Source organism: Callithrix jacchus, chromosome 14 (genome assembly GCF_049354715.1).
Source record: "Callithrix jacchus isolate 240 chromosome 14, calJac240_pri, whole genome shotgun sequence".
Classification (NCBI taxonomy): Eukaryota; Metazoa; Chordata; class Mammalia; order Primates; family Cebidae; genus Callithrix; species Callithrix jacchus.
The window spans coordinates 1,062,006-1,206,184 of NC_133515.1; the positions used below are offsets into that span (position 1 = coordinate 1,062,006).

The 144,179-nt window shown below is 44.1% G+C and overlaps 1 protein-coding gene and 1 non-coding gene across 2 annotated transcripts; both read right to left on the reverse strand.

Annotated features, from left to right (window-relative positions):
* Window positions 1-3,443: 3,443 nt before the first annotated feature.
* LOC144579372 (centrosomal protein of 72 kDa-like) lies at window positions 3,444-54,627 on the reverse strand. The gene is made up of 8 exons (XM_078350055.1): window positions 54,611-54,627; window positions 52,749-52,803; window positions 52,190-52,432; window positions 18,025-18,160; window positions 16,695-16,885; window positions 13,493-13,619; window positions 8,433-8,541; window positions 3,444-3,603 (listed from the first exon to the last, which is right to left on the reverse strand). Exons 1-8 carry the CDS (start codon window positions 54,625-54,627, stop codon window positions 3,444-3,446), a joined length of 1,038 nt encoding a protein of 345 aa, XP_078206181.1.
* Window positions 54,628-71,290: 16,663 nt separating this feature from the next.
* Window positions 71,291-71,397, reverse strand: LOC118150992 (U6 spliceosomal RNA). Its single transcript, XR_004739139.1, has one exon. It is a non-coding gene; the product is annotated as a U6 spliceosomal RNA (small nuclear RNA).
* Window positions 71,398-144,179: the final 72,782 nt, after the last annotated feature.

Sequence of the window (144,179 nt, forward strand, 5' to 3'; positions counted from 1 at the left end):
CTCACAACAATGCTGTGAGGAAGGCACTACTCCGTTTCACAGATGAGGAAATCAGGGCCCAAACACAGTTGGTAAATGGTACAGCCGGGCCACAAAATGCTAAACAAAATATTCACAAACCTAACACAATATGTATGTAAAAGAAAATCGGAAATTTTAAGCGGGACTTACCTCAGAAATTCAAGGCTTTTTTCACAATAGCAAATTATGGTTGTTAACCACATCAATTATTAAAATGAGAAAAATCACGTGGTATTCTCAATCATTGCAGAAAAGGTGATATAATTCATCCATTCCTGATGCAAATTACTGACAGAAGCAGCTTTAAAATGACAAAAAAAAAACTATGACAAATAAGCGGATGAATGGTGAGGACTGATCACCCCTCTGAATATCCGAACGTGATGCCTGCTCTTCTGCCACCTCTAATCGGCACTGCACTAGTGGTTCCGACCAGCGCAGGAAAGCAAAACACAAAACAAAAATACAAACAATAAAGTGAAGATCCTGAGTAGCAGGAAAGGGAAAGAAAACCCGTTACTCACAGGGAACATGACTGTGTGCCCAGTGAGGAGAAAAGAGCTGGAGGCAAGTCATCAACATTACTAGATTGCCGGCTACAAACTAATACATGAAAATGGAATTTCCATGAAATGGCAACTCGCAATTAGGAAAATGAAACCCAAACGCATTTTTAAAAGCAGCATTGCAAAATAACAAGGACCTAGAATTAAATGTAGCAAAAGATACCAGACCACTGAGAAAGCATCCAGCTGTGCTAACATCCTTCTATCCGGGAGAGAACCTGTATTCAGTCCATACTCACTGTCTCTTCAACCCAGCATCACAGGGTGTCGATCACTCCCAAGTTGACTGACAGGTGCAAACCCAAACAAAATCCCAGCTCAACCAGCTGCTTCTCAAATGCATAAGCAGCAAGGGTCAAACGCAGCCAAGTCCTCACTTCAGATGGAAGGATGCACCCGAGAGTGTGGTACTGGCACAGAGACAGACAAGGAGGTGCAGAAACAGACACAGAAATCATCCTGACGGGCCGGGCGCGGTGGCTCATGCCTGTAATCCCAGCACTTTGGGAGGCCAAGGCGGGTGGATCACGAGGTCAAGAGATTGAGACCATATCCTGGTCAACATGGTGAAACCCCGTCTCTACTAAAAAATACAAAAATTAGCTGGGCATGGTGGCCCGTGCCTGTAATCCCAGCTACTTGGGAGGCTGAGGCAGAAGAATTGCTTGAACTCAGGAAGCGGAGGTTGCGGTGAGCCAAGATTGTGCCATTGCACTCCAGCCTGGGTAAGAACGAAACTCCATCTCAAAAAAAAAGGAACACCATGTCCGGAACACCATGAAACGGGACCCTTCGCCTTCACCACAGGCACAAAAATTAATTCTGGGTCAAACTTATATCTAAAATCCAAAATATGCAACAGAGCAGAATATCTTTATGATGAAGGCAGAGTAAAGATTATTAAAAATTAGGATCCAAAATGCTTTGATCATAAAAGAAAATATTGATACACTGGGCCACATTGTTTAAAATTTCTCTTCACTAAAAGACACCATTAAAGTAAAAACACAAGAAAAGCTATTTGCAAATGGAACTCACAAAGCAGAAATGGAAACATGAACATAACGGGATATAAAACTAATAAAAATAATCAAGTGGAATTTTTTTTTTGACATGGAGTCTCGCTCTGTCACCCAGCCTAGACTGCAGTGGTACAATCTCGACTCACTGCAACCTCCACCTCCCAGGTTCAAGCGATTCTCCTGCCTCAGCCCCCAAGAAGCTGGGACTATAGGCACATGCCACAAACTGTCTTATTTCACTTTTAGCAGAGATGGAGTTTCGCCATGCTGGCCAGGCTGGTCTCGAACTCCTGACCTCAAGTGGTCCTCCTACCTCAGCCTTCCAAAGTGCTGGGATTACAGGTGTTAGCTACCCTGCCCGGCCTCAAATAAATTTTAGAACTAAAAATATATCTAATTTCTGATATAAAAACTTCACCATACAAGCTTAGCATCAAATTAGGCGAGTGAAAGAAAAGATCGGTAAACTTTGCCACAGGACAATAAAACCATCTACAGTAAAGGATAAGAGAACAGGGATGAAAAATATTCGAGTTGAGTGACCCACAGACAGGATCACAGTCTAACAGAAAGCGAACTGGAGTCCCAGCCGGGGCAGGGAGGGAGGGAGGAGTGAGAGAGATGGGGTCAGACTAGAGTATGAATAGTGGCTGAAACTCTGCCAGAGCTGAGGAAAAATATGAACTCCCAGGTCCAAGAAGCTCACTGACACTCAGAGGAGGTAGCATCTATAAGCTTCAAGTGGCCTATCACATATATAAATTATGTGATGACAGATGAACCCCATTCCAACCCTATGAAAAATAAATCTGGTATGACACATTTTCCTGCTGAGTTACAACCAGGACCACACAGAGGTGACACAAGAGGGCAGGCAGCCTAAAGCCCAGGAAGTCCTCTTCTGGGGAACGGACCGTGGAGTCCCACCTCTGATTTCCCCAGGGATCACACGCACACATGCACACGGACATGCACACACACGTGCATGCACACACACACACGCGCACATGCACACACACACATGCACACAAACGCACACACACATACACACACACATGCACACACACACGCACATGCACACACACACACACCTAGCACAGAGCATTTTCTTCTTAGGCCTGCTCATCTTCCCAAATCATTTAAATGTCATTTTACAAAACCCTGTTTTACCATCACAGCGAGTGTGACATAGATATGGAATTTCCAAAGTAAACATCTACTTTTGTGTTCTATCATGGCACGATTTTCGGAACTACCCTGCGAACGAGAGAGCCAGGGCTTAGGCAGGTGCGTTAGCTACAATACGTTCATACCATGAAACAACACTTAAGGATTTTGCCCACATCTGTAAGTGTTACTTGTATTAAGTCTCTGAACTCGATTATTCCCACTCACCCAGCTGGTGCATAACTTGCTCTAGAAAATAACTCAACAACAAGCTGTTATAATGTGTATCCAGACACTTTTCAGAACAATGTGTCCATTTATTAAATAAAGATCATGCACAGCTCTCATTTACATGAGGTAGTGAAACACTGCATTTACGTCCTCTCTGGATACTGGATGAAAGATTAATGGTCAGTTGGTCTCAAAATATGTCAGTGTGCTTTGTCTCCAAACATGCGAAGGGCTTGGATGGGTCATATCATTTTCAGATGCTTTAGAAAACCAAGCTATAGCCCCTGAATACATTCCAAAAACCCTAAGTACTTACAAACAGAAGCAAGAACTCTTGCCAGTCAATACACTCAGTAAAGAAATAGGAAGGCACAGGCCATGTAATTCAGCAGGTAGCTCGAGGAGCAGCACTGCCTCCTGGCAGGAGTCAGCAGGCCTAGCAGCATCTGGGGCCGGCGCTCCCATGCGGAAACAGGGCCATGGTCTTCTTGAGCTCCTTGTAGCTCCAGTGCATCTGCTCCACCTCGGCTCTGTGCTGTGCCCGCACCTGGCTCAGCTCTTGCAGCAGGTGTTCATTGGTGCTGATCAGGGAGCTGCAGAACGGCAGGGAAGCGGCTGCTTGAGGCCTCTGTCCTCTCCAGCAGTGCCGCCTTCACCTGCCAGACCTGGACGTCCCCCCACATACGCCAGGCTCCTTCCACCACCCATCACATGGTCCCATCACCTGTGTCCCACTGGCTACTGCCTCCTCCCTCCTGGCCACTGGCTGACCCCTGAGCAGCTGAGAGGTGCTGCTCCGCACCGACTGAGAATTGATGAGCTGAATGGGCTAATGAGTGAGTGAACACACCCCTGGTATACCAGCTAACACACGGTTTCATGAGAAAAGGATGATAAGCATCATAGTTGACAATGTTCTAATTCTAGAAAAGATACAGAACTGAATCTTTCTGATTCCCAGTACAATCTAATAATTTTGATATCATAACAGTTTAATAGAAAAGCCCTAGTTTTTAATACTGTTGACCATTTTTATTCTGGAAGGGATTTTTAGAAATAAAGTGCTATTGCATTTTACCAACTCTGTCATCTCCAAATTGCCCTGCTCACCCAGTCAGCGGTGACTTAAGGACATTCAGGGCATTGCAAGTATTACACCAGGCAGGGCCCACTGACCTCTGCCACATGAGCCGCAGAGATGTGCAGGCCATGGACAGAGCCACTGTGCAGGCACAGGCCCTGTTCCCTTGGACACCATGGAGCCGCTGGCAGGCAGAGGCCCAGACTGGATGAAGCCAGCATGGATCCTGGGGGCAGAAGCCCAGTCCCACCATTCTGGGAGCTGTGCACCCTGCCTCATCCACATCCAGACCACAGCACTCAAGGAGCATGACCCCCAACTCTACCTTGACCTGCCACAGACAGGCCTGCCAGGTTACAGGGAGTGGCGTGGCTGCACACACCCATCATAGTCCCCTTCCTTCTGCTCCTCTGCATCTTGTCTTGGCCCAGTCTCATCTTTCAGGACCCCTCCCCTCTAACTTACACCTGTGATGGACCTATGGGAGTCTGTGGCATTTATCCAGGAAGGGGCAAAGCCTGGCTACACATATGGCCAGACTATACTCTAACCCAGGTGAGGTGTAGCAGCCTCGCCCGGAGGGGGAGGGAGGGAGTGGGGGGGACCGAGGAGGAACAGGAGGGAGCATGGGAAAGGGAAAGGGAGGGGAAAGAAGGGAGAGTGGGGAAAAGGGGGAGGGGGAGGAACCGAACACAGACCAGCCTTCCCTGCTCAGGCCACAGGAACAGGGGTTCACATAACAGCACCCACAAAACCACCCAGAGCAGCCTGTCCTCGCCTCCTCCAGCAGCTCGCCTCTTCGTTACCACACCTGGCCTTCAACCACTTCCCAACACACAATTCTTTGAATACAAACTAAGATTCCGCCTTGAGGAACCCCTCACACCCAGCCTCCTTCTCACTACCCCACTGTAGCCAGGGAGTAAAGGTGACATCTCCATGTTTCTAACTGAACACCAACTGAAATGAGGGGAAGCAGAGCTGGAGGAGTTCGGCCCAGGGAACCAGGATGCCCCACCATGCCTGGCCATCTCCACGTGCCTGTCTCCCCAGTCACATCACACTCAGAGTCACACCTCACAGCCCACACCTCACAGTCATACCTCACAGTCCACGCCTCATGGTCCATGCCTCACAGTCCACGCCTCAGTCACACCTCACAGTCATACCTCAGTCACATCTCACAGTCCACGCCTCATGGTCCACGCCTCACAGTCCATGCCTCAGTCACACCTCACAGCCCACACCTCACAGTCATACCTCAGTCACATCTCACAGCCCACACCTCACAGTCATACCTCAGTCTCACCTCACAGTCCACACCTCACGGTCCACACCTCACAGTCCATGCCTCAGTCCCAGCTCAGTCACACCTCAGTCACATCTCACAGCCCACACCTCACAGTCATACCTCAGTCACACCTCACAGTCCATGCCTCACGGTCCACGCCTCACAGTCCATGCCTCAGTCACATATCACAGCCCACACCTCACAGTCATACCTCAGTCACATCTCACAGCCCACACCTCACAGTCATACCTCAGTCACATCTCACAGCCCACACCTCACAGTCATACCTCAGTCACACCTCACAGCCCACACCTCACAGTCATACCTCAGTCACACCTCACAGTCCACACCTCAGTCACATCTCACAGCCCACACCTCACAGTCATACCTCAGTCTCACCTCACAGTCCACACCTCACGGTCCACACCTCACAGTCCATGCCTCAGTCACAGCTCAGTCACACCTCAGTCACATCTCACAGCCCACACCTCACAGTCATACCTCAGTCACACCTCACAGTCCACACCTCAGTCACATCTCACAGCCCACACCTCACAGTCATACCTCAGTCACACCTCACAGTCCATGCCTCACGGTCCACGCCTCACAGTCCACGCCTCAGTCACATCTCACAGCCCACACCTCACAGTCATACCTCAGTCACACCTCACAGTCCACACCTCAGTCATACCTCAGTCACATCTCACAGCCCACACCTCACAGTCATACCTAAGTCACACCTCACAGTCCATGCCTCAGTCACACCTCACAGCCCACACCTCACAGTCATACCTAAGTCACACCTCACAGTCCACGCCTCAGTCACATCTCACAGCCCACACCTCACAGTCATACCTCAGTCACACCTCACAGCCCATACCTCACAGTCATACCTAAGTCACACCTCACAGTCCATGCCTCAGTCACACCTCACAGCCCACACCTCACAGTCATACCTAAGTCACACCTCACAGTCCACGCCTCAGTCACATCTCACAGCCCACACCTCACAGTCATACCTCAGTCACATCTCACAGCCCACACCTCACAGTCATGCCTCAGTCACACCTCACAGCCCACACCTCACAGTCATACCTCAGTCACACCTCACAGTCCACACCTCAGTCATACCTCAGTCACATCTCACAGCCCACACCTCACAGTCATACCTCAGTCACACCTCACAGTCCACACCTCAGTCATACCTCAGTCACATCTCACAGCCCACACCTCACAGTCATACCTCAGTCACACCTCACAGCCCATACCTCACAGCCCACACCTCACAGTCATACCTAAGTCACACCTCACAGTCCACACCTCAGTCACATCTCACAGCCCACACCTCACAGTCATACCTCAGTCACACCTCACAGTCCATGCCTCAGTCACATCTCATAGCCCACACCTCACAGTCATACCTCAGTCACACCTCACAGTCCGTGCCTCACGGTCCATGCCTCACAGTCCACGCCTCAGTCACATCTCACAGCCCACACCTCACAGTCATACCTCAGTCACACCTCACAGTCCACACCTCAGTCACATCTCACAGCCCATACCTCACAGCCCATACCTCACAGCCCACACCTCACAGTCATACCTAAGTCACAACTCACAATCCACACCTCAGTCACATCTCACAGGCCACACCTCACAGTCATACCTCAGTCACACCTCACAGTCCATGCCTCACAGTCCACGCCTCACAGTCCACGCCTCAGTCACACCTCACAGTCCACACCTCAGTCATACCTCAGTCACATCTCACAGTCCACACCTCACAGTCACACATCACAGTCCATACCTCACAGTCACACCTCATAATCCACACCTCACAGTCACATCTCACAGCCCACACCTCACAGTCATACCTCATCACGCCTCATCACACCTCATAATCCACACCTCACAGTCCATGCCTTAGTCACACCTCACAGTCCACACCTCACAGCCCACACCTCACAGTCATACCTAAGTCACACCTCACAGTCCACACCTCATAGTTACACCTCATATTCCACACTTCACAGTCCACGCTTCACAGTCACACATCACAGTCCATACTACAGAGTTCACACCTCACAGTTCATGCATCAGGGTCCACACCTTACATTCATATCTCACAATCACACTTCACAGTCCCACCTCATAGTCCATGCGTTAGGGTATACACCACACAGTCATATCTCACAGTCACACCTCACAGTCCCAACCTCACAGTTATATCTCATAGTCACACCTCACAGTCCACACCTCAGTCCACATCTCACAGTCCACTCCTCAGTCACCACACAGTCCACACCTCACAGTCCACACCAGTCTACACCTCACAGTCCAAACCTCAGTCACACCTCACAGTCCACACCTCAGTCCACACCACACAGTCAACACCTCAGTCACCACACAGTCCACACCTCAGTCCACACCTCACAGTCCACACCTCAGCCTATACCTCACAGTCCACACCTAAGTCACATCTCACAGTCCACACTGCACAGTGACCTCACAATCCACACCTCAGTCACACCACACAGCCCATACCTCAGTCCACACCTCACAGTCCACACCTAAGTCACATCTCACAGTCCATACTGCACAGTGACCTCACAATCCACACCTCAGTCACACCACACAGCCCATACCTCAGAGTCCACACCTCACCTTCATACTTCACAGTCTATGCCTCACAGTCATGCCTCATGGTTGACACCTCACGACCCACTCCCCAAGGTCACATACCTCACGGTCCACACTTCACTGTCCATGCCTGATAGTCATGCCTCATGGTCAGACCTCACATCCACACCTCGCAGTCACACTTACTGGGTCACACTTCCTGATCCACACCTCATACCTGCTAGAGCAGGAAACACCTCAGTTTTCAGAGGAACATTTATGGAAGTTTCAAGGCAGCAGGGGTCCTGGGTGCCATCCAGCAAGACTCAAAAGCAGCTACTCCTTGTGCCCTCTGGTGCGACCCAGGCCAGCCCCGCCCTCCCTGTGCCTCAGCCTCCTCCCAAGGGCCCCGCCAGGCCTCCCGGTGGCAGCTGTGGCTCTCCTGCAGCATCTGCGTGAGTTCCGGGATCTTGTCATAGTGCTCCAGGTGCTGCTTCAGCTCCACAATCTCACCACACAGCCTCGTCACACTCGTTTGAAGTCCTGAAAGAGACAGAAAAGAAAGTGCCACTTTTTGGTAAAACTCATCCATGCATTTTGAAAATGAAAACAACTCTTGAACTTCCATCCTCAGGTGATCTGCCCACCTTGGCCTCCAAAGGGCTTGGATTACAAGCGTGAGCCACCACGCCTGGCAGAAAATGAAAACAATTCTAGATTTAAACTGGATCTTGGTTACCAGAAGAATACAGCAGGAAAAGATCAGTTTTAATGAGACTCAAAGACAGGGTGAGCATGAATGCCACGGCCCCACCTGTGCTGTTTCTACCCCTGCCCTCCCAGGGCTGAAGCTGTGTGGTCTGCCCTCCACAGCCCCCCATGGAGCCACACCCATGTGAGGGCAGGGGGAGGCAGCACCGGCTAGAGAGCCCATGGGTTTAGGGAAAAGCACCAAGCGGCCTACAGTGGCCACAGGTCTCCCCAGTGCCCTCTGCCTCTGCATCCATTAGCAGTGAAACACATGGCCGGTTTCCATCTACAAACCCCTGCCTGTTTCTGGATTTCCAACGCAAGAGGAGAAGAGAGATATTCTTTAGTGGCTTCCCAAATTCACACATGGGATACAAATCAACACACATACAGACCCACTCTTACAGAGCCACATGGTGACCGAGGCAGTGAGAAAGCCGGGGTTGGGGGGAAGGTGGCAGGCAAAGGGTCATGGTGACTCCTACGGCAGGCTCTTCTCACCCACAAGGCAGTGGCGCTGCAGGAGGAGCCACAGTGTTAAGGCCATGCCACGCCATGCCATGTGGAGTCTGTGTTGACATATATGTTCACGGAGGGCATGAGTGAAGGAAACGCAAGGCAGCACCATTTTGGGACATTCCACAGTCCCCATGGTAGTCAAACCAAGAGTCCTTAGATGGCAAAACCATCTTAAGCTACAGCACCCCAGAAACAACACTATAGAACCCCAGGGACAACACTACAGCACCCAGGGATGACAGTGCAGCACCCCAGGGATAACACGACAGGATCCAGAGATAACATGACAGCATCCCAGGGACAACACCACAGCTTCCCGGAGACAACACCTCAGCATCCGGGGACAACACCATGGCTTCCCGGGGACAACACCTCAGCTTCCCAGGGACAACACCTCGGCATCCAGGGACACCACCATGGCTTCCCAGGGACACCACCATGGCTTCCCAGGGACACCACCATGGCTTCCCAGGGACAACACCATGGCTTCCCAGGGACAACACCTTGGCATCCAGGGACACCACCATGGCTTCCCGGGGACAACACCACAGCACCCAGTGATGACACCACAGCACCCAGGGTCGACACCACAGCACCCAGGGACACCACCACAGCTTCCTGGGGACAACACCACAGCACCCTAGGGACAACACCACAGCACCCAGGGACGACACCACAGCACCTAGGGACAACACCACAGCACCCAGGGACAACACCACAGCTTCCCGGAGACAACACCTCGGCATCCGGGGACAACACCATGGCTTCCCGGGGACAACACCACAGCACCCAGGGTCGACACCACAGCACCCAGGGACACCACCAAGGCTTCCTGGGGACAACACCACAGCACCCAGGGACGACACCACAGCACCCAGGGACAACACCACAGCTTCCCAGAGACAACACCTCGGCATCCAGGGACACCACCATGGCTTCCTGGGGACAACACCACAGCACCCAGGGATGACACCACAGCACCCAGGGTCGACACCACAGCACCCAGGGACACCACCATGGCTTCCTGGGGACAACACCACAGCACCCTAGGGACAACACCACAGCACCCAGGGACGACACCACAGCACCTAGGGACAACACCACAGCACCCAGGGACAACACCAAAGCTTCCCAGAGACAACACCTCGGCATCTGGGGACAACACCATGGCTTCCCGGGGACAACACCTCAGCTTCCCAGGGACAACACCTCGGCATCCAGGGACACCACCATGGCTTCCTGGGGACAACACCACAGCACCCAGGGATGACACCACAGCACCCAGGGTCGACACCACAGCACCCAGGGACACCACCATGGCTTCCTGGGGACAACACCACAGCACCCTAGGGACAACACCACAGCACCCAGGGACGACACCACAGCACCTAGGGACAACACCACAGCACCCAGGGACAACACCAAAGCTTCCCGGAGACAACACCTCGGCATCTGGGGACAACACCATGGCTTCCCGGGGACAACACCTCAGCTTCCCAGGGACAACACCTCGGCATCCAGGGACACCACCACAGCTTCCCGGGGACGACACCACAGCACCCAGGGACGACACCACAGCAGACAGGGACGACACCACAGCACCCAGGGATGACAACACAGCACCCACGGATGACACCACAGCACCCAGGGACGACACCACAGAACCCAGGGACAACACCTCAGCTTCCCAGGGACAACACTTCAGCATCCAGGGACACCACCACAGCTTCCCGGGGACGACACCACAGCACCCAGGGACGACACCACAGCAGACAGGGATGACACCACAGCACCCAGGGATGACACCACAGCACCCACGGACGACACCACAGCACCCAGGGATGACACCACAGCACCCAGGGACGACACCACAGCACCCAGGGACAACACCACAGCACCCAGGGATGACATCACAGCACCCCAGGGATGACACCACAGCACCCCAGAGACAAAGAAGCCTTGGGACCCCAAACACAAGACCTGGGACAAACCCCCAGCAGCCACATGTCACATACCATGTCCACCTCTGCAGGGGTGAGGCAGCTATCAGCAGTGGGTAGCTGACAGCCCCCAAGTGTCCTTACTCCCTTGGGAAACCCAGTGGGCCAACTAGGGAACCACAGTCCTGCCCCCCATCCAAGATGGTGAGGCCCGGGAGCCCCGCGTGGTGTGGAAAAGCTGGTGCAGCCCTGTTATCCCTCAAAGCTGATCCACCTGGGCCCTGTAGAACACAGCCTGCACCAAGAGGAACAGTGGGTGTGGGGTCAGGGTCGAGGTCAAGCAGATGACAGCATCAGGGAAGGGTAGAGGAGAGAACAGGGCGTGAAAATCCCCAGAAGGAGGCTGCCCTGGCCTTGATCCATGAGGTCAGAAAGCTGTCCCGACCCTGCCTCCTCCTTGAAGTTCAGAAGAATCAATTTCACGTAAAAAGGAGTAAAGTATTGAAGCCAAATCCCATAGTTTCTGTGAGACAAAGGGTAAGGGCACAAGAACATCATACGGCAAGCCACGCCCACAGAATGAGCTCACAACCAGAGCCATCATTTCAAAATGAGCAAAACACAAAAAGGAAATGACAGAAGAGATGAAAAAACAATGACGGAAACATCAGAAAAGAGATGTCTGAACTCGGAGAAGAATCACGCTGGAAGGAAGGCTAAGAAGGAGCTAAGACAGAGCCCAGCAAGCCCTCCCTTCCCACTGATGGTTCCCAGAAACGGCCACAAAGCAAAGGAACCTCCATGTAAGGAAGCTGACTTCAGCGTCCACACAGGGCACCCACGGGAGCCAGAGTGACGTTACCACAGCGTAATGAAGCCACGTTCACCGTCCACACAGGGCGCCCATGGGAGCCAGAGGGACGCTCCCACAGTGGGTAATAAAGCCAACTTCACCATCCACAGGCCACTCACGGGAGCCAGAGTGACGCTGCCACAGTGTGTAACGAAGCTGACTTCACCATCCACAGGCCACTCACGGGAGCCAGAGTGACGTTACCACAGCGTAATGAAGCCACGTTCACCGTCCACACAGGGCGCCCATGGGAGCCAGAGGGACGCTCCCACAGTGGGTAATAAAGCCAACTTCACCATCCACAGGCCACTCACGGGAGCCAGAGTGACGCTGCCACAGTGTGTAACGAAGCCGACTTCACCATCCACAGGCCACTCACGGGAGCCAGAGTGACGTTACCACAGCGTAATGAAGCCATGTTCACCGTCCACACAGGGCGCCCATGGGAGCCAGAGGGACGCTCCCACAGTGGGTAATAAAGCCAACTTCACCATCCACACAGGGTGACCATGGGAGCCAGAGTGACGCTGCCACAGTGTGTAACGAAGCCGACTTCACCATCCACAGGCCACTCATGGGAGCCAGAGTGACGCTGCCACAGTGTGTAACGAAGCCGACTTCACCATCCACAGGCCACTCACGGGAGCCAGAGTGACGTTACCACAGCGTAATGAAGCCACGTTCACCATCCACAGGCCACTCACGGGAGCCAGAGTGACGTTACCACAGCGTAATGAAGCCATGTTCACCGTCCACACAGGGCGCCCATGGGAGCCAGAGGGACGCTCCCACAGTGGGTAATAAAGCCAACTTCACCATCCACAGGCCACTCATGGGAGCCAGAGTGACGCTGCCACAGTGTGTAACGAAGCCGACTTCACCATCCACAGGCCACTCACGGGAGCCAGAGTGACGTTACCACAGCGTAATGAAGCCATGTTCACCATCCACAGGCCACTCACGGGAGCCAGAGTGACGCTCCCATAGTGTGTAATGAAGCCACCTTCACCGTCCACACAGGCCACTCACAGGAGCCAGAGTGATGCTCCCACAGTGTGTAATGAAGCTACCTTCACTGTCTGAGCAGGCTGACAGGAGCCAGAGTGACATTCCCACAGCGTGTAACAAAGTCACCTTCAGTGTCCACACAGGCTGACGGGAGCTGGAGTGACATTCCCACAGCATATAATGAAGCCACCTTCACCGTCCACACAGGCTGCCACACCACATCCACGCCAAGACCTCCCCGAAACGTGTCTGTGGCACAAACTCTGGCGAAGGCAGCCTCCATGCCAGCCGCGAGGCAGGGGCTAGGCTCTGCACTTAGCAACTGTGTCTGTGGCTGCTCCCTCCCTCAGTAGGAATTTAAACAGGTCCACCCAGGCACATCCGAACACTGACGTTTTGCAACGTTCTTACCAGACAAACTTACCAGTGATCTGCAAATTTAATGTAGCTGCAGCGTCTGCATTTTTCACCTCTTTTTTCATACTGAACAGAAGCGATTTTAAGCCACTGTTCTCTTCCAAAGATGTATCTAAATGTTGTCTCAAATCGTTCTGGGGACACAGAAAACACACTTAAAATGCACAAGTCAAATTCAGTAAAATGCATAAAGAAAACAGAACTGAAACCTTTTGAAAACCCCAGTTCGTTTCGCGTAGTCACAACGCAAAGGCAATGATTCCGTTTCTGGCAAAGCTCCCTGCTCCCAGCCCTGAGCCCTGCCCAGCTCCACAGCACCCTTGGGAAGGGGCGGGAAGAGAGGAGGTGATGGAGAGGGGACCCCAGCCTGCAAGAGCCCCACTTCCAAGTCTCCCCATACCTCCAGCACCCTCAGGGTAGGGGCAGAGAGGAGGGGACAGAAGGGGCGCCTGGACCCGAGATTCCCACTCCTAAGTCTCCCAAGTGGTTTGTGCTCCAGTGGGACCTGCAGGCCCGATGCTGGGCAGGGCAGCTGGTGGTGGTTGATGCCTCTCCCAGGACGCCCTCACAAACACTGCAGGTCCCAGGCCTTGGTGCCAACATGACGCACGGGGGCCCTGCAGGAACCCCCTTCTGCTCTGGCTCTCATATCCTCAAAGTATCGTGAACACATGAAGCACAGGACAAGCTGTCATCAAGGAGAGGATAGGGCCATGCCCTCAGCCACATGGCAGCCTCTGCCCCTCCCGGGCCCCAGGGTGCTTAGTGAGGCATGAGCCATCTAAGCCACCAGCAGCTGTAGCCAAGGTCCCCAGGGATCCAGTCTCACCTGCCTGCTGCTTTTTCAGGCACCAGCAGGCACATCTTGGGGCTGGGGGCACTGAGCAGGCCCCACCTTGCTACCCCCAAGAAAGGGAGTGCCAGAGTCTGTGCAGTAGAGCCCTCATGCTCGGGGTATCTCTGCTCGGAGAGCCCACCCGCCTGAGCCCACCTGCCAATGACCCCTTGGCATGCAGAGATCCACCAGGCTCCCAACACCCGTGGTGAAGGCTGATCGCTGGGTCTGAGACTCTTCCCCTCAGGCTTATCTTCACCAATTGTTCATTTTGCAGCCTCCTCCCCAAGGCGTCTGCTGCAGTGATGCCAACCTGCACCTCCTTGCAGCGCTCTGGGCCATTCTGAAAGCTCCTGGCAGCACCCGTCTCATGGTTTGGCCTCCGAAGGATGCAATGAGCTCTGGAAGGCGCAGCTGTGGGCTCCCAGCTGTTTTTCATCGAACTTAAGTTCTTGCTCTGTCATCCAGCCAGAGCTGTGGCACAATCACAGCTCACCGTGGCCCCCAACTCCTGAGCCTCGCCTCCACCTACCAAAATAACTGGGATGACAGGCATGTGCCACCACATGTGACTGACTTTTAATTTTGAGGCTGAGGCCATGGCAGGTGCGGGGAATGGATGACCAGCTGCACCCAGGCTGGGCACAGCACATATGCCTCAGAGGCTGTGCCCGACACAGCAGCTGGGAGTGGGGCCAACTGTATCCCAGGACACACCACTGCAGCTTCCACAGGAAGCACAGTTCACGTGACTGAGGGATGAGCATCCCCGTGTTACAGAGTAAACTTGGGTGCTTCTGGAATGACAGAGCACCTCCCTGGAAGGCGGCGTCCACCCGACTGCCGGCTGCTCTCTCTTTGGGGTTCCTGCCCGTGGTGACTCTTCCGGCTCACTCACCAGGGAACCAAGGCTGCTCTGTCCCGTGGCCCAGGGTTGCCCTGAGGGACAGGGTTGGACAAACAGCACAGGGTGAAAAAGAAGGCTGCCATGGTGGCCACAGCTGTACGTGACTCCCACCCCAGGCGGCCCTGGTGCTCAGCTCACCCTCGGGCTCCGTCTGTCAGCTCTGTGTGGTCCCAGGCACAGAAGTGCAGGGGGTGTGCCCGGATGCATCCCACAGAAAAGACATCAGCAGTGATGGCGCCCAGCTCACTTTCCAGACAGGGCCACGTGTGTTTAAAAGCAGAGGCTTCCAAATGGGGGGTAGGAGGTCACGTGTGTTTCAATGCAGGGTTCTGGACAGGGAGCCATGTGTTTAAATGCAGAGGCTTCCAAATGAAGGCCACATAGGTTTAAAGGGAGAATTTTAGATGTGGGGCCACGTGTGTTTAAACAGAGGCTTCTGGACAGGACGGGGCATGGGCCACGTGTGTTTAAATACAGAGGCTGCCTGTGCTGTTTCGCCAACTGTCCTTTTTCTTCTCTAAAGAGGAAACATTGTGTGGGCTCTCTGAGATGTAGGTTCTCATAAAATAGACAGCATCTACCTGTCAGACAAGTTCAGAGGTGGTTTTCTCAGCCATCCCACAGTGCCTTCACTCGTGGGGCCCTGCCTTCACCAGGACTCCTGGAGGGTGGCTTCTGTCTGGGCGTGGCTCTCTGACCACCACCTCCATGTCCTGAGGATTCCAGCAGCCCGTAAGGAGGCCCGTGCAGCCTGGAGGGAGCCTGGGAGGATCCTGCCCATGAGGCCTTAGTGGAGATGGAGATGGACACACCTAACTGAGCTGAGCCTGAGGCCTGATTCACATAAATCCAAGCTGATAAAGGTGGGTTTTAAGTTGCTGGTTTTGGGGTAACTTGCCCTGTAGCTGCACCTCCCTGTAAGACACTGACCGTCATCTCCTTCGTAAAAGGAGAGTGGGCTCAGGTGTCTCCAATTCAAGGCCCTGTGAGGCGGGCCAACAAGATAAAGTCAGGTCCAGGCCTGGCTCCCGCAGCGCCTGGCACCGTGTGGCTCCCTCAGGCCCGGGGGAGGGGGCTGCTCACCTGGCACAGGCAGGGTAGCAGCAGGGAGCCTGCGATGGCCTGAAGCACTGGAGCCTCTCGGTAGGGGACTGGGGAGCCTGGGCCAGAGGACAGGGGCCTAAAGACCTTCTCCTGCTGGCGTCACCCCTGCCCACCTCCCCAGCCCAGCCCCTCCAAGGAAGGAAGGTGGCCAGCACTGCTGCTGTCCCCGAAGTGCTCTGGCCTGCTGTGAAACAGGGCCGGCAGTGATCCTGGGGGTGGCCGGGTCCTGGGCAGGGAGGGGAGATGTGCTGCAGAGATGGCAGCTGGGGCAGTGTGGCATCAAGGAGCAGCCCTCACTCCTGGAAGTCAAAGCCCATCTCCCCCAGTCACGTGGGTGCAGAAGCACCGCCAGGGCGGGCTCACCAGCTCCTTGCGTGTGCGGTGCAGCTCCGCCATCACCTCGCTCATCTCCAGGGCGTGCCGCTGCTCTGCAAGGCGACTTTGCAGGGATTTGCTCTCCAGAGCCGGGGAGCCAACATCGTCACCCACCATCGCGGAGCCATCCTGGGCTACTGTGAGTTCTTCAACAGAGGACAAAATGCGTCTTGCCTGAGCTAGGAGTGAAAATCAAATGCTACGTCAGCACTGAGACTTGGAGGGTGAACATAAAACCGGTTCAGTGTGTCCTGAATCACACAGAGGATGCCTTAAAAAGACGGCAGGCAGGGAGGGGGCGCCAGAAAACCACCTCAGGCTCTGCGCATCCACACAGGCAGGGTAGAAACTGAAGAAAGAGAAGAGGTGACCCCAAAAAAAGGCTGTGACGGGCCGCCACGTCTCAAGGTTTTAATGGCACCGCCGCAACTCGCTACGCCTTCCACAAGCACCGACCGCCCTGCTGTGGAAACCACCACAAAGACGACAGCCGGCAACTCCACACTGGAACAGAGCCAGGGACAGTGCCACTGCCACTGACCACAGCAAGCTCAGGAGGCTCCTGCAGGACACTAGCCCAGGGAGAGGTGAGGACTGGGGGCTGGGGGCTGGATGGGCTGCATGGACACCAGGCGAGGGAGAGGGGAGGGGTCTACGGGGCTGGGGTCCAGGTGGATTGCAACTGCAGGGCATCCTTGTTCTAGGAGCTGAGGGGCCACAACACTTCGAGGGGCGCTCAGACAGCTCAGAGCCACACCCAAGGTCTGGTGGGAGGAACAGGCTAGTGAGGCCAGGCTCCTGACGGACACGTACAGCCACACCCCAGGCTGTAGGAAAAAGAGAAGGTGCCACTGGGGACATGGCGCCTCCTGGTCTCCTACTGTGACCCCAGATGAGGGAGACCCCAGCATGCTCCCACACAGGTCACCCGGAAGAATCAAACAGACCCGAGTCCTGTCTGCAGAGGGACTGCCCTCCTGGGCCCCATGCCAAGCAGAAGCTCAGCAAGGCAGGCACAGCACAGGCTACACGTGAACACCACTGTCAGAACCAAACGCATTTGGATGGCATTTTGAGCAAAACAAAGTGACAGGCCCCCCAACACCCAGAGCACATGGGGGACCCACAGGCCCAGGCCCACATGGTGCCAAGAGGCATGGTGACCGTGTGAGGCAGACTGCCAGGAAGGCCCCAGTGCAGGGCCACCACACACACATGGGAAGGGCTAAGATAACTCCCAGGTCACCGCATGCAGAGGACCCAGGATCCCACACAGATGTCGCCTGGAGGGCAAAAGCTGGCAGCCACCCTGACTCACCAAGGAATGCCTCGTTGCTGTGCAGAGACCTGCGGTCACCCCAGCTCCTGTCCAGTAAGTCCACTAGCGTCTCCAGGAGCGCCGCCTGCAGGCCTGTGTTCTTCCCGGGTGGAGCTGAGTGGGACCTGAGAGATGGCTGTGATGGAAACAAAATCATAAGCCCCGTGAGTCAGTGGGAACTGAGGTCCTCAGCCCAGTAGGTGCCCCAAGAGCACCCTGTGACACGCTCCTACCACAGAGGGGAAGTGAATGCAGATGCCAGGAGGCCCCAGTCCTGAGCCAGGTGGAGGGCAGCTCAGCAGTGCTCGCCGATGAGGCTTAGCCAGGTGCGTCCATCCTGGGTGAGTGAGATCTGGATGACTGACAGGTCCTGGGTGAGTGAGGTCTGGATGACTGACAGGTCCTGGGTGAGTGAGGTCTGGATGACTGACAGGTCCTGGGTGAGTGAGGTCTGGATGACAGTACCTTGGTGAGTGAGGTCTGGATGACTGACAGGACCTGGGTGAGTGAGGTCTGGATGACTGACAGGTTCTGGGTGAGTGAGGTCTGGATGACTGACAGGTCCTGGGTGAATGAGGTCTGGATGACAGTACCTGGGTGAGTGAGGTCTGGATGACTGACAGGACCTGGGTGAGTGAGGTCTGGATGACTGACAGGTTCTGGGTGAGTGAGGTCTGGATGACTGACAGGACCTGGGTGAGTGAGGTCTGGATGACTGACAGGTCCTGGGTGAGTGAGTTCTGGATGACTGACAGTACCTGGGTGAGTGAGGTCTGGATGACTGACAGGTCCTGGGTGAGTAAGATCTGGATGACTGACAGTACCTGGGTGAGTGTGGTCTGGATGACTGACAGGTCCTGGGTGAGTGAGGTCTGGATGACTGACAGGTCCTGGGTGAGTGAGGTCTGGATGACTGACAGGTCCTGGGTGAGTGAGGTCTGGATGACAGTACCTGGGTGAGTAAGATCTGGATGACTGACAGTACCTGGGTGAGTGAAGTCTGGATGACTGACAGGTCCTGGGTGAGTGTGGTCTGGATGACTGACAGGTCCTGGGTGAGTGTGGTCTGGATGACTGACAGGTCCTGGGTGAGTGAGGTCTGGATGACTGACAGGTCCTGGGTGAGTGAGGTCTGGATGACAGTACCTGGGTGAGTGAGGTCTGGATGACTGACAGGACCTGGGTGAGTGAGGTCTGGACGACAGTACCTGGGTGAGTGAGGTCTGGATGACTGACAGGTCCTGGGTGAATGAGGTCTGGATGACTGACAGGTCCTGGGTGAGTGAGGTCTGGATGACTGACAGGTCCTGGGTGAATGAGGTCTGGATGACAGTACCTGGGTGAGTGAGGTCTGGATGACTGACAGGACCTGGGTGAGTGAGGTCTGGATGACTGACAGGTCCTGGGTGAGTGAGGTCTGGATGACTGACAGGTCCTGGGTGAGTGAGGTCTGGACGACAGTACCTGGGTGAGTGAGGTCTGGATGACTGACAGGACCTGGGTGAGTGAGGTCTGGACGACAGTACCTGGGTGAGTGAGGTCTGGATGACTGACAGGACCTGGGTGAGTGAGGTCTGGATGACAGTACCTGGGTGAGTGAGGTCTGGATGACTGACAGGTCCTGGGTGAGTGAGGTCTGGATGACTGACAGGTCCTGGGTGAGTGAGGTCTGGATGACTGACAGGACCTGGGTGAGTGAGGCCTGGATGACAGTACCTGGGTGAGTGAGGTCTGGATGACTGACAGTAACTGGGTGAGTGAGGTCTGGACGACAGTACCTGGGTGAGTGAAGTCTGGATGACTGACAGGTCCTGGGTGAGTGAGGTCTGGATGACAGTACCTGGGTGAGTGAGATCTGGATGACTGACAGGACCTGGGTGAGTGAGGTCTGGATGACTGACAGTACCTGGGTGAGTGAGGTCTGGATGACTGACAGGTCCTGGGTGAGTGAGGGCTGGATGACTGACAGGACATGGGTGAGTGAGGTCTGGATGACTGACAGGTCCTGGGTGAGTGAAATCTGGATGACTGACAGGTCCTGGGTGAGGTGTGGATGACTGACAGGTCCTGGGTGAGTGAGGTCTGGATGACTGACAGGTCCTGGGTGAGTGTGGTCTGGATGACTGACAGGTCCTGGGTGAGTGTGGTCTGGATGACTGACAGGTCCTGGGTGAGTGAGGTCTGGATGACTGACAGGTCCTGGGTGAGTGAGGTCTGGATGACTGACAGGACCTGGGTGAGTGAGGTTTGGATGACTGACAGTACCTGGGTGAGTGAGGTTTGGATGACTGACAGTACCTGGGTGAGTGAGGTCTGGATGACTGACAGGTCCTGGGTGAATGAGGTCTGGATGACTGACAGGACCTGGGTGAGTGAGGTCTGGATGACTGACAGGTCCTGGGTGAGTGTGGTCTGGATGACTGACAGGACCTGGGTGAGTGAGATCTGGATGACTGACAGTACCTGGGTGAGTGAGGTCTGGATGACTGACAGGTCATGGGTGAGTGAGGTTTGGATGACTGACAGGTCCTGGGTGAGTGAGGTCTGGATGACTGACAGGACCTGGGTGAGTGAGGTCTGGATGACAGTACCTGGGTGAGTGAGGTCTGGATGACTGACAGGTCCTGGGTGAGTGAGGTCTGGATGACTGACAGGACCTGGGTGAGTGAGGCCTGGACGACAGTACCTGGGTGAGTGAGGTCTGGATGACTGACAGTACCTGGGTGAGTGAGGTCTGGACGACAGGACCTGGGTGAGTGAGGTCTGGATGACTGACAGGTCCTGGGTGAGTGAGGTCTTGATGACTGACAGGTCCTGTGTGTTTCATTTTTAACTACTTTTAGCTCTTACTCCATACTCCACATTGGTTTCTGTTGAGTAAACACAACTTTCTTTAGTGTAAAGAATTAATAACGCATATGATAGAGAATACATGGCTGGTAGAGATCATTTGTTAATCTGAAATCAGTTTTGTCATTGAATGCTTCATCAATAATATTTCTATGTGCAATATAGAAGTTTAGCTCTGTGATAAGAGGTTTATCACCAAACCAGTTAACTGTCTATGTAGTTTTTACCATTTTACCTGTCATTGGGTAGACAAAGAGTTTGGGTACATAAAGGGCCAGATACAGATTATCAGATTGACAGCTCAAGGTGATTTTTTGGAGTAACTAGTAGATGATACTCCAATTATTAAAATGTACATATTAAAGAATTGTGGCCAGGCACTGTGGCTCACACCTCTAATCCTAGAACTTTGGGAGGCTAAGGCAGGTGGATCACCAGGGCCAGGAGTTCAAGACCATCCCGGCCAACATTGTGAAACCCTGTCTCTACTAAAAATACAAAAATTAGCCAGGCGTTGTGGCATTGCCTATAATTCCAGCTACTCAGGAGGCTGAGGCAGGAGAATTGCTTGAACCCTGGAGTTGGACATTGCAGTGGGTCGAGATTGGCCATTGCATTCCAGCTTGGGTGACAGAACAAGAATCCATCTCAAAAAAAAAGTAGCCATTTTCCACTGTACCCCACCAGGCCCCTACCTCATAATTCTAAGCAATAATTACTGTTCTGATTTAATAGTAGAATATGTGGAGATATACTCTTCAAAGAAAAAATTGGTGCCATATAATTTGGCTACAAGACAGAATTTTTGAAATTGTATTTTTATCCTGGCAACTCGGGGTCACATGGGATCCATATGGTTGGCTTTTTAAAATAATCTTCATCTGTAACTTCAGCTACTCAGGAGGCTGAGGCAGGAGAATTGCTTGAACCCTGGGTCTGCACCTCCTGAGTAACTGGGATGACATTTCTGTGGTGCACTTGCAAATCTGATTAGGGATAAGCTTTCTTTTCATTTAGTAACATGGGAACTAGATTTTAATCTTCACGAGTGACAGAAAAAGCATGTTTAGTTTCAAAAAGGAAAACATTTACACTTTGGGTTTAATATCTGAGCAATTTACTGAAAAGATTCAACTGTAAGAAAGAAGTTTAAATAGTTTAAGCTTTATAATTGCCGGACCAGGCGGCCTCATAGTGCTCAGTAGTTATATTATATTTTTAACTTTTTATTATATTTAGACACTGTGGAACTGAACTTTGGAAAAGTTGGTGGTTTGCGAAATTTTATATTAGTAGGTGACTATTCTCAACCTCTTGGTGAAATGAGTTATATATAACTGCTTCTCTAGTGTACTGTTTTATGTTGAGTCCAACTTAAGTTTTCAAAGCTAAGTCCAATAAAAATGACATAACTAAATATAAACATGCTAGTAGAAGACTATATATGAAACCATCATTTATGTTAAAATGTTTCCTTTTGTTCTAATTGGCAATATATTTTTTTAAATTTTTTATTGCATTTTAAGTTTTGGGGTACATGAGCAGAACATGCAAGACAATTGTGTAGGTACACACATGGCAGTGTGTTTTGCTTCCTTTCTCCCCTTCACCCACATTTGGCATTTCTCCCCAGGCTATCCCTCCCCACCTCCCCCTCCCACGGGCCCCCCCTTTTCCCAAAAATAGACCCCAGTGTTTAGTACTCCCCTCGCTGTGTCCATGTGTTCTCATTTTTTATCACCCGCTTATTAGTGAAAATATGTGGTGTTTCATTTTCTGTTCTTGTGTCAGTTTGCTGAAGATGATGTTCTCCAGATTCATCCATGTCCCTACAAATGACACAAACTCATCATTTCTGATTGCTGCATAATATTCCATGGTGTATATGTGCCTCATTTTCCCAATCCAGTCTATTATCAATGGGCATTTGGGTTGATTCCAGGTCTTTGCTATTGTAAACACTGCTGCAATGAACATTCTTGTATATGTGTCCTTATAGTAGAACGATTTATAGTCCTTTGGATATATACCCAGTAATGGGATTGCTGGGTCAAATGGAATTTCTATTTCTAAGGCCTTGAGGAATCGCCACACCGTCTTCCACAGTGGTTGAACTAATTTACACTCCCACCAACAGTGTAAAAGTGTTCCTTTTTCTCCACATCCTCTCCAGCATCTGTTGTCTCCAGATTTTTTAATGATCGCCATTCTAACTGGCGTGAGATGGTATCTCAATGTGGTTTTGATTTGCATCTCTCTGATGACCAGTGACGATGAGCATTTTTTCATATGATTGTTGGCCTCATATATGTCTTCTTTCGTAAAGTGTCTGTTCATATCCTTTGCCCACTTTTGAATGGGCTCGTTTGTTTTTTTCCCGTAAATCTGTTGGAGTAATTTGTAAATTCTTGATATCAGCCCTTTGTCAGATGGGTAAACTGCAAAAATTTTTTCCCATTCTGTTGGTTGCCAATTCACTCTGGTGACTGTTTCTTTTACCATGCAGAAGCTGTGGAGTTTCATTAGGTCCCATTTGTCTATTTTGGCTTTTGTTGCCAATGCTTTTGGTGTTTTGTTCATGAAGTTCTTGCCTACTCCTATGTCCTGGATAGTTTTGCCTAGATTTCCTTCTAGGGTTTTTATGGTGCCAGGTCTTATGTTTAAGTCTTTAATCCATCTGGAGTTAATTTTAGTGTAAGGTGTCAGGAAGGGGTCCAGTTTCTGCTTTCTGCACATGGCTAGCCAGTTTTCCCAACACCATTTGTTAAATAGGGAATCCTTTCCCCATTGTTTGTTTTTGTCAGGTTTATTAAAGATTGTATGGTTGTAGATATATTGTGTTGCCTCCAGTGCCTCGGTTTTTTTCCTTTGGTCTATATCTCTGTTTTGGTACCAGTACCATGCTGTTTTGATTACTGTAGCCTTGTAGTATAGTTTGAAATCCGGTAGTGTTATGCCACCCGCTGTGTTCTTTTTGCTTAGAATTGACTTGGCTATGCGGGCTCTCTTTTGGTTCCATATGAAGGTCATGGTGGTTTTTTCTAGTTCTGTGAAGAAAGTCGATGGTAGCTTGATGGAGATAGCGTTGATTCTGTAAATTACTTTGGGCAGTATAGCCATTTTCACGATATTAATTCCTCCTAACCATGAACATGGAATGTTTCTCCATCTGTTTGTGTCCTCTCTGATTTCATTGAGCAGTGGTTTGTAGTTCTCCTTAAAGAGGTCCCTTATCTTCCTTGTGAGTTGTATTCCAGAGTATTTTATTCGTTTTGTAGCGATTGTTAATGGCAGTTCATTCTGATTTGGCTTTCTTTAAGTCTGTTATTGGTGTAGACGAATGCTTGTAATTTTTGCACATAGATTTTATAACCTGAGACTTTGCTGAAGTTGCTTATCAGTTTCAGGAGTTTTTGGGCTGACGCGATGGGGTCTTCTACGTATACTATCTTGTCATCTGCAAATAGAGACAATTTGGCTTCCACCTTTCCTATTTGAATACCCTTTATTTCTTTTTCTTGCCTGATTGCTCTGACGAGAACTTCCAATACTATACTGAATAGGTGTGGTGAAAAAGGGCATCCTTGTCTAGTGCCAAATTTCAAAGGGAATGCTTCCAGTTGTTGCCCATTCAGTATGATATTGGCTGTTGGTCTGTAATAAACAGCTTTTATTACTTTGAGATACGTTCCCTCGATACCGAGTTCATTGAGGGTTTTTAGCATAAAGGGCTGCTGAATCCAAGCTGGAAAATACTCTTCAGGACATCATCCAGGAAAATTTCCCCCACCTAGCAAGACAGGCCAACACTCAAATGCAGGAAATACAGAGAACACCACAAAGATATTCCGCAAGAAGAGCAACCCCAAGGCACAAAATTGTCAGATTCAACAAGGTTGAAATGAAGGAGAAAATACTAAGGGCAGCCAGAGAGAAAGGTCAGGTCGCCCACAAAGGGAAGCCCATCAGACTCACAGCAGATCTCTCGGCAGAAACACTACAAGCCAGAAGAGAGTGGGGGCCAATATTCAACATTCTTAAAGAAAAGAACTTTCAACCCAGAATTTCATATCCAGCCAAACTGAGCTTCAGAAGTGAAGGAAAAATAAAATCCTTGGTGAACAAGCAAGTACTCAGAGATTTTGTCACCACCAGGCCTGCTTTACAAGAGCTCCTGAAAGAGGCACTACACATAGAAAGGAACAACCAGTACCAGCTATTCCAAAATTACACTAAATGCTAAAGAGCATCAACATAATGAAGAATCTACAAAAACTAACGGGCAAAACAGCCACTTAACATCAAAATGGCAGTATCAAATTCACACATAACAATATTAACCCTAAATGTAAATGGACTAAATGCACCAATCAAAAGACACAGACTGGCAAATTGGATAAAAATCCAAAACCCATCAGTGTGCTGTATCCAGGAAACCCATCTCACATGCAAGGATACACAAAGGCTCAAAATAAAGGGATGGAGGAAGATTTACCAAGCAAATGGAGACCAAAAATGCAGGAGTTGCAATTCTCATCTCTGATAAAATAGACTTTAAAGCAACAAAGACCAAAAGAGACAAAGAAGGCCATTACATAATGGTAAAAGGATCGATAAAACAAGAAGAGCTAACGATCCTAAACATATCTGGACCCAATGCAGGAGCACCCAGATACATAAGGCATATTCTTAATGACTTACAAAGAGACTTAGACTCCCACACAATAATAGTGAAAGACTTTAACACTCCACTGTCAATATTAGACAGATCAACCAGACAGAAAATCAACAAGGATATCCAGGGCTTGAACTCAGACCTGGAGCAAGCAAACCTGATAGACATTTACAGAACTCTCCACCCCAAATCCACAGAATATACATTCTTCTCAGCACCACATCACACCTACTCTAAAATTGACCACATAATTGGAAGTAAAGCACTCCTCAGCAAATGCAAAACAACTGAAATCATAACAAACAGCCTCTCAGACCATAGTTCAATCAAGTTAGAACTCAGATTTCAGAAACCAACCCAGAACCGCACAGCTTCATGGAAACTGAACAACTGGCTCTTGAATGTTGACTGGGTAAACAATGAAATGAAGGCAGAAATAGAGAAGTTCTTTGAAACCAATGAGAATGAAGACACAACATGCCAGAATCTCTGGGACACATTGAAAGCAGTCTCTAGAGGAAAGTATATAGCAATAAGTGCCCATATGAGGTGAATGGAGAGATCCAAAATTGACATCCTATCTTCAAATTTGAAAGCGCTAGAGGAGCAAGATCAAAAAAACTCAAAACCCAGCAGAAGACAAGAAATAACTGAGATCAGAGCTGAACTGAAGGAGATTGAGACACAAAAAACCCTTCAAAAAATCAATAAATCCAGGAGCTGGTTTTTTGAAAAGATCAACAAAATAGACAGACCACTAGCCAGATTGATTAAAAATAAAAGAGAGAACAGCCAAATAGATGCAATAAAAAATGATAAAGGGGAAATCACCACAGATTCCACAGAAATTCAAACCATCATCAGAGAATATTACAAACAACTCTATGCACATAAACTAGTAAACCTGGAAGAAGTGGATAAATTCTTGAACTCCCGTGTCCTCCCAAGCCTAAACCAAGAGGAAGCTGAAACTATGAATAGACCAATAACAAGGGCAGAAGTCGAGGCAGCAATTAAGAGCCTAACACACAAAAAAAGCCCAGGTCCAGACAGGTTCACAGCCGAATTCTACCAGACACACAAAGAGGAGCTGTTAGCATTCCTTCTAAAACTATTCCAAATAATCCAAAAAGAGGGAATCCTTCTTAAATCATTTTATGAGACCAACATCATCCTGATACCAAAACCCGGCCGACACCCAAGAAGAAAAGAAAACTTCAGGCCAATATCCATGATGAACATAGACGCAAAAATCTTCAATAAAATATTGGCAAGACGATTGCAACAGCAAATCGAAAAACTTATTCATCATGTTCAGGTAGGATTCATCCCGGGGATGCAAGGCTGGTTCAACATACGCAAGTCTATCAACGTAATTCACCACATAAACAGAACCAAAAACAAAAACCACATGATTATCTCAATTGACGCAGAGAATGCATTTGGCAATATCTTATTGTGACCTTTGAGCTATAAATTTTGATAGTAAGTCCTAGTTTTGAGAAACTTTCTCATCTTAAACTAAACCTTATTTTGAACTAAACCACACATATATAAGCATTTATTTTCACACAAGGTTTTCATAGAAAAAAACAGTCCATGGAGAATTCTAGCTCTCAGAAATGTGTTACAATTCTGTTTTTTAAATGCAATTACAGAGGAGGCATCAAGAGAGTTACAAAACTAGAAAATGGAAGAATAAAGTATAAAATAAGCTTCTTAAAATGATTTAATTGGTTCAAACTTTTAAAAAAGTTCAATATTCATTTTGAGTGTAAATTAGATGTTACCACGGAGTTTGATGCTACACAGTTACAGAATTAGCTTAATTAATTGATATAGTTCATGAAATAGATGCCCTATTCCAGTCAAGTTAGTTCCAGATTTCTAGAGGAAGCCTCTCATGACCTTAAGAATGAAGCTAAGTTTACATTATGGTAGTTGTTTTTATAACCTTAGTGGGGACAAATCCTGAGAATACAATGGTGTGACGTATTGTCAAAGCATGAGTTCTGGTGATGGGCATACTAGGTGTGCATAAAATAGATTTTAATGAACATTTTATTATCATCGTTATTATAATTGTTGGATCATGATACCATCGTTACAAGCACTGTATCTCTGGATTCAGAAATTCCTGAGTCTGAAGCCTACAAGTGATATGACTTTGAAGAACGTACTTAAATGTTAAGTAATTTTCAGTTTTTTTCACATTTAAAATGAGGAGAATAGCAAAAATGCCCACCTCATTCATCTGTGAAGCTTCTGATGGTTTATGAAAAGCACTTAGTACAATCTTCACACTTATATATGTAAGGCACTATCATAACAAGTGCTCAGTAAATGTCAAGTACTAATGTACAATAATGATTAATTTTATTATTATTAATTGTTTATGATCCCCTTCTCTCAATTTCCCCTGTATCCCTGGCCATATATCATACATATACTTCCCAAGTGCTACATGAGTGGAATGCTTTATTGACTCCTTGGTCTGATTAGAAGTGGTATTCAGTACCCCAGTGAATGTGGTGCCATGTGATGCTCCATCAGTATTCAATGGCAGGGTTTGGTTTGCTCTTCCTTGAGTCCTACTTGTCTATTGTTCCTGCACAAATTGCCAAGCAAAATCAGGGTTACAGGAATTGGAGTGGCTGATGTCTCCTACAGATTTACTTGAAATTCAACGAAGGTTCTCCCTCCCTCTATTAAAAAAATCTTAATTGCCTTCATGTACCATTTTAGGTTCTTTAGATTATTTTATTCACTATAATATTATAAGGCCATAATCTCTACGGTCCATTATCTCTGTGGAGGGTCAAACAGACAGGTCAATAACCAAATGTTCATTAAAAGAAATTTTGTTTGTATTTTTAAGGTGTCCTGGAAGGTGGATATTTTCAAATCCCCTTTTTTCTCCCCAATCCCATGCTGCAACTACTCTCCTTTCTCTCCATGTCTTAATAAAAATCTCATCATTATTCTAAGCTTCTGTGTCTTCTGGTCCTTTCCTCTTTTTATTTCCTGTTCATTCTAAATCACACATGGGCCGACTATTGGTCCAGCAAAAGTCTTCTGCTCAAAAGTGGTGGGAAGGGAAGACTGAGCCAACCAATTCAATATGAACACCATAATGAACATCAAATAATGAAGACCCATAAGTTCACTAGTTTAGTGTAGTTTACTGGGGGAACAAAAGAAAAGATCTGGGGCCTTGGGCTCAGATATCTGAGATGAGTCTAGATGAGCTTAGATGGGCAAGAAGGGGCAGCAGTTGTGATGAAGGCACTCTTAAGATAGAGTGAGGTTATAGATAGGGTTGCCCACTCAAGAGTCTTTGAATAGTTTTCACTTATTCTCCAAGTAGTACTAGCTAGCTAGGTGGGTTTCAGGAAATGCATCATCTGGAAGAGGAGCTCTAGCTCTGTAAAGACTGGATGTACTCAGAAAACATTCTCAGTGAGATGAGTTAACGTTCTTAGAAAGTTACACCTGGTTACACAGGAGCTTGATCTCCATTTACTGTTAAACATGCAGCAGTTTAAAAAATGACTACTTGGTAGTACTTGTTTATTATAAGAGCCATTAACACTAATATTAAGGAAATAATGTTTTCAGCAGTTATCCTTGGCCATGTCTTACTTCCATTCCCAGTTTCATATCTAAATTAGACCTATAGTATGGCAGCAGCTTGCTAACCTGTCTTCTTGACCCTAATCTTTTCAGTTCCCATTTGACCTCATGCTGTTGTAATAGTTTTGCTGGAACACAGCTCTGATTATGACACTTTGCTGAAACTGTAGCTAGCTTTCCATTACCAAGTTAATGTAGTCTACGTTTGTCAGTTTGGCATTCCAAGATCTTCAGTCTGATCATTTTCTGTCTTCTATCTGTCTTTCATCTGCTCACCTCTCTCCTCTCCTCAACCAAAATTAACCCCTGGTCCCATGTCCTCTTTCCCTACATTTTACCTTTTCTTATGCTCTTCCTAGCCCACCTCAAAAATCTTCTTTTCTTCCTCCATCCTACTATATTCTTCTGAAGCGAGATCAAATAAAACATTTCCCTGTTCTATCCCCATGATATGTACACACACATACGTATCATGGTCCAAGTCAGTTTTACGTAGATATTTCTATATCTGACAGAAAAAATATATATCTGAGAAACTTTTATTTTTCAAATTCAAACAGTTTATTCTGTAATATAAATGTTTGATTATGGATTGAACATGGAGACTTTGCACCTAGTAGATATCTAAAGTGATATTCAGGAATTCCTTGACAGTTGTTCTTAGTAAAATCAATATGACTTTTGTTCTATGCTTTTGTAATTCATTGTAGCATGCACGAAGGAAAGTGCATAATTCATTAATGTTCAATGAGTTATCCTTACATAAGTGTAATCTCCACTCAGATTACAAAACAGAATTCTCCCAGATCCCCAAAAGCCTTCCTCATGCCATTTGCAATCACCAGATGCACTTTTTTCCCCTCAAAGATAACTGTTATCTTTACCATACATTTCTTTTGCCAATGTGATATGTATTCATTTATGTCTGGTATAGTTTGCTGAGTATTGTTTTGAGTTTTATTGGTGGTGCTTGTAGCAATGTTCACTTACTTTTATTGTCCTTTATATTCTATTGGATGAATATATATTATTGGATGAATTCTATTCTAATGTTGTTGGACATTTGTGCTATTGCCAGTTTGGGATATTATAAATGATGCTGCTATAGATATTTGTGCACATATTATTTTATAATAATAGGTATGTATTTCTCTTGGATATATTCTTAGGATTGGGCTTTCTATATCATGAAATATCCATATAATTAGTTTAGGCAGACATTTCTACCTAAATTTTCCCAAGTGGCTATAACAGTTTATACTCCCACTAATAATGGATGAAATTTCCTATTGCTAGGAAATATCTGTTCAACTATTTTGTCCATTTCTCTGTGGGGTTGTCTGCCTTGACTTATGAGTTTTAGGAATTTCAGATAGCATCTGACTATAACATTTTTGGTAATTAAATATATTTTATATATATATCTTTCCCTACTTTGTAGTTTGCCATTTGACTGTCTTAATAATGCTTTCTTTTTTTTCTTATATTTTAAAGTAAAATATACTTAAGTTTTTAGGTTTTACCCTAACAGCAAAATTGTGCAAAAGGTACAGAGATTTTCCATATATCTCCTACCTCAGTATTAACAACCCCACCAACTACCAGAGTAGTACATTTGTTACAATCAATGAACCTTCATCGGTACATCATTATCACTGCAAATTCATAATTCACACAAGGGTTAACTCTTGGTTCTCTAGGTTTCTACAAATATATAATGATATGCATCTACTTTGATGTCTCCTTGTCAAAAAATGTTCTAAATTTAATGTGGAAATTTTTCATATGTTTCATTTTATTCATTTCAATTTATTTGTTTTATAAGTATTTTTCCTTAGAGTGTTTTCTTCCTGTTTCTGACATTCTTACCTACTCTAAGTGAATGAAAACTGTCTTTTGTCTCCTATTTTTTCTTTTAAAAGCTTATCTTATCTCTCATATTTAGAGCTACAGTTCATCTGAAATAGAATTATTGTGTATTGCGTAAAAAGGGACACAGAATTTATTTTCTTTATGAATGGGTAGTTGATACAGTACTGTCTGTTTAAAAGACTGTATTTATGTAGTGTCACTTTTGTTGCATATTAAGTAGCATATGCATGTAGGTTTATTTCCAAGCTCTCCTTTGTAATCTATTGAGCCATTTGTTTATCCTTATGCAACAAATGTTTTCTTGTTTTTTGCTGCTATAGAAATGTATTTTTAATTTTTAACATAAAATTTCTGAATGTTTGGCTTCTCAAATTCACTTATTTAAAAGTTTATATGTAAGTCTATATAAATCATTATGCAGTATTTTCTAATTTTATTCATCTTACTTATTTTTCTTTCCTTATTTCAGTAGTCAAACCTCAATTATATTTTTGAATGAATGTGGTTATTATGGAGATATATTTCTTTCAGTGGTACCATAGAGAAGTCTTTTAATAATTCATGATTAAGTATGAGTTTTTTGGTAGATTTTGTGTGCATGTATGTGTGTATATTTTATCAGACAAGTACTCTTTATATTTCTATTATTTATTCTTTTTTTAGAGGTAGAAGTTTGCATTGTCATTTAAGCTCAAGTGTAGTCATGCAATCATAGCTCTTTTCAGGATCAAACACTTGGGCTCAAGTGATCCTCTTGCATCAGCCACTCAAAGTACTGAGATTATGGGAGTGAGTACCACATCTGGCATATTTCAAAATTTAAATAATTGTCTTAAAATTATAAATGTATTTTGAATTTCATGAAATACTTTTTCACAATTATTTAGATAATCATTTTTATTTATTTTCAGTGTAATCCCTCTGCAGCAAGACACCATGATTTCAATCCTTTGACATTTGTTGAGATTTGTTCTATGGTCCAGCAAATAGTCAACTTTAATAAATATGCCTATGCACTAGAAAATGATTGTTTTGCAATTTTGAGACAAGGTATTCTGTGTACTACATTAATTCAGATTTGTTAAATATATTTTCTCTATCTTTTGTAGACTGATTGTATTTCTGCCTGCTAAGTCTATTAGTTATTCTAAGAGATGAGTCAAAATCTAACAAGATATTAGATTTGTCTGTATCTTCTGCAAGCATTATGAATTTTTACCTTTACCAACATGAAGGCTGTTATTTAGTGTGCATGAATTTAGAATTATTATGACTTTTGGATAAATTAATCATTTTATTATTACAACATACCCCTTTTTAACTCTAGTAACACATTCTTACTTTTTTGGTATTATAGGAGAGCTATATCAACTTGATTTGTGTTTGGCTTATATTTACCATTTTTCCTATAAGCCTTTGTGTTTCCTTATTTAACAATTATATTTAGTAAGATAGATATAGTTTGTATTTTATTCAGTTGGATAGTTTTTGTTTAGTAACTGGAGTATTTAATCTGTTTAGTTTATTTATTTATTTTTAATTTTTATTGGATTTTAGGTTTTGGGGTACATGAGCAGAGCATGTAAGACAGTTGCGTAGGAACACACATGGCAGTGTGCTTTTCTTTCCTTCTCCCCTTCACCTACATTTGGCATTTCTCCCCAGGCTATCCCTCCCCACCTCCCCCCCACTGGCCCTCCCCATTTCCCCCCAATAGACCCCAGTGTTTAGTACTCCCCTTTCTGTGTCCATGTGTTCTCATTTTTCGTCACCCGCCTATGAGTGAGAATATGCGGTGTTTCATTTTCTGTTCTTGTGTCAGTTTGCTGAGGATGACGTTCTCCAGATTCATCCATGTCCCTACAAACGACACAAACTCATCATTTCTGATTGCTGCATAATATTCCATGGTGTATATGTGCCACATTTTTCCAATCCAGTCTATTATCAATGGGCATTTGGGTTGATTCCAGGTCTTTGCTATTGTAAACAGTGCTGCAATGAACATTCGTGTACATGTGTCCTTATAGTAGAACGATTTATAGTCCTTTGGATATATACCCAGTAATGGGATTGCTGGGTCAAATGGAATTTCTATTTCTAAGGCCTTGAGGAATCGCCACACCGTCTTCCACAATGGTTGAACTAATTTACACTCCCACCAACAGTGTAAAAGTGTTCCTTTTTCTCCACATCCTCTCCAGCATCTGTTGTCTCCAGATTTTTTAATGATCGCCATTCTAACTGGCGTGAGATGGTATCTCAATGTGGTTTTGATTTGCATCTCTCTGATGACCAGTGACGATGAGCATTTTTTCATATGATTGTTGGCCTCATATATGTCTTCTTTCGTAAAGTGTCTGTTCATATCCTTTGCCCACTTTTGAATGGGCTTGTTTGTTATTTTCCTGTAAATCCGTTTGAGTTCTTTGTAAATTCTGGATATCAGCCCTTTGTCAGATGGGTAAACTGCAAAAATTTTTTCCCATACTGTTGGTTGCCGATCCACTCTAGTGACTGTTTCTTTTGCCGTGCAGAAGCTGTGGAGTTTCATTAGGTCCCATTTGTCTATTTTGGCTTTTGTTGCCAATGCTTTTGGTGTTTTGTTCATAAAGTCCTTGCCTACTCCTATGCCCTGGATAGTTTTGCCTAGATTTCCTTCTAGGGTTTTTATGGTGCCAGGTCTTACGTTTAAGTCTTTAATCCATCTGGAGTTAATTTTAGTGTAAGGTGTCAGGAAGGGGTCCAGTTTCTGCTTTCTGCACATGGCTAGCCAGTTTTCCCAACACCATTTGTTAAACAGGGAATCCTTTCCCCCTTGCTTGTTTTTGTCAGGTTTATCAAAGATTGTATGGTTGTAGATATGTTGTGTTGCCTCCAGTGCCTCTGTTTTGTTCCATTGGTCTATATCTCTGTTTTGGTACCAGTACCATGCTGTTTTGATTACTGTAACCTTGTAGTATAGTTTGAAATTCGGTAGTGTGATGCCCCCCGCTGTGTTCTTTTTGCTTAGTATTGACTTGGCTATGCGGGCTCTCTTTTGGTTCCATATGAAGTTCATGGTGGTTTTTTCCAGTTCTGTGAAGAAAGTCAATGGTAGCTTGATGGGGATAGCGTTGATTCTGTAAATTACTTTGGGCAGTATAGCCATTTTCACAATATTAATTCTTCCTAACCAGGAACATGGAATATTTCTCCATCTGTTTGTGTCCTCTCTGATTTCGTTGAGCAGTGGTTTGTAGTTCTCCTTGAAGAGGTCCCTTACGTTCCTTGTGAGTTGTATTCCAAGGTATTTTATTCTTTTTGTAGCAATTGTGAATGGCAGTTTGTTCTTAATTTGGCTTTCTTTAAGTCTGTTATTGGTGTAGACGAATGCTTGTGATTTTTGCACATTGATTTTATATCCTGATACTTTCCTGAAGTTGCTTATCAGTTTCTGTAGTTTTTGGGCTGAGGTGATGGGGTCTTCTAGGTATACTATCATGTCATCTGCAAATAGAGACAATTTGGCTTCCACCTTTCCTATTTGAATACACTTTATTTCTTTTTCTTGCCTGATTGCTCTGGCTAGAACTTCCAGAGCTATATTGAATACGAGTGGTGATAGAGGGCATCCGTGTCTAGTGCCAGATTTCAAATGGAAGGCTTCCAGTTTTTGCCCATTCAGTATGATATTGGCTGTTGGCTTTTCATAAATAGCTTTTATTACTTTGAGATACATTCCATTGATACCGAGTTTATTGAGGGCTTTTAGCATAAAGGGCTGTTGAATTTTGTCAAATGCCTTCTCTGCGTCAATTGAGATAATTATGTGGTTTTTGTTTTTGGTTCTGTTTATGTGGTGAATTACGTTTATAGACTTGCGTATTTTGAACCAGCCTTGCATCCCCGGGATGAATCCTACTTGATCATGGTGAATAAGTTTTTTGATTTGCTGTTGCAATCGGCTTGCCAATATTTTATTGAAGATTTTTGCATCTATGTTCATCATAGATACTGGCCTGAAGTTTTCTTTTCTTGTTGGGTGTCGGCCGGGTTTTGGTATCAGGATGATGTTGGTCTCATAAAATGATTTGGGAACGATTCCCTCTTTTTGGATTGTTGGAAATAGTTTTAGACGGAATGGTAACAGCTCCTCTTTGTGTGTCTGGTAGAATTCTGCTGTGAACCCATCTGGACCTGGGCTTTTTTTGTGTGGTAGGCTCTTAATTGCTGCCTCGACTTCCGCCCTTGTTATTGGTCTATTCATAGTTTCAGCTTTCTCCTGGTTTAGGCTTGGGAGGACACAGGAGTCCAGGAATTTATCCATTTCTTCCAGGTTTAGTAGTTTATGTTCATAGAGTTGTTTGTAATATTCTCTGATGATGGTTTTAATTTCTGTGGAATCTGTGGTGATTTCCCCTTTGTCATTTTTTATTGCATCTATTTGGTTGTTCTCTCTTTTCTTTTTAATCAATCTGGCTAGTGGTCTGTCTATTTTGTTGATCTTTTCAAAAAACCAGCTCTTGGATTTATTGATTTTTTGAAGGGTTTTTGTGTCGCAGTCTCCTTCAGTTCAGCTCTGCTCTTAGTTATTTCGTGTCTTCTGCTGGGTTTTGAGTTTTTTTTGATCTTGCTCCTCTAGCGCTTTCAATTTTGACGATAGGGTGTCAATTTTGGATCTCTCCATTCTTCTCATATGGGCACTTATTGCTATATACTTTCCTCTAAAGACTGCTTTCAATGTGTCCCAGAGGTTCTGGCATGTTGTGTCTTCGTTCTCATTGGTTTTGAAGAACTTCTTTATTTCTGACTTCATTTCATTGTTTACCCAGTCAACATTCAAGAGCCAGTTGTTCAGTTTCCATGAAGCTGTGCGGTTCTGGGTTGGTTTCTGTATTCTGAGTTCTAACTTGATTGCACTATGGTCTGAGAGGCTGTTTGTTATGATTTCAGTTGCTTTGCATTTGTTGAGCAGTGCTTTACTTCCAATTATGTGGTCAATTTTTGAGTAGGTGTGATGTGGTGCTGAGAAGAATGTGTATTCTGTGGATTTGGGGTGGAGAGTTTTGTAAATGTCTATCCGGTTTGCTTGTTCCAGGTCTGAGTTCAAGCCCTGGATATCCTTGTTGATTTTCTGTCTGGTTGATCTGTCTAATATTGACAGTGGAGTGTTAAAGTCTCCCACTATTATTGTGTGGGAGTCTAAGTCTCTTTGTAAGTAATTAAGAACTTGCCTTATGTATCTGGGTGCTCCTGCATTGGGTCCATATATGATTAGGATCGTTAGCTCTTCTTGTTTTATCGATCCTTTTACCAGTATGTAATGGCCTTCTTTGTCTCTTTTGATCTTTGTTGCTTTAAAGTCTATTTTATCAGAGATGAGAATTGCAACTTCTGCTTTTTTTTTGCTCTCCATTTTCTTGGTAAATCTTCCTCCATCCCTTTATTTTGAGCCTTTGTGTATCCTTGCATGTGAGATGGGTTTTCTGTATACAGCACACTGCTGGGTTTTGGCTTTTTATCCAATTTGCCAGTCTGTGTCTTTTGATTGGTGCATTTAGTCCATTTACATTTAGGGTTAGTATTGTTATGTGTGAATTTGATACTGCCATTTTGATGCTAAGTGGCTGTTTTGCCTGTTAGTTGTTGTCGATTCTTCATTATGTTTATGCTCTTTAACTTTTAGTGTGATTTTGGAATGGCTGGTACTGGTTGTTCCTTTCTATGTGTAGTGCCTCTTTCAGGAGCTCTTGTAAAGCAGGCCTGGTGGTGACAAAATCTCTGAGTACTTGCTTGTTCGCCAAGGATTTTATTTTTCCTTCACTTCTGAAGCTCAGTTTGGCTGGATATGAAATTCTGGGTTGAAAGTTCTTTTCTTTAAGAATGTTGAATATTGGCCCCCACTCTCTTCTGGCTTGTAGTGTTTCTGCCGAGAGATCTGCTGTGAGTCTGATGGGCTTTCCTTTGTGGGTAACTCGACCTTTCTCTCTGGCTGCCCTTAGTATTTTCTCTTTTATTTCAACCTTGTTGAATCTGACGATTATGTGCCTTGGGGTTGCTCTTCTTGCAGAATATCTTTGTGGTGTTCTCTGTATTTCCTGCATTTGTGTGTTGGCCTGTCTTGCTAGGTGGGGGAAGTTTTCATGGGTGATGTCCTGAAGAGTGTTTTCCAGCTTGGATTCTTTCTCTTCGTCCCCTTCTGGTACACCTATCAAAGTAAGTTAGGTCTTTTCACATAGTCCCACATTTCTTGGAGACTTTGTTCATTTTTTTTTTGCGCTTTTTTCTCTAATCTTGGTTTCTCGTTTTATTTCATTGAGTTGGTCTTCGACTTCAAATATTCTTTCTTCTGCTTGGTCAGTTCGGCTATTGAAACTTGTGCATGCTTCAGGAAGTTCTCGTATTGTGTTTTTCAGCTCCTTTCATTCATTCATATTCCTCTCTAAGTTATCCATTCTTGTTATCATTTCCTCATATCTTTTTTAAGTTTCTTAGTTTCTTTGCATTGATTAATACATGTTCTTTTAGCTCACAAAAGTTTCTCATTATCCACCTTCTGAAGTCTAATTCTGTCATTTCCTCACAGTCATTCTCCGTCCAGCTTTGCTCCCTTGCTGGTGAGGAGTTTTGGTCCTTTCTAGGAGGCGAGGTGTTTTGGTTTCGGGTGTTTTCCTCCTTTTTTCGCTGGTTTCTTCCCATCTTTGTGGGTTTATCCGCTTGTCGTCTGCATAGTTGCTGACTTTTCGATTGGGTCTCTGAGTGGACACCCAGATTGTTGATGATGAAGTATTTCTGTTACTTGTTTTTCCTTCTACCAGCCTAGCCCCTTCACTGTACGACTGCTGAGGTCCACTCCAGGCCCTGCTTGTCTGGGGTGCACCTCTAGCTGCTGTGGCACAGTGAGGGATGCTACCCGTTTCTTTTTCTGCTATCTTGGTCCCAGGATGATGCCTGCCAAATGTCAGTCTTTTGGATATAGAGGGGTCAGGGAGCTGCTTGAGGAGACAGTCTGTACTTTTTTGGAGCTCAATTGCTGAGCTGTTAGCTCTGTTGTTCATTGGCTGTTAGCCTGCTATGTTTTATTCTGCTGCAAAAGAGCTCATTGAAAAAAACCCTTTTTTTCTCATATGCTCTGTGTTGGGGGGTCCGGGCTTTATTTTTCGATGTCTGATGAGGTGTCCTGCCCAGCTAGAAGGCAGACTAGCCACTCTTTGGCTGCCAAGGCTCCTCCCTGCTGTTGTGTGTTTCGTCCTGTTCCTGCAGGCCTTGCTCTGGTCTCTGCCACACCCTGCGGTGGAGTCTCTTCGTTGTAGCGTGTTGCCTCGGCAACGGCAGGCTGCGTCAGCAGTGGGCGTGTATCTCAGTAGGGACGGGTTGCCTCGGCAATGGCAGGCTGCATCAGCAGTGGGCGTGTATCTCAGTTGGGGTGGGTTGCCTCGGTAGTGGTGGACGCCCCTCCCCCACAGAGCATCTCGGACAGTCTGCTCGGGGTAGTTTGAAATCGTGGTTTTGTTCGTCCCACTGGGTATCCCAAACGATCTGTCCCTGCAATCCTCTGGGCTGGCCTACTGTCAAAGTCTTGTTCAGTCTCAAGTCCAGCCCTCTCAAGTCTCAGGTTGCCAGTTCAACAGGGCACCCAGAGAAGCACACCCTGTGGGGATTGCTGGGTAGGGCCGGCCGCTGCCTCCCTGGCTGCCGACTTCGTCAGGCAGACCTACTGCCTGGCGTCCCGTGTCTTTTTTATCCTTGGGAGTTTCCCCGTTCTGTGGGCAACAAAGATCAGTCTGGAAATGCAGCTCTGACTCACCTGTTTGCGGATTCAACGAGAGCTCCAATCCTGGGTTGATCTCACAGCGCCATCTTGAGTCCTCCCCTGTTTAGTTTATTTACTATTATATTTTGGCTTTGTTCTGTCATTGTACTGTTTGTTTTCTATTTGTTATTTTTGTTCTATGCTATTTTTTTTCTTTTATTCCCTTTACATTAATAAATCTGTTTTTTTAAATATTCATTTATACCACCCTCAATTTGTTATTTATGCAAGTTGTTTTCTTTAAGTGATTACTCTAGAGAGTACAACATGTGATACATCCTGGAATTAGAAAAATTAGAGATAAGTCACTGTATTTATTAATACTCAGTGAAATAACCGAACAACATTCAGCTCATTAGCCCACTACTATCTTTTATATTATTGTTGTTAGATGTTACTGTTTTATGCAGAATAATTCATATACATTTACCCTCATATTTATCCTGTCTATGATACTTATATTTTCTTTAAATATTTGTTCTTTCACATGGATTCATTTTCTTTCTGTCTGAAGAATACATTTTGTTATCTTTTTTAGTGTGATCTGTTGGTAACGAATTCTGTAGTCTTAGTTTCTCTAAAAATATACTTATTTACTTTTATTTTCAAAGAATATTTTTTGTCAAGTTTAGAATTCTTGGTTGTCAGATTATTTTTCAGCCTTTGAGGATATCATTCTATTGTCTTATGGCTTTCACTGCTTCAACTAAAGAGCTGTGTTATCGTATTGTTCATTTGTAGGTTGCAGAAATTTTTGTCTGTCTGCCCTTAGGAGTTTTCTGTTTTTCATCATAACAGTTTTACTGTGTTATACCTGTGTGTGTGTGTGTGTGTGTGTGTGTGTGTGTGTGTGTGTAGTCTGTGTGTGTGTGTATTAGTCTGTTCTCATGCTGTTAATAAAGACATACCTGAGACAGGGTAATTTATAAACAAAAAAGGTTTAATGGACTCACAGTTCAACATGGCTGGTGAGGCCTCACAATCAGGATGGAAGATGAAGGAACAGCAAGGACCATCTTACCAGGTGGCAGGCAAGAGATCATGTGCAGGGGAACTACTTTTTATAAAACCATCAGATCTTGTGAGACTTATTTAATATCATGAGACTTGCATGGAAAAAACCCATCCCCATAAATAAATTCCCTCCCACTGCATCCCTACCATGACATGTGGGAATTATGGGAGCTACAATTCAATATGAGATTTGGGTTGGGACACAGCCATACTATATCAGTGTGTTTTATATTTATTGTGCTAGTCATTTAGAGTGTGTCTTGAAATCTGTGGCATGGTATTTTTCATCAGTTTTGAAAAGTTCCTAGTGATTATTTCTTCAGATATTGCTTTTGCTGTATTCTCTCTTTCCTGTTTTTTTTTTGAGACTACAGTTATGTAGAGGTTAGAATTTCTCCCATGACTCCACATCTCATGTCCTTTTTTCTATCTTTTAAAATTCCTTTTCTTTATTTAACGTAGCTATTTTATTTGGACTTATCTTTCAGTTTACTAATTCTTTCTTCTGTTGTTAAACTTGACTATAAAGTTATTACATTTCAGTTACTGCTTTTTTTAAATTCTAAAATTTCAGTTTCAAAAAGTTGTTTGTAATTTCCAGTTTTGTGCTAAAATTAACATTTTTATCACAATTTTGAAACATATTTGACACAATTATTTTAAAGTCCATTTCTGATAATTCCAATATTACAACCTCTTCTTCTGTTGCATGGCTTCTATGTTTTTCTCAGTTTTACATTATGGGGTGTTGCCTTAGTAGACCTAATTATTTTTTATCGAATCCCAAGATTAGCCATGAAAAATTGTAGAGAGAGTGTGAGGCTCTGGATTACATGATTTTCCTTCACAGAGGATTTACTTTTGCTCTTAATGGGCAAAAAGACTAGGGTGAGATCACTTTAATCTAATAATAGATTGAACAAATATAAAGCAGGGTTCACTCATTGAGTACCTGGTTATTAGCAGTTAAAATTTAGCCTCCCTAGATTTCAACTGGTAGGGCCTGATTCCAGTATCTGTCCCTTCAGCGACTTTAGATGTTAGAAGCTATGCTCAACTTTCCAGCCTCTCAGCTACTAATTTATGCTTGCTTACTTATATTCTCTGGAGTGTTTTGTAATAGCTGAATATCTCAGAAAAACACTGAATGTCAGGCTGAACTCTCTAGACTTCTCTTTTCTTTGGGATATTGGCCCCTCAATTCCTTGCTGCTTGGAAGTTTTCCACTGCCTTATTTTTATATTTTTTGATTCAGTTTTTCTAATTAATCTTGGTAGAAGAGTCGATTATCAGTAAACTAATCCTCCATTATCAGAAGAAGAAATTGATAAGATAATCTTTTGAATAATGAGTTATATTGAATTCAAAACAGTCTCTATTAAAATGATAAAGACATGTTTAAAAATACAAATAAGCTTTTAATTTGGCTCGTAATTGTTGTTCAAATTTTGCCAATCAACTCAAAACTAGTTTTAAAACTTTGAAACACAGTTTGAGAGAAACATTAATATTTTCCTAATTTTTAAATTGAAACAAAATTGGTCAACTTTATACACGATTAGAAAAATATACCAGGGAGGGATTTCCAAGATGGCATAGTAGAAACACCTCAGAATTGCAGCTCTCATTGAAGGCTCAGAGAATAAGTCCTAGCTGCATTTCCAGATGGATCTTTGTTGCCCACAGAATGGTGAAATTCCCAGGAGTAGGAGAAACACGGGACTACAGTGCAGCTCTCTCAGCTTGTGGGGTTGTTTCGGCTGGTGCCACAGTGCATTGGCACTCCGCACAAAACACGCTGGTCTGGATGCCCTGTTAAACTGGCAATCTGAGATTTGGGAAGGCAGATTAGCATATCCATTTGATTAAACAAGACTTGGACAGAGAGCCAGACCAGGAGATTCCTGGGAAGCAACATTTAAGCCGTTGCAGTGGTTCACTGCATGGGAAATCAAACACATCCCAGTGCCCTTTCAGCAGGCGACTAAAACAGCTGGGAGAGAGTCAACCGTTCAACTTAAAAAAGAAAGAGAGAGAAAGGACTGAGGCAGGGAGCCAGGTGATGAGGCTTGGCGGGTTTCATCCCCCAGGGACAAACAAAACAGCAATTCAAAATGCTTGGGGCTGAGAGTTTCACTGAGGACATAGCTGAATCCAAGATGGTGCAGCTCTGTGGGGGAGGGACATCTGCCACTACTGAGGCATTCCATGCCTACTGAGGTATACTCCCATTGCTGATTCAGCCTGCCATTGTTGAGGCAACCCACCATAATAGAGAGACTCTGCCATCAGGGTGAAACCCATGACAGAGGGTGGAGCCCATGGGCAACAGGGTGGAGCCCACAGCAAGAGGGTGAAGCCCACAATGGTAAGGTGGAGTGCACAGCAACAGGGCAAAGCCAACGGCAACAAGGAAGACCCCACGGTAGCAGGACAAAACCTTAGCAGGCAAATAGTGACTAGACTGCCTCCTAGCTGGGCAGGACAGTGCAATGAATACTCATAAAGAAAGCCTTAACTCCCCAAGACAGAGCATCTGAGGATAAAAAAAGGATTTATAAGTTCTGCTGCAACAGACCTAAACGCACCTGCCTAACAGACCTGAATGAAGAACGGAGCTCACAGCTCAGTACTTGAGCTCCTATAAAGTACAGTCCATATTCTCAAGCAGCTCCCTAACCCCTGTATATCCAAAGAGTCACCTCAAATAAGGACTGATCAGACTGAAATTTGGCGGGCATCATTCTGGAACAAAGATAGCAGAAGAAGAAACTGGTAGCATCCCTCACTGTTCCACAGCTGCTACAGGTGTACCCCAGAGAAGCAGGGCCTGGAGTAAACTTCAGCAGTCATACAGCATACGGGCTAGACTGTCAGAAAAAAACTAAGTAACAGAAATACTTCATCATCAACAATCTGGGTGCCCACTCAGAGACCCAATTGAAAAGTCAGGAACTATTCAAATAACAGGTGGATAAATCCACAAAGATGGGAAGAAATCAGTGCAAAAAAGAGAAAGCACCTGAAATCAGAACACCTCACCTCCTACAAACAACCAAAACTCCTCACGTACAAGGGAACAAAGCTGGAGGAAGAATGAATGTGATGAAATGATGGAATCAGACTTCAGAAGGTGGATAATAACTTCTGATAGAAACTTCTGTGAGCTAAAAGAACATGTTCTAAATCAATGCAAAGAAACTAAGAACCTTGGGAAAAGATTTGAAAAAAGATTCGAGAAAATGATAACAAGAATGGACAACTTAGAGAGGAATATGAATAAATTGAAGGAGCTAAAAACACAACATGAGAACTTCGCGAAGCATGCACAAGTTTCAACAGCCAAATTAACTAAGCAGAAGAAAGAATATCAGAAGTCAAAGATCAACTCAATGAAATAAAACGAGAAGCCAAGATTAGAGAAAAAAGTGCAAAAAGGAATGAACAAACTCTCCATGAAATGTGGGACTATGTAAAAAGACCTAACCTACGTTTGATAGGTGTACCAGAATGTGAAAAAGAGAATAAATTTAAGGTGGAAAATACTATTCAGGATATTATCCAGGAAAATTTTCCCAACCGGGCAAGGCAGGCCAATATTCAAGTCCAGGAAATACAGAGAACACCACAAAGATATTCCGCAAGAAGAGCAACCTAAAGGCACATAATCGTCAGATTTACCAGGGTTTATATGTAGGAAAAAATACTAAGGGCAGCCAGAGAGAAAGGTCGGGTAACCCACAAAGGGAAGCCCATCAGAATCACAGCAGAACTCTTGGCAGAAACCCTACAAGCCAGAAGAGAGTTGGGGCCAATATTCAACATCCTTAAAGAAAAGAACTTTCAACTTAGAATTTCATATCCAGCCAAACCGAGCTTAATAAGTCAAGAAAAAATAAAATCCTTTGTGACCAAGCAAGTACTCAGAGATTTTGTCACCACCAGGCCTGCTCCTAAAAGAGACACTACACATAGAAAGAAACAACCAGTACCAGCCATTCCAAAAACATACCAAATGCTAAAGAGCATCAACAAAATGAAGAATCTGCATCAACTAACGGGCAAAACAGCCATCTAGCATCAAAACGGCAGTATCAAATTCATACATAACAATATTAACCCTAAATGTAAATGAACTAAATGCACCAATCAAAAGACACAGACTGGCAAATTGGATTAAAAAACAAAAGCCATCGGTGTGCTGTATCCAGGAAACCCATCTCACATGCAAGGATACACAAAGGCTAAAAATAAAGAAATAATGAAAGATTTACCAAGCAAATGGAGAGCATAAAAGCAGAAGTTGCAATTCTCATCTCTGACAAAATAGACTTTAAAGCAACAAAGATCAAAAGAGACAAAGAAGGTCATTACATAATGGTAAAATGATCGATACAACAAGAAGAGCTAATGATCCTAAGTCCATATATAATATGGACCCAATACAGGAGCACCCAGATATATAAGGCAAGTTCTTAATGACTTACAAAGAGACTTAGACTCCCACACAATAATAGTGAAAGACTTTAACACTCCACTGTCAATATTAGACAGATCAACCAGACAGAAAATTAACAAGGATATCCAGGGCTTGAACTCAGACCTGGTACAAGCAAACCTGATAGACATCTACAGAACTCCTCACCCCAAATCGACAGAATATACATTCTTAGCACCACATTACACCTACTCCAAAATCGACCACATGATTGGAAGAAAAACACTCCTCAGCAAATGCAGAACAACTGAAATTATAACAAACAGTCTCTCAGACTTGTGCTATCAAGTTAGAACTCAGAATTCAGAAACTAACTCAGAACCTCACAGCTTGATGGAAACTGAACAACTGGCTCTTGAATATTGATTGGATAAACAATGAAATGAAGGCAGAAATAAAGTTCTTCAAAAGCAATCAGAATGAAGACACAACATACCAGAATCTATGGGACACATTTAAAGCAGTCTCCAGAGGAAAATATAAAGCAATAAGTGCCCATATGAGGAGGATGGAGAGTTCCAACATTGACACCCTATCGTCAAAATTGAAAGAGCTAGAGGACCAAGATCAAAAAAATCAAACCTAGCAGAAGATGAGAAATAACTAAGATCAGAGCAGAACTGAAGGAGATAGAGACACGAAAAACCCTTCAAAAATTAATAAATCCAAGAGTTGGTTTTTTGAAAAGATCAACAAAATAGACAAACCAGTAGCCAGACTGATAAAAAAGAAAAGTGAGAACAACCAAATAGATGCAATAAAAAACGCTAAAGGGGAAATCACCACAGATTTCACAGAAATTCAAACCATCATCAGAGAATACTACAAACAACCCCGTGCACATAAACTAGTAAACCTGGAAGAAATAGATAAATTCCTGGACACCTGTCTTTTCAAGCCTAAACCAGGAGGGAGATGAAACTTTGAATAGACCAATAAAAAAGCTGAAGTCGAGGGAGCAATTAAGATGCTACCACACAAAAAAGCCCAGGTCCAGATGGGTTCACAGTCAAATTCTACCAGACACACAAAGAGGAGCTGGTACCATTCCTTCTGAAACTATTGCAAATAACCCAAGAAGAAGGAATTCTTCTCAAATCATTTTATGAGACTAACATCATCCTGATACTAAAACCCAGCACAGACCAAACAAGAAAAGAAAACTTCAGGCCAATATCCATGATGAACACAGATGCAAAAACCTTCAAAAAATACTGGCAAACCGATTGCAACCACACATCAAATAACATATCCATCATGATCAAGTAGGATTCATCCCAGGGATGAAAGGCTGGTTCAACATATGCAAGTCTATAAACATAATTCTGCACATAAACAGAACCAAAAACAAAAATCACATGATTATCTCAATTGACGCAGAGAAGGCATTTGACAAAATTCAACAGCTCTTTATGATAAAAACCCTCAATAAACTCAGTATTGATGAAATGTATATCAAAGTAATAAAAGCTATTTATGACAAACCAACAGCCAATATTATACTTAATGGTAAAAAACTGGAAGCATTCCCTTTGAAACCTGGCACTAAATAAAAATGGCCTCTCTCACCACTCCTATTCAATATAGTACTGGAAGTTCTAGCCAGAGCAATCAGGCAAGAAAAAGAAATAAAGTTTATTCAAATAGGAAAGTTGGAAGCCAAATTGTCTCTGTTAGCAGACGACATGATAGTATACCTACAAGACCCCATTGCCTCAGCCCAAAAACTCCTGAAACTGATAAGCAACTTCAGCAAAGTCTCAGGATATAAAATCTATGTGCAAAAATCACAAGCATCCCTATACACCAATAACAGAATAAAAGAGAGCCAAATCAAGAACAAACTGCCATTCACACTTGATAAAAATTAATAAAATACCTAGGAATACAACTCACAAGGAACGTAAGGGACCTCTTCAAGGAGAACTACAAACCACTGCTTGATGAAATAAGAGAGGACACAAACAGATGGAGAAACATTCCATGTTCATGGTTAGGAAGAATCAATATCGTGAAATGGCTATACTGCCCAAAGTAATTTACAAAATTAATGTTATACCCATCAAGCTACCATTGAATTTCTTCACAGAACTGGAACAAACCACCATGAACTTCATATGGAACCAAAAGAGAGCCCACATAGCCAAGTCAATTCTAAGCAAAGAGAACCCAGCAGGAGGCATCGCACTACTGGATTTCAAACTATACTACAAGGCTACAGTAATCAAAACAGCATGGTACTGGTACCAAAACAGAGATATAGACCAATGAAGCAGAACAGAGGCAACGGAGTCAACACAACATATCTACAACCATACAATCTTTGATAAACCTGACAAAAGCAATGGGGAAAGGACTCCCTGTTTAATAAATGGTGTTGGGAAAGCTGGCTAGCCATGTGCAGAAAGCAGAAACTGGACCCCTTCCTGACACCTTACACTAAAATTAACTCCAGATGGATTAAGGACTTAAACATAAGACCCGGCACCATAAAAACCCTAGAAGTAAATGTAGGCAAAACCATCCAGGACATAGGAGTAGGCAAGGACTTCATGATCAAAACACCAAAAGCATTGGCAACAAAAGCCAAAATAGACAAACGGGACCTAATGAAACTCCACAGCTTCGGCACGGCAAAAGAAACAGTCACTGGAGTGAATTGACAACCAACAGAATGGGAAAATATTTTTGCAGTTTACCCATCTGACAAAGAACTCATATCCAGAATTTATAAAGAACTCAAACAGATTTACAGGGAAAAAACAAACGAGCCCATTCAAAAATGGGCACAGAATATGAACAGACACTTTACAAAAGAAGACATACATGAGGCCAACAAACATATGAAAAAATGCTCATCATCACTGGTCATTAGAGAGATGCAAATCAAAACCACACTGAGATACCATCTCACGCCAGTAAGAATGACGATCATTAAAAAATCTGGAGACAACCGATGCTGGAGAAGATGTGGAGAAATAGGAACACTTTTACACTGTTGGTGGGAGTTTAAATTAGTTCAGTTATGTGGAAAACCGTGTGGTGATTCCTCAAAGTTTTAGAAATAGAAATTCTATTTGACCCAGCAATCCCATTACTGGGTAATATCCAAAGGACTATAAATCATTCTACTATAAGGTCACATGCACACGAATGTTCAATGCAGCACTGTTTACAATAGAAAAGACCTAGAACCAACCCAAATGCCCATCAATTGTAGACTGGACTGGGAAAATGTGGCACATATACAGCATGGAATATTATGCAGCAATAAAAAACGATGAGTTCATGTCCTTTGTAGGGACATGAATGAATCTGGAGACCATCAATTTCAGAAAACTGACACATGAACAGAAAATGAAATATCACATATTATCACTCATAGGCGAGTGAAAAAAATGAGAAACATGGACACGGGGAAGGAAGTACTACACATTGGGGTCTATTTGGGGGAATAGGGGAGGGACAGCGGGGGCGTGAGGTGGGGAGGGATTGCCTGGGGAGAAATACCAAAAGTGGGTGAAGGGGAGGAAAGCAGCAAACCACACTGCCATGTGTGTACCTATGCAACTATCTTGCACGTTCTGCACACATACCCCAAAACCTAAAATGCAAGAAAAAAAAGAAAAATATACCAACTGTTTGCTTGAATTATTTCATATTTTTTCTTGTTATGAGTAATGTTGAAAAGATTATTTATATTGCCATTTATTATCAGTAAGTTAATGAATATTTCATTCAAGTGCAGTTGGATCATTTAACAACAGGGATCCATAGTAAGAAACGTGTCTTTAGGCAATTCTGTGCAAACACCATAATCTGTACTTACACAAACCTAGATGGTATATAGCCTATCACACACCTAAGCTATGTGGCAGAGCCTATTACTCCTGAGCTACAAACTTGTGCCACATGTGACTGTACTGAAAACTATAAGCAATTGTATCATGATGGTAAATATTTGTGTATTTAAACATATCTAAACATGGAAAAGGTACAGTAAAAGTATGGTATGAAACATAAAAATTACAACTATTTATAGTAGCTTTATTATAGTCTTAAAAGATCACCATTGTATATGCAGTTTTTCATTGCCAGAAAAGTCATTACATGATGCATGGCTGTACCTTACTAAGAATTGTTTTCTAAATTAGTTTAGCACAGGTAACTATAGAAGTGGCAAACTTCCATTTGTATTATAATGGTAATTTTATATCTAGAACTTAATTTTTTGAGGATTCACTGATTAATATCAAAAGGAAAGCAGTTATTTACCTGTGACTTATATAATGAATGTGTTACACACACACAGCAAGGTGCTCCATATGGAGTAGAACATTTGGATAGTAGAGGGTGCAATTTTACCTTTAGTTCTGTATTTTAGTCATTAGAAATTATTATTTAATGGCTGAGAGAAAAATTTGAAGACTGTACTGTTTGTTGAAACTGTACACTATGAAACTGTATTTTAAAAAAAATGAGTCACATAAAGAAGGGTCCAAATTTCACAATCATGTGATGCTTTGCTTTACTTAGTACTTTCTAAATATAAAGTATTTAAATATCAGAAACTATTTTGTAAGAAATATTATTTTCACCTAATAAAATAAATAATATGTTTTCTACATACAGAAAAATATATATATATCAACATGATACTTTTCTGTTGTGGAGCTTCATTAATATTAAATATATATATTTTGTCTCTTGAGAAATGCTGCTTCCAAAAGGATTAGATATATTGATGACTACATCATGAGGCTCCCATTTTGTGGGAGGAAAAATATAATTAAAACCACTGAAGATAAATTATGCAATTCCAAGAGAGTTCTTATATTCACATGGTTATTAATGCTAAGGTTTTGTTGAAAATCCAGAAGTTTCATGCAGCTGAAAATTAGAAACTTAGATTTTTATTTAGACACTGAAGCAGCATTATAACATGACAGTTTAAGGCTTAATTTATAGCTATCTGTGGAATACATGTATAAAAAGCTTTGAATTTTGATCTTTTAATTAGACTTTTTAATAGATAAAGATTTATTTTATTTTCTCATAAGAAGGGCTTGTTTTTAAATTTTTTAAAGTTGACAAAAATTACTTTTTCCAAGACCTGTATTCAAGTATGATAAATTTGAAGAACTTTTGAAGTATTCTAGCTGACATTTTTTAATTACAGAAAACATCTACATGAGAAATATTTTTTTGCACTAGCCAATTATATATTTCTATCTTCTGATTTAATTTAACATCTATTTAACATAGCATTGTGATGTTATAATTATGTTTAATTCTGAAATGTTAGCACTTTTTTCTTCAATTGATTGTGATGTTAAACTTATGATTTTATATCTAGGGCCTACTCTGACATTCTATGAAAAAAGCAAAGCAAGAGCAAGGGAGAGGAGAAGAGAAATAAGTATATCATTTTTTTTTGAGATGGAATCTTGCTCTGTCGCTCAGGCTGGACTGCAGTGGCATGATATCGGCTCACTGCAATCTCCACCTCCTAAGTTCAAGCTATTCTTCTGCCTCAGCTTCCGAGTATCTGGGATTATAGGCACCTACCACCAAGCTCAGCTAATTTTTTGTATTCTTGGCAGAGACAGGGTTTTACCATATTAGCCAGGACGGTCTCGATCTCCAACCTTCTGATCTGCCCACCTCAGCCTCCCAAAGTGCTGGGATTACAGTCATGAGCTCTTGCCCCTGCTCAAGTATACGTTTTTTTTTTATTGGCTTTGCCTGCCCAGCATCCATTCTCCATTCTTCTGGTAAAAGGACTCTATCATTTGGGAGTTAGTTCTCACCCACTCTCTTTGCAACAGTGGGCACAGAACCCAGGCCTGAGCAGTCCAGTGGAGGGTGCATTGATAGGTTTGAAACCCAGGCCTGGGTGATGTTCATCTACTTTAAGAATTAACTTAGTAAAGGACTTTTGGAGATAAAATTTTTTCATGTATGTATACTTGCTTCTTGAACTTTGTTTGAATCTTAACTTTCAAATGATAAATGTTCAGGTTAACAATCGTGAAAATTATTAAGTATCTTAATTGAAAAAAGCATCTGCTTTTGAAATAATATCAAATGATATGAATAGTTTTCTAAAAGATGCAGGTATTAAGAAGAACTAGTGAAGAAAACCAACTCCGAATAAAGCAGTCAGGTTTTCAAGAAGCAGCTGGAACTGTGGAAGAAACAAAAACAAGAGCAGAACTGTTCATCCTGTAGACATTGCCTGTGTTACACCAAAGAGCACTGGACCTTGAAGAACGAATATCATAAGGCTAATTGGAAAAATGAAGGTGAGATTCTGGTGATTTAAAAGTGCATTAAGAGAGTAGAAAATGGTAGTTGGGTATCAAGACACCTTATTTTCTAGAAACAATTCAGAGCGACAAGAAGAAATCATGGTTATCAAAAAACTTAGACAAATATGTTGTTCAAAGAGTGATGATTGTTTGTTGTTTCTTTATTTTTAATTGCATTTTATGTTTTGGGGTACATGTGAAGAACATGCAAGATAGTTGCATAGGTGCACACATGGCAGTGTGATTTGCTGCCTTCCTCTTCTTCACCTACATCTGGCATTTCTCCCCATGCTATCTCTCCCCAACTCCCTACACCTTGCTGTCCCTCCCCAATTCCCCCCAACAGACCCCAGTGTGTAGTGCTCCCCTCCCTGTGTCCATGTGTTCTTATTGCTCAACACCCGCTTATGAGTGAGAACATGTGGTATTTCATTTTCTGTTCTTGTGTCAGTTGCTGAGAATGATGTTCTACAGGTTCATCCAGGTCCCTACAAAGAACATGAACTCATCGTTTTTGATTGCTGCATAACATTCCATGGTGGATATGGGCCACATTTTCACTGTCCAGTACACCATCGATGGGCCTTTGGGTTGATTCCAGGTCTTTGATATTGTAAACATTGCTGCAATGAACATTCGTGTGCATGTGTTCTGATAGTAGAACGATTTATAATCCTTTGGATATATACCCAGTATTAGGATGGCTGGGTCAAATGGAATTCCTATTTCTAGATCCTTCAGGAATTGCCACACTGTCTTCCACAATGGTTGAACTAATTTACACTCTCACCTTCCCTGAAGGAAACCTGAGGACTGTACCAGTCCTACCTGTGCAGCAGGACGAAAGGCCCGTGGAAGAGTATGGTTTTCACTGTTCTGTGCTTGTCTACGTTTTGCAGGAGTGACCCCCATTGGGATGAAAAGGCGATTAGGAGGGCTGCGGGTGGGAGCCAGACCCCCACTACAATAAGGCTTTAGAAAGCAGGAGCAACACAAAGAAGGCGGGGCCTCACAGCGCCTAAGCCGCTGAGGATGCACATCCACCAGAAGGTAGAAAGACTAGAGAGCAACCTTGCCTGAGTGCACAGGCCACACTTACGTCCAGCATACACGACTGGAACACACACATATAAACACGCAGAAAAATACACATGGACACACATAGACACATGCAGACACACACACATACAGAAAGACACACGGAGACATCCAACAGTTGCAGACAGCTCCTGAGGCTGTGGGGTTCTGCTCTCTGCCAGGAAGCCCCTCGAGGAGAGAGCAGTCCCCAGCACACAGGCTGGCAGTGTCTGGAATTCCCAGCAGGGACAGCTTTCAAGGAGACGCATCCCCCACAGCGTCTCAGGAGGCCTAAAGTATCCTGGGGATTCTTGGGGATCGCCCTGAGCATCCTTGAAGCTCCTCTGCAGCTTTCCTCAGCCTGGCTCCGCCCTGCAGAAACTCCTGAAATCGCGGGACTGTGGCGACGATCGACGTTAGAGAGGGGGTCGTTGCCCAACGCCGAAGCACTGCCACGGAGGGCCCCTGCCTGGCCAAGCCGCTGAGACGGCGGTTTCCCAGGCCACGGGGGCGGTCACTGTGACGTGACCCTCGGGTGGGCGCTCGCGCTTGCCACCCGCCGACTGCACATGAGCATTGGTATTCCCGGCTGGCCAGCCGCTATGTCTGCACCCCCACCAGCCGGCAGCAGTGGCTTGGAAAAATGCTGGCAGAGGTGTCTTAGGCGGCCCTTGGAAAGAAGGCTGCGGGCCACAAGCAGGGCAGGAGCCCTATCGTCCTGACTTCAGCGGCTCCCTGAAGCGGTTTTCCTATTCCGGTCCTCTGAAGAGGAAGGAAGCTTCAGAAAACGAGGTGGGTATTTTGGACTACTCTCCCCAGTAGATTCTGGATAAGACGGCATGGGCAGGGATCGGGTCTGAAGGGGCTGGAGATTCAGTCTGGTGAGGTGTGGTGGGGGTCCCTGGACCCCGGAAAGATGCCTAGACCCTCCGGGAAAGTGTCGGCGAATGTTCCCAGCTCCCTAGACTCACTGCCTCTCCTTCGACCTGGGCCACCCACCAAGGGGCCCTGCCTAGTGCTCTGAAAGCCCAGGGAGCCCTGCTTCTCATCACTGCTGTCCGGAGAAGGCGGCAAGAAAGGAAAAGCTGCGGCATGCGCAGCCTGCAGTAGAGGAGGCAACAACTACATCTGGCCTCCCCTGGGGGCAGATTGGGTGAAGACAGCTTCTCAGAAGCTTTCTGGGGTGAAGCCAAATCCCGAGACGGATATCCAGGCATGTTGCTGAGGACACCGATGAACGCCAGGCACAACATGCTAACGCATTTAGTCACTTTATTGTTTCAACAGAAAACTTCATCATCTTGCCACCAAGTGTTTTGACCAAAATTGCTTTGATGGCCTCTACACTGAGACCCCTTGTCAACTTGAACTGTCGAGAGAAAAATAATTCTCAGTGTAAAAAATGCAGATTCTCACTCTTATGGACACATAAGTCGGACTGTAACCGTGTGTGGAAGGTGAATCAGTGGATGAAATCTGTTTCTGAAGGACTGTTTTCACTAAATTCTATTTTATGGCAGGTCCTACCCTGCGGTTTGGTTTTACTTGTTTGCTGTTATGAGCAAATCATAAACACAGAACCTTCATCCCCTCCACACAAGCTTCTAGCATCCAACTTACCTGACAGGAGTTTCATTGTCTCCAGTTCCCTTGCAAATTGCACATTCAGATCTCCAGTCTTCAGCCTGGGGTTTCTTTTACAGCACAAACCCTCTTTGTCTTCTCTCCGTAGGAACCCTTTCCTGCCATCCAAGAGCCAATAAAAGAAAACAGGATAAGGATATAACGGAAATAATTTTCAGAAAGAAATCTTCTCAAAGGTAAGGCTGTGGAAAGGTGTGTAACTTCTTCGAACCTCATGTTTTCCTCCCTCAGGAACGAAGCTCTGTTTTCCTCCTCTGATTCTCTGGGAGAACTACAATAGCAAGAACAACATGGAAACTCCAGACCATATCAGGGGTTTGCTTAAGGACAAAATAAGTTTCCTCTGTCAAACATAGTGGCTTTAGTTAGGCTCTTGAGGAAATATCTATTTATCATTCATACTTTATGGTAACAGTATATGTTGTGACAATCGATGCCATGGAAAATGAAAAGTAACAAATTAAATGTACTGTATGTATACTTTCATAAATGTCTGTGATTAGCATTTACTCAAAGCATGTCAGTTTTCTGATCTTGTCCGGTGTGACTTCTACAGCTGAAATGCTAAACCTGGGATTGTCCTACACACGTAGTTTGGCCGCAGGTAGGCAGGTGCATGCATCTTTATGGACAGAGAGAATATCTCAGCAGCAGAAAAAGAGTAGAAGAAAAGGTCTCACAGCTCCTAAGTCCTAGTTAAGGTCAAACCAGTTACAATGCCATAGAAAGCATTCCTGAAAAGTAATTCAGCTAAAATTCACATTGTACAGTTCAGATTACATTGACCATTTCAATGAAGGTATACAGATGTTTAAGAAAAACTGTAAATACCTTGGTGTGCTCAATCTAAACAAAACGAGGTGACAGGTGATTCAACCCACCCGCCTTTCTGTATGATGTACTGCTTTTCTCCTGTCACCCAGGCTGGAGTGAAACGCTGCGATCTCGATTATTGCAACAACTGCATATTGGGTTCCAATGGCCGTTCTGCTGATGCCTTTAAAGTAACTGTGGTTGAATATGTCAACACCACCTGAAACAGACAACTTTCTGTTTATTTTCGTGAACCTAAAATCTATGTGTATTTGATTTGTACAAAACAGTTACAACAGCAAAACTAAGCGAATAAAAAAAAACCAGAATGCTGCCTAGCGATTCGTCCTTGCGCTGAGGCCTTTCGGAGCTTCTATGTAGAGTCCCAATTTTAGTGTACTTACTGCCGAAGCGAGCACATGTCGTGCCCGGCTCAGCCTTTTTATTTCTTTCGGTTTTTATGTGGTTTATAGCAAGCGGGTAGCGCTGTGTCTGTCGAGGCCTGTCTCGAATCTGTGATCTCACTCTTTGCCCGGTTCGACAATCCACTGTCATGAGATTACTAGTGTGATGCGCCGAGCCTAACTTAAGTTTTGCTTTTGTTCTGAAGACGCAGGTTTCCCATAACGGTCGGGCGAGTTTTAAAAACGCATCCACGAAATTTTTTGTGCGCTGGTCTTTGAAGCGCCTCAAGACAGGTTCCTGTGAGCCACCGTACCTGGCAGGCCGAGTTGTATGTTAACAAGAGAGAACGGAGTGACATTTCCCACCACTGTGTGTAATACCAGCTATCCTAGCTATTTGGGATGTCGAGGTGGGCGGTTCACCTGAGGTCACGAGTTCCGGGTCAGCCTGGGCATCTCGGTGAAAACACACTTCACTTAAAAAAAAAAGAAGTAGGAAAAAATCACAGAAATCAGCCAAATTGGTGGGCTCAATCTGAGCAAAACGAGGTGCGAGGAGGATCCAACCCCCACCTTACCTTTGTGTATGACGTACTGCTTTTCTCCTGTCACTCAGGCTGGAGTGAAACACTGCGATCTCGGCTTATTGCCACAATTGCATAGTGGGTTCCAGCGGCCGTTCTGCCGATTCCTTTCAAGTAACTGTGGTTGAATATGTCAACACCACCTGGAAAAGACAACTTTCTGTTTATTTTATGAACCTGAAAGCTATCTGTATTTGATTTGTACAAAACAGTTACAACGGCAAAACTAAATGAATAAATATAAAACGGAAAGCTGCGTAGCGGTTCATCCTTGCACTGAGGCCCCTTCGGGCTTTCATGTAGAGTCCCAATTTTAGTGTACGTGCTGCCATAGCGAGCAGACGCCATGCCTGGCTCAGCTTTTTTATTTCTTATGGTTTATATGTGGTTTATAACAAGCCAATAGCACAGTGTCGGTCGAGGCCTGTCTCAAATTTGTGATCTCACTGTCTGCACTTCTCGATATTGCACTTTCCTGGGTTTACAGGTGTGGTGCTCCAAGCCTAACCCAAGTTTTGTTTCCGTTCTGAAGACGGAGATTTCCCATATCGGTTGGTCGGGTCTCGAAAATGCATTCTCGAAATTTTCTTTGCGCTGGTCTTCGAAGCGCCTGAATGACAGTTCCTGTGAGCCACCGTACATGGCAGGCCGAGTTTCATGTTAACAGGAGAGAACCGAGAGACGTTGCCCAGCACTGTGAGTAACACCAGCTACCCTAGTAATTTGGAAGGTCCAAGTGGGTGGTTTACCTGAGGTCACAAGTTCCCGGTCAGCCTGGGCATCTCGGTGAAAATCCACTTCACTTAAAAAAAAAAGAAGTAGAAAAAGAAAATAACAGAAATCAGACAAATTGGTGTGCTCAATGTGAACTTAACGAAATGCCAGTTGGCCCCAACCCCCAACCCGCCTTTCTGTATGATGTACTGCATTTCTCCTGTCACCCGGGCTGTAGTGAAACACCGCAATCTTGGCTTATTGCCAGAACTGCAAAGTGGGTTCAAGCGGCCGTTCTACTGATTCCTTTCGAGTAACTGTGGTTGAATATGTCAACACCACCTGGAACAGACAACTTTCTGTTTATTTTTGATAACCTAAAATCTATCTGTATTTGATTTGTACAAAACAGTTACAACGGCAAAACTAGATACATAAATAGAAAACAGAAGGCTGCGTAGCATTCCATCCTTGCGCTGAGGCCTTTTCAAGCTTCTATGTAGAGTCCCAATTATAGTGTACCTGCTGCTAAAGCGAGGAAATGCCGTGCCCGGCTCAGCTTTTTTATTTCTCTCGGTTTTTATGTGGTTTATAGCAAGCTGGTAGTGCTGTGTCGGTTGAGGCCCATCTCAAATCCGTGATCTCACTGTCTGCCCAACTCAACATTCCACTGTCATGGGATTACAGGTGTGATGCGCCAAACCTAACCCAAGTTTTGTTTTTGTTCTGAAGACAGAGATTTCCCATATTGGTCGGGCGGGTCTCGAACATGCATCCTCGAAATTTTTCTGCACTGGTCTTCGAAGCTGCTAAATGACAAGTTCCTGTGAGCCACTGTACCTGGCAAGCTGAGTTTCATGTTAACAGGAGAAAACAAAGAGACATTGCCCAGCACTGTGAGTATCACCAGCTATCCTAGCCATTTGAAAAGTTGAGGTGGGTGCTTCACCTGAGATCATCAGTTCCGGGTCAGCTTGGACATCTCAAAGAAAACTTACTTCACTTAAAAAAAAGAAGTAGAAGAAGAAAATCACAGAAATCGGACAAACTGTAGTGCTCAATCTGAACAAACGAGGTGCCAGGTAGCTCCAACCCTTACACCGCCTTTCTGTGTGACGTACTGCTTTTCTCCTGTAACCCGGGCTGGAGTGAAACACTGCGATTTTGGCTTATTGCCACAACTGTATAGTGGGTTCCATCGGCCTTTCGGCTGATGCCTTTCAAGTACCTGAGGTTGAATATTTAAACACCACCTGGAACAGACAACTTTCTGCTTATTTTTGTGAACCTAAAATCTATCTGTATTTGATTTGTACAAAACAGTTACAACAGCAAAACTAAATGAATAAATAGAAAATGGAATGCTGTGTAGCGTTTCATCCTTGCGCCGAGGTCTTTTCGGGCTTCTATGTAGAGTTCAATTTTAGTGTACTTGCTGCTGAAGCGAGCACATGCCCTGCCCGGCTCAGCTTTTTTATTTCTTTTGGTTTTTATGTGGTTTATAGAAGGCAAGTTGCACTGTGTCGGTCGAGGCCCATCTCGAACCAGTGATCTCTCTGTCCGCTCGGCTCGACATTTCACTGTCATGGGATTACAGGTGTGATGTGCCGAGCCTAACCCAAGATTTTTTTTCTGTTCTGAAAACAGAGATTTTCCATATTTGTCGGGCATGTCTCTAACACGCATCCTCGAAATTTCATTTGCGCTGGTCTTCGAAGCACCTATATGACAGGTACCTCTGAGCCACCGTACCTGGCAGGCCTAGTTTCATGCTAGTGCTGAGGTCTTTTTGGGCTTCTATGTAGACTCCCAATTTCAGTGTATGTGGTGCCGAAGCGAGCACATGCTGTGCCCGGCCCAGCTTTTCTATTTCTTTTGATTTAAGTTGTTTATAGCAAGTGGGGAGCACTTTGTCGGTTGAGGCCAGTCTCGAATTTGTGATCTTACTGTCGGCCCAGCTTGACATTCCACTATCACGGGATTACAGGTGTGATGCGCCGAGCCTAACCCAAGTTTTGTTTCTGTTCTGAAGACGGAAATTTCCCATGTTGGTCAGGCGGGTCTCAAACACTCATCCTCGAAATTTTCTGTGCGTTGGTCTTCGAAGCGCCTAACTGACAAGTTTCTGTGAGCCACCGTACCTGGCAGGCCGAGTTTCATGCAAGCGCTGAGGCCTTTTCGGGCTTCTATGTAGAGTTGCAATTTCTGTGTACCTGCTGCTGAAGCGAGCACATGCAGTACACAGCCCGGCTTTTCTATTTCTTTCGGTTTTTATGTTGTTTATAGCAAGCGGGTAGTGCTGTGTCGGTCAAAGCCAGTGTCGAATTTGTGATCTCACCGTTTGCCATGCTTGACATTTCACTGTCACGGGATTACAGGTGTGATGTGCTGAGCCTATCCCAAGTATTGTTTCTGTTCTGAAGACGGAAATTTTCCATGTTGGTCGTTCGGCTCTCGAACACGCATCCTCGAAGTTTGCTTTGTGTTGGTCTTCAAAGCACCTAAATGACAGTTTCCCGTGAGCCACCGTACCTGGCAGGCCGAGTTTCATCCTTGCGCTGAGGCCTTTTTGAGCTTCTATGTAGAGTCCCAATTTAAGTGTAAGTACTGCCGAAGCAAGCACATGCCGTGCCCGGCTCAGCTTTTATATTTCTTTCGGTTTTTATGTGGTTTATAGCAAGCGGGTAGCGCTGTGTCGGTCAAGGCCTGTCTCGAATCTGTGATTTCACTGTTTGCTCGGCTTGACATTCCACTGTCATGGGATTACAGGTGTTATGCGCCGAGCCTAACCCAAGTTTTGATTTTGTTCTGAAGACGAAAATTTCCCATGTTGGTCAGGTGAATCTTGAACACGCATCCTCGAAATTTTCTTTGCGTTGGTCTTTGAAGCACCTAAATGACAGGTTTCTGTGAGCCACCATACATGGCAGGCTGAGTTTCATGCTATCGGTCATGCCTTTTCAGGCTTTTATGCAGAATCCCAATTTCAGTGTTCGTGCGGCCGAAGCGAGTACATGCCGTGCCTGGCTCAACTTTTTTATTTCTTACTGTTTTTATGTGGTTTATAGCAACCGCGTAGCGCTGTGTTGGTCGAGGCCAGTCTTGAATTTGTGATCTGACTGTCCGGCCGGCTCGGCATTCCACTGTCACGGGATTACAGGTGTGATGCGCCGAGCATAACCCAAGTTTTGTTTCTGTTCTGAAGACCGAAATTTTCCATGTTTGTTGGGCAGGTCTCGAACACGCATTCTCGAAATGTTCTTTGCGTTGGCTTTTGAATGGACTAAATGACAGTTTCCATGAGCCACCGTACCTGGCTTGCTGAGTGTCATGCTAGGGCTGAGGCCTTTTTGGGCTTCTATTTAGATTCCCAATTTCAGTGTACATTCTGCTGAAGAGAGCCCACGCTGTGCCCGGCTCAGCTTTTTTATTTCTTTCGGTTTTTATGTTGTTTATAGCAAGGGCATAGCGCTGTGTCGGTCGAGGCCAGTCTCAAATTTGTGATCTCACTATCCGCCTGGCTCGACATTCCACTGTCACGAGATTAGAGGTGTGATGCACTGAGCCTAATCCAAGTTTTGTTTCCGTTCTTGAGACGAAAATTTCTTACGTTGGTCGGGCGGGTCTTGAACACGCATCCTCGAAACTGTTCTTGCGTTGGTCTTTGAAGTGCCTAAATGACAGGTTCCTGTGAGCCACCATACCTGGCAGGCTGAGTTTCATGCTAGCGGTGAGGCCTTTTTGGGCTTCTATATAGAGTCTGAATTTTAGTGCCTGGCTCAGCTTTTTTATTTCTTTTGGATTTATGTTGTTTATAGCAAGCCGGTAGCGCTGGGTTTGACGAGGCCAGTCTCAAATTTGTGATCTCACTGTCCACTTTGCTCGATATTCCACTATCACGGGATTACAGGTGTGATGCCCCGAAGCTAACCCACGTTTGGTTTCCGTTCTGTAGACGAAAATGTCCCATGTTGGTCAGGCGGGTCTCTAACACGCATCCTAGAAATTTTTTGCGTTGTTCTTTGAAGCGCCTTTATGACAGGTTCCTGTGAGTCACCGTACCTGGAAGGCCGAGTTTCATGCTAGCGCTGAGGCCTTTTTGGGCTTCTATGTAGAGTCCCAATTTCAGTTTAAGTGCTGTTGAAGTGAGCACATGCCGTGCCCGGCTGAGCTATTTTATTTCTTTTGGTTTATATGTTTTTTATAGCAAGCGGGTAGTGCTGTGTCCATCGAGGCCAGTCTCGAATTCGTGATCTCACTCCTTGCCCGGCTCGACATTCCACTATCACGAGATAACAGGTGTGATGCGCTGAGCCTAACCCATGTTTTGTTTCCGTTCTGAAGACGAAAATTTCCTATGTTTGTCGAGCGGGTCTCAAACACGCATCCTCGAAATATTTTTTGCGTTGGTCTTCGAAGCGCCTAAATGACAGGTTTCTGTGAGTTACCATACCTGGCAGGCCGAGTTTTATGCTAGCGTTGTGGCATTTTCGGGCTTCTTTTAGAGTCCCAATTTCAGTGTACGTGCTGCCGAAGCGAGCACATGCCGTGCCCGGCTGAGCTTTTTTATATGTTTCGGTTTTTATTTTGTTTATAGCAAGCGGGTAGCACTGTGTCAGTCGAGGCCAGTCTCGATTCTGTGATCTCACTGTTTGACCGGCTTGACATTCCACAGTCACTGTATTGCAGGTGTGATGCGCCAAGCCTAACCCAAGTTTTGTTTCGGTCCTGAAGATGGAAATTTCCCATGTTGGTCGGTCGGGTCTCGAATACACATCCTCGAAATTTTCTTTGCGTTGTTCTTTGAAGCGCCTAAATGACAGGTTTCCGTGAGCCACCGTACCTGTCAGGCCGAGTTTCATGCTAGCGGGGAGGCCTTATTGGCCTTCTATGTAGAGTCCCAATTTCAGTGTATGTGCCTCTGAATCTAGCGCATGTTATGCCCCGCTCAGCTTTTCTATTTCTTTCGGTTTTTATGTTGTTAATAGCAAGCGGGTAGCGCTGTGTCAATCTAGGTTAGTCTCGAATTTGTGATCTCACTGCCCGAACGCATCAACATTCCACTGTCACGGGATCATAGGTGTGATGCGCCGATCCTATGACAAGTTTTGTTTTTGTTCTGAAGACCAAAGTTTTCCGTGTTAGCCGGGCGGGTCTCAAACACGCATCCTGAAATTTTCTTTGCATTGGTTTCGAAGCACTTAAATGACAGGTCCCTGGGAGCCATCATAACTGGCAGGCTGAGATTCATGCCTGTGGTGAGGCCTTTTCCGTCTTCCATGTAGAGTCCCAATTTCAGTGTACGTGCTGCCGAAGTGAGGAACATGCCGTGCCAGGCTCAGCTTTTATATTTCTTTCGGTTTCTCTGTTGTTTATAGCAAGCGGGTAGCACTGGGTCAGTCGAGGCAAGTCTCTGTTCTGAAGACGAATATTTCCCATGTTGGTCGGGCGGTTCTCGAACACTCATACTCGAAATTTGATTTGTGTTGGTCTTCGAAGCGCCTAAATGACAGGTTGCTGTGAGTCAATTTTCCTTGCAGGCTGAGATTTATGTTAGCTCGAAGGCCTTTTCGGGCTTCTATGTAAAGTCCCAACTTCAGTGTACATGCTGCCGAAGCAAGCACATGCCGTGCCCGTCTCAGCTTTTCTATTTCTTTCGGTTTTTATGTTGTTTATTGCAAGCAGGTAGCGCTGTGTCTGTCGAGGCCAGTCTTGAATTTGTGATCTCACTGTCTGACCGCCTCGAGATTCCACTGTCACGGGATTACAGGTGTGATGCGCCAAGCCTAACCCAAGTTTTGTTTCCGTTCTTGAGACAAAAATTTCTTACGTTGGTCGGGCTGGTCTCGAACAGGCATCCTCGAAATTTTTCTTGCGTTGGTCTCTGAAGTGCCTAAATGACAGGTTCCTGTGAGCCACCGTACCTGGCAGGCCGAATTTCATGCTAGAGGTGAGGCCTTATCGGGCTTCTATGTAGAGGCCCAAATTTCAGTGTTCATGCTGCAGAAGTGAGCACATCCCATGCCTGGCTCAGCTTTTTTATTTCTTTCGGTTTTTATGTTGTTTATAGCAATTGGGTAGCACTGTGTCGGTCGAGGGCAGTCTCGAATTTGTAATCTCACTGTCCACCCGGCTCGACAATCCACTGTCACGGAATTAGAGATGTGATGTGCTGAGCCTAACCCAAGTTTTGTTTCCGTTCTGAAGACGTAAATTTCCCATGTTGGTCAGGCGGGTCTTGAACATGTATCCTCAAAATTTTCTATGCGTTGGTTTTCGAAGCGCCCAAATGACAGGATCCTGTGGCCGAGTTTCCTGCTAGCGCTGAGGCCTTTTTGGGCTTCTATGTAGAGTGCCAATTTCAGTGTACATGCTGTTGAAGCGAGCACATGACATGCCCGGATGAGCTTTTCTATTATTTTCAGTTTTTATGCTTTTTATAGCAAGCGGGTAGCGCAGTTTCGGTCGAGGCCAGTGTCGAATTTTTATCTCACTCTCCCTTTGGCTCGACATTCCACTGTCATGAGAATACAGATGTGATGGGCCGAGCGTAAACCAAGTTTTGTTTCCATTCTGACGACGGAAATTTCCCATGTGGGTCGTGCGGGTCTTGAACACGCATCCTCGAAATATTCTTTCCGCTGGTCTTCGAAGCGCCTAAATGACAGGTTTCGGTGAGCCACTGTACCTGGCAGGCTGAGTTTCATGCTAGCGTTGTGGCATTTTTGGGCTACTTATAGAGTTTTAATTTTAGAATACGTGCTGCCGAAGCAAGCACATGCCGTGCCCGGCTTAGCTTTTACATTTCTTTCGGTTTTTATGTTGTTTATAGCAAGCGGGTAGCACTGTGTCGGTCGAGGCCAGTCTCAATTCTGTGATTTCAGTGTCCGCCCGGCTCGCCATTCCACTGTCACGGTATTGCAGGTGTGATGCGCCGAGCCTAACCCAAGTTTTGTTTCCGTTCTGAAGACAGAAATTTCCCAAGTCGGTTGTGGTGTCTCGAACATGCATCCTCGAAATTTTTTGCGTTGCTTTTCGAAGCGCCTAAATGATAGGTTCCTGTGAGCCACCGCACCTGTTTGGCCGAGTTTCATGCTAGCGCTGAGACATTTTCGAGCTTCTCTTTAGAGTCCCAATTTCAGTGCCCTGCTCAGATTTTTATTAATATCGGTTTTTATGTTGTTTATAGCAAGGGGGTAGCACTGTGTCTGTCGAGGCCAGTCTCGAATTTGTGATCTCACTGTCCTCCCGGCTAGACATTCCACTATCATGGGATTACACGTGTGATGGGCCAAGCCTAACCCAAGTTTTGTTTTTGTTCTGAAGACGGAACTTTTCCACGTTAGTCAGGCGGGTCTCGAACACGCATCTTGAAATTTTATTTGCGTTGGTCTTCGAAGCACCTAAATGACAGGTTCCTGTGAGCCACCGTACCTGGCAGGCTGAGTTTCATGCTAGCAATGAGGCCTTTTTGGGCTTCTATGTAGAGTCCCACTTTCCGTGTACGTACTGCCAAAGCGAGCACATGCCGTACCCGGCTCAGCTTTTTTATTGTTTTCGGATTTTATGTTGTTTATACCAAGCGGGTAGTGCTGTGTCGGTCGAGGCAAGTTTCCGTTTTGAAGACGGAAATATTCCATATTGGTCAGGCGGGTCTCGGACATTCTTATTCGAAATTTTTTTGCGTTCGTTTTCGAAGCGCCTAAATGAATGGTTCCTGTGAGCCTCCGTTCCTGGCAGGCTGAGTTTTATGTTAGCGCTGAGGCCTTTTCGGGCTTCTATGTAGAGTCCCAATTTCAGTGTACGTTCTGCCGAAGCGAGCACATGTCATGGCCGGCTGAGCTTTTTTTATTTCTTTCGGTTTTTATGCTTTTTATAGCAAGCGGGTAGCACCGTGTCGGTCTCAGCCAGTCTCGAATTTGTGATCTGACTCTCCGCCCGGCTCGACATTCCACTGTCACGAGATTACAGGTGTGATGCACCGAGCTTAACCCAAGTTTTGTTTCCGTTGTGTAGACGGAAATTTCCCATGTGGGTCGTGTGGGTCTCGAACACGCATCCTCGAAATATTCTTTGCGTTGGTCTTCGAAGCACCTAAATGACAGGTTTCTGTGAGCCACTGTACCTGGCAGGCCGAGTTTCATGCTAGCGTTGTGGCATTCTCGGGCTTCTTTTAGAATCCCAATTTCAGTATACGTGCTGCAGAAGTGAGCACATGCCGTGCCCGGCTGAGCTTTTTTTTCTTTCGGTTTATATGTTGTTGATAGCAAGTGGGTAGCACTCTGTCGGTCGAGGCCAGTCTCGATTCTGTGATCTCACTGTCCACCGGGCTCGACATTCCACTGTCACGGTATTGCAGGTGTGATACGCCGAGCCTAACACAAGTTTTGTTTTTGTTCTGAAGATGGAAATGTCCCATGTTGGTCGGGCGTGTCTCAAACATGCATCCTCGAAATTTTCTTTGCGTCTTCAAAGCGCCTAAATGACAGGTTCCTGTGAGCCACCGTATGTGGCAGGCCGAGTTTCATGCTAGCAGGGAGGCCTTATCGGGCTTCTATGTAGAGTCCCAATTTCAGTGTACATGCTGCTGAAGCGAGTGCATGCCATGCCCTGCTCAGCTTTTTTATTTCTTTCGGTTTTTATGTTGTTAATAGCAAGCGGGTAGTGCCGTGTCGGTCGAGGCCAGTCTCGAATTTGTGAACTCATCGTCTGCCCTGCTCAACATTCCACGGTCAGGGGATTACAGATGTGATGCGCCGAGTCTCATCCAAGTTTCGTTTTAGTTCTGAAGACGGAAATATCCCATGTTGGTCAGGCGGGCCTCGAACCCGCATTTTCAAAATTTTCTTTGGGTTAGTCTTCGAAGCGCCTAAATGACAGTTTTCTGTGAGCTACGGTTCCTGGCATGCCGAGTTTCATGCTAGCGCTGAACCCTTTTCGAGCTTTCGTGTAGAGTCCCAATTTCAGTGTACGTTCTGCCAAAGTGAGCACATGCCATGCCCGGCTCAGCATTTTTATTTCTTTTGCTATTTATATTGTTTATAGCAAGGGGTAGTGCTGTGTCGGTCGAGGCCAGTCTAGAATTTGTGATCTCACTGTCCACCCGGCTCGACATTCCACTGTCACAGGATAAGAGGTGTGATGTGCCGAGCCTAACCCAAGTTTCTTTTCCGTTCTGAAGACAGAAATTTCCCATTCTGATCGGGCGGGTTTCGAACACGCATCCTCGAAATTTTCTTTGGGTTTGTCTTCGAAGCATTTAAATGACAGGTTTCTGTTACCCACCGTACTTGGCAGGCCGAGTTTCATGCTAGCGCTGAGGCCTATTCGGGCTTTTATGTAGAGTCCCAATTTCAGTGTATGTGCTGCCGAAGCGAGCACATGTCGTGCCCGGCTCAGCTTCTTTATTTCTGTCAGTTTTAATGTTGTTAAACAGCAAGTGGGTAGTGCTGTGTCTGTCGAGGCCAGTCTCGAAATTGTGATCTCACTCTCCGCCCGGCTCGACATTCTGCTGTCACAAATTACAAGTGTGATGAGCCAAGCCTAACCCAAGTTTAATTTTTGTTCTGAAGACGAAAATTTTTCATGTTGGTCGGGCTTGTCTCGAACACGCATCCTCAAACTGTTCTTTGCATTGGTCTTTGAAGCGCCTAAATTACAGGTTTTTCTGAGCCACTGTACCTGGCAGACCGAGTTTCATGCTAGTGCTGAGGCCTTTTCGGGCTTTTGTGTAGAGTCCCAATTTTAGTGTACGTGCTGCCGAAGTGAGCACATGCCGTGCGCGGCCCATGTTTTTTTTTCTTTCGGTTTTTATGTTGTTTATAGCAAGCGGGTAGCGCTGTGTCGGTCGAAGCCAGTCTCGAATTTGTGATCTCACTCTCCACGAGGCTCGACCTTCCAGTGTCACGGGATTACAGGTGTGATGCACGGAGATTAATTCAAATTTTGTTTCCGTTCTGAAGACGGAAATTTCCCAAGTCAGTCTGGCGGATCTCAAACATGCATCCTTGAAATTTTGTTGCGTTTGTCTTTGAAGCACCTAATTGACAGGTCCCTGTGAGCCATCGTACCTGGCATGCCAAATTTCATGCTATTGATCAGGCCTTCTCCGGCTTTTATGTAGAGCCTTAATTTCAGTGTATGTGCTGCCGAAGCAAGCCGATGTTGTGCCCGGCAGAGCTTTTTTATTTCTTTCAGCTTGTATGTTGATTCTAGCAATTGGGTAGTGCTGGGTCAGTCGAGGCCAGTCTCGAGTATGTGATCTTACTGTTTGCACGGCTTGACATTTCACTGTCACGGGATTACAGGTGTGATGCGTCTAGCCTAACCCAAGTTTTGTTTTCGTTCTGAAGTCGGAAAACTCCCATGTTGGTTGGACGGGTCTCGAACACTCATCCTCAAAATTTTCTTTGCGTTGGTCTTCGAAGCACCTTAATGACAGGTTCCTGTGAGTCACCGTACCTGGCAGGCCGAGTTTCATGCTTGAGCTTAGGTTTTTTTGGGTTCTATGTAGAGTCCCAATTTCAGTGTACGTGCTGCCAAAGTGAGCACATGCCGTGCCCGGCACGGCTTTTTTAGTTCTTTCTGTTTTTATGTTGCTTATAGCAGGCGTGTAGTGCTGTGTCAGTCGAGGCCAGTCTCGAATTTGCGATTTCACTGTTCGACCGGCTGAATCTTCCACTGTCACGGAATTACAGGTGTGATGCGCTGAGCCTAACCCAAGTTTTGTTTTCGTTCTTAAGACGAAGATTTCCCATATTGGTCGGTCGGGTCTCGAACACCCATCCTCAAAATATTGGTTGGGCTGGTCTTTGAAGCGCCTAAATGACAGGTTTCTGTGAGCCACCATACCTGGCAGGCCGAGTTGCATGTTAACAAGAGAAAACGGAGGGACGTTGCCCAGCACTGTGACTAACACCAGCTATCCTAGCCATTTGGGAAGTCGAGGCTGGCGGTTAACCTGGGGTCACGAGTTCCGGGTCAGCCTGGGCATCTGGGTGAAAACCTACTTCACTTAAAAAAAGTAGAAAAAGAAAATCACAGAAATCAGACAAATTGGTGTGCTCAATCTGAACAAACGAGATGCCAGGTGGCTCCAACACCCACCCTGCCTTTCTGTATGACGTACTGCTTTTCTACTGTCACCCAGGCTAAAGTGAAACACTGCGATCTCGGCTTTTTGCCACAACTGCGTAGTGGGTTCCAGCCGCCATTCTGCCGATTCCTCACAAGTGACTGTGGTTGAATATGTCAATACCACCTGGAACAGACGACTTTCTGTTTATTTTTGTGAACATAAAATCTTTCTGTATTTGATTTGTACAAAACAGTTACAACAACAAGACCAAATGAATAAATAGAAAACGGAACGCTGTGTAGCGTTTCATCCTTGCTCTGAGGTCTATTCAGGCTTCTATGTAGAGCCCCAATTTTAGTGTACGTGCTGCCGAAGCGAGCACATGCCGTGCCCGGCTCAGCTTTTATATTTATTTCGGTTTTTATGTGGTTTATAGCAAGCAGGTAGCACTGTGTCGGTCGAGACCCGTCTCTAATCTGTGATCTCACTGTTTGCTCAGCTCGACATTCCACTGTCATGGGATTACAGGTGTGATGCACCGAGCCTAACCCAAGTCTTGTTTCCATTCTGAAGACGGAGATTTCCCATATCGGTAGGGCGGGTCTCCAACAGGCATCCTAGAATTTTTTTTGCGCTGGTCTTCAAAGCGCCTAAATGACAGGTTCCTGTGGGCCACCGGCCGCGTTTCATGTTTACAAGAGAAAACGGAGAGACGTTGCCCAGCACTGTGAGTAACACCAGCTATCCTAGCCATTTGGGAGGTCGAGGTGGGCAGTTCTCCTGAGTTCACGAGTTCCGGGTCAGCCTGGGCATCTCTGTGAAAACCCACTTCACTTAAAAAAAAAGAAGTAGAAGAAGAAAATCACAGAAATCAGACAAATTTGTGTGCTCACTCTGAACAAACCTGGGTGCCAGGTGGCTCCAAACCCCACCCCGCCTTTCTGTATGTCGTACTGCTTTTCTCCAGTCACCCGGGCTGGAGTGAAACACTGTGATCTCGGCTTGTTGCCACAACTGTATAGTGGGTTCCATCGGCCATTCTGTCGATGCCTTTCAAGTACCTGTGGTTGAATATTTCAACACTACCTGCAACAGACAACTTTCTGCTTATTTTTGTGAACCTAAAATGTATCTGTATTTGATTTGTACAAAACAGTTACAACGGCAAAACTAAATGAATAAAGAGAAAATGGAACACTGCGTAGCGTTTCATCCTTGCGCTGAGGTCTTTTCGGGCTTCTATGTAGAGTTTCAATTTTAGTGTACTTGCTGCTGAAGCGAGCACATGCCCTGCTCGGCTCAGCTTTTTTATTTCTCTTGGTTTTTATGTGGTTTATAGCAAGCAAGTGGCGCTGTGTCGGTCGAGGCCCGTCTCGAACCGGTGATCTCTCTGTCTGCTCGGCTCAATATTTTACTCTCATGGGATTACAGGTGTGATGCGCTGAGCCTAGCCCAAGTTTTTTTTCCGTTCTGAAAACGGAGATTTTCCATATTTGTCGGGCATGTCTCTAACATGCATCCTCGAAATTTCATTTGGGTGGTCTTTGAAGCGCCTATATGACAGGTACCTCTGAGCCACCGTACCTTGCAGGCCTAGTTTCATGCTAGCACTGAGGCCTTTTCGGGCTTCTATGTAGAGTCCCAATTTTAGTGTAGGTGCTGCCGAAGCGAGGACATTCTGTGCCCGGCTAAGCTTCTTTATTTCTTTCGGTATTTATGTGATTTATTGCAAGCCGGTAGTGCTATGTTGGTTGAGGCCCGTCTCGAATCTGTGATCTCACTGTCAGCCCGACTCGACATTCCACTGCCATGGGATTACAGGTGTGATGCGCCGAGCCTATCCCAAGTTTTTTTTTCCATTCTGAAGACGGAGATTTTTCATATCAGTTGAGTGGATCTCGAACACGCATCCTCGAAATTTTTTTCACACTGGTCTTCGAAGCTTTGAAAACGACAGTATCCTGTGAGCCACCATACCTGTTAGGACGAGTTTCATGTTAACAAGAGAGAACAGAGAGTCTTAGCCCAGCATTGAGAGTAACACCAACTATCCTAGCTATTTGTTAGGTCGAGTTGGGCGGTTAACCTGAGTTCATGAGTTCCGGGTCAGCCTGGGCACCTCAGCAAAAACCCACTACACTTAAAAAGAAGAAGAAAAACAAAATCACAGAAATTAGACAAATTGGTGGGCTCAATCTGAAAAAATCGAGGTGCCAGGTGGCTCCAAACCCCAACCCGCCTTTCTGTATGACGTACTGCTTTTCTCTTGTCACCAGGGCTGGAGTGAAACACTGCAATCCCGACCTACTGCCACAACTGCATAGTGGGTTCCAGCGGTTGTTCTGCCGATGCCTTTCAAGTAACTGTGGTTGAATATGTCAACACCACCTGGAACAGACAGCTTTCTGTTTATTTTTGTTAACCTAAAATCTATCTGTATTTGATTTGTACAAAAGAGTTACAACGGCAATCCTAAATGAATAAATAGAAAACGGAATGCTGCGTAGCGTTTCATCCTTGTGCTGAAACGTTTTCGGGCTTCTATGTGGAGTCCCAATTTTAGTGTACGTCCTTCCGAAATGAGCACATGCCGTGCTTGGCTCATCTTTGTTATTTCTTTCGGTTTTTATGTGGTTTATAGCAAGCGGGTAGCGCTGTGTCGGTCGAGACCCATCTCGAATCTGTGATCTCACTGTCCGCTTGGCTTGAGATTCCACTGTCATGGGATTACAGGTGCGATTAGTCGAGCCTAACCCAAGATTTGTTTCCATTCTGAAGATGGAGATTTCCCATATGGGTCGAATGGGTCTCGAATATGGATCCTCAAAATTTTTTTTGCGCTGGTCTTCGAAGCGCCTAAATGACAGGTTTCTGTGACCCACTGTACCTGGCAGGCCGAGTTTCATGTTAACGAGAGAGAATGGAGAGATGTTGCCCAGCACGGTGAGTAACACCAGCTATCATAGCCATTTGGGAGGTCGAGTTGGGTGGTTCACCTGAGGTCATGAGTTCCGGGTCAGCCTGGGCATCTGGCTGAAAACCCACTTCACTTAAAGAAAAAAGTAGAAAAAGAAAATCAGAGAAATCAAACAAATTGTTGTGCTCGATTAGAACAAAACGAGGTGCCAGGTGGCTCCAACTCCCACCCTGCCATTCTGTATGATGTAGTGCTTTTCTCCTGTCACCCGGGCTGGAGTGAAACACTGCAATCTCGGCTTCAGGCCACAACTGCATAGTGGGTTTCAGCGGTCGTTCTGCCTATGCCTTTCAAGTAAATGTGGTTGAATATGTTAACACCACCTGGAACAGACAACTTTCTGTTTATTTTTGTGAAACTAGAATCTATTTGTATTTTATTTGTACAAAACAGTTACAGCAGCATAACTAAATAACTAAATAGAAAAAGGAAGGATGCGTAGTGTTGCATCTTTGCATTGAGGCCTTTTCGGGCTTCTGGGTAGAGTCCCAATTTTAGTGTACGTGCTGCTGAAGCAAGCACATCCCGTGCCCGGCTCAGCTTTTTTATTTCTTTCAGTTTTTATGTGGTTTATAGCAAGCGGGTAGTGCTGTGTCGGTCGAGGCCCATCTCGAATCTGTGATCTCGCTGTCCACCCGGCTGGACATACCACTGTCATGGGATTACACGTGTGATGCACCGAGCCTAACCCAGGTTTTGTTTTCGTTGTGAAGACGGAGATTTTCCATATCGGTTGGGCGGGTCTTGAACACGCATCCTCAACATATTTTTTGCGGTGTTCTTCGAAGCACCTAAATGACAAGCTCCTGTGAGCCATCGTGCCTGGCAGGCCGAGATTCATGATAACAAGAGAGAACAAAGAGACGTTGCCCAGTACTGTGAGTAACACCAGCTGTCCTAGCCATTTGGGAGGTCGAGGTTGGCGGTTCACCTGAGGTCACGAGTTCTGGGTCAGCTTGAGCATCTCGGTGAAAACCCACATCACTTTAAAAAAAAGAATTAGAAACTGAACTTCACAGAAATTAGACAGATTGGTGTGCTCAATCTGAAAAAAACGAAGTGCCAGGTGGCTCCAACCCCACCTCGCCTTTCTGTATGACGTACGGCTTTTCTCCTGTCTGCTGGGCTGGAGTGAAACACTGCGATCTCGGCTTATTACCACAACTGCATAGTGTGTTCCAGCGGCCCTTCTGCCGATGGCTTTCATGTAACTGTGGTTGAATATATCAACACCACCTGAAACAGACAGCTTCCTGTTTATATTTGTGAACCTAAAATCTATCGGTATTTGATTTGGACAAAACAGTAACAATGGCAAAACTAAATGAATAAATAGAAAATGAAACGCTGTGTAGTGTTTCATCCTTGCGCTGAGGCCTTTTCAGTCTTCTATGTAGAGTCCCAATTTTAGTGTACATGCTGCCGAAGCGAGCACATGCTGTGCCCGGCTAAGCTTTTATATTTATTTCGGTTTTTATGTGGTTTATAGCAAGCGGGTGGCGCTGTGTCGGTCGAGGCCCGTCTCGAACATGTGATCTCACTGTCCGCCCGGCTGGGCATTCCACTGTCATGGGATTACAGGTGTGATGCACCGAGTCTAACCCAAGTTTTTTTCCATTCTAAAAACGAAGTTTTCCCATATTTGTCGGCTATTTCTCTAAATTGCATCCTCGAAATATTTTTTGCGCTGGTCTTCGAAGTGCCAAAATGACAGGTTCCTGTGAGCCACAGTACCTGCAGGCCGAGTTTCATGTTAACAGGAGAGAATGAAGAGACGTTGTTCAGCACTGTGTGTAACACCAGCTATCCTAGCCATTTGGGAGGTCGAGGTGGCAGCACATACACTAAAATTGGGACTCCACATAGAACCCCGAAAAGGCCTCAGCACAAGAATCAAATTCTAGGCATCATTCCATTTCTTATTTATTCATTTAGTTTGGCTGTTGTAACTGTTTTGTACAAATCAAATACAGATAGATTTTAGGTTCAAAAAATAAACAGAAAGTTGTCTGTTCCAGGTGGTGTTGACATATTCAACCACAGTTATTTGAAAGGATTCGACCGAACGGCCGCTGGAACCCACTATACTGTTGTGGTAATAAGCCGAGATAGGAGTGATTTACTCCAGCCTGGGTGACAGAAGAAAAGCAGTGCGTCATACAGAAAGGCGGGGTGGGGGTTGAAGCCACCTGGCACCACATTTTGTTCAGATTGAGCACACCAATTTGTATGATTTCTGTGATTTTCTTTTTCTACTTCTTTTTTTTTAAGTGAAGTGGGTTTTCACCAAGATGCCCAGGCTGACCCGGAACTCGTGACCTCAGGTGAACCGCCCACCTCGACCTCCCAAATGGCTAGGATAGCTGGTGTTACTCACAGTGCTGGCCGACGTCTCTCAGATCTTTCTTGTTAACATGAAACTGGGCCTGCCAGGTACGGTGGCTCACAGAAACCTGTCATTTAAACACTTCGAAGACCAGCGCAAAAAACATTTTAAGGATGCGTGTTCGAGACCCGCCCAACAGAGACGGGAAATCTCCGTCTCCAGAACAAAGAAAAACGTGGGTTAGCCTCGGCGCATCACACCTGTAATTTCATAACCGTGGAATGTCGAGCCGGGTGGACAGTGAGATTACAGATTCGAGACGGGCCTCTACAGACACAGCGCTACCCGCTTGTTATAAACCACATAAAAACCGAAAGAAATAACAAAGTGGAGCCTGGCACGGCATGTGCTTGCTTCGGCAGCATGTACACTAGAATTGGGATTCTACATAGAAGCCCGAAAATGCCTCAGTGCAAGGATGCAACGCTACACATCATTCTGTTTTCTATTTATTTATTTAGTTATGCTGTTGTAACTGTTTTGTACAAATCAAATACAGATAGATTTTAGTTTCACAAAAATAAACAGAAAGTTGTCTGTTCCAGGTGGTGTTGACGTATTCACCCACAGTTACTTGAAAGGCATCAGCAGAACGGCCGCTGACACCCACTAGGCAGTTGTGGCAATAAGCCGAGATCGCAGTGTTTCACTCCAGCCCGGGTGACAGGAGAAAGCAGTACGTCGTGCAGAAAGGCAGGGTGGGGTTTGGAGCCAACTGGCACCTCGTTTGTTCAGATTGAGCACACCAATTTGTCTGATTTTTGTGATTTTCTTTTCTACTTTTGTTTTTTTATGGGAACTGGGTTTCACCAAAATGCCCAGGTTGACCTGGAACTGGTGACCTCAGGTGAACCGCACACCTCGACCTCCCAAATGGCTAGAATAGCTGGTGTTACTCACAGTGCTGGGCAACGTCTCTCCGTTCTTTCTTGTTAACATGAAACTCGGCCTGCCAGGTATGGTGGCTAACAGAAACCTGTCATTTAAACGCTTCCAAGACCAGAGCTAAAAATATTTCAAGGATGCGTGTTTGAGACCCGCCTCCACCAATATGGGAAATCTCCGTCCTCAGAACGGAAACAAAGCTTGGGTTAGGCTCAACGCATCACACCTATAATCCCATGACAGTGGAATGTCGAGCCGGGCGGACAGTGAGATTACAGATTCGAGACAAGCGTCGACCGACACAGCGCTATCTGCTTGGTATAAACCACATAAAAACCGAAAGACATAAAAGAGCTGAGCCAGGCTCGGCATGGGCTCGCTTCAGCAGCACGTCAACTAAAATTGGGACTCTACATAGAAGCCCAAAAAGGCCTCAGTGCAAGGATGAAACGCTGCACAGCGTTCCGTTTTCTATTTATTCATTTAGTTTTGCCATTGTAACTGTTCTGTACAAATCAAATACAGATAGATTTTAGGTTCACAAAAACGGAAAGTTGTCTGTTCTAGGTGGTGTTGACATATTCAACCACAGTCACTTGAAAGGCATTGGCAGAACGGCCGCTGGAACCCGCTATGCAGTTGTGGGAATAAGCTGAGATCGCAGTGTTTCACTTCAGCCCGGGTGACAGGAGAAAAGCAGTACATCATACACAAAGGCGGGGTGGGTGTTGGAGCCACCTGGCACCTCGTTTGTTCAGATTGAGCACACCAATTTGTCTGATTTTGTGATTTTTTTTTCTACTTTTTTAAAATTATTATTATTTTTTAAATTTTTTATTGGATTATAGGTTTTGGGGTACATGAGCAGAGCATGCAAGACAGTTGCGTAGGTACACACATGGCAGTGTGCTTTGCTTTTCTTCTCCCCTTCACCCACATTTGGCATTTCTCCCCAGGCTATCCCTCCCCACCTCCACCTCCCATTGGCCCTCCCCTTTTCCCCCCAATAGACCCCACTGTTTAGTACTCCCCTTTCTGTGTCCATGTGTTCTCATTTTTCATCACCCACCTATGAGTGAGAATATGCGGTGTTTCATTTTCTGTTCTTGTGTCAGTTTGCTGAGGATGATGTTTTCCAGATTCATCCATGTCCCTACAAACGACACAAACTCATCATTTCTGATTGCTGCATAATATTCCATGGTGTATATGTGCCACATTTTTCCAATCCAGTCTATTATCTATGGGCATTTGGGTTGATTCCAGGTCTTTGCTATTGTAAACAGTGCTGCAATGAACATTCGTGTACATGTGTCCTTATAGTAGAACGATTTATAGTCTTTTGGATATATACCCAGTAATGGGATTGCTGGGTCAAATGGAATTTCTATTTCTAAGGCCTTGAGGAATCGCCACACCGTCTTCCACAATGGTTGAACTAATTTACACTCCCACCAACAGTGTAAAAGTGTTCCTTTTTCTCCACATCCTCTCCAGCATCTGTTGTCTCCAGATTTTTAATGATCGCCATTCTAACTGGCATGAGATGGTATCTCAATGTGGTTTTGATTTGCATCTCTCTGATGACCAGTGACGATGAGCATTTTTTCATATGATTGTTGGCCTCATATATGTCTTCTTTCGTAAAGTATCTGTTCATATCCTTTGCCCACTTTTGAATGGGCTTGTTTGTTATTTTCCTGTAAATCTGTTGGAGTTGTTTGTAAATTCTGGATATCAGCCCTTTGTCAGATGGGTAGACTGCGAAAATCTTTTCCCATTCTGTTGGTTGCCGATCCACTCTAGTGACTGTTTCTTTTGCCGTGCAGAAGCTGTGGAGTTTCATTAGGTCCCATTTGTCTATTTTGGCTTTTGTTGCCAATGCTTTTGGTGTTTTGTTCATAAAGTCCTTGCCTACTCCTATGTCCTGGATGGTTTTGCCTAGATTTCCTTCTAGGGTTTTTATGGTGCCAGGTCTTATGTTTAAGTCTTTAATCCATCTGGAGTTAATTTTAGTGTAAGGTGTCAGGAAGGGGTCCAGTTTCTGCTTTCTGCACATGGCTAGCCAGTTTTCCCAACACCATTTGTTAAACAGGGAATCCTTTCCCCCTTGCTTGTTTTTGTCAGGTTTATCAAAGATTGTATAGTTGTATGTATGTTGTGTTGCCTCCGGTGCCTCTGTTTTGTTCCATTGGTCTATATCTCTGTTTTGGTACCAGTACCATGCTGTTTTGATTACTGTAGCCTTGTAGTATAGTTTGAAATCCGGTAGTGTGATGCCCCCCGCTGTGTTCTTTTTGCTTAGAATTGACTTGGCTATGCGGGCTCTCTTTCGGTTCCATATGAAGTTCATGGTGGTTTTTTCCAGTTCTGTGAAGAAAGTCAACGGTAGCTTGATGGGGATAGTGTTGATTCTGTAAATTACTTTGGGCAGTATAGCCATTTTCACGATGTTAATTCTCCCTAACCATGAACATGGAATGTTCCTCCATCTGTTGGTGTCCTCTCTGATTTCGTTGAGCAGTGGTTTGTAGTTCTCCTTGAAGAGGTCCCTTACGTTCCTTGTGAGTTGTATTCCAAGGTATTTTATTCTTTTTGTAGCAATTGAAAATGGCAGTTCGCTATTGATTTGGCTGTCTTTAAGTCTGTTATTGGTGTAGACGAATGCTTATGATTTTTGCACATTGATTTTATATCCTGAGACTTTGCTGAAGTTGCTTATCAGTTTCAGGAGTTTTTGGGCTGAGGCAATGGGGTCTTCTAGGTATACTATCATGTCGTCTGCAAATAGAGACAATTTGGCTTCCACCTTTCCTATTTGAATACACTTTATTTCTTTTTCTTGCCTGATTGCTGTGGCTAGAACTTCCAGTAGTATATTGAATAGGAGTGCTGAGAGAGGGCATCCTTGTCTAGTGCCAGATTTTAAAGGGAATGCTTCCAGTTTTTGCCCATTCAGTATGATATTGGCTGTTGGTTTGTCATAAATAGCTTTTATTACTTTGAGATACGTTCCATCGATACCGAGTTTATTGAGGGTTTTTAGCATAAAGGGCTGTTGAATTTTGTCAAATGCCTTCTCTGCGTCAATTGAGATAATCATGTGGTTTTTGTTTTTGGTTTTGTTTATGTGGTGAATTATGTTGATAGACTTGCGTATGTTGAACCAGCCTTGCATCCCTGGGATGAATCCTACTTAATCATATGAATAAGTTTTTTGATTTGCTGTTGCAATCGGCTTGCCAATATTTTATTGAAGATTTTTGCATCTATGTTCATCATGGATATTGGCCTGAAGTTTTCTTTTCTCGTTGGGTCTCTGCCGGGTTTGGTATCAGGATGATGTTGGTCTCATAAAATGATTTGGGAAGGATTCCCTCTTTTTGGATTGTTTGAAATAGTTTTAGAAGGAATGGTACCAGCTCCTCCTTGTGTGTCTGGTAGATTTCGGCTGTGAACCCGACTGGACCTGGGCTTTTTTTGTGAGGTAGGCTCTTAATTGCTGCCTCAACTTCAGACCTTGTTATTGGTCTATTCATAGTTTCAGCTTCCTCCTGGTTTAGGCTTGGGAGGACACAGGAGTCCAGGAATATCCATTTCTTCCAGGTTTACTAGTTTATGCGCATATAGTTGTTTGTAATATTCCCTGATGATGGTCTGAATTTCTGTGGAATCTGTGGTGATTTCCCCTTTATCAATTTTTATTGCATCTATTTGGTTGTTCTCTCTTTTATTTTTAATCAATCTGGCTAGTTGTCTGTCTATTTTGTTGACCTTTTCAAAAAACCAGCTCTTGGATTTATTGATTTTTTGAAGGGTTTTTTGTGTCTCAATCTCCTTCAGCTCAGCTCTGATCTTAGTTATTTCTTGTCTTATGCTGGGTTTTGAGTTTTTTTGATCTTGCTCCTCTAGCTCTTTCAATTTTGACGATAGGGTGTCAATTTTGGATCTCTCCATTCTCCTCATATAGGCACTTATTGCTATAAACTTTCCTGTAGAGACTGCTTTGAATGTGTCCCAGAGGTTCTGGCACGTTGTGTCTTCGTTCTCATTGGTTTCGAAGAACTTCTTTATTTCTGCCTTCATTTCGTTGTTTACCCAGTCAACATTCAAGAGCCAGTTGTTCGGTTTCCATGAAGCTGTGCGGTTCTGGTTCGGTTTCTGAATTCTGAGTTGTAACTTGATTGCACTATGGTCTGAGAGGCTGTTTGTTATGATTTCAGTTGTTTTGCATTTGCTGAGGAGTGCTTTACTTCCAATTATGTGGTCAATTTTAGAGTAGGTGTGATGTGGTGCTGAGAAGAATGTTTATTCTGTGGATTTGGGGTGGAGAGTTCTGTAAAGGTCTATCAGGTTTGCTTGCTCCAGGTCTGAGTTCAAGCCCTGGATATCCTTGTTGATTTTCTGTCTGGTTGATCTGTCTAGTATTGACAGTGGAGTGTTAATGTCTCCCACTATTATTGTGTGGGAGTCTAAGTCCTTTTGTAAGTCATTAAGAACTTGCCTTATGTATCTGGGTGCTGCTGCATTGGGTCCATATATCTTTAGGATCGTTAGCTCTTCTTGTTGTATTGATCCTTTTACCATTATGTAATGGCCTTCTTTGTCTCTTTTGATCTTTGTTGCTTTAAAGTCTATTTTATCAGAGATGAGAATTGCAACTCCTGCTTTTTTTTTGCTTTCCATTAGCTTGGTAAATCTTCCTCCATCCCTTTATATTGACCCTTTGTGTATCCTTGCATGTGAGATGGGTTTCCTGGATACAGCACACTGATGGGTTTTGGATTTTTATCCAATTTGCCAGTCTGTGTCTTTTGATTGGTGCGTTTAGTCCATTTACATTTAGGGTTAATATTGTTATGTGTGAATTTGATACTGCCATTTTGATGCTAATTGGCTGTTTTGCCTGTTAGTTGTTGTCGATTCTTCATTATGTTGAAGCTCTTTAGCATTCAGTGTGATTTTGGAATGGCTGGTATTGGTTGATCCTTTCTATGTGTGGTGCCTCTTTCAGGAACTCTTATAAAGCAGGCCTGGTGGTGACAAAATCTCTGAGTACTTGCTTGTTCGCAGAGTATTTTATTTTTCCTTCACTTCTGAAGCTCAGTTTGGCTGGATATGAAATTCTGGGTTGGAAGTTCTTTTCTTTAAGAATGTTGAATATTGGCCCCCACTCTCTTCTGGCTTGTAGTGTTTCTGCCGAGAGATCTGCTGTGAGTCTGATGGGCTTCCGTTTGTGGGTGACCCGACCTTTCTCTCTGGCTGCCCTTAGTATTCTCTCCTTTATTTCAACCCTGTTGAATCTGACGATTATATGCCTTGGGGTTTCTCTTCTTGCGGAATATCTTTGTGGTGTTCTCTGTATTTCCTGCAATTGAGTGTTGGCCTGTCTTGCTAGGTGGGGGAAATTTTCCTGGATGATGTCCTGAAGAGTATTTTCCAGCTTGGATTCATTCTCTTCGTTTCCTTCTGGTACACCTATCAAAGTAGGTTAGGTCTTTTCACATAGTCCCATATTTCTTGGAGACTTTGTTCATTTCTTTTTGCGCTTGTTTCTCTGATCTTGGTTTCTCATTTTATTTCATTGAGTAGGTCTTCCACTTCAGATATTCTTTCTTCTGCTTGGTCAATTCGGCTATTAAAACTTGTGTTTGCTTCGCAAAGTTCTTGTATTGTGTTTTTCAGCTCCTCTAATTCATTCATATTCCTCTCTAAGTTATCCATTCTTGTTATCATTTCCTCGAATCTTTTTTCAGATCTTTTTTCAAGGTTCTTAGTTTCTTTGCATTGATATAATACATGATGTTTTAGCTCACAAAAGTTTCTCATTATCCATCTTCTGAAATCTAATTCCGTCATTTTCTCATAGTCATTCTCCGTCCAGCTTTGTTCCCTTGCTGGTGAGGAGTTTTGGTCCTTTCTAGGAGGCGATGTGTTCTGGTTTCGGGTGTTTTCCTCCTTTTTGCGCTGGTTTCTTCCCATCTTTGTGGATTTGTCCGCTGGTCGTCTGCGTAGTTGCTGACTTTTCGTTTGGGTCTCTGAGTGGACAGCCGGAATGTTGATGATGAAGTATTTCTGTTGCTTGGTTTTCCTTCTACCAGTCTAGCCTCTTTGCTGTACGACTGCTGAGGTCCGCTCCAGACCCTGCTTGTCTGGGGTGCACCTCTAGCAGCTGTGGCACAGCGAGGGATGCTACCAGTTTCTTTTTCTGCTATCTTTGTCCCAGGATGATGCCTGCCTAATGTCAGTCTTTTGGATATAGAGGGGTCAGGGAGCTGCTTGAGGAGACAGTTTGTACTTTATAGGGGTTTAATTGCTGAGCTATGCGCTCTGTTGTTCATTCAGGGCTGTTAGGCTGCTATGTTTGATTCTGCTGCAACAGAGCTCATTAAAAAACCCTTTTTTTTCTCAAATGCTCTGTGTTGAGGGGTTTGGGCTTTATTTTTGGATGTTCGATGAGGTGTCCTTCCCAGCTAGAAGGCAGACTAGCCACTGTTTGGCTGCCGACGCTCCGCCCTGCTGTTGTGTGATTTGCCCTGTTCCTGCCGGCTCTGCTGTGGTCTCCGCCACGCCCTGTGGCAGAGTCTTTTCGTTGTAGCGTGTTGCCTCAGCAACGGCAGGCTGCGTCAGCAGTGTGTGCGTATCTCAGTAGGGACGGGTTGCCTCTGCAAAGGCTGGCTGCATCAGCAGTGGGCGTGTATCTTAGTTGGGGCGGGTTGCCTCGGTAGTGGTGGACGCCCCTCCCCCACAGAGCGTCTTGGACCGTCTGCTCGGGATAGTTTGAAATCGCGGTTTTGTTCGTCCCACTGGGTATCCCAAACGATCTGTCCCTGCAATCCCCTGGGCTGGGCTACTGTCCAAGTCTCATTCAGTCTCAAGTCCAGCCCTCTCAAGTCTCAGGTTGCTGGTTCAACAGCGCACCCGAGAAGCGCGCCCTGTGGGGATTGCTGGGTAGGGCCGGCCGCCGCTGCCCTGGCTGCCGGTTTTGCCAGGCAGACCTACTGCCTTGCGTCCCATTTCTTTTTATACTTGGGAGTTTCCCAGTTCTGTGGGCAACAAAGATCAGTCTGTAAATGCAGCTCTGACTCACCGTTTGTGGATTCAATGCGAGCTCCAATCCTGGGTTGTTCTCACAGCGCCATCTTGAGTCCTCTCCTCTACTTTTTTTTTAAGTGAAGAGTGTTTTCACTGATATGTCCCGGCTGACTTGGAACTCGTCACCTCAGGTCAACCGCCCCCCTCGACCTCCCAAATAACTAGGATAGCTGGTTTTACTCACTGTGCTGGGCAACGTCTCTTTTTTCTCACTTGTTAACATGAACCTCGGCATGCCAGATATGATGGCTCACAGGAACCTGTCATTTAGGCGCTTCGAAGACCAGCGCAAAAATAATCCGAGGATGCGTGTTCGAGACACGCCCGACTGATCTGGAAAATCTCCGTCTTCAGAACGGAAATGAAATTAGTTAGGCTAAGCGCATCACACATGTAATTTCATGACAGTGGAATGTCGAGCCGGGCGGACAATTAGATCACAGATTTGAAATGGGCATCGACCGACACAGCACTACCCGCTTGCTAGAAACTGCATAAAAACCGAAAGAAATAAAAAAGCTGAGCCGGGCACGGCATGTGCTCGCTTCGGCAGCACGTACACTAAAATTGGGGCTCTACATAGAAGCCTGAATAGACCTCAGAGCAAGGATGAAACGCTACACAGCGTTCCGTTTTCTATTTATTCATTTGGTCTTGTTGTTGTAACTGTTTTGTACAAATCAAATACAGAAAGATTTTATGTTCACAAAAATAAACAGAAAGTCGTCTGTTCCAGGTGGTATTGACATATTCAACCACAGTCAATTGAAAGGAATTGGCAGAATGGCGGCTGGAACCCACTATGCAGTTGTGGCAATAAGCCGAGATCGCAGTGTTTCACTTTAGCCTGGGTGACAGTAGAAAAGCAGTACATCATACAGAAAGGCAGGGTGGGTGTTGGAGCCACCTGGCACCTCGTTTGTTCAGATTGAGCACACCAATTTGTCTGATTTCTGTGATTTTCTTTTTCTACTTTTCTTTTTAAGTGAAGTGGGTTTTCACCCAGATGCCCAGGCTGACCCGGAACTCGTGACCCCAGGTTAACTGGCCACCTCGACCTCCCAAATGGCTAGGATAGCTGGTGTTAGTCACAGTGCTGGGAAACGTCTCTCTGTTCTCTCTTGTTAACATGAAACTCGGCCTGCCAGGTACGGTGGCTCACAGGAAGCTGTCATTTAGACGCTTCAAAGGCCAATGCAAAGAATATTATAGGATGTGTGTTTGAGACCCGCCGAACTAACATGGAAAAGTTGCGTCTTCAGAACAAAAACAAAACTTGGGGTAGGTTCGGCACATCACATCTGTAATTTCGTGATAGTGGAATGTCGAACCATGTGGGCAGTGAGATCACAAATTCGAGGCTGGCCTCAACCAACACAGCACTACCCACTTGCTATTAACAACATAAAAACTGAAAGAAATAGAAAAGCTGAGGAGGGCATGGCATGTGCTCGCTTTGTTAGCACGTACACTGAAATTGGGACTCTACAAAAAAGCTCGATAAGGCCTCACCGCTAGCATAAAACTCGGCCAAACAGGTATGATGTCTCAAAGAAACCTGTCATTTAGGCGCTTCGAAGACCAACGCAAAGAATATTTTGAGGATGTGTGTTCGAGACCCGCACAGCCCACATGGGAAATTTCCGTCTACAGAACGGAAACAAAACTTGGGTTAAGCTCGGCACATCACACCTGTAATCTCGTGACAGTGGAATGTCGAGCTGGGCGGAGAGTCAGATCACAAATTCGAGACTGGCTGCGACCGACACAGCGCTACCCACTTGCTATAAAAAGCATAAAAACCGAAAGAAATTAAAAAGCTCAGCCGGCCATGACATGTGCTCACTTCTGCAGAACGTACACTGAAATTGGGACTCTACATAGAAGCCTGAAAAGGCCCCAGCGCTAACATAAAACTCGGTCTTCCAGGAACAGAGGCTCACAGGAACCGTTCATTTAGGCGCTTCGAAAACCAACGCAAAAAAATTTCGAATAAGAATGTCCGAGACCCGCTGGACCAATATGGAATATTTCCGTCTTCAAAACGGAAATTGCCTTGACCGACACAGCACTACCCGCTTGCTATAAACAACATAAAAACCGAAATTAATAAAAATCTGAATGGGGCAATGAAATTGGGACTCTAAAGAGAAGCTCGAAAAGGTCTCAGCGCTAGCATGAAACTTGGTCAAACAGGTACGGTGGCTCACAGGAACCTGTCATGTAGGCGGTTCAAAAAGCAACGCAAAAAAATTTCGAAGATGCATGTTTGAGACACCCCCGACCAACTTGGGAAATTTCCGTCTTCAGAACGGAAACAAAACTTGGGTTAGGCTCGGTGCATCACACCTGCAATACCGTGACAGTGGAATGGCGAGCCGGGTGGACACTGAAATCACAGAATCGAGACTGGCCTCGACCGACACAGTGCTACCCGCTTGCTATAAACAACATAAAAACCGACAGAAATGAAAAAGCTAAGCCGGGCATGGCATGTGCTTGCTTTGGCAGCACGTATTCTAAAATTGAAACTCTATAAGAAGCCCAAAAATGCCACAACGCTAGCATGAAACTCGGCCTGCCAGGTACAGTGGCTCACAGAAACCTGTCATTCAGGCGCTTCGAAGAGCAACGCAAAAAAATTTCGAGGATGCGTGTTCGAGACCCGCCCAACCAATATGGGAAATTTCCATCTTCAGAACGGAAACAAGACTTGGGATAGGCTCGGCGCATGACACCTGTAATTTCATGGCATTGGAATGTCGAGCCGGGCGGACAGTGAGATCACAAATTCGAGACTGGCCTCGACCGACACAGCGCTACCCGCTTGCTATAAACAACATAAAAACCGAAAGAAATAAAAAAGCTTAGCCGGGCATGGCCTGTGCTCGCTTCGGCAGCACGTACACCAATATTGGGTCTCAACGTATAAGCCCGAAAAGGCCTCAGCGCAAGGATGAAATGCTACGCAGTGTTCCGTTTTTTATGGATTCATTTTGTTTTGCCATTGTAACGGTTTCGTACAAATCAAATACAGATAGATTTTAGGTTCACAAAAATAAACAGAAAGTTATCTGTTCCAGGTGGTGTTAACATCTTCAAAAGCAGTTACTTGGGAGGCATCAGCAGAATGACCGCTGGAACCCGCTATGCAGTTATGACCATAAGCTGAGATTGCAGTGTTTCACTCCAGCCTGGGTGACAGGAGGAAAGCAGTACATCATACAGAAAAACGCGGTGGGCGGTGGAGCCACCTGGCACCTCGTTTTGTTCAGATTGTGTACATTAATCTGTCTGATGTCTGTTATTTTCTTTTTCTACTTCCTTCTTTAAGTGAAGTGTGTTTTTACCGAGATGCCCAGGCTGACCCGGAACTTGTGACCTCAGGTGAACCGCCCACCTCAACCTCCCAAATGGCTAGGATAGCTGGTGTTAGTCTCAGTGCTACACAAAGTCTCTCTGTTCTCTTTTGTTTAACATGAAACTCGGCCTATCAGGTACGGTGGCTCACAGGAACCTGTCATTTAGGCGCTTCGAAAACCAGCGCAAAATAATTTTCGAGGATGCGTGTTCGAGACCCGCCCGACCAACATGTGAAATTTCCATCTTCAGAAGGAAAACAAAAGTTCAGTTAGGCTCGGTGCATCACACCTGTAATCCCATGACAGTGGAATATCGAGCCGGGCCGACAGTGAGATCACCAATTTGAGACTGGCCTCGACTGACACAGGGCTACCTGCTTGCTATAAACAACATAAAAACCGAAAGAAATAAAAAAGCTGAACCGGGCACGGTATGTGCTCGCTTTGGCAGCACATACACTGAAATTAGGACTCTACATGGAAGCCCGAAAAGGCCTCAGCGCAAGAATGAAACGCTGCTCAGCATTCCGTTTCTTATTGATTCATTTAGTTTTTGCCATTGTAACTGTTTCGTACAAATCAAATACAGATAGATTTTATGTTCACAAAAATAAACAGAAAGTTGTCTGTTCCAGGTGGTGTTGACATATTCAACCGCAGTTACTTCAGAGGCATCGGCAGAATGACTGCTGAAACCCACTATGCACTTGTGGCAATAAGCTGAGATCGCAGTGTTTCACTTCAGCCTGGGTGACAGGAGGAAAGCAGTTCGTCATACAGAAAGGCAGGGTGGGGGGTGGAACCACCTGGCACCTTGTTTTGTTCAGATTGTGCACACTAATTTGTTTGATTTCTGTTATTGTTTTTCTACTTCTTTTTTTAGGTGAAGTGGGTTTTCACCAAGATGCCCAGGCTGACCTGGAACTCATGACGTCAGGTGAACCGCCCACTTCGACCGCCCAAATGGCTATTATAGCTGGTGTTAGTCACAGTGCTGGGCAAAGACTTTCTGTTCTCTTTTGTTAACATGAAATTTGGCCTGCCAGGTACGGAACTCATCATTTAGGCCATTCAAAGACCAACGCAATAAAAATTTTGAGGATGCGTGTTCGAGACCCGCCCGACCAACATGGAAAATTTCTGTCTTCAGAACGGAAACAAAACTTGGGTTAGGCTCGGTGCATCACAACTGTCATCGAATGACAGTGGAATGTCAAGCCGGGCGGAGAGTGAGATCACAAATTAGAGACTGGCCTCGACCGACACAGTGCTAATCGCTTGCTATAAACAACATAAAAACCGAAGGAAATGAAAAAGCTGAGCCGGGCACAGCATATGCTCACTTCGGTGGCACGTACACTTAAATTAGGACTTTACGTGGAAGTCCGAAAAGGCCTCAGTGCCAGATGAAACACTACGCAGCGTTCCGTTTTTTATTGATTCATTTAGTTTTGCTGTTTTAACGGATTCGTACAAATCAAATACAGATAGATTTTAGGTTCACAAAAATAAACAGAAAGTTGTCTGTGCCAGGTGGTGTTGACATATTCAACCGCAGTTACTCGAAAGTCATCGGCAGAACGACCACTGGAACCCACTATGCAGTTGAGGCAATAGGCCAACATCACAGTGTTTCACTCCAGCCTGGGTGACAAAAGGAAAGCAGTACGTCATACAGAATGGTGGAATGGGAAGTGGAGCCACATGGCACCCAGTTTTTTTCAGATTGTGAACACTAATTTGTCTGATTTCTGTTATTTTCTTATTCTACTTCTTTTTTTAAGTGAAGTGAGTTTTCACTGAGATTCCCAGGCTGACCCTGAACTCGTGAGCTCAGGTGAACCGCCCACCTTGACCTCCCAAATGGCTAGGATAGCTGGTGTTAGTCACAGTGCTGGGGAAAGTTTCTCTGTTCTCTTTTGTTAACATGAAACTCGGCCTGCCAGAAACGGTGGCTCACAGAAACGTGTCATTCAGGCGCTTCAAAGACCAACGCAGAAAACATTTCGAGGATGCGTGTTCGAGACCCGCCTGACCAACATGGGAAATTTCCGTCTTCAGAACAGAAACAAGACTTGGGATAGGCTTGGCGCATGACACCTGTAATTTCATGGCATTGGAATGTCGAGCCGGGCGGACAGTGAGATCACAAATTCGAGACTGGCCTCGACCGACACAGCGCTACCCGCTTGCTATAAACAACATAAAAACCGAAAGAAATAAAAAAGCTTAGCCGGGCATGGCCTGTGCTCGCTTCGGCAGCACGGACACCAATATTGGGTCTTAACGTATAAGCCCGAAAAGGCCTCAGCGCAAGGATGAAACGCTACGCAGTGTTCCGTTTTTTATGGATTCATTTTGTTTTGCCATTGTAACGGTTTCGTACAAATCAAATACAGATAGATTTTAGGTTCACAAAAATAAACAGAAAGTTATCTGTTCCAGGTGGTGTTAACATCTTCAAAAGCAGTTACTTGGGAGGCATCAGCAGAATGACCGCTGGAACCCGCTATGCAGTTATGACCATAAGCTGAGATTGCAGTGTTTCACTCCAGCCTGGGTGACAGGAGGAAAGCAGTACATCATACAGAAAAACGCGGTGGGCGGTGGAGCCACCTGGCACCTCGTTTTGTTCAGATTGTGTACATTAATCTGTCTGATGTCTGTTATTTTCTTTTTCTACTTCCTTCTTTAAGTGAAGTGTGTTTTTACCGAGATGCCCAGGCTGACCCGGAACTTGTGACCTCAGGTGAACCGCCCACCTCAACCTCCCAAATGGCTAGGATAGCTGGTGTTAGTCTCAGTGCTACACAAAGTCTCTCTGTTCTCTTTTGTTTAACATGAAACTCGGCCTATCAGGTACGGTGGCTCACAGGAACCTGTCATTTAGGCGCTTCGAAAACCAGCGCAAAATAATTTTCGAGGATGCGTGTTCGAGACCCGCCCGACCAACATGTGAAATTTCCATCTTCAGAAGGAAAACAAAAGTTCAGTTAGGCTCGGTGCATCACACCTGTAATCCCATGACAGTGGAATATCGAGCCGGGCCGACAGTGAGATCACCAATTTGAGACTGGCCTCGACTGACACAGGGCTACCTGCTTGCTATAAACAACATAAAAACCGAAAGAAATAAAAAAGCTGAACCGGGCACGGTATGTGCTCGCTTTGGCAGCACATACACTGAAATTAGGACTCTACATGGAAGCCCGAAAAGGCCTCAGCGCAAGAATGAAACGCTGCTCAGCATTCCGTTTCTTATTGATTCATTTAGTTTTTGCCATTGTAACTGTTTCGTACAAATCAAATACAGATAGATTTTATGTTCACAAAAATAAACAGAAAGTTGTCTGTTCCAGGTGGTGTTGACATATTCAACCGCAGTTACTTCAGAGGCATCGGCAGAATGACTGCTGAAACCCACTATGCACTTGTGGCAATAAGCTGAGATCGCAGTGTTTCACTTCAGCCTGGGTGACAGGAGGAAAGCAGTTCGTCATACAGAAAGGCGGGGTGGGGGGTGGAACCACCTGGCACCTTGTTTTGTTCAGATTGTGCACACTAATTTGTTTGATTTCTGTTATTGTTTTTCTACTTCTTTTTTTAGGTGAAGTGGGTTTTCACCAAGATGCCCAGGCTGACCTGGAACTCATGACGTCAGGTGAACCGCCCACTTCGACCGCCCAAATGGCTATTATAGCTGGTGTTAGTCACAGTGCTGGGCAAAGACTTTCTGTTCTCTTTTGTTAACATGAAATTTGGCCTGCCAGGTACGGAACTCATCATTTAGGCCATTCAAAGACCAACGCAATAAAAATTTTGAGGATGCGTGTTCGAGACCCGCCCGACCAACATGGAAAATTTCTGTCTTCAGAACGGAAACAAAACTTGGGTTAGGCTCGGCGCATCACAACTGTCATCGAATGACAGTGGAATGTCAAGCCGGGCGGAGAGTGAGATCACAAATTAGAGACTGGCCTCGACCGACACAGTGCTAATCGCTTGCTATAAACAACATAAAAACCGAAGGAAATGAAAAAGCTGAGCCGGGCACAGCATATGCTCACTTCGGTGGCACGTACACTTAAATTAGGACTTTACGTGGAAGTCCGAAAAGGCCTCAGTGCCAGATGAAACACTACGCAGCGTTCCGTTTTTTATTGATTCATTTAGTTTTGCTGTTTTAACGGATTCGTACAAATCAAATACAGATAGATTTTAGGTTCACAAAAATAAACAGAAAGTTGTCTGTGCCAGGTGGTGTTGACATATTCAACCGCAGTTACTCGAAAGTCATCGGCAGAACGACCACTGGAACCCACTATGCAGTTGAGGCAATAGGCCAACATCACAGTGTTTCACTCCAGCCTGGGTGACAAAAGGAAAGCAGTACGTCATACAGAATGGTGGAATGGGAAGTGGAGCCACATGGCACCCAGTTTTTTTCAGATTGTGAACACTAATTTGTCTGATTTCTGTTATTTTCTTATTCTACTTCTTTTTTTAAGTGAAGTGAGTTTTCACTGAGATTCCCAGGCTGACCCTGAACTCGTGAGCTCAGGTGAACCGCCCACCTTGACCTCCCAAATGGCTAGGATAGCTGGTGTTAGTCACAGTGCTGGGGAAAGTTTCTCTGTTCTCTTTTGTTAACATGAAACTCGGCCTGCCAGAAACGGTGGCTCACAGAAACGTGTCATTCAGGCGCTTCAAAGACCAACGCAGAAAACATTTCGAGGATGCGTGTTCGAGACCCGCCTGACCAACATGGGAAATTTCCGTCTTCAGAACGGAAACAAGACTTGGGATAGGCTTGGCGCATGACACCTGTAATTTCATGGCATTGGAATGTCAAGCCGGGCGGACAGTGAGATCACAAATTCGAGACTGGCCTCGACCGACACAGCGCTACCCGCTTGCTATAAACAACATAAAAACCAAAAGAAATAAAAAAGCTTAGCCAGGCATGGCATGTGCTTGCTTCGGAAGCATGTACACTATAATTGGGACTCTACATTGAAGCCAGAGAAGTTCTCAACGCAAGGATGAAACGCTACGCAGTGTTCCATTTCTTATTGATTCATTTTGTTTTGCAATTGTAACTGTTTCATACAAATCAAATACAGATAGATTTTAGGTTCACAAAAATAAACAGAAAGATGTCTGTTCCAGGTGCTGTTGACATATTCAATGGCAGTTACTTGGGAGGCATCGGCAGAATGACCGCTGGAACCCACTTTGCAGTTGTGGCAATAAACCAAGATCGCAGTGTTTCATTCCAGCCTGGGTGACAGGAGGAAAACAGTATGTCAAACGGAAAGGTGGGGTTGGGGGTGGAGCCACCTGGCACTCTGATTTTTTCAGATTGTGCACAATAATTTGTCTGATTTCTGTTATTTTCTTTTTCTAATTCTTTTTATTTATGTGAAGTGGGTTTTCACTGAGATACCCAGGCTGACCTGGAACTCGTGACCTTAGGTGAACCACACACCTCGACTTCCCAAATGCCTGAATAGCTGGTGTCAGTCACAGTGCCTGGAAAAGTCTCTCTTTTCTCTTTTGTTAAGATGAAACTCGGCCTGCCAGGTACAATGGCTCACAGGAACCTGTCATTTAGGCACTTCGAAGACCAATGCAAAAAAAATTTTCGAGGATGTGTGTTTGAGACCTGCCCGACCAACATTGGAAATTTCCGTCTTCAGAACGAAAACAAAACTTGGGCTAGGCTCGGCGCATCACACCTGTAATTTCATGACAGTGGAATGTCGAGCCGGGCTGACAGTGAAACCACAAATTCGAGACTTGCCTCAAACAACACAGCGCTATCCGCTTGCTATAAACAACATAAAACCCTAAATAAATATAAAAGCTAAGCCGGGCATGGCATGTGCTCACTTCGGCAGCACGTAAACTAAAATTTGGACTCCACATAGAAGCCCAAAAAGGCCTCAGTGCAAGGATGAAACGCTACGCAGCATTCCGTTTTTTATTTATTCATTTACTTTTGCCATTGTAATTGTTTTGTACAAATCAAATACTGATAGGTTCTAGGTTCACAAAAATAAACAGAAAGTTGTCTGTTTCAAGTGGTGATGACATATTAAACTACAGTTATTTGGGAGGCATCGGCAGAACGACCACTGGAACCCACTGTGCAGTTGTGGCAATAAGCCGAGATCGCAGTGTTTCACTTTAGCCTGGGTGACAGGAGGAAAGCAGTATGTCATACAGAAAGGCGGGGTGGGGGGTGGAGCCACCTGGTCCCTCGTTTTGTTCAGATTTTGCACACTAATTGTCAGATTTCTGTAATTTTCTTTTTCTACTTCTTTTTTTTAAGTGAAGTGGGTTTTCACCGAGATGCCCAGGCAGACCCGGAACTCGTGACGTCAGGTGAACTGCCCACCTCAACCTCCCAAATGGCTAAGACAGCTGGTGTTAGTCACAGTGCCAGGCAAAGTCTTTCTGTTCTCTTTTGTTAACATGAAACGCGGCCTGCCAGGTACGCTGGATCACAGGAAACTCTCATTTAGTCACTTCGAAGACCAACACAAAATAAATTTCGAGGATGCGTGTTCGGGACCCGCCTGAAAAACATGGGAAATTTCCATCTTCAGAACGAAAACAAAACTTGGGTTGAACTCGGCGCATCACACCTGTAATCCCATGAGAGTAAAATGTCGAGCCAGGCAGACAGTGAGATCACAAATTCCAGACTGGCCTCGAACGACACAGCGCTACCCACTTGCTATAAACAACATAAAAACCAAAAGAAATAGAAGAGTTGAGCCGGTCACAACATGTGCTCACTTCGGCAGCATGTACACTAAAATTGGGAGTCTACATAGAAGTACCCATTATGTAAATATGTAGATCATGTACACATTGGGCACGGATGTACAATATATGCACGTGTATATATGTGTGCACAGTATGTACCTATGTACACAATGTGTGCATAGGTACATATAAGCTAGACATGTAACGGCTGTATACGAGTACATAATATGCACTGTATGTACATGTATGAACTATATAGACACATGCGTGAACACCCACTTTGGTGATTGAAGTAATATCTATCAAACATGTTAAGACTAATATCCCAGAATGTACTCATAATGTGTAAATTTATGTGCATATTGCAATAAATGTATAACACTATCCCTAACCCTAAAGATTATAAAAGTTACATCTATCATAATATCAAAATGATATCATATCACAACAGCATATATAGTCACTATACACATGTAATAAGTAATGTCAATATAATCGTACATATTGCCAACATTATGCACCTTTACATTTATTGTTAAATGACGATGTGTATTCAAGTACATCATGTACCCGTTACGTACAGATGCGCAATATATGAGCGTGGAACTATGTGTGCACATTATGTACATACGTTCGCACATGTCCATGTAATATAGGCATGTACGTTGTGTACGCGAGTACATAATAGGCACAAATCGTATACATATATACCATGTGCAGACCCGGGTGAACTCCCACTTTTATCACTAAAGTAATTTCTATTTAATATGCAAAAAATTATATTTAAGAGTTTATTCATTATATGTACATTAATTGGAATCACAAGAAATATATAATAGAGGTACATTCTGTACAATTAGTCTGGTGTGCATACGTTTACACAATACAGATGTACAATAAATGTGCATAACCTGTTTAATAAGTATATTATATTTATGTAAAGTGTCCACAACAGTTATGTACATCATGTGTGCAACATGTCCATTGATTGTAATATCACAATGATATCAGTTAATCACAATAACTTATGAAATCATATTGCAAATGTAATACATAATATCAATAAAAGTGTAGACATTGAAAACATTACGTACATGTACATTTGTTGTAATATTATATGTACACATGAAAAACATGTACACATTATGTTCACATATACACCATATAACCTGTACGTCCACATATACATCCTGTATTCATTATGTAAAAAGGAACACTTTTTACCCATTATGCACAGACATACAATATATGCACGTGTATATATGTGTGCACAGTAGGTACGTCACTACACTATGTATGCATATGTACATATATGGTTGACATGTACCTTCTGTACGTATGCAAGTGCATAATATTCACTGTATGTGCATGTATAAACCGTGTACACATATGCGTGTACACCCACGTTGGTAATTGAAGTGATTTCTATCAAACATGCTTAGAGTAATATTCCAGAATGTACTCATAATTTGTCCATTTATTGGAATATTTCAATAAAAGTATGACCTTAACCCGAAACTTAACCCTAACTTTACACTAACACTAAACTTAAACCCTAACCCTAACCCTAACAATCATTCTAGATCCTAAACCTAACTGAAAGCCTAACCCCATACCTTACCCCAACCCCAACCCTAACACTAACCCTAAGATGTATAAAAGGTACATCTATGATAATATCCAAAGAATATCATATCAAAAAAGCTTATGGAATTACAATAATCCTGTAATGCATAATATCAATATAATATTATGTATTGCCAACATTATATTCATTTATATTTATTGTTAAATGATAATATGTATGCATGTTCCTCCTGTACCCATTTCATACAGAAGCGCAATATATGCGCATGTACATATGTGCGCACATTATGTACATACGTACATGTACATATCATATAGACATGTACATTGTGTAAGTGAGTATGTAATATGAACAATATGTAAATGTATAATCCATGTGCACACCCGGGTGAACTCCCACTTTTGTCACCAAAGTGATTTTTATTTAATATGCAAAAAATTATATCCCAGAATGTACTCATCATGGGTACATTTATTGGCATATCACAAGAAATGTATAAAAGAGGTACAGACCGTACAATTTCTCTGGGGTACATGTGTTCACCAAATACAGATGTACAATAAATGTAAATAATCTGTGCAATTTGTATATTATATGGACATAATGTGTGCACAATAGTTATGTACATAATGTGTACAATATGATTATGTATTGTAATGTAACAATGATATCATATATTCACAACAGTAGATAAAATCACAATGCATACATAACACACTATGTCAATATAGATGAACAGATTGGAAACATGTACATTTACATTTATTGTAATATTACGATATGTACACATGAACATCATGTACACATTATGTTCACATGTATACCATGTAATTAGTACGTCCACATGTACATCAGGTACCCATTATGTAAACATGTACATCATGTACCCATTGGGCACAGACGTACAATATATGCACGTGTGTATATTTGTGCACAGTATGTACTTATGTACACTATGTATGCATAGGTATATATAAGCTAGACATATAACGGCTGTACATGAGTACATAATATGCACGGTATGTACACGTATAAAATATGTAGACACATGCATGTTCACCCACTTTGGTGATTGAAATAATTTCTATCTAACATGTTAAGACTAATATCCCAGAATGTACTCATAATGTGTAAATTTATATGCATATTGAAATCAATGTGTAACACTAATGCTAACCCTAAGGAATATAAAAGTTACATCTATCGTGATATCAAATGATATCACATCACAACAGCATATATCGTTACTATCCAGATGTTATACATAACGTTAATATGATCGTACGTGCTGCCAACATTATGCACACTTACATTTATTGTTAAATGGCGATGTGTATTCAATTACATCGTGTACCCGTTACGTACAGGTGTGCAATATATGCACGTGCACCTATGTGTGCACATTATGTACATACGTATGCAGGTGTCCGTGTAATATAGGCATGTACGTTGTGTACACGAGGACGTAATAGGCCCAAAACATATACGTATGGACCATGTACAGACCCGGGTGAACTTTCACTTTTTTCACCAAAGTAATTTCTATTTGAGATGCAAAAAATTATATCCAAGAATCTATTCATCATATGTACATTAATTGGAATTGCAAGAAATACATAATAGAGGTACAGTCTGTACAATTAGTCTGGTGTGCATATATTTTCACAATACAGATGTACAATAAATGTGCATAATCATTTTAATATGTATATTATATTTATATACACTGCACAAAAGTTATGTACATCAGGTGTACAACATGTCCATTGATTGTAATATCACAATGATATCACTTAATCACAACAGTTTATGAAATCACATTGCACATGCAATACATAATATCAATGTGTCGACATTGAAAACATTATGTACATTTACATTTGTTGTACTATTACGATATGTACACATGAAAAACGTGTGCACATTATGTTTACATATACACCATGTACCCAGTACGTCCACATGTACATCATGTATTCATTATGTAAACAGGTACAACTTGTACCCATTATGCACGGATGTACAATATATGCACGTGTATATATGTGTGCACAGTAGGTACGTCACTACACTATGTATGCATATGTACATATATGGTTGACATGTACCTTCTGTACATACACAAGTGAGTAATATTCACTGTATGTGCATGTATAAACTATGTACACACATGCGTGTACACCCACGCTGGTAATTGAAGTGATTTCTATCTAACATGCTAAGAGTAATATTCCAGAATGTACTCATAATTTGTCCACTTATTGGCATATTTAAATAAAAGTATGACCTTAACCCGAAGCCTAATCCTAACTTTACACTAACGCTAAATTTAAACACTAACCCTAACCCTAACAATTATTCTAGACCCTAAATCTAACCGAAAGCCTAACCCCATACCTTACCCCAACCCCAACCCTAACACTAACCCTAAGATGTATAAAAGATACATCTATGATAATATCCAAAGAATATCATATCAAAACAGGTTATGTAATTACAATAAACCTGTAATGCATAATATCAATATAATATTATGTATTGCCAACATTATGTTCATTTACATTTATTGTTAAATGATAATATGTATGCATGTACCTTTTGTACCCATTACGTACAGATACGCTTTTGGTTAGTTTTAGGGTTATGTGTAGGTTTAGGGTTTAGAATGATGGTACGGGTTAGGTCTAGTGTTTAAGTTTAGCGTTAGTGTAGGGTTAGGGTTAGGTTTCGAGTTAAGGTTATACCTTTATTGAAATATGCGAATAAATGGACAAATTATGAGTACATTCTGGAATATTACTCTTAGCATATTACATAGAAATCACTTCAATTCCAGCGTGGGTGTACACGCATGTGTGTACATAGTTTACACATGCACATACAGTGAATATTACGCACTTGCATACATAGAGAAGGTACATGTCAACCATATATGTAAATATGCATACACAGAGTAGTGACGTACATACTGTGCACACATATATACACGTGCATATATTGTACATCCGTGCATAATGGGTACAAGGTGTACCTGTTTACATAATGAATACATAATGTACATGTGGACGTACTGGGTACATGGTGTATATGTGAACATAATGTGTACACGTTTTTCATGTGTACATATCGTAATATTACAACAAATGTAAATGTACGTAATGTTTTCAATGTCTACACTTATATTGATATTGTGTATTACATGTGCAATGTGATTTCATAAACTGTTGTGATTTAGTGATATCATTGTGATATTACAATCAGCAGACCTGTTTTACAAATGGTGTACATAATTTTGTGCACAGTGTATATAAATATAATACACATATTAAACAGATTATGCACATTTATTGTACATCTGTATTGTGTAAATATATGCACACCAGACTAATTGTACAGACTGTACCTCTATTATGTATTTCTTGCAATTCCAATTAATGTACATATGATGAATACATTCTTGGATATAATTTTTTCCATATTAAATAGAAATTATTTTGGTGACAAAAGTGGGAGTTCACCCTGGTCTGTACATGGTCCATACATATACGTTTTGTGCCTATCACGTACTTGCGTACACAACGTACATGCCTATATTACATGGATATGTCCGTACGTATGTACATTATGTGCACAAATAGGTACACGCGCATATATTGCGCATCTGTACGTAACGGGTACCTGATGTACTTGAATACACATCGTCATTTAACAATAAATGTAAATGTGCATAATGTTGGCAGCACGTACGATCATATCGACATTATGTATAACATGTGTATAGTGACTATATATGCGGTTGTGATATGATATCATTTTGATATTACATTAGATGTAACTTTTATATTCCTTAGGGTTAGCGTTAGTGTTATACATTGATTGCAATATGCACATAAATTTACACATGAAGAGTACATTCTGGGATATTAGCCTTAACATGTTAGATAGAAATTACTTCAATCACTAAAGAGGGTATACACACATGTGTCTACATAGTTTATACATGTACATACCGTGCATATTATGTACCCGTGTACAGCCGTTACACATCTAGCTTATATGTACCTATGCATACATAGTGTACATAAATAAGTACATACTGTGCACAAATATACACACGTGCATATATTGTACGTCCATGCCCAATGGGTACATGATGTACATATTTACATAATGGGTACCTGATGTAGATGTGAATGTACTAACTACATGGTGTACATGTGAACATAATGTGTATATGATGTTCATGTGTACATATCGTAATATTACAATAAATGTAAATGTACATAATTTTTGCAATCTGTTTATCTATATTGACATAATGTGTTATGTATGCATTGTGATTTTATCTACTGTTGTGAATATATGATATCATTTTGATATTTCAATACAAAAGCATATTGTACACATTATGTACATAACTATTGTGCAAAAATTATGTTCATATAATATACATAATGCACAGATTATTGACATTTATTGTACTTCTGTATTTGGTAAACACATGTACACAAGAGAAATTGTACAGCCTGTACCTTTTTTATACATTTCTTGCGATATGCTAATTAATGTACACATGATAAGTAGCCACCGTACCTGGCAGCCTGAGTTTCATGTTAGCACTGTGGCCTTTTTGGGCTTCTATGTAGAGTCCCAATTTCAGTGTACGTGCTGCCAAAGCGAGCACATGCTGTGCCCAGCTCAGCTTTTTTCTTTCTTTCGGTTATAGCGTTGGTCTTCGAAGCGCCTAAATGACAGGATCCTGTTAGCCACCGTACCTGGCAGGCCGAGTTTCATGTTAGTGCTGAGGCCTTTTCAGGCTTCTATGCACAGTCCCAATTTCAGTGGATGTGCTGCTGAAGCAAGCACATGCCATGCTCGGCTCAGCTTTTTTATTTTTCTCGGTTTTTATGTTTTTTATAGCAAGTGGATAGCGCTGCATTGGTCGAGGCCAGTCTTGAATTTGTGATCTCACTGTCGGCCCGGCTCGACATTCCACTGTCATGGGATGACAGGTGTGATGCGCTGAGCCAAAGCCAAGTTTTGCTTCCATTCTGAAGGCGGAAATTTTCCATGTTGGTCGGGTGGGTCTTGAACACCCATCCTCGAAAATTTTTTGCATTTGTTTTCGACACGCCTAAATGACAGGTTCCTGTGTGCCACCGTACCTGGCAGGCCGAGTTTCATATTAGCGCTGAGACCTTTTTGGGCTTCTATGTAGGGTCCCAATTTCAGTGTACGTGCTGCTGAATCGAGCACATGCCGTGCCCGGCTCAGATTTTTTATTTCTCTCGGTTTTTATGTTGTTTATAGCAAGCGGGTAGCACTGTGTTGGTCGAGGCCAGTCTCGAATTTGTGATCTCACTGTCCCCCGAGCTCTACATTCCACTGTCATGGGATTTTTTGTGCTTCAAACACCAACACACAAAAAATTTCGAGGATGCATGTTCGAGACCCGCCCGAACAACATGGGAAATTTTTGTCTTCAGAATGGAAAGAAAACGTGGGTGAGGTTCGGCGCATCACACCTGTCATCCCAGGACAGTGGAATGTCTAGCCGGACAAACAGTGAGATCACAAATTTGAGACTGGCCTCGACCGACCCAGCCCTACCCGCTTGCTATAAACAACATAAAAACCGAGAGAAATAAAAAAGCTGGGCGGGGCACAGCATGTGCTCGCTTCCGCAGCACATAGACTGAAATTAGGACTCTACATAGAATCCCAAATAGGCCTCAGCGCTAACATGAAACTCGGCCTGCCAGGTACCGTGGCTCACAGTAACCTGTCATTTAGGCGCTTCAAAGACCAATGCAATAACTGAAAGAAAGAAAATAGCTGAGCTGGGCAAGGCATGTGCTCCGTTCGGCAGCACGTACACTGAAATTGGGAGTCTACATAGAAGCCTGAAAAGGCCTCAACACTAACATGAACCTCGGCCTGCCAGGTACGGTGACTCACAGAAACTGGTAATTTAGGTGCTTTGAAGACCAACGCAAAATTCTTCGAGGATGCGTGTTCGAGACCCACCCGACCAACATGGGAAATTTTTGTCTTCAGAAGAGAAACAAAACTTGGGTTAGTCTTGGCGCATCACACTTGCCCATGTGATTATTTCTTTCGGTTATTGCTTTAGTCTTCAAAGCGCCTAAATGACAGGTTCCTGTGAGCCACCGTACCTGGCAGGCCGAGTTTCATATTAGTGCTGAGGCCTTTTCGGGCTTCTACGTAGAGTCCCAATTTTAGTGTACTTGCTTCTGAAGCAAGCACATGCCGTGCCCGGCTCAGCTTTTTTATTTCTCTCGGTTTTTATGTTGTTATAGCAAGCGGGTAGCGATGTGTCGGTCGAGGCCAGTCTCAAATTTGTCATCTCACTGTTCTCCTGCTTGACATTCCACTGTCATGGGATGACAGGTGTGATGCGCTGAGCCTAACCCAAGTTTTGTTTCCGTTCTGAAGACGGAAATTTCTTATGTTGGTCAGGCGGGTCTCGAACACGCATCCTCGAAATATTTTTTGCATTTGTCTTCGAATCGCCTAAATGACAGGTTTCTGTGAGCTACTGTACCTGGCAGGCCGAGTTTCATGTTAGTGCTGAGGCCTTTTCTGGCTTCTATGTAGAGTCCAAATTACAGTGTACGTGATGCAGAAGCGAGAACATGCCGTGCCCAGCTCAGCTTTTATCTTACTTTCGGTTATTGCTTTGGTATTTGATGTGCCTAAATGACTTGTTACTGTGAGCCACCGTACCTCGCAGGCCGAGTTTCATGTTAGCACTGAGGCCTTTTCGGGCTTCTATGTAGAGTCCCAATTTCAGTGTACGTGCTGCCAAAGCGAGCTCATGCCATGCCCGGCTCACTTTTTTTCGTTCTTTTGGTTATGGCGTTGGTCTTCAAAGCGCCTAAATGACAGGATAGTGTGAGCCACCGTACCTGGCAGGCCGAGTTTCATATTAGCGCTGAGGCCTTTTCGGGCTTTTATGTAGAGTCCCAATTTCAGTGTACGTGCTGCCGAAGCGAGCACATGCCGTGCCCGGCTCTGCTTTTCTATTTCACTCGGTTTCTATGTTGTTTATACCAAGCAGGTAGCACTGTGTCAGTCGGGGCCTGTCTCAAATTAGTGATCTCACTGTCCGCCTGGGTCGACATTCCACTGTAATGGGATGACAGGTGTGATGCACTGAGCCTATCCCAAGTTTTGTTTCTGTTCTGAAGACGGAAATTTCTCATGTTGGTGGGGCGAGTCTTGAACACACATGCTCATAAATTTTTTGCGTTGGTCCTCGAAGCACCTAAATGACAGCTTCCTGTGTGCCATTGTATCTGGCAGGCTGAGTTTCATGTTAGTGCTGAGGTCTTTTGGGGCTCCTATGTAGAGTCCCAATTTCGGTGTACGTGCTGCCAAAGTGAACACATGCCGTGCATGGCCCAGCTTTTATATTTCTTTTGGTTTTTATGTTGTTTGTAGCAAGCAAGTAGTGCTGTATTGGTCGAGGCCAATCTCGCATTTGTGATCTCACTGTCCGCCCAGCTTGACATTTCACTGTCATTTGATTACAGGGATGATGCACTGAGACTAACCCAAGTTTTGTTTTCGTTCTGAAGACGGAAATTTCCCATGTTGGTCGGGCGAGTCTTGAACACGCATCCATGAAAGTTCTTTTGCGTTGGTCTTCGAAGCACCTGACTGACAGATTCCTGTGAGCCACTGTACCTGGCAGGCTGAGTTTCATGTTAGCCCTGAGGATGTTTCGGGCTTCTTTGGAGAGTCCCAATTTCAGTGTACATGCTGCCAAAGCAAGCACATGCCATGCCCGGCTCAGGTTTTTTCTATCTTTCGGTTATTGCGTTGGTCTTCGCAACGCCTAAATGACCGGTTCCTGTGAGCCATAGTACCTGGCAGGCTGAGTTTTATGTTAGCACTGAGGCCTTGATGGGCTTCTATGTAAAGTCCCAATTTCAGTGTACATGCTGCCGAAGCGAGCACATGCTGTGCCTGGCTCAGCTTTTTTATTTCTCTTGGTTTTTATGTTGTTCATAGCAAGCTGGTAGCACTGTGTCGGTTGAGGCCAGTCTCGAATTTGTGATCTCAGTGTCCACCCGGCTAGACATTCCACTGTCATGGGATGACAGGTGTGATGCTCCTAACCTAACCCACGTGTTTTTTCCATTCTGAAGATGGAAATTTCCCATGTTGGTCAGGCAGGTCTCGAAGACGCATTCTCAAAATTTTTCTGCATTGGTCTTCAAAGCACCTAAATGACAGGTTTCTGTGACCCTGCCTTCCTGGCAGGCCGAGTTTCATTTTAGTGCTGAGGCCTTTTCGGGCTTCTATATAGAGTCCCAATTACAGTGTACGTGCTGCCAAATCGAGCACATGCTGTGCCCGGCTCAGCTCATTTCATTCTTTCGGTTATTGCATTGGTCTTCGAAGCCCCTAAATGACAGGTTCCTGTGAGCCACCGTACATGGCAGGCCAAGCTTCATGTTAGCACTGAGGCCTTTTTGGGCTTTTATGTAGAGTCCCAATTTTAGTGTACTTGCTTCTGAAGCAAGCACATGCCGTGCCCGGCTCAGCTTTTTTATTTCTCTCGGTTTTTATGTTGTTATAGCAAGCGGGTAGCGCTGTGTCGGTCGAGGCAAGTCTCGAATTTGTCATCTCACTGTTCGCCTGGCTCAACATTCCACTGTCATGAGATGATAGGTGTGATATGCTGAGCCTAACCCAAGTTGTTTCCGTTCTGAAGGCGGAAATTTCCGCAAAATATTTATTGCGTTTGTCTTCGAATCCCCTATATGACAGGTTTCTGTGAGCTACCGTATCTGGCAGGCCGAGTTTTATGTTAGCGCTGAGGATTTTTTGGGGTTCTATGTAGAGTCCCAATTTCAGTGTACGTGATGCTGAAGCGCGAACATGCCGTGTTTGGCTCAGCTTTTTTCTTTCTTTCGGTTATTGCTTTGGTTTTCAATGCGCCTAAATGACCGGTTACTGTGAGCCATCGTACCTGGCAGGCCCAGTTTCATGTTAGCGCTGAGGCCTTTTCGGGCTCCTATGTAGAGTCCCAATTTCAGTGTATGTGCTGCTGAAGCAAGCACAGGTTGTGCCTGGCTCAGCTTTTCTATTTCTCTCGGTTTCTATATTGTTTATAACAAGTGGGTAGCGCTGTGTTGAGCGAGGCCAGTCTCGATTTTGGGATATCACTGTCGGCCCAGCTTGACATTCTGCTGTCAGGGGATCACAGGTCTGATGCACCGAGCCTTACCCAAGTTTTGTTTCTGTTCTGAAGGCAAATATTTCTTACGTTGGTCAGGCGAGTCACGAGCCAGCATCCTCTATTTTTTTTTGCGTTGGTCTTCAAAGCGTCTAAATGACAGGTTCCTGCGAGCCACCATACCTGGTAGTCCGAGTGTCATGTTAGTGCTGAGGCCTTTTCAAGCTCCATTGTAGAGTCTTAATTACAGTGTACCTGCTGCCGAAGCAAGCACATGCCATGCGCGGCTCAGCTTTATTATTTCTTTCGGTTTTTATGTTGTTTATAGCAAGCGGGTAGCACATTGTCGATCGAGGCCTGTCTCGAATTTTGGATCTCACTATCCGCCTGGCTCGATATTCTGTGGTCCGAAGATTACAGGTGTGATGTGCAGAGCCTGACCCAAGTTTTGTTTTTGTTCTGAAGACTGACATTTTTCACGTTGGTCGGGCGGATCACAAACAGGCATCCTCGAAATTTCCTTTGCATTGGTCTTCAAAGCGCCTAAATGATAGGTTCCTTCGAGCCACCATACCTGGCAGGCCGAGTTTCATGTAAGCACTGGGGCCTTTTCAGGCTCCTATATAGAATCCCAATTTCAGTGTATGTGTTGCCGAAGCAAGCACATGCCATGCCTGGCTCAGCTGTATTATTTCTTTTGGTTTTTATGTTGTTTATAGCAAGCGGGTAGGGCTGTGTCGGTCGAGGCCAGTCTCGAATATGGAATGTCACTGTCCACTTGGCTCAACTTTCCACTGTAAGGGGATTACAGGTGTGATGCGCCGAGCCTGACCCAAGTTTTTTTTTCCGTTCTGAAGATGGACATTTCCCACGTCTTTCGGGCGGGTCACGAACAGACATCCTCGAAATTTTTTTGCGTTGGTATTCAAAGTGCCTCAATGAGTGGTTCCTTTGAGCCACCGTACCTGGCAGGCCGAGTTTCATGTTAGTGCTGAGGCCTGTTCTTGCTCCTATGTAGAGTCCCAATTAAAGGGTACATCCTGCAAAAGCGAGCACATGCCATGCCCGGCTCAGCTTTTCTATTTCTTTCAGTTTTTATGTTGTTTAGAGCAAGCGGGTAGCACTGTGTCTGTCAAGGCCAGTCTCAAATTTGGGATCTCACTGTCGGCCCAGCTCGACATTCTGCTGTCAGGGAATTACAGTTATGATGCGCCGAGCCTAACCCAAGTTTTGTTTCCATTCTGAAGACGGAAATTTTCCATGTTTGTCGGGCGGGTCTCGAACACGCATTTTCGAAAATTTTTTCGCGTTTGTCTTAGAAGAGCCTAAATGACAGGTTCCTGTGAGCCACCGTACCTGGCAGGACGAGATTCATGTTAGCCCTGAGGCCTTTTCGGGCTTCTATGTAGAGTCCCAATTTCAGTGTACATGCTGCCGAAGCGAGCACATGCCATGCCCAGCTCAGCTTTTTTATTTCTTTCGGATTGTATGTTGTTTATAGCAAGCGGGTAGTGCTGTGTCAGTCGAGGCCGGTCTCGAATTTTTAATTCCACTGTCCGCCTGGCTCGACATTTCACTGACATGGGATTAAAGGTGTGATGCGCCGAGCCGAACCCAAGTTTTGTTTCCGTTATGAAGACGGAAAATTCCCATGTTGGTCGGGCAGGTCTCGAACACACATCATCGAAATTTTATTTGTGTTTGTCTTCGAATAGCCTAAATGACAGGTTCCTGTGAGCCACCATACATGGCAGGCCGAGTTTCATGTTAGCGCTGAGGCCTTTTCAATCTTCTATTTAGAGTCCCAATTTTAGTGTACGTGCTGCCGAAGTGAGCACATGCGGTGCCCGGCTCAGGTTTTTTCTTTGTTTCGGTTATTGCATTGCTCTTCGAAGCGCCTTAATGACAGGTTCCTGTAAGCCACCGTACCTGGCAGGCCGAGTTTCATGATAGTGCTGAGGCCTTTTCGGGCTTCTATGTAGAGTCCTGTTTCAGTGCATGTGCTGCCGAAGTGAGCACATGCTGTGCCGGGCTCAGCTTTTTTCTTCCTTTCAGTTATTGTGTTGGTTTTTGAAGCGTCTAAATGACAGGTTACTGTGAGCCACCATACCTGGCAGGCCGAGTTTCACGTTAGCACTGAGGCCTCTTCGGGCTTCTATGTAGAGTCCCAATTTCAGTGTACATGCTGGGGAAGCAAGCACATGCTGTGCCCGGCTCAGCTTTTTTATTTCTCTTAATTTTTATGTTGTTTATAGCAAGCGGGTAGCGAAGTGTTCGTTGACGCCAGTCTCGAATTTGTGATCTCACTGTCCACCTGGGTTGACATTCCATTGTCATGAAATGACAGGTGAGATACGCCGAACCTAACCCACCTTCTGTTTCTGTTCTGGAGACGGAAATTTCTCATATTGGTCGAGCAGGTCTCGAACATGCATCCTCGAAATTTTTGTGCGTTGGTCTTCAAAGCGCATAAATGACAGGTTCCTTTGAGCCGACGTACTTGGCAGGCCGAGTTTCATGTTAGTGCTGAGTCCTTTTCGGGCTCCTATGTAGAGTGCCAATTTCAGTGTATGTGCTTCCAAAGTGAGCACATGCCGTGCCCAGCTCAGCTTTATTATTTCTTTCGGTTTTTATGTTGTTTATAGCAAGTGGGTAGTGCTGTGTCGGTTGAGGCCAGTCACGAATTTGGGATTTCACTGTCCTCCTGGCTCAACAATCCATTGCCATGGGATTACACTTGCGATGCGCCGAGCATAACCCAGGTTTTGTTTTTGTTTTGAAGACGGACATTTCCCACAATGGTCGGGTGGGTTACAAACAGGCATTCTCGAAATTTTCTTTGCGTTGGTCTTCAAAGCGCCTAAATAACTGTTCCTGTGAGCCACCGTACCTAACAGGCCGAGTTTCATGTTAGCGCTGAGGCCTTTTCAAGCCCCTAAGCAGAGTTTCAATTTCAGTGTAAGTGCTGCCAAAGCAAGCACATGCCATGCCTGGCTCAGTTTTATTATTTCTTTTGGTTTTTATGTTGTTTATAGCAAGCAGGTAGCACTGTGTCGGTCGAGGCCAGTCTCGACTTTGGGATCTTACTGTCTGCCCAGCTCGACATTCCACTGTCATGAAATTACAGGGGTGATGCGCTGAGCCTAACCCAAGTTTTGCTTCCTTTCTGAAGACGGATATTTCCCATGTTGTTCGGGTGTGTCTCGAACACGCATCCTTGAAATTTTTTTTCGTTGGTCTTTGAAGCACCTAAATGACAGGTTCCTGTGAGCCACCGTACCTGGCAGGCAGAATTTCATGTTAGCCCTGAGGTTTTTTTGGGCTTCTATGTAGAGTTTCAATTTCAGTGTACATGCTGCCAAAGCAAGCACATGTACGGTCGGGCGGGTCTCGAACATGCATCCTCGAAAATCTTTTGCGTTGGTCTTCGAAGAGCCCAAATGACAGGTTCCTGTGAGCCACCGTACCTGGCAGGCCAAGATTCATGTTTGTGCTGAGGCCTTTTTGGGCTTCTATGTAGAGTCCCAATTGCAGTGTACGTGCTGCCAAAGAGAGCACATGCCCTGCCCGGCCCACCTTTTTTATTTCTCTCGGTTTTATATGTTGTTTATAGCAAACGGGTAGCACTGTGTCGGCTGAGGCCAGTCTCGAATTTATAATCTCACTGTCCGCACGGCTTGACATTCCAGTGTAATGGGATGAGAGGTGTGATGCGCCGAGCCTAACCCAAGTTTTGTTTCCGTTCTGAAGACAAAAATTTCCCATGTTGGTCGGGCGGGTCTCAAACACGCATCCTCGAAAATTTTTTTGCATTTGTCTTCGAAACTTGGCCTGCCAGGTATGGTGGCTCACAGGAACCTGTCATATAGGCGCTTCAAAGACCAACGCAATAACAGAAAGAAAGAAGAATTCTGAGCCGGGCATGGCATGTGCTCACTTTGTCAGCATGTAAATTGAAATTGGGACTCTACATAGAAGCCCGAAAAGGCCTCACTGCTAACATGAAACTTGGCCTGCCAGGTACGGAGGCTCACAGGAGCCTGTCATTTAGGTGCTTTGAAGACCAACACAAAAAATATTTTGAAAATACGTGTTCAAGACCTGCCTGACCAACATGTAAAACTTCCGCCTTCAGAACAAAAACAAAACTTGGGACGTGCTCCGGGCATCATACCTGTAATCCCATGAAAGTGGAATGTCGAGCCAGGCAAACAGTGAGATCACAAATGCGAGACTGGCCTCTACTGACACAGCACTACCCGTTTGCTATAAACAACATAAAAACTGAAAAAAATAAAAAAGTTGAGCCGGGCATGGCATGTGCTCACTTCGGCCGCACGTACACTGATATTGGGACTCTACATAGAATCCCGAAAAGGCCTCAACACTAACATGAAACTCGGCCTGCCAGGTACAGTGCCTCACAGAAACCTGTCATTTCGGCGCTTCAAAGACAAACGCCAAAAATTTTCGAGGATGTGTGTTCGAGACCCGCGTGACCAACATGGGAAATTTCTGTCTTCAGAACCGAAAAAAAACTTGGGTTAGGCTCGACTCATCACACCTGTCATCCAATGACAGTGGAATGTTGAGCGAGACAGACAGTGAGATCACAAATTCGAAATTGGCCTCGACCAACACAGTGTTACCCACTTGCTAAACACAACATACAAACCGAGAGAAATAAAAATGCTGAGCCAGGCACGGCATGTGCTTGCTTCAGCAGCATGTACACTGAAATTGGCACCCTAAATAGAAGCCCGAAAAGGCCCCAGTGCTAACATGAAACTCGGCCTGCCAGGTACGTTGGCTCACAGAAACCTGTCATTTAGGCGCTTCGAAGACCAACACAATAACCAAAAAAAAGAAGAAAGCTGAGCTGGGCACGGCAGGTACTCGCTTCAGTAGCACATACACTGAAATTGGGACTCTACATAGAAGCCAGAAAACCCCTCAGCGCTAACATGAATCTCGGCCTGCCAGGTATGGTGGCTCACAGGAACCTGCCATTTAGGCGCTTCAAAGACCAACGCAGAAAATTTCGAGAATATGTGTTCAAGACCCGCCCAACCTACATAAATAATTTCCGTCTTCAGAATGGAAACAAAACTTGGGTTAGGCTCGGCGCATCCCACCTGTAATTACATGACAGTAGAATGTCGAGTCAGTTGGACAGTGAGATAACAAATTCGAGACTGGCCTCGACCAACACAGCGCTACCCGCTTGCTATAAACAACATAAAATCCGAAAGAAATAAATAAGCTAAGCCGGGCACAGCATGTGCTCGCTTTGGCAGCACGTACACTGAAATTGGGACTCTACATACAAGCCCGAAAAAGGCCTCAGCACTAACATGAAACTAGGCCATTCAGGTACAGTGGCTCACAATAACCTGTCATTTAGGCGCTTCGAAGACCAACGCACAAAAAGTTTTGAGAATGCGTGTTCGAGACCCGCCCGACCAACATGGGATATTTCTGTCTTCAGAACAGAAACAAAACTTGGGTTAGTCTCGGCGCATCACACCAGTTCCCACTGTGTGTAACCATTATATAGTTTACAGTTCCCATTGTGTGGTAAACGCTGTGAAGTGTACAGTTCTTATTGTGTGTTACCATTGTGAATTGTGCCATTCCCATTGTGTGGTAACAATTGTGAAGGGGACAGTTCTCATTGTGTGGTAACCATTGTGAAGTGTACAGTTCCCATTGTGTGGTAACAATTGTGAAGTGTACAGTTCCCATTGTGTGTGACCATGGTGAAGTGTACCGTTCTTATTGTGTGGTCACCATGGTGAAGTGTACAGTTCCTATTGTGTGGTGACCGCTGTGAAGTGTAGAGTTTACACTGTGTGTAACCATTGTGAAGTGTACAGTTCCCATTGTGTTTAACCATTGTGAAGTGTACAGTTTTCATTGTGTTAAACCATTGTGAAGTGTACAGTTACTATTGTGTGGTAACCATTGTGAAGTGTACAGATCCCATAGTGTGTAACCAGTGTGAAGTGTACAGTTCGCATTATGTGGTAACCATATTGAGGTGTACAGTTCTTATTGTGTGGGAACCATTGTGAATTGTACAGTTAGCATTGTGTGGTAACCATTGTGAAGTGTAGAGTTCCCATTGTGTGGGAACCATTGTGAAGTGTACAGTTCCCATTGTGTTTAACCATTGTGAAGTGTATAGTTTCCATTGTGTTGTAACCATCCTGAAGTGTACAGTTCCCCTTGTGGGTAGCCACTGTGATGTGTACTATTACCATTGTGTGGTAACCGCTGTGAAGTGTACAGTTATTATTGTGTGTTAACCATTGTGAAGGGCTCAGTTTCCATAGTGTGTAACCATTGTGAATTGTACAGTTATTATTGTGTGGTAACCGCTGCAAAGTGTACAGGTCCTATGGTGTAATAACCATTGCAAAGTGTACAGTTACCATTGTGTACTAACCGCTGTAAAGTGTACAGTTCCCATTGTGTGGTAAACGTTGTGAAGTGTACAGTTGTCATTGTGTGGTAACCATTGTGAAGTGTACGGTTTCAATTGTGTGGTAACCATTGTGAAGTGTACACTTCCCATTGTGTGGTACCACTCTGAAGTGTAGAGTTACGATTGTGTAGTAATCGCTGTGAAGTATAGAGTTTCCATTGTGTGGGAACCATTGCGAAGTGTACAGTTCCCATTCTGTGGTAACCATTGTGAAGTGTACAGTTACCATTGCGTGGTAATCATTGTGAAGTGTAGGGTTCCAATTGTGTGGAAAACGCAGTGAAGTGTACAGTTTTCATTGTGTGGTAATCGCTACGAAGTGTGCAGTTTCCACTGTGCGGTAATTATTGGGAACAGTACAGTTTCCATTCAGTGGTAAGCATGGCGAAGTGTACAGTTTCCATTGTGTGTAACCATTGTGAAGTTTACAGTTCCCTTAGTGTTTAACCATTGTGAAGTGTACGGTTCCCATTGTGTGGTAACCACTGTGGAGTGTGCAGTTACCATTTTGCGTTACCATTGTGAAGTGTACAGTTACCATTGTGTGGTACCCATTGTGAAGTGTAAAGTTCCCATTGTTTGGTAACCGTTGTGAAGTGTACAGTTACCAATGTGTGTAACGATTGTGAAGTTTACAGTTACCATTGTGTGTAACCATTGTGAAGTGCAGAGTTCCCATTGTGTGGTAACCATTGAGAAGAGTAAAGTTCCCATTGTGTGGTAACCATTGTGAAGTGTACAGTTACTATTGTGTGTAACCATTGTGAAGTGTACAGTCTCCATTGTGTGGTAACTGCTGTAAAGTGTACAGTTCCAATTGTGTGGTAACCATTGTGAAGTGTACAGTTCCCATTTTGTTTAACCATTGGGAATTGTACAGTTCCGATAGTGTGGTAACAATTGTGAAGGGTACAGTTCCCATTGTGTGGTAACCATTGTAAAGTGTTCAGTTCCCATTGCGTGGGAACCATTTTGAAGTGTACAGTTCCCATTGTGTGTAACGATTGCGAAGTGTACAGTTTCTATTGTGTGGTAACCATTGTGAAGTATAGAGTTACCATTGTGTGGTTACCGCTGTGAAGTGTACAGTTACCATTGTGTGGTAACCATTGTAAAGTGTACAGTTCTTATTGTGTTTAACCATTAAAATGTATACAGTTCCCATTGTGTAGTAACCATTTTGAAGTGTACAGTTAACATTGTGTGCATCCATTGTGAAGTGCACAGTTCCCATTGTGTTGTAATCATTGTGAAGTGCACAGTTACCATTGTGTGGCAAGTGCTGTGAAGTGTAAAGTTACAATTGTGTGGTAACCATTGTGAAGTGTACAGTCCCCATTGTGTGGGAACCATTGTGAAGGGTACACTTCTTATTGTGTGTAACCATTGTGAAGTGTACAGTTTTCATCGTGTGATAACCATTGTAAAGTTTACAGTTACCATTGTGTGGTAACCACTTTGAAGTGTACAGTTTCCATTGTGTGCAACCATTGTGAAGTTCACAGTTCCTATTGTGTGGTAACCATTGTGAAGTGTACAGTCCCCATTGTGTAAGAACCATTGTGAAGTGTACAGTTTCCATTGTTTGGTAACCATCGTGGAATGTACAGTTCTTATTGTGTGTAACCATTGTGAAGTGTACAGTTTTCATTGTGTGGTAACCACTGTTAAGTGTATAGTTTCCATTGTGTACAACCATTGTGAAGTGCACAGTTCCCATTGTGTGTAACCATTTTGAAGTGCACAGTTTCCATTGTTTGGTAACCTTTGTGAAGTGTACAGTTGCCATTGTGCAAAACCATTATGAAGTGTACAGTTACAGTTCTGCGGTGAACATGGTGAAGTGTCCAGTTCATATTGTGTGTAACCATTGGGAAGTGTAGAGTACCCTTTGTGTGGTAACCATTGTGAAGTGTACAGTTACCACTGTGTGTTAACCATTTTAAAGTGCAGTTCCAATTCTGTGGTAACTGCTCTGAAGTGTACAGTTCCCATTGTATGGTACCCATTGTGAAGTGTACATTTCCCATTGTGTGGGAACCATTGTGATGTGTACAGTTCCCACTGTGTGTAACCATTGTGAAGTGTACAGTTCCCATTGTGTGTAGTTATTTTTAAGTGTAGAGTTGCGATTGTGTGGTAACCGCTGTGAAGTGTACAGTTCCCATAGTGTGTAACTATTGTGAAGTGTACATTTACCATTGTGTGGTAAACAGTGTGAAATGTACAGTTACCATTGTGTGGTAAACATTGTGAAGTGTACAGTTACCAAAGTGTGTAACCATTGTGAAGTGTAGAGTTACCATTGTGTGGTAACCGTGGAAAAGTTTGCAGTTACCATTGTGTGGTAACCATTGTAAAGTGTACAGTTCCCATTGTGTGGGAACGATTTCGAAATGTACAGTTCTCATTCTGTGGTAACCATTGCGAAGTTTACAGTTACCATTGTGTGGTAATCATTGTTAAGTGTACAGTTTCCATTGTGTGGTAATTGCTGTGAAGTGTGCAGTTCCAATTGTGTTGTAACCATTGTGAAGTGTACCATTTTCATTGAGTGGTAACCATTGTGAAGTGAACAGTTCACATTGTGTGGTAACCATTGTGAATTGTACAGTTCCCATTGTGTGGTAACAATTGTGAAGTGTACTGTTCCTCTTGTGTGTAACCATTGTGAAGTGTATGGTTTCCATTCTGTGGTAACGATGGTGAAGTGTACAATTCCAATTGTGTGCTGACTGTGCTAAAGTGTAGATTTACCATTGTGTGTAACCATTGTGAAATGTATAGTTTCCATTGTGTGGGGACCCCTGTAAAGTATTGATTTACCATTGTGTTTAAGCATTGTGAAATGTACAGTTTTCATTGTTTTGTAACCATCCTGAAGTGTAGAGTTCTTTTTGTGTCTAACCATTGTGATATTTACAGTTACCATTGTGTGATAACCGCTGTGAAGTGTACAGTTGCCATGGTGTGGTAACCATTATGAAGTGTACAGTTCCCATAGCATGTAACCATTGTGAAGTGTAAAGTTACCATTGTGTGGTAACCGGTGCAAAGTGCACAGATCCCATTGTGTGGTAACCATTGTGAAGTGTACAGTTACCATAGTGAGCTAACCACTGCAAAGTGTTCAGTTCCCACTGTGTGGTAACCGTTGTGAAGTGTACAGTTATTATTGTGTGGTAACCATTGTGAAGTGTACATTTATTTTTGTGTGTAACCACTGTGAAGTGTACAGATCCCATTGTGTGAAACAACTGTGAAATGTACAGTTCCCATTGTGTGGCAACCATTGTGAAGTGTACAGTTTCCAATGTGTGGTAACCATTGTGAAGTGTAAAGTTCCCATTGTGTGGTAACCGTTTTGAAGTGTGTAGTTACCATTGTGTGGTAACCACTGTGAAGTGTACAGTTGCCATTGTGTGTAACCATTGTAAAGTGTACAATTCCCATTATGTGTAACCATTGTGAAGGGAACAGCTTCCATTGTGTGGTAACCGCTATGAAGTGTACAGTTACCAATGTGTGTAACCATTTTTAAGTGTACAGTTCCCATTGTCCAGTAACCATTGTGACGTGTACAGTTCCCATTGTGTGGTGACCATTGTGAAGTTTATATTTCCCATTGTGTGTTAACCGCTGTGAAGTGTATGGTTATTATTGTGTGTTAACCACTCTAAAGTGTACAGTTTCCATTGTGTGTAGCCATTGTGAAGTGCACAGTTCCCATTGTTTGCTAACCATTTTGAAGTGTACAGTTCCCATTGTGCATAACCATTGTGAAGTGTAAAGTTACCATTTTGTGGTAACTATTGTGAAGTGTCCAGTTCATATTGAGTGCAACCATTGGAAAGTGTACAGTTCCCATTGTGTGGTAACAATTGTGATGGCTACAGTTCCCAATGTGTGTAACCATTGTGAAGTGTTGAGTTTTTATTTTTTGGTAACCATTGTAAAGTGTACATTTATTATTGTGTATTAACCGCTTTGAATTGTACACTTACCATTGTGTGTAACCATTTGGAAATGTACAGTTCTTATTGTGTGGTAACCATTTTAAAGTGTACAGTTCCCATTGTGTGTAAACATTGTGACGTGTACAATTTTTATTGTGTAGTAAATATTGTGAAGTGTACAATTACCATTGTGTGGTAACCGCTGTAAAGTGTACAGTTTTCATTGTGTGTAATTATTTTGATGTATAGAGTTCCAATTGTTTGGTAACCATTGTGAAGTATACAGTTCACATTGTTTGGTTACAATCGCGAAGTGTACAGTTCTTTTTATGTGGTAACCATTTTGAAGTGTATAGTTTTTATTGTGCGTAACCATTGTGAAATATACAGTTACCATTGTGTGGAAACCATTGTGAAGTGTACAGTTCCCATTGTGTGTAACCATGGAAAAGTTTACAGTTCCCATTGTGTGGTAACCATTTTGAAGTGTACAGTTCCCATTGTGTGGTAACTGCTGTGAAGTGTACAGTTCTCATTGTGTGGAAACCACTGTGAAATATACAGTTCCGATTGTGTGGTAACCATTTTGAAGTGTAAAGTTACAATGTAGTGGTAACCATTGTGAAGTGTACACTTCCCATTTTTTGGTAACCATTCTGAACTGTACAGTTCCCATTGTGTGGTAACCACTGGGAAATGTAGAGTTACCATTGTGTCATAACAACTGTGATGTGCAGAGTTCACATTCTGTGTAACCATTGAGAAGTGTACAGTTCCCATTGTGTGGTAATTATTGTGAAGTGTACAGTTCTTATTGTTTTTGAACCACTGTGAAGTGTATAGTTTTCATTGTGTGGTAACCAGTGTGAAGAGTACAGTTACCATTGTGTTGTAACCATTGTGAAGTGTACACTTTCCATTGTGTGGTAACCATTGTAAAGTGTACAGTTCCCATTGTGTGGTAACCATTGTGAAGTGTACAGTTTCCATTTTGTGGTAACGATTTTGAAGTGTACAGTTTTCATTGTGTGCAACCATTGTTACCTGGACAGTTTTCATTGTGTGGTAATTATTGTGAAGTGTAAAGTTCCTATTGTGTGTTACCATTTTCAAGTGTACAGTTCCCATTGTGTGGTGACCGCTGTGAAGTGTGACGTTCCCATTGTGTGTAACCATTGTGAAGGGGACAGTTACCATTTTGTGGTAATCATTGAGAAGTGTCCAGTTCATATTGTGTGTAACCATTGGGAAGTGTACGGTTTTCATTTTGTGGGAACCATTGGGAAGTGTCCAGTTAATATTGTGTGTAATTATTGGGAAGTGTACAGTGCCCATTTGGTGAGAACCATTGTGAAGTGTACAGTCACCATTGTGTGGTAACTGCTGTAAAGTGTACAGTTCCCATTTTGTGGAAACCATTGTGAAGTGTACAGTTCAAATTGTGTGGTAACCATTGTGAAGTGTACAGTTTCGATTGCGTGTAACCATTGTGACGTGTACAGTTTTCATTGTTTGGTAACAATTGTGAAGTGTACAGTTTCCATTGTGTGCAACTATTGTGAAGTGTACAGTTTTTATTGTGTGGTAACCATCGTGAAGTGTACAGTTACCATTGTGTGGTAACAGCTGTGAAGTGTACAGTTCCCATTGTGTATAACCATTGTAAAGTGTACAGTTCTCATTGTGTGGTAACCATTGTGAAGATTACAGTCCCCATTGTGTGGTAACCATTGTGAAGCGTACATTTACAATGTTGTGGTAACCATTGTTAAGTGTACACTTCCCATTGTGTGGTAACCATTGTAATGTGTACAGTTCCCATTGTGTGGAAACCATTGTGAAAAGTACAGTTCCCATTGTGTGGTAACCATTGTGAAGGGTACAGTTAAAATTCTGTGTAACCATTGCAAACTGTACAGTTCCCATTGTGTGGTAACCATTGTGAAGTTTTAAGTTCCCATTGTGTGTAACCATTTTCAAGTGCACAGTTTCCATTGTGTGGTGATTGCTGTGAACTGAAAAGTTTTCATTGTGTGTAACCATTGTGAAGTGTACCATTGTATTGTGTGGTAACTATTATGAAGTGTACAGTTACCATTGTGTGCAACCATTGTGAAGTGTACAGTTTTTATTGTGTGGTAACCATCGTGAAGAGTACAGTTACCATTGTGTGGTAACAGCTGTGAAGTGTCCAGTTCCCATTTTGTGGTAACCATTATGAAGTGTACAGTTACCATTGTGTGGTAACCATTGTGAAGTGTAAAGTTACCATTGTGTGAAACCATATTGAAATGTACCATTTCCATTGTTTGGTTATTACTGTTAAAAGTAAAGTTCCCATTGGGTTTTAACCATTGTGAAGTGTACAGTTTCCACTGTGTGGTTACAATTGTGAAGTGTACAGTTTCCATTGTGTGTAACCATTTTGAAGTGTACAGTTCTGATTGTGTGGTAACCGCTGTGAAGTGTACAGTTCCCATTGTGTGTAACCATTGTGAAGTGTATAGTTCCCATTGTGTGGTAACCATTGTGAAGGTTTCAGTTCCCATTGTGTGGTTACCATTGTTACAAGTACAGTTATTATGGTGTAATAACCATTGTGAAGGGTACAGTTACCATTGTGTGATAACCATTGTCAACTGTAAATTTCCCATTTTGTAGTAACCATTGTGAAGTGTACAGGTACCATCGTCTGGTAACCATTGTAAAGTGTACAGTTTTTATTTTTTGGTAACCACTGTGAAGTGTACAGTTACCATTGTGTGGAAACAATTGTGAAGTGTACATTTCCCATTGTGTGGTTACCATTGTCATGTGTACAGTTACCATTGTGTGGTAACCATTCTGAAATGTAGAGTTATTATTCTGTGGTAACGATTGTGAAGTGTACAATTCCCATTGTGTGGTAATCATTGTAAAGTGTACAGTTCCTATTTTGTGGTAAGCGCTGTAAAGTGTACAATTTCCATTGTGTGAGAACCATTGAGAAGTGAACAGTTCTCATTCTGTGGTAACCATTGCGAAGTGTACAGTTTTCATTGTGTGGTAACCATTGTGAAGTGTGCAGTTACCATTGTGTGGTAACCATTGAAAAGTATACAGTTTTCATCCTGTGGTAACCATTAAGAAGTGTACAGTTACCATTGTGCGTCAGCATTGCAAAATGTACAGTTACCATTGTTTGTGATTATTGTGAAATGTACAGTTACCATTGTGTGGCAACCATTGCGAAGTGTACAGTTCTCATTGTGTGTATCCATTGTGAGGTGTACAGTTCCCTTTGTGTGGTAACCAATGTGAAGTGTACAGTTACCATTGTGTGGAAACCGCTGTGAAGTGTACAGTTACCATTGTGTGGTAAACATTGTGAAGTGTACAGTTACCATTGTGTATAACCATAGTAAAGTGTACAGGTACCCTTCTGTGGTAACCGCTGTGAAGTGTACAGTTCCCATTCTGTCTACCCATTGCAAAGTGTATAGTTGCCATTGTGTAATAACCATTTCGAAGTGTAAAATTACCATTGTGTGGAAATCATTGTGAAGAGTACAGTTACCACTGTGTGGTAATTATTGGGAAGTGTACAGTTACCATTGTGTGGTAACCGCTGTGAAGTGTACAGTTATTATTGTGTGGTAACCGTTTTGAACTGTACAGTTCCCATTGTGTGTAACTATTGTAAAGTGTACTATTCTTATTGTGTGGTAACCATTGGGAAGTATAGAGTTCCCATTCTGTGGTAACAACTGCGAAGTGTAAAGTTACCATTGTGTGGTAACCATTGTGAAGTGTAGAGTTCCCATTGTGTGGCAAATGCTGTGAAGTATAAGTTTTCATTGTGTAATAATCGCAACGAAGTGTACAGTTCCCATTGTGTGGTAACCTTTGCGAACACTGCAGTTCCCATTCGGTGGTAAGCATTGCGACGATTACAGTTTCCATTGTGTGTAACCGTGGTGAAGTGTACAGTTCTCATAGTGTTTAACCATTGTAAAGTTAACGGTTCTCATCTTGTGGTAACCGCTGTGGAGTGTACAGTCACCATTGTATGTAACCATTGTGAAGTGTACAGTTACCATTGTGTGGTACCCATTGTGAAGTGTACAGTTCCCATTGTGTGTAACCATTGTGAAATGTAGAGTTCTTATTGTGTGGTACCCATTGTGAAGTGAAAAGTTCCCATTGTGTGGTGACCATTGTGGAGTGTACAGTTACTATTGTGTGTAACCAATGTGAAGTATATATTTACCATTGTGTGGTAACTACTGTAAAGTGTACAGTTCCCATTGTGTGGTAACCGTTGTGACATGTACAGTTACCATTGTGTTTAACCATTGGGAAGTGTACAGTTCCCATTGTGTGGTAACCATTGTAAAGTGTAGAGTTCCCATTATGTGTAACCATTGTCAAATATACAGTTCCAATTGTGTGGTAACCATTGTGAAGTGTAGAGATACCATTGTGTGGTAATTGCTGTAAAGTGTACAGTTCCCATTGTGTGTAACCATTGTAAAGTGTACAGTCCCCATTGTGTGGTAACCATGGTGAAGTGTACAGTTTCCATTGTGTGGTTACCGCTTTAAAGTGTAGAGTTACCATTGTGTGTAACCATTTGAAAATATACAGTCTCCATTGTGTTTAACCATTGTGAAATCTACAGTTCTCATTGTGTAGTAACCATTCTGAAGTGTAGAGTTCCCATTGTGTGTAACCACTGTGAAGTGCACAGATACCATTTTGTGGTAACCGCTGTTAAGTGTACAGTAACCATTGTGTGGTAATCATTGTGAAGTGTACAGGTTTCATTGTGTGTAACCATTGTGAAATGTATAGTTACCATTGTGTGGTAACCACTGCAAAGGGTACAGATTCTATTGTGTGGTAACTATTGTGAAGTGTCCAGTTCCCATTGTGTGCTAACCGCTGATAAGTGTACAGTTCCCATTGTGTGGTAACCGTTGTGAAGTGTACAGTTATCATTGTGTGGTAACCATTGTGAAGTGTACAGTTCCCATTGTGTGTAACCATTGAAAAGTGAACAGTTCCCATTGTGTGGTAACCATCGTGAAGTGTACAGTTACCATTGTGTGGTAACCGCTGTGAAGTGTACAGTTACTATTGTGTGGTAACCACTTTGAAGTGTACAGTTCCCATTGCTTGGTAACCAATGCGAAGTGTACAGTTCCCATTGTGTGGTAATCATTGCGAAGTGTACACTTATCATGGTGTGGTACCCATTGTGAGGAGTACATTTCTTATTGTTTTGTAAGCATTGTGAACTGTACAGTTTTCATTTTGTGGTAACCGCTGTGAAGTATACAGTTTTCATTGTGTGGTAACCATTGCAAAGTGTACACTTTCCATTGTGTGGTAACCATTGTGAAGTGTAAAGTTCTTATTGTGTGGTCACCATTGTGAAGTGTACAGTTCCCATTGTGTGGTAACCATTGTGAAGTGTACAGTTCCCATTGTCTGGTTACCACTGCGGCGTGTACATTTACCATTCTGTGGTAACCATTGCGAAATGTAGAGTTACCATTGTGTGGTAACTGCTGTAAAGTGAACAGTTACCATTGTGTGGTAACCATTGTGAAGTGTACAGTTACCATTGTGTATAACAATTTTGAAGTGTACAGTTACCATTGTGTGGTAACAGCTGTGAAGTGTGCAGTTCCCATTCTGTGTAACCATTGTGAAGTGTACAGTTAGCATTGTGTGATAACCATTGTGAAGCGAACAATTACTATTTTGTGGTAACCATTGTGAAGTGTACAGTTCCCATTGTGTAAGCATTGTGAAGTGTTCAGTTCCCATTGTGTGGTAACCGCTGTGAAATGTACAGTTTCCATTGGGTGTTAACCATTGTGAAGTTTAGAGTTACCATTGTGTGGTAACCGCTGTGACGTTTACAGTTCCCATTATGTGTAACCATTGTGAAGTGTACAGTTTCCAATTTTTGGTAACCATTGTGAAGTGTAGAGTTACCATTGTGTGGTAATTACTGTGAAGTGCATGGTTCTTATTGTGTGTAACATTTGTGAAATGTACAGTTATTATTGCATTGTTACTATTGTGAAGTGTAGAGTTAGCATGGTGTGGTATCTGCTGTTAAGTATACAGTTCCCATTTTGTGGTAACCATTGTGAAGTGAACAGTTTCCACTGTGTTGTAACCATTGTGAAGTGTTCAGTTCTCATTGTGTGGTAACCATTTTGAAGTGTACAGTTCCCATTTTGTGGTAACTGCTGTGAAGTGTACAGTTCCAATTTGGGGGTAATCATTGTAAAGTATACAGATCCCATTGTGTGGTAACCATTTTGAATTGTACAGTCACCATTGTGTGTAACCATTCTAAAGTCTTCAGTTTTCCTTGTATGGATAACCATTGTGAATTGTACAGTTAAAATTGTGTGGTAACAATTGTGAATTGTACAGTTTCCATTGAGGGGTAACCATTATGAAGTATACAGTTCCCATTGTCTGGTAACCATTGTGTAGTGTAGTTCCCATTGTGTGTAACCATTGTGAAATGTACAGTTCCCATTGTGGGGTAACCATTGTGAAGTGTACAGTTTTCATTGTGTGGTAACGATTGTGAAGTGTACACTTACCAATGTGTGTAACCATTGCGAAGTGTACAGTTCCCATTGTGTAGTAATGGCGTGTTTCTGCTGAGGCCTTTTCGGGCTTCTATATAGAGTCCCAATTTCAGTGTATGTGCTGCCAAAGTGAGCACATGCCGTGCCTGGCTCATCCTTTTTCTTTCTTTCAGTTACTGCTTTGGTCCTTGAAGCGCCTTAATGACAGGTTACTGTGAGACACCATACCTGGCAGACCGAGTTTCATGTTAGCGCTGAGGCATTTTCCGGCTTTTATGTAGAGTTCCAATTTCAGTGTACCTGCTGCCGAAGCGAGTACATGTTGTGCCGGGCTCAGCTTTTTTATTTCTCTCGGTTTTTATGTTGTTTATAGCAAGCGGGTAGTGGTGTGTCAGCTGAGGTCAGTCTCGAATTTGTGATCTCACTGTCCGCCCGGCTCCACATTCCACTGTCATGGGATATCACGTGTTATGCGCCGAGCCTAACCCAAGTTTTGTTTCCGTTCTGAAGACGGAAATTTTCCATGCTGGTCGGATGGGTCCCAAACACGCATCCTCAAAATATTATTTGCGTTGGTCTTCGAAGCACCTAAATGACAGGCTCCTGTGAGCCACCATACCTGGCAGGCCGAGTTTCATGTTAGCACTGAGGCCTTTTCGGGCTTCTATGTGGAGTCCCAATTTCAGTGTATGTTCTACCAATGTGAGCAAATGCCATGCCTGGCTCAGCTTTTTTATTCCTTTCGGTTTTTATGTTGTTTATAGCAAGGATTTAGTGCTGTGTCGGTCGAGGCCAGTTTCGAATTTGTGATCTCACTGTCTGCCCGGCTCGACATTCCATTGTCATGGGATGACAGGTGTGATGCGCCGAGCTTAACTCAAGTTTTGTTTCCATTCTGAAGACGGAAATTTTTCATGTTGGTCGGGTGGGTCTCAAACACGCATCCTCGAAATGTTTTTGTGTTGGTCTTCGAAGCGCCTAAATGACAGGTTTCTGTGAGCCAGTGTACCTGGCAGGCAGAGTTTCATGTTAGCACTGAGGCCTTTTCTGGCTTCTATGTAGAGTCCCAATTTTAGTGTTCATGCTGCCAAAGAGAGCACATACCGTGCCCGGCTCAGCTTTTTTATTTCTTTGGGTTATTGCGTTGGTCTTTGAAGCACCTAAATGACAGGTTCCTGTGAGCCACCGTACCTGGCAGGCCGAGGTTCATGTCAGCACTGAAGCCTATTTGGGCTCCTATGGAGAGTTCCAATTTCCGTGTACATGCTGCCAAATCGAGCACATGCCGTGCCCGGCTTAGCTTTTCTATTGCTCTCAGTTTCTATGTTGTTTCTAGCAGGCAGGTACCGCGGTGTTGGTCGAGGCCAGTCTCGATTTTGATTACACTGTCCACCCGTCTAGATATTCAAAAGTCATGGGATTACAGGTGTGATGCGCCGAGCTTAACCCAACTTTTGTTTTTGTCCTGAACACGGAAATTATCAATGATGGTCGGGCGGGTCTGGAAAACGCATCCTGGAAAATTTTTGCATTGGTCTTCGAAGCACCTAAATGACAGGTTCTTTGAGCCACTGTACCTGGCAGGCCGAGTTTCATGTTAGCGCTGAAACGTTTTCAGGTTTCTATGTAGAGTTTCAATTTCAGTGTGCGGGCTGCCGAAGCAAGCACATGCTGTGCCCAGCTCAGCTTTTTTATTTCTTTCAGTTTTTATGTTTATAGGAAGCGGGTAGTGCTTTGTCAGTCGAGGCCAGTCTCGAATTTGTGATCTCACTGTCCGCCTGGCTCGACATTACACTGTCATGGGATTACAGCTGTGATGTGTCGACCCTAACCCAAGTTTTGTTTAAGTTCTGAAGATGGAAATTTTCCATGTTGGTCGGGTGGGTCTCAAACACGTATCCTCAAAATATTTTTTGCATTGGTCTTTGAAGCGCCTAAAGGACATTTTCCTGTGAGCCACTGTACCTGGCAGGCCCTGATTCAGGTTAGCCCTGAGGCAATTTCGGCCTTCTATGTAGAGTCCCAATTTCAGTGTACATGCTGCCGAAGCGAGCACATGCCGTTTCCAGCTCAGCTTTTTTCTTCCTTTTGATTATTGCGTTGGTCTTCGAAGCACCTAAATGAAAAATAACTTTGAGCCACCGTACCTGGCAGGCCGAGTTTCATGTTACCGCTGAGGCCTCGTCGGGCTTCTATGAAGAGTCCCAATTTCAGTGTACATGCTGCCGAAGTGAGCACATGCCGTGACTGGCTCAGCTTTTTTCTTTTTTCGGTTATTGCGTTGGTCTTCGAAGCACCTAAATGACAGGTTACTTTGAGCCACTGTACCTGGCGGGCCGAGGTTCATGTTAGCGCTGAGGCCAATTTGGGCTTCTATGTAGAGTCCCAATTTCAGCGTATGTGCTGCCGAAGCAAGCACATGTTGTGCCCGGCTCAGCTTTTTTCTTTTTTTGTTTATTGAGCTAATCTTCAAAGCACCTAAATGACAGGTTACTGTGAGCCACCATTCCTAGCAGGCCGACTTTCATGTTAGTGCTGAGGCCTATTCAAGCTTTTATGTAGAGTCCCAATTACAGTGTACGTGCTGCCGAAGCAAGCACATGCCATACCCGGCTCAGCTTTTTTATTTCTTTCGGTTTTTATGTTGTTTATAGCAAGCGCTTAGCACTGTTTGTGTCGGGGCCAGTCTCAAATTTTTGATCTCACTGTCTGCCCGGCTCAACATTCCAGTGTCATAGGATGACGGGTGTGATGCGCCGAGGCTAACAAGTTTGGTTTTTGTTCTGAAGACGGAAATTTCCCATGTTGATCGGGCCGGTCTCGAACACGCATCCTCGAAATTTTTTGCGGTGGTCTTCGAAACGCCTTAATGACAGTTTCCTGTGAGCCACCGTACATTGCAGGGAGAGTTTCATGTTATTGCTGAGGCCTTTTTGGGCTTCTATGCAGAGTCCCAATTTCAGTGTACGTGTTGCTGAAGCGAGCACATGCCGTACCCGGCTCAGCTTATTTCTTTGTTTCAATTATTGCATTGGTATTTGAAGTGCCTAAATGACAGTTTACTGTGAGCCACCGTACCTGGCAGGCCGAGATTCATGCTAGCGATGAGGCCTAAGCACATACACTGAAATTAAGACTCCACATAGAAGCTGGAAAAGGCCTCAGCACTAACATGAAACTTGGCCAGGCGGGTACGGTAACTCACAGAAACCTGTCATCTAGGTGCTTTGAGAACCAACGCAAAAAATTTCGAGGATGCGTGTTCGAGACGCACCCGACCAACATGAAAAATTTTCGTCTTAAGAACTGAAACAAAACTTGGGTTAGGCTCAGCACATCACAACTGTCATCCCATGACAGGGGAATGTCAAGCTGGGCAGACAGTGAGATCACAAATTCGAGACTGGCCTCGGCCAACACAGCACTACCCGCTTGCTTATAAACAACATAAAAACCGAGAGTAATAAAAAAGCTGAGTCGGGCACGGCATGTGCTCGATTTGGCAGGATGTACACTGAAATTGGGACTCTACATAGAAGCCCAAAGAGGCCTCATCACTAACATGAAACTCAGCCTGCCAGGTATGGTGTCTCACAGTAACCTGTCATTTAGGAGCTTCAAAGATCAAGGCAATAACCAAAAGAAATAAAAAAGCTGATTCGGGCACATCATGTGCTCGTATTGGCAGCATGTACACTGATATTGGGACTGTACATAGAAGCTCGAAAAGGCCTCAGTGCTAACATGAAACTCTGCCTGCCAGGTAGGGTGGCTCAAAGAAACCTGTCATTTAGGCGCTTCGAAGACCAACGCAAAGAAATTTTAGAGGATGCGTGTTCGAGACTGATCAACATGGGAAATTTCCGTATTCAGAACTAAAACAAAACTTGGGATAGGCTCGGCCCATCACACCTGTCATTCCATGACAGTGGAATGTCGAGCCAGTAGGACAGTGAGATCACAAATTCGAGACAGGCATCGACTGACACAGTGCCACCCGCTTGCTATAAACAACATAAAAACCAAGAGAAATAAAAAAGGTGAGCCGGGGAAGGCATGTGCTCGCCGCGGCAGCACGTACACTGAAATTGGGACGCTTCATAGAAGCCCAAAAAGGTCTGAGTGCTAACAGGAAACTCGGACTGCCAGGTACGGTGGCTCACGATAACCTGTCATTTAGGTGCTTCGAAGACCAATGCAATAACAGAAAGTAAAAAGCTGAGCCGGGCACGGCATGTGCTCGCTTTGGCAGCACGTAAACTGAAATTGGGACTCACATAGAAGCCCGAAAAGGCCTCAGCGCTAACATGAAACTCATCCTGCCAGGTACGATGGCTCACAAAAACTGTCATTTAGGTGCTTCGAAGACCAGCGCAAAATAAATTTCGAGGAGGCATGTTCGAGACCCACCCGACCAACATGGGAAATTTTTGTCTTCAGAACGGAAACAAAACTTGGGTTAGGATGGGCGCGTCACACCTGTCATCCCATGACAGTGGAATGTAGAGTGGGTGGACAGTGAGATCCCAAATTTGAGACTGGCCTCGACCGACACAGCGCTACCTGCTTGCTATAAACAACATAAAAACCGAGAGAAATAAAAAAGCTGAGTTGGGCACAGCATGTGCTCGCTTCAGCAGCATGTATACTGAAATTGGGACTCTACATAAAAGCTCGAAAGGCCTCAGCACTAACATTAAACTCGGCCTGCCAGGAACGGTGGCTCACAGGAACCTGTCATTTAGGCGCTCTGAAGACCAACGAGGAAAAGCTTTTGAAGATGCGTGTTCGAGTCCCGTCCATCCAACATGGGAAATTTTCGACTTCAGAACGGAAACAAAACTTGGGTTAGGCTCGGCGCATCACACCTGTCATCCCAGGACAGTGGAATGTCCAGCCAGTTCGAAAGTGAGATTACAAATTCGAGACTGGCCTCGACCGACACAGCGCTACCTGCTGGCTATAAACAACATAAACACTGAGAGAAATAAAAAAGCTGAGCCGGGGACGGCATGTGCTTGATTCAGCAGCATGTACACTGAAATTGGGACTCTACATAGAAGCCCAAAAAGGGCTCAGTGCTAACATGAAACTCGGCCTGCCAGGTACGGTGGCTCACAGAAACCTGTCATTTAGGCGCTTTGAAGACCAACGCACGAAATATTTCGAGGATGCGTGTTCGAGACCCGGCTGACAAACATGGGAAATTTTTGTCTTCAGAACGGAAAGAAAACTTGGGTTAGGCTTGGCGCATCACGACTGTCATCCCATGACAGTGGAATGTTGAGTCGTGCGGACAGTGAGATCACAAATTTGAGACTGGCCTCGACCGACACAGTGCTACCCGCTTGCTATAAACAACATAAAAATGGAGAGAAGTAAAAAAGCTGTGCCAGGCATGGCATGTGCTCGCTTCAGCAGCATGTACACTGAAATTGCGACTCTACATAGAAGCCCAAAAAGGCCTCAGTGCGAACATGAAACTCGACCTGCCAGGTATGGTGGCTCACAGTAACCTCTCATTTAGGTGCTTCGAAGACCAACGCAATAACCGAATAAAAAAAAAAAGCTGAGCCGGGGAGGTCATGTGCTCTCTTCAGCAGCATGTACACTGAAATTGGGACTCTACATAGAAGCTTGAAAAAGCCTCAGCATAACATGAAATTCGGCCTGCCAGGTACGGTGGCTCACAGAAACCTGTCATTTAGGCGCTTCGAAGACCAACGGAAAAAATTTCGAGGAGGTGTGTTTGAGACCCGTCTGACCAATATGAAAAATTCCCGTCTTCAGAACGGAAACAAAACTTGGATTAGGCTTGGCGCATCACACCTGTCATCCCATGACAGTGGAATGTCGAGCAGGGCAGACAGTGAGATCACAAATTCGAGACTGGCCTCGAACCACACAGCACTACCCGCTTGCTATAAAGAACATAAAAACCGAAAGAAATATAAAAGCTGAGTCGGGCAGGGCATGTGCTCACTTCAGCAGCACATACACTGAAATTGGGACTCTACATAGAAGCCCGAAAAAACCTCAGCACTAACATGAAACTCGGCCTGCCAGGTATGGTGGCTCACAAGGACCTGTCATTTAGGCGTTCGAAGACCAACACAAAAAATATTTCGATGATGCGTGTTTGAGACCCACCCGACCAACATGGAAAATTTCCGTCTCCAGAAAAGAAAAAAAACTTGGGTTAGGCTCGGCGCATCACACCTGTGATCCCATGACAGTGGAATGACAAGCTGGGCAAACAGTGAGATCACAAATTCGAGACTGGCCTCGACCGACACAGTGCTACCCGCTTGCTAAAAACAACATTAAACTGAAAGGAATAATAAAGCTGAGCAGCGCATCGCATGTGCTCGCTTCACCAGAAGGTACACTGAAATTGGGACTCTACATAGGAGCTTGTAAAGGCCTCAGCACTAACCTGAAACTCGGTTTGCCAGGTACAGTGTTACACAGGAACCTGTCATGTAGGCGCTTTGAAGATCAACCAAAAAAAAATTTCAAGGAAGCCTGTTTGTGACCTGCCCGACCAACGTGGGAAATGTCCGTCTTCAGAATGGAAACAAAACTTGGGTTAGGCTCGGTGAATTACACATGTAATCCCATGATTGCAGAATGTCATGCCGGGTGGAAAGTGAGATTCCAAATTCGAGACTGGCCTTGATTGACACAGTGCTACCCACTTGCAATAAACAACATTAAAACCGAAAGAAATAATAAAGCTGACCCAGGCACGGCATGTGATCGCTTTGGAAGCACGTACACTGAAATTGGGACTCTACATAGAAGCCTGAAAAGGCCTCAGCGCTAACATGAAACTCGGCCTGCCAGGTACAGTGGCTCAGAGGAACCTGTCATGTAGGCGCTTCGAAGACCAACGAAAACAAATTTCGAGGATTCTCGTTTAATCCGCTTGACCAACGTGAAAAATGTCCATCTTTAGAACAGAAACTAAACTTGGGTTAGGCCCAAAGCATCACACCTGTAATCCCATGACAGCGGAATATCGAGCTGGTCGGACAATGAGATCCCAAATTTGAGACTGACCCCAACAAACACAGCGCTAATTGCTTGCTATAAACAACATAAAAACCGAAAGGAATAATAATAAAGCTGAGTCGGGCATGGCATGTGCTCGCCTCAGCAGCATGTACGCTAAAATTGGGACTCTACATAGAAGCCCAAAAAGGGCTCAGTGCTAACATGAAACGTGGCCTGCCAGGTACGGTGGCTCACAGAAACCTGTCATTTAGGTGCTCTGAAGACCAAGGCAAGAAAAATTCCGAGGATGCCTGTTTGTGACCCGCCTGACCAACGTGGGAAATGTCTGTCTTCAGAACGGAAAAAAAACTTGGGTTAGGCTCGGTGCATCACACCTGTAATCCCATGACAGCAAAATGTCGAGCCGGGCAAAGAGTGAGATCCCAAATTTGAGACTGGCCTCGACTAACACCGTGCTACCCGCTTGCTATAAACAACATAAAAACCAAAAGGAATAATAATAATGCTGAGCTGAACATGGCATGTGCTCGTTTGGCAGCACGTACACTGAAATTGGGACTCTACATAGGAGCTTGAAAAGGCCTCAGCACTAACATGAAAGTTGGCCTGCCAGGTATGGTGGCTCACAGGAACATGTCATTTAGGCGCTTTGAAGATGAACACAAAAAAATTTCAAGGATGCCTGACACTGACCCGCACGACCAACGTGAGAAATTTCCATTTTAAGAATGGAAACAAAACTTGAATTAGGCTCGCCGCATCACACTTGTAATCCCATGAAAGCAGAATGTCGAGCCAGGCAGAGAGTGAGATCCCAAATTCGAGAGTGGCCTCGAATGACACAGCACTACCCGCTTGCTATAAACAACATAAAAACCGAAAGGAATAATAATAAAGCTTAGCCTGGCTCAGCACGTGCTCGCTTTGGCAGCACATACACTGAAATTAAGACTCTACATAGGAGCCCGAAGAAACCTCAGTGCTAACATGAAACACGGGCTGCCAGGTACTGTGCCTCACAGGAACCTGTCATTTAGGCGCTTTGAAGACCAACGCAAAAAATATTTCGAGGATGCCTGTTCGGGCCCACCCGACCAACATGGAAAATGTCCGTCTTAAGAACGGAAACAAAACTTGGGTGAGGCTCGGCGCATCAAATCTTTAATCCCATGACAGTGGAATGTCGAGCCGGGCGGACAGTGAGATCACAAATTCGAGACTGGCCTCGACCGACACAGTGCTACCCACTTGCTATAAACAACATAAAAACCGAGAGAAAGAAAAACGCTGAGTTGGGCACGGCATGTGCACCCTTTGGAAGCACACACACTGAAATTGGGACTCTACATAGAAGCCCGAAAAGGCCTCAGCGCTAACATGAAACTCGGCCTGCCAGGTAGAGTGGTTCACAGGCACCTGTCATTTAGGATATTCGAAGACTAACACACAAAATATTTCGAGGATGTGTGTTCGAGACCCGCCCGGCCAACATGGGAAATTTTCATCTTTGGAATGAAAACAAAACTTGGGTTAGGCTCGGCGCATCACACCTGTAATTTCATGACATTGAAATGTCGAGCCGGGCGGACAGTGAGATCACAAATTCGAGACTGGCCTCGAACCACACAGCGCTACCCGCTTGCTATTAACAACATAAAAACCAAAAGAAATAAAAAAGCTGAGCTGGGCATGGCATGTGCTCGCGTTGGCAGCATGTACACTGAAATTGGGACTCTACATAAAAGCCTGAAAAGGCCTCAGTGCTAGCATGAAACTCGGCCATTTATGTACGGTGTTTCACAGGACCCTGTCATTTAGGCGCTTCAAAGACCAATGCAAAAACAATTTTGAGGATGCGTGTTCGAGAACCGCCTAACCAACATAGGAAATTTTCATCTTCAGAACGGAAAGAAAACTTGGGTAAGGCTCGGTGCATCACACCTGTAATCCCATGACAGTGGAATGTCGAGCTGGGCAGATAGTGAGAGCACAAATTCGAGACTGGCCTCGACTGACACACAGTGCTACCCACTTGCTATAAACAACATATAAACCGAAAGAAATAAAAAAGCTGAGCCAGGCACGGCATGTGCTTTCTTCGGCAGCATGTACACTGAAATTGGGACTATACGTAGAAGCCCGAATAGGCCTCAACGCTAACATGAAACTCAGCCTGCCAGGTACGGTGGCTCACAGAAACCTGTCATTTAGGCACTTCGGCCTGCCAGGTATGGTGGTTCACAGGAAGCTGTCATTTAGGCGCTTTGAAGACCAACGCAAAAAAAATGTCGAGGATGCGTGTTCGAGACCCGCCCGACAAACATGGGAAATTTCGGTTTTCAGGACAAAAACAAAACTTGGGTTAGGCTCGGCTCATCACACCTGTCATCCCAGGACATTGGAATGTGGAGCCAAGCGGACAGTGAGATCACAAATTTGAGACTGGCCTCGACCCACACAGTGCTACCCGCTTACTATAAATAACATAAAAACCGAAAGAAATAAAAAAGCTGAGCTGGGCACGGCATGTGCTCGCTTCGGCAGCACGTACACTGAAATTGGGACTATACATAGAAGCCCGGATAGGCCTCAGCGCTAACATGAGCCTGCCAGGTACAATGGCTCACAGTGACCTGTCATTTATTGCTTCGAAGACCAACACAATATCCAAAAGAAATAAAAAAGCTGAACTAGGCACGGCACATTCTTGCTTCGGCAACACATCCACTGAAATTGGAACTATACGTAGAAGCCTGAAAAGGCCTCAGGGCTAGCATGAAAATCGGCCTGCCAAGTACACTGGCTCACAGGAACCTGTCATTTAGGCGTTTCGAAGACCAATGCAAATAATTTCGAGGATGCATGTTTGAGGCCAGCCCGACCAACATTGGAAATTTTCGTCTTCAGAACGGAAACAAAACTTGGGTTATTCTCGGTGAATCACACCTGTAATCCCATGACAGTGGAATGTCGAGCCGGGCGGAGAGTGAGATCACAAATTCGAGACTGGCCTCGACCGACAGAGCACAACCCACTTGCTATAAACAACATTAAGACCAAAAGAAATAAAAAAGCTGAGCAGGGCACGGCATGTGCTAGCTTCGGCAGCACGTACACTGAAATTGAAACTCTACATAGAAGCCAGAAAGGCGTCATCGCTAACATGAAACTCGGCCTGCCAGGTAGGGTGGCGCACTGTAACCTGTCATTTAGGCGCTTCGAAGACCAACACAATAATCGAAAGAAAAAAAAAGCTGAGCCGGGCACGGCATGTGCTCGCTTCTGCAGCACGTACACTGAAATTGAAACTCTACATAGAAGCTAGAACAGACCTCAGCACTAACATAAAACTCGGCCTGCCAGGTACGGTGACTCACAGGAAACTGTCATTTAGGTGCTTCGAAGACCAATGCAAAAAATATTTCGAGGATGCGTGTTCGAGACCCTCCCGACAAACATGGAAAATTTCCATCTTCAGAACGGAAACAAAACTTGGGTTAGGCTCGGGGCATCACATTTATAATCCCATGATGGTGGAATGTCGAGCTGGGCGGACAGTGAGATCACAAATTCGAAACTGGCCTTGACCGACACAGTGCTGCTTGCTTGCTATAAACAACATAAAAACCGAAAGAAATAAAAAAGCTGAGCCAGGCATGGCATGTGCTTGATTCAGCAGCACTTACGGTGAAAATGGGACTTTACATAGAAGCCCGAGAAGGCCTCAGCACTATCATGAATTTCGGCTTGCCAGGTAAGGTGGCTCACAGTAACCTGTCATTTAGGCTCTTCGAAGACCAACGCAATAATTGAAAGAAAGGAAAAAGCTGAGCCGGGCATGGCATGTGCTCGCTTTGGCAGCACGTACACTGAAATTGGGACTCTACATAGAAGCCTGAAAAGGCCTCAGCACTAACATGAAACTCGGCCTGCCAGGTACTTTGGCTCACAGGAACCTGTCATTTAGGCGCTTCGAAGAACAACACAAAAAATATTTCGAGGATGTGTGTTCGAGACCCGCCCGACAACATGGGAAATTTCCGTTTTCAGAACAGAAACAAAACTTGGGTTAGGCTCGGCGCATCACACCTGTCATCCCATGACAGTGGAATGTCGAGCTGGGTGAACAGTGAGATCACAAATTCGAGACTGGCCTCGACCAGCACAGCACTGAACGCTTACTCTAAACAACATAAAACCGAAATAAATAAATAAGATGAGCCAGGCACAGCATGTGCTCGCTTCGGCAGCACGTACACTGAAATTGGGACTCTATATAGAAGCCCGAAAAGGCGTCAGCACAAGCATGAAACTCGACTTACCAGGTACCGTGGCTCACTGTAACCTGGCATTTAGGCGCTTTGAAGACCAACGCAATAATTGAAAGAAAGAAAAAAGGTGAGCCGGGCATGGCATGTGCTCGCTTTGGCAGCACGTACACTGAAATTGGGACTCTACATAGAATCCCGAAAGGGCCTCAGCACTAACATAAAACTTGGCCTACCAGGTACGGTGGCTCACAAGAAACTTTCATTTAGGCGCTTCGAAGATCAACAAAAAAAATATTTTGAGGACGCGTGTTTGAGACCCACCCAACCAACATGGGAAATTTCCGTCTACAGAACGAAAACAAAACTTGGGTTAGGCTCGGGATGTCACACTTATAATCCCATGACAGTGGAATGTCGAGCCGGGCAGAGAATGATATTACCAATTCTAGACTGGCCTCGACTGACACAGTGCTGCCTGCTTCCTATAAACAACATAAAAATCGAAAGAAATAAAAAAGCTGAGCTGGGCACAGCATGTGCTCGCTTCGGCAGCACATACACTGAAATTGGGACTCTACATAGAAGCCTGAAAAGGCCTCAGTGCTAACATGAAACTCGGCCTGCCAGGAACGCTGGCTCACGGGTACCTGTCATTTAAACGCTTCGAAGACCAACGCAAAAAATTTTCTAGGATGCGTGTTCAAGACCCGCTTGACCACCGTGGGAAATTTCGGTCTTTAGACTGGAAACAAAACTTGGGTTAGGCTCGGCGCATCACACCTGTCAATCCATGACAGTAGAATGTTGAGTCGGGCAGACAGTGAGATCACAAATTCGAGACTGGCCTCGACTGACACAGTGGTACCTGCTTGCTATAAACAACAAAAATCTGAGAGAAATAAAAAAGCTGAGCCGGGCACGGCATGTGCTCGCTTCCGCAGCATGTAAACTGAAATTGGGGCTCTACATAGAAGCCTGAAATCCCATGACAGTGGAATGTCGAGCTGGGCAAAGTGAAATCACAAATTCGAGACTGGCCTCGACTGACACAGTGCTACTTGCTTGGTATAAACAACATAAAAACCGAGAGAAATAAAAAAGCTGAGCCGGGCACAGCATGTGCTCACTTCAGAAGCACGTACACTGTAATTGGGACTCTACATTGAAGCCCAAAATAACCTCAACGCTAAAATGAAACTCGGCCTGCCAGGTACGGTGGCTCACAGGAATCTGTCAATTAGGCGCTTCAAAGACCAACGCAAAAAACTTTCAAAGATGTGTGTTCGAGACCTGCCCGACCAACATGGGAAATTTCCATCTTCAGAACAAAAACAAAATTTGGATTAGGCTCGGCGCATTACACCTGTCATCCCATGACAGTGGAATATCGAGCCGGGCGGACAGTGAGATCACAAACTCGAGACTAGCCTCGACTGACACAGCACTACCCACTTGCTATAAACAAAATGAAAACCGAGAGAAGTAAAAAAGCTGAGGCGGGCACGGCATGTGCTCGCTTCGGCAGCATGTACACTGAAATTGGGACTCTACATAGAAGCTTGAAATGGCCTCAGTGCTAACATGAAACTCGGCCTGCTGGGTAAGATGGCTCACAGGAACCTGTCATTTAGGCGCTTCAAATTCCAACGCAAAAAATATTTTGAGGATGCATGTTCGAGATTCACCCGACCAACACAAGAAATTTTCATCTTCAGAACAGAAGCAAAACTTGGGTTAGGCTCGGCTCATCCCACCTGTCATTTTATGACAATGGAATGTCAAGCCGGGCAGACAGTGAGATCACAAATTTGAGACTGGCCTCGACCGACACAGTGCTACACGCTTGCTGTAAACAACATAAAAACCGAAAGAAATGAAAAAGCTTAGTTGGGCACGGCATGTGCTCACTTCGGCAGCATGTACACTGAAATTGGGACTCTACATAGAAGCCTGAAAATGCCTCAGCACAAACATAAAACTCGGCCTGCCAGGTACGGTGGCTCACAGTAACTTGTCATTTAGGAGCTTTGAAGACCAACGCAAAAAACTTTTCGAGGATGCGTGTTCAAGACCCGCCAGACAGACATGGAAAATTTTCGTCTTCAGAAGGGAAACAATACTGGGGTTAGGCTCGGCGCATCACACCTGTCATCCCATGACAGTGGAATGTCGAGCTGGGCGGACAGTGAGATCCCAAATTCGAGACTGGCCTCGACCGACACAGCACGACCCGCTTGCTATAAACAACATACAAACCGAGAGAAATAAAAAAGCTGAGCCAAACACAGCATGTGCTCACTTCAGCAGCACATACACTGAAATTAAGACTCTACAGAGAAGCCCGAAAAGGCCTCAGTGCTAACATGAATCTCGGCCTGCCAGGTACGGTGCCTCACAGAAAAATGTAATTTAGGCGCTTCAAAGACCAATGCAAAAATTTTTCGAGGATGCGTGTCCGAGACCCGCCCAACCAACATGGGAAATATCCGTCTTCAGAACAAAAACACAAGTTGGGTTAGGCTTGGCACATCACACTTGTCATCCCATGACAGTGCAATGTGGAGCCGGGCGGACAGTGAGATCACAAAGTGAAGACTGGCCTCGACCAACACAGTGCTACCCGCTTGCTATAAACAAGATAAAAACCGAAAGGAATAAGAAAGCTGAGCCGGGAACAGCATGTGCTCGCTTCCGCAGTATGTACACTGAAATTGGGACTCTACATAGAAGCCCGAAAAGGCCTCAGCGATTACACGAAATTCTGCCTGCCAGGTACGGTGACTCACAGTAACCTGTCATTTAGGCACTTCGAAGACCAACGCAATAACTGAAAGAAAGAAAAAAGCTTGTACACCATGTAATTAGTACGTCCACATTTACATCAGGTACCCATTATGTATACATGTACACCATGTACCCATTGGGCACAAACGTACAGTATATGCACGTGTATGTATTTGTGCACAGTATGTACTTATGATCACTATGTATGCATAGGTACATATAAGGTACACATGTAACGGCTGTACACGAGTACATAATATGCACGGTATGTACATGTATAAACTATGTAGACACATGCGTGGACACCCACTTTGGTAATTACATGTACTAATTACATGGTGTACATGTGAACATAATGTGTACATGATGTTCATGTGTACATATTGTAATATTACAATAAACGTAAATGTACATGTTTGCAATCTGTTCATTTATATTGACATAATGTGTTATGTATGCATTGTGATTTTATCTACTGTTGTGAATATATGATATTATTGTGACATCGCAATATGTAATCATATTGTACACATTATGTACATAACTATTGTGCACACATTATGTCCATATAATATACATATTGTACAGATTATTTACATTTATTGTACATCTGTATTTGCTGAACACATGTCCACCAGAGAAACTGTACGGTCTGTACCTCTTTTATACATTCTTGTGATATGCCAATAAATGTACACATGATGAATACATTCTGGGAAATAATTTTGCACATATTAAATCGAAATCACTTTGGTGACAAAAGTGGGAGTACACCCGGGTGTGCACATGGATTATACGTGTACATATTGTGCATATTAGGTACTCGTGTACACAATGCCATCTTACCTGGCAGGCCGAGATTCATGTTAGCTCTGAGGCCTTTTCAGGCTTCTATGTAGAGTCTTACTGTCAGTGTACGTGCTGCTGAAGCGAGTCATGCCGTGCCCGGCTCAGTATTTTTTACTTCTTTCGATTTTTATGTTGTTTATAGCAAGTGGGTAGCGCTGTGTCAGTCGAGGCCAGTCTCGAAATTGTGATCTCACTGTCTGCCCACCTCGACATTCCACTGTCATAAAATTACAGGTGTGATGTGCTGAGCCTCACCCAAGTTTTGTTTTCATCCTGAAGACGGAAATTTCCTATGTTGGTCGGGCGGGTCTCGAACACGTATTCTCCAAATTTTTTGTGCGTTGGTCTTCGAAGCGCCTAAAAGACAGGTTCCTGTGAGCTACCGTACCTGGCAGACCGAGTTTCAGGTTAGTGCTGAGGCCTTTTCAGGCTTCTATGTAGAGTCTCAATTTCAGTGTACATGCTGCCGAAGCGAGCACATGTTGTGCCTGGCTATGCTTTATTCTTTCTTTCGGGTATATCATTGATCTTCGAAGCACCTAAATGACAGGTTCCTGTGTGCCACCGTAACTGACAGGCCAAGTTTCATGTTAGCGCTGAGGCCTTTTTGGGCTTCTATGTAGAGTCTTAATTTCAGTGTACCTGCTGCCGAAGCAAACACATGCCGTGCCCGGCTCAGCTTTTATATTTCTTTCGGTTTTTATGTTGTTTATAGCAAGTGGGTAGTGCTGTGTCGGTCGAGGCCAGTCTCGAATTTGTGATCTCACTGTCCACCCGGCTCGATATTTTACTGTCATGGGATGACAGATGTGATTTGCCGAGCCTAACCCAAGTTTTGTTTCCGTTCTGAAGACGGAAATTTCCCATGTTGGTCACGCGGGTGTCGAACACTCATCCTCGACAATTTTTTGCATTGGTCTTCGAAGCACCTAAATGACAGGTTCCTGTGAGCCACAGTATAGGGCAGGCTGAGTTTCATGTTAGCACTGAGGCCTTTTCAGGCTTCTATGTAGAGTCCCAATTTTAGTGTACATGCTGCGGAAGCGAGCACATGCCGTGCCCGGCTCAGCTTTTTTATTTCTCTCGTTTTTTATGTGTTTTATAGCAAGCGGGTAGCGCTGTGTCGGTCGAGGCCAGTCTCGAATTTGTGATCGCACTGTTTTCACGGCTCGACATTCCACTGTCATGGAATTACAGGTGTTATGCGCCAAGTGTAACCCAAGTTTTGTTTTCATTCTGAAGACGGAAATTTTCCATGTTGGACAGGCGAATCTCGAACATGCATCTTCGAACGTTTTTTGAGCTGGTCCTTGAAGCGCCTTAATGACAGGTTTCTGTGAGCCATTGTATTTGGCAGGCCGAGATTCATGTTAGCACTGATGCCTTATAGGGCTTCTATGTAGAGTCCCAATTTCAGTGTGCGTGATGCCGAAGCAAGCACATGCCGTGCTCGGCTCAGCTTATTTATTTCTCTCGGTTGTTATGTTGTTTATAGCAAGCGGGTAGTGCTGTGTCGGTTGAGGCCAGTCTCGAATTTGTGATCTCACTGTCCACCCGGCTAGACATTTCACTGTCATGGGATGACAGGTGTGATGCACCGAGCCTAACCCAAGTTTTGTTTCCATTCTGAAGACAAAAATTTCCCATGTTGGTCAGGTGGGTCTCGAACACGCATCCTCGAACATTTAATTGCGTTGGTCTTCAAAGTGCCTATATGGCAGGTTTCGTTGAGCCACAGTACTCAGCAGGCTGAGTTTCATGTTAGCGTTGAGGCCTTTTGAACTTCTATGTAGAGTTCTAATTTCAGTGTACGTGCTGCCAAAGGCAGCACATGTCATGCCCGGATCAGCCTTTCTGTTTTTGTCGGTTATTGCATTGGTCTTTGAAGCACCTAAATGACAGGTTACTGTGTGCCATTGTACCTGGCAGGCCGAGTTTCATGTTAGCGCTGAGGCCTCTTTGGGCTTCTATGTAGAGTCCCAATTTCAGTGTACGTGCTCCTGAAGTGAGCACATGCCATGCCTGGCTCAGCTTTTTAATTTTTTTTGGTTTTTATGTTGTTTATAGCAAGCGGGTAGCACTGTGTCGGTCGAGGCCAGTCTTGAAGTTTTGATCTCACTGTTCGCCCATCTGGACATTCCACTGTCATGAAATTACAGGTGTGATGCGCCGAGCCTAACCCAAGTTTGGTTTCCGTTCTGAAGACGGAAATTTTCGATGTTGGTTGGGCGGGTCTCGAACATGCATCCTTGAAAATTTTTTTTGCGTTGGTCTTCGAAACTCAGCCTGCAGGTATGGTGGCTCACAGGAACCTGTCATTTAGGCGCTTCAAAGACCAACACAATAACAGAAAGAATGAAACAGCTGAGCTGGGCATGGCATGTGCTCACTTTGGAAGCTCGTACACTGAAATTGGGACTCTACGTAGAAGCTTGTAAAGGCCTTATCGCTAACATGAAACTCTGCCTGCCAAGTATGGAGGCTCACAAAAACCTGTTATTTAGGCGCTTGGAAGATCAACGCAAAAACACTTTCGAGGATGTGTTCGAGACCCGCCCGACCAACATGTGAAATTTTTGTCTTCAGAACAAAAATAAAACTTGGGTCGGGCTCGGTGAATCACACATGTAATCCCATGACAGTATAATATCGAGCCGGGCAAACAGTGAGATCACAAATTCAAGACTGGTCTCTACCGACACAGCACTACCCGCTTGTATAAGCAACATAAAAACCGAAAAAAATAAAAAAGCTGAGCTAGGCACGACATGTGCTCACGTCGGCCACACATACACTGAAATTTGGACTCTACATAGAAGCCCAAAAAGGCCTCAGCGCTAACATGAAACTCGGTCTGGCAAAAAAGGTGGCTCACAGGACCCTGCCTTTTAGGTGCTTCAAAACGAGCGCAAAAAAATTTTGAGGATGCATGTTCGAGACCCGCCTGACCAACATGGGAAATTTCCGTCTACAGAACGGAAACAAAACGTGGGTTAGGCTCAGCGCATTACGCCAGTTCCCATTGTGTGTAACCATTATGAAGTGTACTGTTCCCACTGTGTGGTAACCATTGTGAAGTGTACAGTTCCCATTGTGTGTAACCATTGGAAAGTGTACCATTTCCATTGTGTGGTAACAATTGTGAAGTGTACAGTTCCCATTGTGTGGTAACCATTGTGAACTGTACATTTCCCATTGTGTGGTAACAATTGTGAAGTGTACAGTTCCCATTGTGCATAACCATTGTGAAGTGTGCGGTTCCCATATGTGGTAACCATGGTGAAGTGTACAGTTCCCATTCTGTGGTGACCGCTCTGAAGTGTAGAGGTACCACTGTGTGTAACTATTGTGAAGTGTACAGTTCCCATTGTGTTTAAAAATTGTGAAGTGTACAGTTCCCATTTTGTTGTAAACATTCTGAAGTGTATAATTTCTTTTGTGTGTAACCACTATGATGTTTACAGTTACCATTGTGTGGTAACCGCTGGGAAGTGTACAGTTACCATTGTGTGGTAAACATTGTAAAGTGTACAGTTCCCATAGTGTGTAACCATTTTGAAGTTTACAGTTACCATTGTGTGGTAACTGCTGCTAAGTGTACGGATCCCATTGTGTGGTGACGATTGTGAAGTGTAGTTACCATTGTGTGGTAATCATTGTGAAGAGTACAGTTCCCATTGTTTGTAACCATTGTGAAGTGTACAGTTCGCATTGTGGGGTAACCATTGTGAAGTGTGCAGTTCCCATAGTGTGTAACTATTGTAAAGTGCACAGTTTTCATTGTGTGGTAACCATTGTGAAGTGTAGTTACCATTGTGTTGTAAATGCTGTGAAGTGTACAGTTACCAATGTGTGGTAACCGTTGTGAAGTGTACAGTTGCCATTGTGTGTAACCATTGTGAGCTGTACGGTTCCCATTCTGTGGTAACCATGGTGAAGTGTAGAGTTACCATTGTGTGTAATCATTGTGAAGTGTACAGTTCCCATTGTGTTTAACCATTGTGAAGTGTACAGTTTCCATTGTGTTGTAACCATCCAAAAGTGTACAGTTTTCCTTGTGTGTAACCACTGTAATGTGTACAGTTACCATTGTGTGGTAATCGCAGTGAAGTGTACAATTACCATGGTGTGTTAACCATTGTAAAGTGTTCAGTTCTCATAGTGTGTAACAATTGTGATGTGTACAGTTACCATTGTGTGGTAACAGCTGCGAAGTGTACAGGTCCCGTTGTCTAATAACCATTGTGACGTGTACAGTTACCATTGTGTGCTAATCGCTGCAAAATGCACAGTTTCCCTTGTGTGGTAAACGTTGTGAAGTGTACGGTTATCATTGTGTGGTAACCTTTGTGAAGTGTACAGCTTCCATTGTCTGTAACCATTGTGAAAAGTACAGTTCCCATTGTGTGGTCACCATTGTGAAGTGTACAGTTTTCATTGTGTGGTAATCGCTACAAAGTGTGCAGTTCCCATTGTGTGGTAATTTTTGCGAACAGTAGATTTCCTATTCAGTGGTAAGCATTGCGAAGTGTACAGTTTCCATTGTGTGGTACCCATGGTGAAGTGTACAGTGCCCATTGTGTGGTAACCATTGTGAAGCTAACAATTACCATTGTGTGTAACTATTGTGAAGTGTAGAGTTTTCATTGTGTGGTAACCATGGTGAAGTGTAAAGTTCCCATTGTGCAGTGACCATTGTAAAGTGTGCAGTTACTATTGTGTGTAACCATTGTGAAGTGTACAGTCTCCATGGTGTGGTAACTGTTGTGAAGTGTAGAGTTCCCATTGTGTGGTAACCATTGGGAAGTGTACAGTTCCCATTGTGTTTAACGATTGGGAAGTGAACAGTTCCGATTGTGTGGTAACAATTGTGAAGTGTAAAGTTCCCATTGTGTGATAACCATTGTGAAGTGTACAGTTCCCTTTGTGTGGGAACCATTGTGAAGTGTACAGTTCCCATTGTGTGTAACCATTGTGAAGTGTACAGTTCCCATTGTGTGTAACCATTGTGAAGTGTACAATTTCCATTGTGGTAACCATTGTGAGGTGTACAGTTACCATTGTGTGATAAGCGCTGTGAGGTGTACAGTTACCATTGTGTGGTAACCATTGTAAAGAGTGCAGTTCTTATTGTGTTTAACCATTAAGAAGTGCACAGTTCCCATTGTGTGGTAACCATATTAAAGTGTACAGTTTCCTATGTGTGTATCCATTGTGAAGTGTAGAGTTCCCATTGTGTTTTAATCATTTTGAAGTGTACAGTTACCATTGTGTGGTAATCATTGTGAAGTGTACAGTTCCCATTGTGTGGTAACCATTGAAAAGTGGACAGTCCCCATTGTCTGGGAACCATTGTGAAGTGTACAGTTCCCATTGTGTGGTAACCATTGTGAAGTGTACAGTTCCCATAGTGTGTAACCATTGTGAAGTGTACAGTTTTCATTGTGTGTTAACCGTTGTGAAGTACACAGATAGCTTTGTGTGGTAACAACTGTGGAGTTCACAGTTTCCATTATGTATAACCATTGTGAAGTACACAGTTCCCATTGTGAAGTGTAAAGTTTCCATTGTGCGTAACCATTGTGAAGTGTACAGTTACAATTTTGTGGTAACCATAATGAAGTGTCCAGTTCCTATTGTGTGTAACCATTGGGAAGTGTACCATTCCCATTGTGTGGTAGCCATTGTGAAGTGTACAGTTACCACTGTGTGGTAATTAATTTTAAGTGCACAGCTCCAATTCTGTAGTAACTGCTGTGAAGTGTACAGTTTTCATTGTGTGGTAACCATTGTGAAGTGTCCAGTTCCCATAGTGTGGTAACCATTTTGAAGTGTACATTTATTATTTTGTGGTAACTGCGGTGAAGTGTACAGTTACCATTTTGTGTAACCATTTTGAAGTGCACAGTTCCCATAATTTTGTAACCATGGTGAAGTGTACAGTTCCATTGTGCGTAACCATTGTAAAATGTACAGTTACCATTTTGTAATAACCATTGTGAAGTGTCTAGTTTATATTGTGAGTAACCATTGAGAAGTGTACAGTTCCCATTATGTGGTAACCATTGTAAAGTGTACAGTTTTCATTGTGTGTAACCATTGTGAAGTGTATAGTTCCCATTGTGCGGTAACCATTGTGAAGTGTACAGTCCTTATTGTGTTTTAACCATTGTGAAGTGTACAGTTCTTACTGTGTGGTAATCATTGTGAAGTGTACAGTTTCCATTGTGTGTAACCATTTTGAAGTGTACAGTTTCCATTTTGTGGTAACCATTTTGAAGTTTACAATTACCATTGTGTGGTAACCATTTCAGATTGTACAATTACCATTGTGTGGCAACCACTGTGAGGTGTAAAATTACCATTTTTTGGTAACCATTGTGAAGTGTACAGTTGCCATTGTGTGTTAACCATAGTGAAGTGTACAGTTCCCATTGTGTGGTAACCGCTGTGAAGTGTACAGTTCCCATTATGTGTAACAATTGTGAAGTGTACAGTTCCCATTGTTTGGTAACTATTGTGATGTACACAGTTACCTTTGTGTGGTAACCATTGTGAAGTGTACAGTTAGCATTGTGTGGTAACTATTGTGAAGTGTAGTTTCCTTTGTTTGTAACAATTGTGAAGTGTACAGTTACCATTATGTGGTAACTGCTGCGAAGTGTACAGTTACGATTGTGTGTAACCATTGTGATGTGTACAGTTTCCATTGTGTGATAAGCACTGAGAATTTTACAGTTTCCATTGTGTGGTAACAATTGCGAAGTGTTCAGTTACCATTGAGTGGTAACAGCTGTGAAGTGTACAGTTCCCATTGTGTGCAAGCATTGTGAAGTGCAGAGTTATTTTTGTGTGGTAACCATTGCAAAGGGTACAGTTATCATTGTGTGTTACCATTGTTAAGGGTACAGTTTCCACTGTGTGGTAAACATTGTGAAGTGCACAGTTCCCATTTTGTGGTCACCATTGTGAAGTGTACAGTTCACATTCTGTGGTCATCATTTTGAAGTGTAAATTTCCCATTGTGTGGTAACCATTGTGAAGTGTACAGTTTCCATTGTGTGGTAACCATTGTGAAGTGTGCAGTTATCATTGTGTGGTAACCATTGTGTAGGGTACAGTTCCCATTGTGTGGAAACCATTGTGAAATGTACAGTTTCCATTGTGTGGTAACCGCTGCAAAGTGTTCAGTTTCCATTGTGTGGTAACCGCTGTGAAGTGTACAGTTTCCCTTGTGTGGTAATGGCAGTAAAGTGTACAGTTTTATTCTGTGTAACCATTATGAAGTGTACAGTTCCCATAGTGTGGTGACCATTTTAAAGTGTACATTTCCCATTGTGTGGTAACTGCTGTGATGTGTACAGATATCATTGTGTGTTAACCACTGTAAAGTGTACAGTTTCCATTGTGTGTAACCATTGTAAAGTGCACAGTCATCATTTTGCATAACCATTGTCAAGTGTACAGTTACCATTTTGTGGTAACCATTGTGAAGTGTGCAGTTACAATTTTGAGGTAACCATTGTGAAGTGTCCAGTTCATATTGTGTGTAACCATTGGGAAGTGTAGAGTTCCCATTGTGTGGTAACCATTGTGAAGTGTACATTTCCTATTTTGTGTAACCATGGTGAAGTGTTCAGTTCCCATTTTGTGGTAACCATTGTGAAGTGTACATATATTATTGTGTGTAAACCGCTGTTAAGTGTACAGTTACCATTGTGTGTAACCATTGTGAAGTGTACAGTTCCAATTTGGTGAGAACCATTGTGAAGTTTACAGTTCCATTTTTGTGAAAACCATTGTGAAGTGTACAGTTTTCATTGTGTGGTAACCACTGTGAAGTGTTTAGTTCCCATTCTGTGGAAACCATTGTGAAGTGTACAGTTCCCATTCTGTGGTAACCATTGTGAAGTGTACAGTTACCATTGTTTGGGAACCACTGTTAAGTGTACAGTTCCGATTGTGTGGTAACCATTGTGAAGTGTACCATTCCCATTGTGTGTAACCATTGTGAAGTGTACAGTTCCCATTTTATAAGAACTGTTGTGAAGTGTACACTTCCCATTGTGTGAGAACCATTGTCAAGTGTACAGTTTTCATTGTGTGGTGACCATTGTGAAGTTTACAGTTCTTATTGTGTGGTAACCATTGTGAAGTGTACAGTTACCACTGTGTGGTAACCATTGTGAAGTGTACAGTTACCATGATTTGGTAACTGCTGTGAAGTGTACACTTTCCATTTTGTGAAAACCATCGTGAAGCGTACAGTTCCCATGATTTGGTAACTGCTGTGAAGTGTACACTTTCCATTTTGTGAAAACCATCGTGAAGCGTACAGTTCCCATTGTGTGGTAACCTTTGTGAAGTGTACAGTTCCCATTCTGTGTAACCACTGTGAAGTGTACAGTTCCCATTGTGTGGTAACCATCATGAATGGTAAAGTTCCCATTGTGTGGTAATCACTGTGAAGTGCAGAGTTACCATTGTGTAGAAACCACTCTGAAGTGTACAGGTCTTATTGTGTGTGACCACTGTGAAGTGTACAGTTCCCATTGTGTGGGAACCATTTTGAAGTGTACAGTTTCCATTGTGTGGTAACCATTGTGAAGTGTACACTTTTCATTGTGTGGTAACCACTGTGAAGTGTACACTTTTTATTGTGTGTAACGATTGTGAAGTGTACAGTTTTCATTATATGGTAACCATTGTGAAGTGTACAATTACCATTGTGTGGAAACCGCTTTGAAGTGTACAGTTTTCATTGTGTTTAACCATTGTAAAGTGTAGAGTTTCCACTGTGTGGTAACCATTGTGAAGAGTACAGTTCCCATTGTGTGGTAACCATTGTTAAGTGTACAGTTCTTATTGTGTGGTAACCATTTGAAGGGTACAGTTACCGTTGTCTGGTAACCATTGTGAAGTGTAAAGTTCTTATTGTGTGGTAACCATTGTGAAGTGTCCAATTTCCATTGTCTGGTAACCATTGTGAAGTGTACCGTTACCATTTTGTGGTAACCATTGTGAAGTGTACAATTACCATTGTGTGGAAACCATTGTAAATGTAGTTTCCATTGTGTGGTAACCATTGAGAAGTGTACACTTACCATTGTTTGGGAACTATTTTGAAGTGTACAGTTTCCATTGTGTGGTAACCATTGTGAAGTGTACAATTCCCATTGTGTGTAACCTTTGTGAAGTGTACAGTTTTTATTATGTGGTAACCATTGTGAAATGTACCGTTGCCATTTTGTGGAAACCGCTTTAAAATGTACAGTTCCCATTGTGTGTAACTATTGTAAAGTGTACAGTTCTCATTGTGTGGTAACCATTGTGAAGGGTAGAGTTTTCATTGTGTGGTAACCATTGTGAAGTGTAGAGTCCTTATGGTGCATAACTATTGTGAAGTGTACAGTTTTTATTTTGTGGTAACCATTGAGAATTGTCCAGTTCATATTGTGTGTAACCTTTGGGATGTGTACAGCTCTCATTTTGTGTGAACCATTGTGATGTGTCCAGTTGATACTGTTTGTAACCATTTGAAAGTGTACAGTTCTTATTTGGTGGAAACCATTGTGAAGTGTACAGTCACCATTGTGTGGTAACTGCTTTAAAGTGTACAGTTTCCATTCTTTGGGAACCATCGTTATGTGTACAGTTCAAATTGTGTGGTAACCATTGTGAAGTGTACAGTTCCCATTGTGTGTAACCATGATTATGTGTACAGTTTCTATTGTGTGGTAAATATTGTGAAGTGTACAGTTACCATTTTTTTGTAACCGCTGTGAAGTGTACAGTTCCCATTGTGTATAACCATTGTAAAGTGTACAGTTCCCATTGTGTGGTAATCATTATGAAGGGTAGAGTTCCCATTGTGTAGTTACCATTGTTAAGTGTACAGTTATTATTGTGTGGTAACCATTGGGAAGTGTACAGTTTTCATTATGTGGTAACCATTGTCAAGTGTACAGTTCCCATTGTGTGTAACCATTGTGAAGTGTACAGTTCTTATTGTGTGATAACCATGCTGAAGTGTACAGTTTTCATTTTGTGGATACCACTGTGAAGTGTACAGTTCCCATTTTGTGGTAACCGCTTTAAAGTGTACAGTTCCCATCGTGTGTAACCATTGTAAACTGTGCAGGTTTTATTGTGTGGTAACCATTGTGAAGTGTACAGTTTCCACTGTGTCTAACCATTATGAAGTGCACTGTTTTCATTGTTTGGTAACATTTGTGAAGTGTATAGTTCCCATTGTGCATAACCATTGTGAAGTGTACAGTTGCAATTTTGTGGTAACCATCGTGAAGTGTACAGTTACAATTTTGTGGTAACCATTGTGAAGTGTCCAGTTCATATTGTGTGTAACCATTGGAAGTGTAGAGTTCCCATTGTGTGGTGACCATTGTGAAGTGTAGATTTACTATTGTGTGTAACCATTGTGAAGTGTACAATTCCTATTTTGTGGTAGCCATTGTGAAGTGTACAGTTCCCATTGTGTGTAACCTTTGTGAAGTGTACAGTTGTTATTGTGTGGTAACAGCTGTGAAGTGTACAGTTCTCATTTTGTGTAACAATTGTAAAGTGTACAGTTCTCATTGTATGGTAACCATTGTGAAGTGTACAGTTCCACTGTTGTGGTAACCGTTGTGAAGTGTACAATTCCCATTGTGTGGTAACCGTTGTAATGTGTACATTTCCCATTGTGTAGAAACAATTGTGAAGTGTACAGTTACCATTGTGTAGAAACAATTGTGAAGTGTACAGTTTCCATTGTGTGGTAACCATTGTGAAGTGTACAGGTTCCATTATGTTTAACCTTTGCGAAATGTACAGTTATCATTGTGTGGTAACAATTGTGAAGTGTAAAGTTCCCATTGTGTGTAACCATTTTCAAGTGTACAGTTCCCATTGTGTGGTGACCACTGTAAAGTGCAGAGTTTCCATTGTGTGTAACCA

Excerpts from the sequence above, each read along its gene's own strand:
- LOC144579372 (XM_078350055.1), bottom strand. Across the intron at positions 18,161-52,189 it reads CTCCGTGGCAGTGCTTCGGC|CCATCTCTCAGGTCCCACTC; the intron begins GTTGGGCAACGA and ends TTTCCATCACAG. Across the intron at positions 8,542-13,492 it reads ATTAAATTTGCAGATCACTG|GACTTCAAACGAGTGTGACG; the intron begins GTAAGTTTGTCT and ends TGTCTCTTTCAG.